The following is a 144,179-nucleotide window of genomic DNA, read 5'->3' as shown; positions in this document are numbered from 1 at the left end:
ACTTCCGGTTTCTGGACTGGCTGCAGTAACACGTCTCTGTCCATGCGGGGGCGCTCGCAGGCGAGTGCAGAATGAATGGAGGTCTATGGCGAAAAACCCTCAAAATCCACTTTTCTCAGGATATAATTTTTTAGATTAGACGGGCTCTGGTATAATGTCATATGTGGCTTCAGTGGTTCCATCACAGGCGGAAGTACTTTACCGTTGATGAGATGTCAGATCAGAGTTGACGGAAATTAGATCTATCACATCATATTGCATGCGGGAGGAAAAAAAACTTGAAAAAACATATATTTTTGATGCAAAAATTGTATATTTCAGGTCTTTTTGTCACTATCACAGGTTTAGACAAATACCAAGTGTGATAGTATACCGGTATTGTGAGAAATTCGCACTGCTGCAGTGAGAAATTCGTTTTCGTGTGAAAAGTTTGAGCGGTCTCTAGTGGTGTGTTTCACAAACGACAAGTGGTGCAAACTCTAGGCCTTATCTGCTAAGTTAACAGATGCTAAGTATAAACGAAAGTGAGTGCTAACGACCGCTTAGTCTTTTATAATATTTTTTTTATTCATTGAATTTTTAATATACACATATATAAAGTGTATATTGAATTAGACATCATAAACGAGAACAGCCTTTGCAATCGGACATGTGAAAACGCATTTCAGCTTCGTGGTTTTTGAGCCTCTTAGTGGCTCGTAGTGAGATACGGGTACTTACGTTGGCTCTGCACCTACCGAAACCCGCTGGACTTGTGTTGTCATAAGATAGTAAGTTACGGAAGTTTCTAATCTTTTGACTTTCCATCTAGCTTATTGTAAGTCATTTTAATTGATGGTTACCGTGCAGTCCTTCCTTAAAAGCTGTCCGTTGGTCAAGCGCTGCCCTACAGCTTACTTATGGAAAATATGTCATGTGGTGTGAATGCCGTTGGTGCCATTTAGATAATAAGATAATAAGATATTATATAGATAATAAGCAGTGGCTTCAGGAAAGCAACATGTTTTTCAGAATTCTGGCGCACTTTACAGAGATTGAACATTTTCGGTGTGAGGTTATTACTGCTGCATTTGTGACCTGTTTTGATATTCATACACATTCCTGTAATTAACTCCATTTAAAAAAAACCCTGACCTTCATTAGTTTCTCAGGTGCAAACCACTGATCTTTATAGAATGACGATGTCATTATATAGATCAGTGGTGCAAACCATCAAAATATAACTAAACCTTGATGGGACATAAAACAGAATTTAAAGAGAATTTGAATCTTTGAAAACAAAGCTTTTCTTGTTGAAATTGAAAGTTTCCTCTTCGAGTCCTTCTTAAAGGAATGTAAGTTATGGTTTAAAAAATAAATAAGCCATTGATATTTAGGGCTCCAAGCACCGAAGGTATCTTCACATTCATTTGAAATTGTCCTGTGACATCCTTTTAAATGTTGAATGTGGCACATGCTCAACACACATGATCAAACCCTAACTTCAGTAAAGATTCGATATGGATTTTGCTATAAAAACCACGCCGTAAGATACATTTAATTTAGATCACTGATCATTTTTAATGCTTGAGCTCTGATGATTGCCACTTGTGGCTATATTAATTTAAAATGTTGCTTTCCCATAATTTTGTGCTCCTTAATAAAGTTTGTTTAAGCTTAATGGGTAGTTATTAAAAATTAAATGTGAACATTTTCTTTCTTTTTTTACAGCAGGCAATTTCAGGGTACATTGGACATAACTTTTATCTAATCAGCAACTATGAAACCTCCATTTCGTCAGCGAACTGAACCGTCACGCTTTCTATTTAAGAGCATTGAGCAAAAACAGACAGTGAGAGACAAATCATTCTGCAAAGGATGGGCTCGCAAAGATCTACAGAGCTTTTTGCAAGCTTTGAAACTACAGAATAATTTTGAATCGGAGTTAGATCTGACCGAGCTTCAAAAGAAAGTTCCCCAACGATCTCTCAAAGAGGTAAACTCATTGCCATCACCCAAAACAGATTAAGCCGGATGAACATGCACATGTCCATTGTAATGCAATTACTGCTTGGTTTCAGATTGAAGACCTGATAAAGTCCCTGAAGTCACGTATGCTGCAGAAGGTTTATCTTCAGGTTCAGAGTCAGAGGAGGGAGCATCACAAGACTAAGGTTCCCATTGAAATCTGGGCAGAGCTGGTTCAGAAAATTTCCAGATCCCATGAGAAGACAATTTCCTCTGCCTTTTCCCAGGTCTGCATTTGACATTTCAATGTGGAAATGCACCTGACACCACACCAAAAACAATAATTTCTCAACCTTATTATGAATACACGGTTTTATTGAGCTTGTGGGAGGGGGAACTGGTTCGCCATTACTTTGACAGGATTAAAACTAAGGAGCAGACAAATAATGATGGATAATGTTTATATTTGACAATAAGGTTTTGTTACTTATGATACTTTTGAACTACAGTGATACACGAAGGTGTGTTACATTGATGCACCACAAGTATGTAAGTTCAGCAAATGATTCTGTCAATGATCTATATATCTTATGACAAACAGTATACTGTATTTTACTGCTTTATTGCCTTAGATCACCATAAAGCAGATAAAATGATAATAATTTCTGTTTATTTTGTACACTATCATCAGATGCTTGTGATTGCTGCCACAGAGCCCTGTGGCCTGATGCACTCTGAACCTCCACACTCCACCAGCCGAACACCTGCTTTCTCCAGACTTTACCCAGTTCAGTCCCATAAAACCCCTTCTCGGCCTTCTGCCTCGGGCATGAGCCCAAATCCTGGCGTTTTCACTACCTCAGCTACAACTCTTATTCAGCCTGACTCTAGTTCTAATGCTGTTGACCATATTAGCAAATTGGATAATGCATCAAGCAGTTCACCTGTAGTGCCTAACACATCTGAGACACCAACATCCTCACAGATGACAAGAAGCCCAAGCCAACTACAATCAGAAGCAGAACCAACAGTGTCCAGTCCTGTTTCCACTGATCCAGTGTCACCATCAGTTTCCTCAAATAGACACAATCCAGTTCGATTGGGACTGTTAGATAACGATAACTTATCCAAACCAAGAATGCTGAAGTGTGTCATGAATTTTGACAAGATTTATAAATATTTAAGTGGCGTTGGCTCTACAACCGGCAATTCATCCCTTACCTCTATGGGTATGTATTGTTATGATACATTTTAAGTATAATATTCTATTATGATATAAAAAGTGGAATAAATTATACTCTTCATGGCCATTTTACACATTGACCCAGGAATGTGGAAGTTAGATCAATTTAAACAGTATAAAACGTCTCATAATAACAACCCTCATGCCGTTCCAAACCTGTATGACATCCTTTGTTTTGTCTTTAAAAAGATTACAGTGAAAGTCAATGAGGATCAATGTTGTTTTTGAACCCCATTGACTTTGACTTTCATAAAAGTCAGTTAGCCGATCATGTGGGAACGACATGAGGATGAATAAATTATGACAGAATTGTAATTCTGGGTGAACCAATCTGTTATACATTTGTGAAAAGATCTCTATTTTTCCTCATATTTTATATATGTCCTCAGAGAGTGCAGTGCTGTTGGATATGCTGATGTGTTTGCCTGAGGAGCTCCCCTTACTGGACTGCAAGGAACTTCAACATCACCTCCTCCAGTTACACTCGCATCTCTCCAAAACAGCTTCTTCTTCAAACGTCCCATGTGCGAATGTAGCTGATTCTACTGTATTAACACAGAAACTTAGGACTACTACTGGATCCTCCACTGAGTCTGTCACAGAACCAGCAAAGGACAAAGACTGGGCTACGGCTGGCACCTGTCCTCTCAATCCTTTGTTAGTTCCAGTAACCTTGCTGAAAAGACTGTCTCTGGATTCTGAGAAATGATATGTTTAGGCTGAACCCCTTCAGTATTCAGCTGAGCCTAAGTAACCCTCTGTGTGGGTCTTATGTTTCACTTTTCTACTGGTTCAGATTTGTTCTTTTCTTTTGTTTGGGAAATGTGTGTGTAAAGTATTCATATTATTTCACTACACTTGAGTTGTTGATTCTGTTAAAATAAGTTTCTTATAAAAAGACATAAAACATGAAAAATAATTGTAACATTGAATATTTTAAGTGTCTACATCTTCAAATTGTTGTGAATGAAAACAACCGTTTATTGCAGTTTGTATATTTTCAGTATTATCACCAGTCTAGTGCTCTTGAGTTTTCATTTGTTAAAAAAAACAACAGTGTATACTTTTCTCATTTTGAATGCAATGCAAATAAAAAATTGTCAGTTAAGAGACGTCATTTCTTAAGAAATATAAAATATGTACAATGTCTGGTCACATCTACCCCTCAGTCTGTGTGTAGTTTTAGTTCGTTAAGCAGTTTATGTTCCTGTAGTCATTGTTCCATTCGTCTCCTCATGTTTTAATTTTGTACTTTTTAAAAAAAAACAAGTTTCGAAGAACCAGTTAAAGGGATATTCCATCCAAAAGTCAGGAAAAGTCAAAAACTTCTCATCATTTACTTACACCCTTATGCCATACCAGATGTATATGACAATCTTTCTTCAGATGAGAACAAACCTTTTTTTTTTAAATAATTTTTTAGAAACAATCTCTCTTATGGTTCCAGACCAAAATGCCAATGTGCATATTATAGCGCAACCTTATGTCGGATGGATGTGTGTGGGAGGTAGCTGAGTAGTGGGAGGATTTGGAACCATCCCACCAAGTTTGAGATCTCTATGACTTACAGTCTGATGCTTTTAGGCCAGAAAAATAATAACTGGCAAAACAAAACACAGTACTTTGTTGCATTGACCCCTAATAAAGAATTACCTTTTAGAGTGAGCATCACTACACAGGTGAGTAATATGGTTACACAATGACCCATGAGTCCTATTGCAACACAGAGGTCTAGGTACATCAAGTTAAGTGATGCTACCAATTGCAACGTTTCATGATATTGAAGCTCTTATCTGTTCCGCTCCCACAATGGCATGTATAACTCACCATCCCTCACATTGTTTGACTGGCTGCTGATAAGAAATCTGCAATAAAGAAACTCACTTTGCAAAACATGGGGAATATAAAATAATGTAACAATGTAATCCAAAAGGACTAAATTGAGTGGTGGAATATAGAGTAAGAAAGCCCCATGAACAGTGCTTTCGGAAGAACAAAGAGTTGCATGTCTGTAAATTGGAAAACATTGAAAAGTACAAAGAGAACTAATGAAGATACTCTCTGTTAGCTCATGATGTGCTCAAAATCTTAGATGTTTAAATCTTTAGATGTTTTCTTATTGCTCAGTACACAATAGCTCAATAATATTATTTTGTTGTTCATGTATTCGATTGAAAATACAGGTTAAAAAAAAGACACCTAAAAACAATTGAGAATATAGATATTTATTTATTTTAACATAAGCAAGTGTTAATTTACAAACATGTGGAGTATAATGATAATAAATAATTTGTGGAGTAATGATAATAAATAATTTGTGGTTAATATGTAATTTACATACCAATTCATTTTAATACAATGTCATAATGAACAACAATAATAAAACACAAGGACACCTGAAGGAGCACTAACAAAGTAAAGCCTGTAAAATGATATAGTTCTACATTATATTCTTATTTTGCTACCTTCATTATTTTAATAACATTTCTGAAGAGTAGCAGGGCACTTCTGAAGTTTCACTGCTTCTCTTCATCATGTAATCAAACACTATGGTCGGACAATGTTTGTCACACATCTGGGATACTGAAAATATGCACAATTGCACTACTACTAAATTGTATAGTATAAATAGAACTCTTTTTGCAACTGAATTGAGATTAATACATCAAGACTGGATATTTTTGATCAAAGCAACAAATATATTCAATATGTCAAAGAGAGCTGTCCTACTTGTGGTAAATTCCATGCATTTAGAATAACACACTTAAATATCAAATGATGACCGGATCTGAGGTCTGTCCATTTTCATCTGTTAAGAGCAAAATACATAATGAGGAATTTTCTAAAAACAATGATAGTGATGCTACAATGCTTACAGAAAAAAAAAAACAGTACAAGGAAAATCACTGGCTGGTTGTAACCAGTACCTTCTGTGGACTTATGCAGTTGTGCAGTAAAAGGAGTCATAAATTAAAATGTGTCCTTTATCAACCCTATGGCTGCACATAGTAGTGTTTACTTCATACTGACTGTATGTATGAACAATGCTGATACATGTTTATCTGTGTATCCTGTCAGTACTCACAGACTGTTCTCTCTGAAGATAGTGGAGATGATCAGGTGAGAAATTCTGGGTGTAGAATCGATCCGCAGAGAAATCTGGTCTTCCGAAACTGTTCTGCTTATGTGAGTATACTGGATTATCATACGTGGCAGCTGGAAATACAAAAAAGGTAAGTTGACTAATCAGAGACTTGTTAAGGGGGGGGGGGGGGGGGGTCTATCCACAACATAAGTTTATTTTAGATCAGACTACAGTGCTCTTATTGCACAGGAAGGCAAAACGAAAACATATACTTGTAGAGGTGTAGTAATCTAAGTCTTTAATTCTCTGTACAGTTTATGGGTATAAATGAGTGATTTATGGTGTGCAAATGATGTACACTCGCTAATATTATATTTCCCATAATGCATGCATTCGAAGCGCACAGAAAAGCCTGCACCTTTCTTTTTGAGTTGCTCTCTATTTTGTGCTTGTAGCAAAAAATCTGTATCTGAAATAAGGTGAACATATTGGGAATGAATAAATCAATTTTTACCTATCGATTCAGGTTAATACCAAGTGTTTTATGTAACATTTTTTTCTGAGATAACACTACTGTTAACCCTAATTAATTGTGCACAACAATATTTTTGTGAATGATTCAAATGTTGTTATTTTTTTGGTACCTGATATTTTCTTTTGTGGTGGCCACTCAAAGTCATCATCTAACCATTCTTTCACTAGCTCTTTCTTCCTGTCTTTATTCCTGTAAGTCAAAGAAATAGAGTTATGGACAGGAAGACATAAAAACATAAGAACACTGCCTTTTTTCCAATACACATTTGGAAAATATGCTGTTTTCATTAAACCTGAGTGATTGCATTATCCCAGATTTTTAGAGGGACTGTCAGAAAGTTTTGAATCGTCCACAGATTTAATGCCAGGATTGTAGCCCTCATACATGTTAAATACCGCTAAATAAACAAATGGTATTAGAAAATTCTCAAACAAACTGCCCTTTCTGGACTTGAGAGTGGCTGATGGATTGTTATTTTCAGGGCGTTCGCGGAACAATGATCGTGCAATGATCTTATGTTCAAAGGGCCTTGTGTTCAAACATGAAGTTTATCAGGACATTCTGCAGGCCATCTGTCCACCAATTGATGTTCAACAGACGTTGGGTGATGTAACGAGGCAACGACCCAAAGCACAGGAGTAAATGGCCAACTGAATGACTTCAGCAGAAGAAAATACGCCTTCTGGAGAGGCCCAGTTTGAACCTTATTGAAATGCCTTGTTATGACCTCAAGAATGCGACTCAGACTGGATATTCCAAAAATATTGCTGAACTGAACAGTTCTGAAGTTTCATGCAATAGCTTACCTTTTTACCGTCTGTTTGTTTATCACAAGATAAACTGTCAGGAATGCTATAGTTATTACTACAATGCCTGCTACTGTTCCCAATCCAGCATATAATCCAACCTTGTGCACCTGGAAACTGCAGTCCTCTCCCAAGAACCAGTTAGCTTCAGTTTGCTGGCAACTAGAGCAAAAAGATGCATTATAAGTCCTTTTCAATTTTCATAAAAACATTCTGTACATATTTGTTACTATTGCTTTGTAATTGCTTTTGTTTCATTTAGATCATTCCAGTTCTTTAGACTGGTCTTGCACCAATCATTGGTCTTAATCACATGAAATATTTCATCCTATCAGCTTTTAATATTGCTTACACACCAATTTAAGCATATATGTATATTTCTATAATCAAACTAGCCATTTAGTAGATGCTTTTATTAAAAAATAAAACACTTAGGCTATGTCGGGGACAGACGTACAATCTTTCCGTTTCCAGCCCAGATCTTTAACCACCACTATATAGTTAAATAATTAAATATAGTTATACGTACTAGCATTTTGGACCTTGTTTATCAACTGCACAGGTGCCACCGTGCATACACATTTTTGGATTAGGATGATTGGTATCGCATGGAGTCACACATGCCACTTTGCCATCCAAAACAATTCCAGCAAAATAATTTTGGAAGTCAGTAATATTTTGTGTAGCCTCAGCACACACATTTGTGGCTGTGGAAATAAAGAGACAGTGAAAATAAATAATAAATACAATACAATACAATACAATTAAATAAATAAAAGTATAATCAATTGCCTGATTCTAATAGAAAATCTATGCTGTTTTTGTTTTTTTGGCTTCCCCAAATTATTTGTTGGTCTCTCTGTATAGCTTCTCTCCCAATGCTCTCCTTTGTTCACTGAAAACTTTTAGAACCTTTTTTGACCTTTTCTAAGTAGTGTCTTGGTTTCTAGTAACAATTCAGTTATTAGAAATGTGAATTCTTATTGATAATGTATTGTGCCCTTTTTCTGATTTATGCATTTTTGTTTTATCTCTAAAATACAATTCATATGCAGAGGCCAGTTGGAAGTTATTTGTGTAAACTTTAAGATTTTGCAGAACTGTGATTGAAAACATGCAGAATGTTTTGAATATTTCAACATCAAACATTACACATTAAAACACATTTCAGTTATTTCAGTAGTTCACTCAGTCCTTAAAAATAAGATTTTTGTTTTGGCATGGAGTATGCAATTCAATGAAATGACAGAACTGATTAACAGTAGCCTATCTAAAATAGCACTATTCTTCTTGCCCCTAGCACAATACGTTTACTGAAAACTCACCATTGAGCTCAGTCGGTGATGCAGAGGCATTATTTACAGTAAAGTTGGCTACAATAGAAAAAAAGGACAAACATAGATTAACAATGCATCTTATAACTTCAGAATATATATATAAAGGGAGGAAATGCATGACAACCTACTTGAAAAGTTTTGTACGTCTTTGAGAGCCATATCCAGCTCTTCGAGTACATCATTATAATCATCAGTGGCATTTTCATAGTTTTTAACGGTAAAAATAACATCATGCTTAACTCTCATACTAGCCATTTGATTTAAAGAGAGAGAGAGAGAGAGAGAAAAAAAATCAGTCCTTACATTTTTTTTTTTTTTTTTCAGTGTATTCAAGCTGTATAATTAAGTTTATTTTTTAATTGTGGTTATAATACATGGTTTAAAAATAAATCAAGTTATTATACATGTTTGGTTTATTACATTTTGCACTTTTACCTTCCTTGACTTTGCTTCAAAGGCAAGCTTCTTTTTCCTCTATGCCTATTTTGTGTTATCGGTCGACCAGCACTTTGAAAGGACAAAAAAACAAAAAACAAAAACAAAACTGCAATAAGACCTAATAGTCGTACATTATAAGGGCATAAATATAATTACAAAATAGCATAGTAGATGAATTACCTTAGAATAATGTTGTCCACACTCACAAAGCCAGTAAGTTTATCGCGATAAAAGGATTCGGCCTATAATAAAATGAAAATGTATCTGTTATATTTCAAGTAGAAAAAAAATGACCTTCACTGTTCAAAATAATTTGTGAAAGTCTTAGATACTTATGTCACTTTTAAAAAATGTATGTTACCGCATAGGTAACAACGTATGAAACAAAGAGGCATCTGCAAACAAATGATTAAAAGCTAGAGCTTTTCACAGAGTTAACTTCACTTTTTCACTTAAATTACTTTTAACCAACTGGTTCCAAGCTGATTTTTAGTAAATATATGCAGTTAGATCCACTCCCCAAATTTATGGGTAATAATATGTAAGTGATCAAGCACATTTGCAAGAAAAATGAATAGAAAATGACAGGGCAGAATTGTAGAAATTGTCATGTTAATAACTAATCTTGTGTCAACTCTACAAAAGAAGTAATTATGCTGTTACAATTAGGCCTTAACTTAAACTGGGATAGTTCACCCAAAAAATAAAAATTCTGTCATTATTTACTCACCCTCAATTTGTTCCAAACCTGTATGTATTTCTTTCTTCTGCTGAACATAAAAGAAGATATTTTGAACAGTTTATGGAATTATTATTATTTTATGAATTATTATTGTCAAAGGGATCCATCAAATGTTTGGTAACCCATATTCTTCAAAATATCTTCTTTTGTGTTCAGCAGAAAATAGAAATGCATACAGGTTTGAAACAACTTTAGGGTGAGTAAATGATGACATAATTTTCATATTTTGGTGAACTATACCTTTAAATTATGTTATTTTAAAATGGGGTGGGGAGGAAAGCCATCTAATTCACAATACCTACCGCAGGTTTGAACATGTCATTAACAAACGTGTTATATGCAGGAGATGATGTGTTTTCATGTTCAGGAGTAAATGCTTCATTCACTTCCATCGCAACTTGAGCTGTCCTTTTAATGTACTCTGAAATAAAAGTAGAGGACATTTTAAGAAAACAAAGTAGTAAAGGACTTTCAGAAAACAATTAGTAAAATTTTAAGAAAGTATAAGTATAAAATGTAACAACTAATTAAAACTAAAAAGGGCATCCTGCCCATCCCATGTAGTTGAGATACCATTGTTTTGTGACTAGGTTTCTATGCAATTACAAAAATTCAAGATATGGTTTTATTAAGCCGCAACTTCATTCAGCTTTGAAGAAATTTTAATGCACCACATTTTAATTAATGAGACCAATCTTACTGGAAAAACAACTGCAAGAATTTTCATTCTGAAGATGACATTGTTGCAAAATAATTCCAAAGAAATTGGCATGTCAAGCCCACTTACATGTGTGACGTGGGGATATCATATAATCATTTATTTTTTATATTTGATAGACTTTTTAACAAACCTTTGACAATTTCATTGTCAACATTACTGCATAATCTCCCCGTAAAACCATTCGGACAGACACAAGCCAGGTTGTTTGATTGTGGAGTTCCACCATTTTCACATTTAATGGTGGTTGTGGATTTAGTCGTTGACTGAGTAGATGATGAGGACTGAGTAGATGAAGAGGACTGAGTAGATGATGAGGACTGAGTAGATGATGAGGACTGAGTAGATGATGTTGCTGTTGTTCTATCAACGGAAGTCATAACAGGATCTTTTGGAGTTGTGACATCTGTAGTTGAGGCAGGATTTGGTGTGGATTTGGTGTCTCCTGTAGCAATAATCTCTGTAGTTGTGACACTAGCAGAAGTAGAGGTGACATCTCCTGTAGTTGAAGCGGTAACAATTCCTAAAGTCGTAATTGTACCTGTTGTTGTCGCTATATATGCTGTAGTGGTGGCATCATCTGTTGTTTTAGCAGAATCTGTCATAGCTGTAGGATCTCCTGAAGTTACACCAGAAATCCCTGTTGTACTTTCTGCTGTATTTGAAGTTTCACCGGTTGCTGTGATTTCAATAGTTGTCGAAATAACTGGTGTTTGAGTGGTGTCGACTGTAATTGTAGGACCTCCTGAAGTTACACCAGAAATCCCTGTTGTACTTTCTGCTGTATTTGAAGTTTCACCGGTTGCTGTGATTTCAATAGTTGTCGAAATATCTGGTGTTTGAGTGGTGTCGACTGTAATTGTAGGACCTCCTGAAGTTACACCAGAAATCCCTGTTGTACTTTCTGCTGTATTTGAAGTTTCACCGGTTGCGGTGATTTCAATAGTTGTCGAAATAACTGGTGTTTGAGTGGTGTCGACTGTAATTGTAGGACCTCCTGAAGTTACACCAGAAATCCCTGTTGTACTTTCTGCTGTATTTGAAGTTTCACCGGTTGCTGTGATTTCAATAGTTGTCGAAATATCTGGTGTTTGAGTGGTGTCGACTGTAATTGTAGGACCTCCTGAAGTTACACCAGAAATCCCTGTTGTACTTTCTGCTGTATTTGAAGTTTCACCGGTTGCTGTGATTTCAATAGTTGTCGAAATATCTGGTGTTTGAGTGGTGTCGACTGTAATTGTAGGACCTCCTGAAGTTACACCAGAAATCCCTGTTGTACTTTCTGCTGTATTTGAAGTTTCACCGGTTGCTGTGATTTCAATAGTTGTCGAAATAACTGGTGTTTGAGTGGTGTCGACTGTAATTGTAGGACCTCCTGAAGTTACACCAGAAATCCCTGTTGTACTTTCTGCTGTATTTGAAGTTTCACCGGTTGCTGTGATTTCAATAGTTGTCGAAATATCTGGTGTTTGAGTGGTGTCGACTGTAATTGTAGGACCTCCTGAAGTTACACCAGAAATCCCTGTTGTACTTTCTGCTGTATTTGAAGTTTCACCGGTTGCGGTGATTTCAATAGTTGTCGAAATAACTGGTGTTTGAGTGGTGTCGACTGTAGTTGTAGGACCTCCTGAAGTTACACCAGAAATCCCTGTTGTACTTTCTGCTGTATTTGAAGTTTCACCGGTTGCTGTGATTTCAATAGTTGTCGAAATATCTGGTGTTTGAGTGGTGTCGACTGTAGTTGTAGGACCTCCTGAAGTTACACCAGAAATCCCTGTTGTACTTTCTGCTGTATTTGAAGTTTCACCGGTTGCTGTGATTTCAATAGTTGTCGAAATATCTGGTGTTTGAGTGGTGTCGACTGTAGTTGTAGGACCTCCTGAAGTTACACCAGAAATCCCTGTTGTACTTTCTGCTGTATTTGAAGTTTCACCGGTTGCTGTGATTTCAATAGTTGTCGAAATGTCTGGTGTTTGAGTGGTGTCGACTGTAATTGTAGGACCTCCTGAAGTTACACCAGAAATCCCTGTTGTACTTTCTGCTGTATTTGAAGTTTCACCGGTTGCTGTGATTTCAATAGTTGTCGAAATATCTGGTGTTTGAGTGGTGTCGACTGTAATTGTAGGACCTCCTGAAGTTACACCAGAAATCCCTGTTGTACTTTCTGCTGTATTTGAAGTTTCACCGGTTGCTGTGATTTCAATAGTTGTCGAAATATCTGGTGTTTGAGTGGTGTCGACTGTAATTGTAGGACCTCCTGAAGTTACACCAGAAATCCCTGTTGTACTTTCTGCTGTATTTGAAGTTTCACCGGTTGCTGTGATTTCAATAGTTGTCGAAATAACTGGTGTTTGAGTGGTGTCGACTGTAATTGTAGGACCTCCTGAAGTTACACCAGAAATCCCTGTTGTACTTTCTGCTGTATTTGAAGTTTCACCGGTTGCTGTGATTTCAATAGTTGTCGAAATAACTGGTTTTTGAGTGGTGTCGACTGTAATTGTAGGACCTCCTGAAGTTACACCAGAAATCCCTGTTGTACTTTCTGCTGTATTTGAAGTTTCACCGGTTGCGGTGATTTCAATAGTTGTCGAAATAACTGGTGTTTGAGTGGTGTCGACTGTAATTGTAGGACCTCCTGAAGTTACACCAGAAATCCCTGTTGTACTTTCTGCTGTATTTGAAGTTTCACCGGTTGCTGTGATTTCAATAGTTGTCGAAATATCTGGTGTTTTAGTGGTGTCGACTGTAGTTGTAGGACCTCCTGAAGTTACACCAGAAATCCCTGTTGTACTTTCTGCTGTATTTGAAGTTTCACCGGTTGCTGTGATTTCAATAGTTGTCGAAATAACTGGTGTTTGAGTGGTGTCGACTGTAGTTGTAGGACCTCCTGAAGTTACACCAGAAATCCCTGTTGTACATTCTGCTGTATTTGAAGTTTCACCGGTTGCTGTGATTTCAATAGTTGTCGAAATATCTGGTGTTTGAGTGGTGTCGACTGTAGTTGTAGGACCTCCTGAAGTTACACCAGAAATCCCTGTTGTACTTTCTGCTGTATTTGAAGTTTCACCGGTTGCTGTGATTTCAATAGTTGTCGAAATAACTGGTGTTTGAGTGGTGTCGACTGTAGTTGTAGGACCTCCTGAAGTTACACCAGAAATCCCTGTTGTACTTTCTGCTGTATTTGAAGTTGCACCGGTTGCTGTGATTTCAATAGTTGTCGAAATAACTGGTGTTTGAGTGGTGTCGACTGTAGTTGTAGGACCTCCTGAAGTTACACCAGAAATCCCTGTTGTACTTTCTGCTGTATTTGAAGTTTCACCAGTTGCTGTGATTTCAATAGTTGTCGAAATAACTGGTGTTTGAGTGGTGTCGACTGTAGTTGTAGGACCTCCTGAAGTTACACCAGAAATCCCTGTTGTACTTTCTGCTGTATTTGAAGTTTCACCAGTTGCTGTGATTTCAATAGTTGTCGAAATAACTGGTGTTTGAGTGGTTGTACCAGAAACACTAGTTGAAGATGAAGTGATATCTGTTGTGGAAATAGAAACATTTCTTGTTATTGGTAGCACTGAGCCTATTTGGCTTGCACATGAAAGTATTTTGCAATCATTTAAGACATTTCTCCTTATATAGAACTTTTTAGGTGCTCTTTCAAATAAAGTCAAGAAGAACCCTAGGGTTCTATATAGAACTTTTTACCTATGAGTTTTCTATTTTATTATATCTGTCTGAATCAAGAAAATGTACACAGTTCATTGTCACAATTTGGGGTTTGGGTTTCATTCTCTGCATATTTAAATGTGGACCATGATGATCATGCTCTCAGTTGTCCCGTCCTAATAACAAATGTGTGTGTGCATGCATGTCAACAAGACTGAGTGCTGTAAATATTTTTTTCATACATAACTCAAGCAATGTTTTTAATAAGAACACTAAATGACATAACAGTTGCCATGCGTCTCACGCATGAGTGCTGCGGCACACTGTCAAGTTCAAAGAAGTTCAGCTTAAGCTTCTGTTTTGTCTGACCACTGATGTTTTTGTTATATGTTAGCCTATAACAGATTTTTTTTTCCACATAATTATAGTATAGCCTACAGTATAGCCTACATTCATAGGCTATGGGCCCTATCTTGCACCCAGCGCAATTGACTTTGTACACCGACGCATGTATCATTCCTATTTTGCACCCGCGCACAGCGGACTTTTCCCTCCACAGACGCACAACGGTAAATTAGGGAATGAACTTGCGCTCCCGGGGGCGGTGCAGCGAAAAGAGGAGGCGTGTTCCGGCGCAAACGTTCCCTGGTGCTATTTTGCAAGTTTAGAAAACAATTCCGCCACAGACCAGGAAAAACCTAGTCTAAAGTCAGTGGCGCGTTGCGCATGTTATTCATATGCTATTTTAAGGGCGCATGCTTGGCCATAATCAATGTAGCGTGTGCACAACGCGCATACACTTTGATTCTCTCATCTACACAGAAGCAGCAGTTTTCATTTTTGCAAATCATACATTATTACAAGGAAAAATATTAACACAAGAGGGAAATCCAAGATCCACCCACAAAGTTACTTGTGTTTCGCGTTTTTGTGCCTTGATTTTGCACATTGTTTAAAGTCGAATATTTAGCTGGTGTCACGTACTGATGGTTGTAGAAATCGCACAATGCAGGAGAATCCAAACTAACACAGTCTTTAATAACACTCTTTAGAAGATACAGGAAAACAAAGATATAATATAAACACAACCACATAGAACAAAGACGATACCAGACAATGAACTGAATGAACTGAGGGCTTAAATACAGACAGAGTAATTAACGGAAAACAGAACATGTGCGTAGATTAATTAACAACCAAGGAAACTAATGGTAACTCGGAACTAAAGCAAAACGAGCACAGGAAACACAGCAATAACGCAGACCATAAACGTGACAGCATTGACGTTTTTTCCCCAGTAAAATTAGAGGAAATTATCAACAAATCATATTATCAAAACATACTTTTTAGTTGCTTTTAAAATATTTTGATAATATGATTATCTTTTTAATGGCGTGTAAGTGTCTCAACTCTTGGTCAACAACTCTCAAACTTTTCCCTCAAAAATACACTATTCCTGCATTTTCCACCATTCAATGTCCTTTAGAAGAGGGTTTATAGATTTTGAAACCAGAATAATCATTAAAAAGTAAATCTTCCTCCACTCCCTTTCCTAAATCACCACACTGACATAAATTTCACTGAGAGTGCGCATATGCTATGCCTACACATTTGTTTTTAACATACTTTATTTCCTTTTAAACACCCTTTCAGGACCATGCAATCTTGTTTCTGGATGAATCAATGTATGATATCAACAAAACATTTGTTCCTTTTAATTGGTTCATCCAAATTTATATCAAGATTTTATTTTTATTAAATTATATTTTTACAGAATGTCTACTGTTTTTATATTTAACTACAGATCTGACAGACAAAACAGTCAGTGCCAAATATTACTAGCCTTTTAAAATGTGCACAACACACTGTGTTCTGTTGTTACATCATGAGATTTAGAATTCACTTTTCACTTTTTTTTTTATATAACTAATGCTGGGCAAATTTTTGCAGGTCTAAAAAGCCAGCAAATATGAACTGATTCTTTTAATTGTTACTAATGTTCTCATTTATTCTCTCATTTGTCTGAAACAGTATTTCAATCTTTATCTCTCTCGCCAAACTATTTATATTTTTATACTCAATGATTCATATTTGTGTAATGTTTTAAGTCCAATGAGGATGAAAATAGTCAAAGTATTTCAAAACAGCAGCATGGTTTTGTTAAATAAAGCAAAACAGATATCCAAATGGGTGCAAACACAACATGTTTGCATGTATCGCACAAATAATGAGGGTCTATGAACTCAAAAATGAACAGGTGTGCCAAATAAATCAAAAACCAACAAAGAGCGGGAAAATTAAACAAAGTAAATTGGCAACAAAGGGAAACAAAAAAATCGAATTGTGACAATATGATGTATATTTTTCTCCCTACCTGAAATGAGAGACAGACTCAGGATCAAAATGAATGAAGTTGCGTAGCTTATCCCAATCATTTCCTAAAATGATGTCAGTATCCAAACACATGAAAAATAATACACTGGAGCTTCAGTCTTTAACAGCTGTAGCCTCTAACACATCTCAGCTTGTGCACCTTCAAATGTCCAACTCAATGTGATTTACTGACCTAAGTACATGGTTTAGATATTATAAGTCACACATTCTGAAAGCCTTAATTATGTATCAAAGTTCACTGTGAGAGAGGGATTGTATACAGATCATAAAACACTGATAAAAAATAAAGACTTGTTTTCCTCAAACCATTTCACATTGCCACATATTTCCCAACGTCATTTTATAATACACTGATATTACACAAACTGGTGGATATTTCCTGACTAGCCCATCATAACGATGTGAAAAACTTTGATGTTTTGGATTTGATGGCTGACTGAAGGAACACAGCTGTTACACAACACATTCTTGTTACAGCAAAATTATAAATTATTAAGGCAAATGCGTGTTTGAATTGGCCTTCTTACGGAGAATGTAAAACTACTGTAAGTGTCCTTTGTTTCAATTTCTCCATTATGCTCTTCAAAATTTAGCTGATACAATATTTTAATATAAAAATGCATCAATTGAAACAAGCACAATTTCCACAAAATGCTAAGAGGATGTTAAAAAAATATTTTGAAAATAACCTTCAAAGCACCTTCAGTATAATTGTTAGGGTTGTTTCTTTCTTTCATTTTCAAATGAATTAAATGTTAAATTTCTTTTGATAAATATAATTTATAGTAACAGCAATAGATATATACATACAGAGAGAGAGAGAGAGTGAGAGAGAGATAATGACAAATATAAATAAAATGTTCTGAAAAGGGACAATTAGAGTTTGAAAAAAATGGGGAGAAATTAAACATAGCAATGTTTTCAGTAAATATTACCCAAATACAAGTTATTTCTGTTTCATTTGTTGATAAAATCAATGATTGAAAACCTTGCTAAAGTTTCTGTTTCCTCACACACAGTTAATGATTTTAGAACAAAGGTCCATGTTATTTCTTTTTCATTTATTGATAAATTCAATAATTGATCCAAGGCCATGCTAAAGTTTATATTTCCTCACACAATTTTAATGTTTTAAGAACAAAGGTCTGCTTTACATACTATAAGTTCCCTATCTGTCAGTCGCGCTCAACATTACCTCGAAGACTGGCAAATGGGGTCTCATTCGGGAGCCCTAATCACTGGGCCATTCCCCACTCTGACCGCTCACTCCTCTAGCATGCCATGTGCCGTCAAGCTGCCGGATGATGGCACGGGTCCTTGTGGGGGACCCAGCGTGTCATTCAGCGTGCTCCGGATGAGGATCAGATGTCGATAGCTGCATCTAAGAGTGGGCTATTGTCCTCAGGAGAGGAAGATGAAGCTGAGCTTTCCCCTTCTGGGGTGGTCGCTCACTCTGAATTGGATTCAGAGTTGACGGCCATGCTTGCCCGGGCCGCCACAGGCACTGGACTCAAGTGGAACCCTCCATCTTGTCCTGAGCACTCGTGGTTGAATGACTGGTTCCTGGGTGCGGCGAGCAGTTCACAGCCACGTTCTGTCCCAGTGCCTTTCTTCCCAGAAGTGGATGAGGAGGTGCAGAAGTTGTGGAAGGCACCTTTTACTGCCCAAAGCTACTCCACTCTCACTACCCTTGCTGGTGGGGCCGCCAAGGGTTACGTGGAGAGTTCCCAGGTGCAGCGTGTAATTGCGGTGCACTTGTGCCCACAAAGTGCCGCCACCTTGTGGAACCATCCGTGTCTTCAATCCAAGGCCTGTAAGATGATGGCAAACCTGGATGCTAAAGTCACGCTAAAGTCACCGAAAGTCACCGAAAGTCACAGTGCGGGCTCTCGGACAGACGATGTCCACCTTGGTGGTCCAGGAACACTATCTCTGGCTGAACCTTGCAGAAATGCAGGATACCAACATACTCCCTAAACACTCAGACCAAGGCAGAAACATCTTTTCAAATGTAAACATGAGTTCATAGTGGGAATTTGCATTAATCACCGTCCCAGACTTACTATGGACAGAGGTTGATTTACATGGGGGCACACCCACAGCAGTTAACAAGATATCTCTAAACTCTCCACACCTTATTACCTTTTTGGTTTACTTCTGTGGGAATGAGACGTGTACCAGTCACACTGAGACATTTCAATTGATACCAAACATGTATAATACTGTATGATAATTGTTCATATTAAACCATATAGATTTTTGGGTGAATTCAGGTAGGGATGGGTGAAGGGAATGATGTGTAAATTGGGAGGTGATCAACTCAAGTGTGATCGTGTCTCGAATGGGGATGGTATGGTAATATAGCAAGAGAGTTCAAATGTTAATTTCCTTTGTCCTTCTCAGAGAGTAGCCCTCTCTTCCAGTTCTTCCAGTTTCTCCAGTCTTACAGTTTTCCCTCCTTGACGCCATGGGTCAAATTCAGATGAGCCCCTACGGAGTGGCAGACGGCCTACGCAAGTCGACTTACGCCAAATAACACTTACAAGTAACACTTGACGATGAATGACGTATGTAGGAGAGTAGCGTAAGCTTTGATGCCTCTCGCGGTTCAAACAAACAGGGCTGGGCAACAAACTCAAGCTCCTCCAACATTTCCCTTTAAATATTTTCATTTTAGACTTAATTCATGACCGTGTTTTGTTTTGCTCTAGTCAAGTCAAGTCAAGTCATCTTCATTTATATAGCGCTTTTAACAATGTAGATTGTTCCAAAGCAGCTTTACATTGATAATAGGAAATTCAAGTAACAGAGATTATTTTGGCTTTATAGCAGCTCTATCTTCTGCGCTTCCTTGTTCATCAGTCCGTCATGCGTCAGGTCAAGGGTTACTCTTTCACTGTAAAATGATGCGTATGGCCGTCTGTCGGAAGCTAGTTATTTTAGTTGATAAAGTTTTAAATATATAAAATTATATAATATTAAAGATATTTTTCTTACACACTTTTCTTACGCCGTGTGGATTACTTTTATATATTACTTTAATTGATGGATGCACTTTTGGGCTTCCAATTTTGGGCTCCCATTCACTCCCATGAAGCTTGGATTAACCAGGACTTTTAATATAACTACGATTGTATTCATCTGAAAAATACATATACACCTAGAATGGCTTGAGAGTGAGTAAATCATGGGGTCATTTTAATTTTTGGGTGAACTATCCCTTTAAGATGAACATTTTAATGAAACAAATCTGCATATGTTTTTTATTCATTGCTCTTTAGGCCAACATAAAAAAAACACAAAAAATCCTATTCAATTTATGGTAAAAAAACAAACAAAAAAAACCTGACAGCTGTGGTTGCCTGTAATTTATCATAAAAAAATATGGTGAAAAAATGACAGCAAACCCACTGAACCACGCGTTCTCCACCACAACCGACAAATCCAAATATATACATTACTTTCTCTAGCTCAGTGGCCCTGATCCTGTGGACTCAAAGCACTTTTTGTATGTCTCTCCCTTAAATATATTACCAGTGTCTGCTTTACATATAAGATACATATTAATTTGTTATCCGATAAATACCACACATAACTACACATAATGTATATAAATTTGGCCTTTCTCCAAGAAAAGGAGATTTGATTTTCCCCGCTAAAATTATATTCAAGATATTCAATTAATGTGATATGTATTTTTGTCATCTTTGTATCTGATATATTTCTTGTCAACATACCAACATAAAGATTAAGTGACTATAGACCTTATTCAGAGCAGCGCCATGGCAGGAATGAAAGCGAGGTTGTGAGGGATTGCATGTTTTCAATGGCATCCGCTTTAAAAAGCTGTTTAAAGCTCCTAGATCACTTATAATTTTCCAGAGCTCATGTTGTCTAGATTTTTTTTGTCAACAGAAATTTCTTGGAAAGAAATTTTTGCAGTGTTACGTAAGCAGAACAATCCAAAAACACATTAAATAACAGTACAGCCCACTGAAGAGATGTATGTCTATCCCTCACAGCCTCACATTCACTCGCGTTTAAAACCAAAAAGTAGGCTACCAATAAATTACGTAATTGGTATACGTCGTGGGACAGAAGCTGGGAAAGATTTGCATGCAGGTATGATGTTCATTCTATTCATCATATGTTTTATAAACAGTTCATGTTAGTATTGTGTATTTACCAGTAACTAGCTTCTATAACCTTAACCCAAAATACCACTTTATGTTCAATTTGTATTATTTTCTATATTTTTGATGACAGTGGTGGCTCATACTAACTTAACTTACTGCATTAACAAAAACTAGTTTGGGACTGCACATTAATAGCCTTACCTTATAATGTTTATTCATCAGTGTTAGTGATTTTCGTACAATTTATGTGTATGTTAAGTAAAGTGGGACGGCACTTGTGTGTGTCAACCATTTTTGAGAAATAAATTTGCCTGGTTCAAATTCCTAAAAATTTGGGTCGCAGCTCAATGACTATAGGAAAATGTGGGTCCCTTGACCAAACCAGTTGAGAACCACTGCCGTAGACCATAATTTCCTCATCTCCTGCCTTGGACATTGTGGAGGGATTTAAAGGAAACGCCCTAAAATGGTTTAGCTCTTACCCATTAGCTCTTATCGTTTTTTTTCTTGGAGAATTTTCTTCTGTTGCTCCTGTATGCTCCTGCTCTCTATATGCTTCCATTAGGCACCATTTTTAGAAAACATGTTTTCTTTCATTGTTTTGCAGATGACATTCAAATATATCTGCCATTGAAATTGAATCTTTCAATGGCCTTACAACCTGTATTGGCTTGCTTAACTGATCTCAAACTTTGTATGTCACTAAACTTTTTAAACTTAAATGAATCCAAAACAGAGATTGTCTTGTTTAGTCCCTATGGGTATGATGTTCTTTAATGATCTCTTAACCTAGAGCAGTTGTCTTGCTTTTATAAACGTCTGTAAAAAACTTGTGTCCTATTTGATATTTCCCTTAAGTTTGAAAAGCAGATAAACTTGGTCGTAAAAGCCAGCTTTTACCATCTAAGGCTCATGGCAAAAGTGAAGCCTTGGCTCTCCCTTAAACATTTTGAAAAGGTAATTCATGCCTTTAATTCTACCCGCCTTTACTACTGGAATTCTCTTTATGTATGTAAAAGCCAACAATCTATTTCTCATCCTCAAATGGTGCAAAATGCTGCAGGTAGATTTCTGTTGAGTGCGTGATCATATTACCCCACTTTTAATGTCCCTTTATTGCCTTCCTGTGTGTTATAGCCCTTACAAAAAATAAGTTCAAGTTCATCTTAAGTAAAGTTCAAGTATATCTTTAAGTATACTTTATGTAGTAAGTATACTAATTCAATGTACTAGAACTAGAAGTACTTGTAAGTGTACTATTTCATTACTACTTGGTACTACATTGGCCCAGATTTTAGTGCATAAAAGTATACTTTTTAAGTGTAACAGTAGTAAACTTTGTGTTAAACATATGTTTTTCATTTGTACTGCAACTATACTACAAGATAACTTATAGGTATACTGATAGTTTACAAGTCAAATACTTAATACAAATATAAGTAGCACATTTTTTAGTTTATGAAAGTACACTTTGAAGTACACTCTCAGTAAACTACTTGTTTAGTAGTTTATGGCCAACTTCAAGTATACTTGTAAAAGTTTTCTTTACATGAACTTAAAATCATATAGTTTACTATTCATATACTGTATTATTTTTGCACTTTAAGTATACATATCTGTTCCTATTTAGGTATTCATATTTACAGCTTATTTGAAATAACTTTAACTGTAGCTTTAGTTATATTTCAAGTAGGCTATACAGTTTACATTTAGATTACATTTACATTTAGTAATTTAGCAGTTGCTTTTTTTCCAAAGCCACTTACAAATTAGGACTAAATTAAGCGAGTCATTGTGAAGAGGCTAAAACAACGCAAGAATTGCTCAAAATACAAAGTTCAGGCATTGCTCAAAGTAGTATAAGCCAGATAAGGGAGGATTAAAGGAAATGATTTCTTTTCTTTTTTTTATGAAGTTAAGTGCTCACGGAAGAGATGAGTTTTCATTTGTCTTTTGAATGTTGTCAGGAATTCTGCATTCCAGATGAAGGTGGGGAGATCATTCCACCAGCATGGAACCATGAATGAGAATTTTCTGGAGAGTGATTTTGTGGCTCGTTGACCGATCGTAGGCTTCTGGTAGGGACGTAGACTCGTAGGAGCGAGTGAAAGTAGGAGGGAGCTGAGCCTGTGGTAGATCTGTAAGCAAGCGTCAATGCCTTGAACTTGATGCGAGCAGTGGTAGCCAGTGCAGAGAGATGAACAGAGGAGTGGCGTGGGCCCTTTTGGGCTCGTTGAAGACAAGCTGAGCTGCAGCGTTCTGAATCATTTGTAGAGGTTTAGTTGCACCAGATGGAAGTCCAGCCAGAAGAGCATTGCAGTAGTCAAGCCTAGATATGACCAGGGCCTGGACAAGAAGTTGTGTTGCATGCTCAGTTAGGAAATGCCTGATCTTCCTGATGTTGTGCAGTGCAAACCGGCATGATCGAGCAGTCTTTGTAATTTGGTCTGTGAAGGTCAGCTGGTCATCAAATACTACAAGATTTCTGACCGATCTTGATGGGGTGATTGATGATGAATCTAGCTGGATGGTGAAGTTGTGTTGTAGAGAGGGATTGGCAGGGAGGCAGAGAAGCTCAGTTTTTGCCAGGTGAGTTGCAGGTGGTGTTCCTTCATCCATGCCGAGATACATACAGCTACTGTGGGATCATCAGTTATTGACACTTCCTCGGTTACGTTAGGCAGTTTTGAACTTGTATATGCAGTTTAATGTTTGATGATTGCTTATTTTACATTTGCGTAAGCAAACTTCTATCGCTTGTTTCTGCTTCTTCTTCACCTGCGTTTTGGTCCGGAGAATCTGTAGCTTACTATTTCAGAAGATGAGTAATAGTGCCCCCGGAAATTCAGTCAGTAGCGGGGAAAGAGTAAAGTAGATTTGAAGTAAATTCCTATGTACACTAGAAGTGGACTAGCCTAGACTAGCCAATATTTTCAAACAATGTAAGTTTATAAGACAGTATGTAAAACTATGTGGAAAAAAGTATTTAATAGGCTATTCAATAAAAAGAGTAAACACAAGTCAAGTACCCTATACTTAGAATACTTAATTATACTTTTAAGTATATCTCGATCAAAAGATTGAGTACAAGTAGGCCAAATATACTTTATATATATTTCTGAGAAAAAGTATATTTCTGAGAATTAGGCTACATAAAAAGTAGACTGAAAGTATACTTTCTTATTTTAGTTTAAAAGAAGTATACTAATAGCACACTTGAATAAACTTCAAGGGTGAAGGTAAACTCTGCAGGACAACGGCACTCCAGGACCAACGTTGCCTATCCTGACTTAGGATCTGGTTCAATATTAATTTAAATAAGAAAATAAAGGCATAGAACGTCTCAGGTTACGACTGTAATCTTTGTTCCCTGAGAACAGGGAACGAGACACTGCGTCGAATGACGCATTGGGGAACACCTCAGGCGTGACAGGTATCTGAAATTACTATCAAATCACGGCAATCATATTGACCAGCGACAGCCTATGAATCATTAACGTGCGACCTGGAAGTAAATAAGGGCGCCTTGCAAACATGACATTCACCTTATCGTCTGAAGGGACTGTTTGGCAGGCAGGCCCCGAGGCATGGGAAAAAGATGCAGTGTCTCGTTCCCTGCTCTCAGGGAACAAATGTTATAGTCGTAACCTAAGATGTTCCCTTTGAAAGGGAACTCGCACTTTGCATTGGGGAACGATATACCCATGCCGCCATGCTAAGGGGAGTGCATGCCCATTGGCAGTGACAGCTGTCAGAACCAGCAAATTCAAATACAATGCCAGAACCACTCACCCTCAGGTCACACCGGGCTGTCAGTGACAGCATTCCCTACGGTCATAGCCCACGCTATATGCTTCACATGAAAACCTCCATAAACTTTGTTTAATGAAAGGCCTACCTGGGCCTGCTCAAGGGCCTAGGACCACAGCTTCAAATTAGAAAGGGTCCCTTCTAGGGAATGTGGCTAGGGAACCCAAAGGAGCGCCAGCCAATCACTATTCAGAGGAACATACTCACCCAAAATGCCAACAGGAAGGCCTGACCTTGCGTCACTTACATGGGACACTTCAGTCTGGCCAACTTCCACTCTGTCCGAAGACAGAGCCTCTGGACACTTGCCTTAGGTAAGGCATCCAACCCGAGGGACTGCGAAGCTGACAGTGAACCACTCGGCCCGGATCTCAGAGACGGGCTATCCAGGAGAGCATGACTCAGTATAGCGCTTACAACCCTTGATAGCGAGGGGAGTTTCTCTGCTCGATCCACAGATCTACCCAGCAAAAAAGTGTTTGTGTTTCAAAGCACTGAGGAGGCCTGAAAAGGCCTAAGGGCTGACCGTCTGACCAGACTCAGGAGGCCGAGTACTCATAGTGACCCTCAGTGAGGGGATGTCAAGATCGCACACACAAAGACAAAAGTAGATCCAATAATGCAGCTTTTATTTAAGGGTAATCCATATTCGTACATCCAGTCCAGGCAATAGGTCAATATCCAAATAAGTAATCCAAAAACAAGAAACAAACAGGAACACACAAGACTGACCTCAGGAAGTGGTGTGAACTAAACAAGGACTCCGTAACAAACACGAACACAGACAGGGTTTTTATACACACAGAAACTAATACTGATAATGGGGAACAGCTGGGTGCAATGAACAGTGATGAGTACAGACAGGATTGTGGGAATTGCAGTTCATGAGTGAGTGACACCGTGAGGGAAGGGGACCTCTAGTGCTTACCCAGGGAACACAACCCAGACACTGTGACAGGAGAGCATGGCCTGCCTGGTGGCAAACAAGGTTGTAGGCTATATAAAAAAGAGGTTCCGGGAGGGAACCAGTAGCAGAAAGTGAACACTTTAGTCGTGCTAGGGCGCAAGTTCGCCTTCAGAAGCTGCCTGCTAAGGCCAGCTGAACTGATAGCAAGCGGCCACTAGCTGCCAGAACCCAGTATCGCTGGGAAACCACTTACAGGGAGGCCTGGTGAGTCCTATTACCTGATAACCAGTGGGCTGGCTACCTAGTGCCCATGCTTGGTAAGTCGCCTTCAGGGAGGCCTGGTGAGGCCTACTACCTGATAGCAAGCTAGAAAACTGGTTGTTATGAACCCTGATTCCAGGTGTCAGTCCCTGAGTGGCCTGCTAAGGCCAGCTGCCCAGTCCTGGGGCTCAGTCTCGGAGCGGTCTGTTAAGGCCGGCCGCCTGAAAGTTTTCTTAGGTAAGAAACTGACTGCCATGGACCAGTAAGGTTGAGGACTGAGCTTCATGGTGGCCTGATAAGGCCACCCGCCTGACAGTGGTCTTACTAGCTGGCAAAATTTACCTATGGTGTTGGGGGTTTTCCCTCTGGGAGGCCTAAACGGCCAACCATACAGTGGCAAATCTTATTTGGCTGATCATAATCAGGGCTGGACTCCAGAGAGGCCCACTGAAGCCAATTGTCTGATTGGCCAGTGAATTTTAACAGCCAAGCACCCAATGTTGGGGCTCAGGGTCAGGGAGGCCTGCTAAGGCCAGTGCCTGACCATCAACACTGCTGGTTGTATACCCTGTCACTCGAAAACTCATTTGAGGATTTGAGAGGCCTACTCGGCCTGAAGCACGCGGGTGCTGTCAGCCATCTACCCATACAGCTGGGGACTCGCTTTCAGGGAGGCCTGGTAGGGCCTACTAGCTGATAGCAAGTCTATTCTGCTACGAACACAACACTGTTGGGAACCATACTATACCAACTCAAATATTGGAGCCACCCACAGAAGCATTGAAGGTCACAGAAGCACAGAAGCTCTTGAGGCTGGCTACCTGGTCGCAGCTTTAATGTATGTCCCACAATGTTGGGACTCTCTTTCGACGAGGCCTGTTAAGGCCTACTACCCATGCCCAAAAAGACCCATTGTACTGGGGAGGCCTTATTGAAGACCTAACCCTAGGTCTTTATCAATCATGCCTCTTCACCAGCCTGCATTACTCTTCTCACCCCCGAATGCAGAGAAGAGGGCGGGCCTTGGCTGAGCAACTCCCTACCATGGGAGGAGGCTGTCACAAAGGGATGCTAAAAAGCCTACATTCACATAGTGAAGAGCCAAAGGCAGAAAATGCTTTAGCAGAACACCTTCACTATCCCTAGTATAGCCTAGGCCAGCTATTGAGGCGGCCCTGGTGAGGGCCAGCCTATAAGCATAGATCTACCTGAGGCTCGGAGGAGCAACAGCCTCAAGAGAAAGATTTCTCATATGAGAGGCTGCAAAACCGCTCAGCCTGTATGAAAAACCCAAACAGAGCTCAGGGGAGCGATGTACTCAGGAAAATGTCAGAACGCCCCGTGGGCCGGACATAAGACATAAGCTCCAGCGTCAATCTCTAGATAGAAATCTATATACTCTCTAATAAAAATTATTATTATTTAAGAGAGGAGACGAACTTCTCTAACCTGAGGGGGCTAATAGCCCGAGGGCTAAAACAGATGTGCTTAGAAAATAAACCAAGCGGCAGCATTCAACGTTTCCATTCTTTTTAAAATGTAGTTCTGCCACTTAGTGCTCTGCTAACATTCCAGTAGAAATGAGCAGCAGCCTCAAAATGCTCTCATAATGAGAGGAAGGCTAAGCTGTTCACATAGAGGGAGGCCTGGTGAGGCCTATTACCTGATAACCAGTGGGCTGGCTACCTAGTGCCCATGCTTGGTAAGTCAGAGGGCGAAATCGGCGAATCAAGAAGAAAGACCTTCTCTTTCTCCCCAATGTTCAACCACAGATGTCTCTCTGTGGCCATCATCGCCGCCATCGACTGGCCGATCGCGGCATCAGTTTGTTTGGTGGCCCGGAGGGCTAGGTCTGTGGTGCGGCGCAGCTCAGCAACCGCATCAGTGGACAGCCCCGCCCCCGGTCAAGATCCCCCAGTAGGCCTGGTATGCCTGCAACACTGACATGGTGTGCAGGGCAGCACCGGCCTGTCCTGCCGATGTGTATGCTCTGCCATTCAAACGTGATGTTGTTTTCAACGTTTTGGATGGCAGGGTTGGAGCTCTCAGTGTTGATGCCCGCCCAGACGCGAGATAGTTTGCGAATGTCTTGTCAATGGGCGGCATCGACACATACCCACCCATCCCCTCAACATCAGCGAAACTAGCCCACTGATATCGGTGGATACGGGCAGAATATAGGTTCTTCCATGTCCTCTCGATCTCAGTATGGAGATCGGGAAGAAATGGAAGGCTCACCTGCGCTGGTGGTTTATGACCGGAGAGAAACCGATCATCAAGTCTACCGCGAGTGATCTCTTCCTCAACACGCCGTCACGGCAGCTGTAGCCTGCCCGCAGTGCGTTCCATAACATCCACCAGCTCAGCATACACGGGGCAGGGTTATCACCACCCTCATCAGTCATCTCCTGCTCGTCCTGCTCGTCTCGCTGCGGGACTAGGAGGAGAAAAATCACCCACCTGCAGCTCACCCTCGTCAGCCACCGAATTGTCTGAGAGGATTAAACCCCTCTCAAGGTGATCGGTGAGCTCCATCTGAGAACCCGATGACGCACGAGAAGAGGGCCAGACGAGAGCGGAGCGTTTTCACAGAAAAACGCTCACAATTTGCCCAGACAGCTCCTTCGAGAACTGCCTGTGTGTGCTCTTCCACCAGACAAAAAAACACACAATTTGTGTGTGTCACCCGGCGTCAGATATCTTGGGCACGGGTCTGCACACTTCTGAAAGCACTCAGCCTTCTTAGTGCATTTCATAATTACCTGATTTTCAAGCGCTTACAGACAAAACTGTCCCTGAAGACGAAAAGATGAATGTCATGTTTGCAAGGCGCCCGTATATACTTCCAGGTCGCACGGTCAATATGATTGCCGTGATTTGATAGTAATTTCAGACACCTGTCACGCCTGAGGCGTTCCCCAATGCATCATTCGACGCAGTGCGAGTTCCCTTTCGAAAGGCAACCAGTTTATTTGTAGTGCACTAACTACAGTTTTATAATAAGGTTAATAAAATATATTTTAAAAAAAACTTAAGATAAATACTTATGGACTTACTAAATTTTTAACTGCAAATGATAACTTCACACTCCTTTGAAAGTGACCTATAACATCCAATGACATGAAATTCACAGAAATTTAAATGATCTCATGGATGCGGCTGTTGTGGTTCGTGAGGCACCAGCTGCTGCAGTAAATGTGGCGTATTAAAATGATTTTGATGTAGTTCTTTTACATTTCCACGCTTTAAATGCACATTGACCGCAGTGCACAGTTGTCCTAAAGCCAACTGGGTGACGGTGGTGCCAGGGCTTGGGCCCGTCATCACTGCTGGCAGCTATAATCTCTTTAATTGTTTTGGTTTGTTTTGAATGTTGTTATGTTTGTAACAATGTAAAGCACTTTGGTCAACTTTCAGTTGTTTTAAACTGTGCTCTAGAAATAAATTTGACATCAACATTAATGTAAAATTGTCATCTTACCCAAAGGTCTAATTTTATCTTTTTACTTCAAAATAAAAACTATAACTTTAATTTTAACTCCACAAATCCAAAAACATTGATATGTCCACAAATCCCCATTATCAAATAGACAAAAATATAATGTCATAGATCACTATTTTCAGAGACACAAAATTAGATCAATAAACCTCAAAACTGTTTCAGCTGACAACATCTCACAAATGTTGATATTCATATGAAATGACAAAATTAAAAATAGCGTAGCCATTCATCAAAAGTGCTGAGAAGAGATATGGTCAGGAGAAAAATGTTTTTTTATACAAATTTACTTTTTACCCCTTTTAAAAGAATGTACAGCAAAAGTGAGACAGAAAAATACTTTTTTTATGAGGGATGGGACTGGCATATGACTAAATTACACAATGGAACATGGAAAATACATTTTATTATTCACACATTATGGGAAGATGATGTTTTTGTTTTGTTTGCTGTCATGGTTCCAAACAGGCAAGTTTATAACCACAATCAAGGTTTGCATTTATGCCTTGAGAAAACCGTAATCTGTACTTTGTTCTGGTGAAATTCTCCAGAACAGTATCTAGGTCATTGCACAACCATTTTCAGCTCACGATGAACATTTAAAAAAATCTGCATAAGATTTCATTGCTCTTTAGGCCAACATTAAAATAAATACACTGTGAAAATATCCTAGCCTATTCAATTTATGGTAAAAAAAAAAAAAAAAAAAAACCTGACAGCTGTGATTTGCCAGTAATTCATAATAAAAAATATGGTGAAAAAGTTTCAGGAGATGACATATTGGCCAGTGTATGTTAACTTATAACTGTGTATTTCATTAAGTGATATACTGTCAAACATAAATTTGATGGTATTTTACAGTAAATTTATATATAATGTGATGTTAAACCATGCAGTTTGTTTTTACCATATTAAGAAAAAAATTACAAATGATTGTTGCAGAGTAGCAATAATATATCACAAAATCTTGAATACTTAAATTTGAACATTGCGACCAAATTGTTATTTTTCATCTTTGACTGATGAAGATTTAATTGATTTAATGTTACACTTTTCAGTTTAAATGGACAGGTGTGGCATTGTGTCCTGCCCCAGTATGTGTGCTGTATCCTGCACCTGTGCACAACATTTGTTTATTTTTTATGCCCAGTGTGGCCACCACCTAGTAACATCATATGCTTGTCAGAAATATTTTACTTAAGTTTATCATAAAAAGGTGTGCTTTTGGTCATGATTGATAACAGTACTGTAGGCCTGTTTTATGATTAATGTCCTTGTAAATGAGTATTTTATTACTTCTCTCCATAGCTGACACAAACATATTGCAGATAACAAGATACTGTTGTATTATTCAGAACCCTGTCATCAAATGATGGCATTGTTTTTTAATGATATCTAAGGCTAAAATATAGTTTGTTCAAATCTCCAGTGATTGAGGAAATAAAAATAGCTCTGGACTCTGGACCATGAAAATACCTTTACTGACTGAACTTCCAACCTGCCAACTGTCCACTAACCTTGATGTTTTATGAAGACAGAACATTTTATGAACACAAAAAGATGATTACTGGGTCATTCTGTTAAAGATTTTTTCATATATATGTGAAAAATCTTTAACAGAATGACCCAGTAGTTATTTTAACTATAGTAAAAAATCAGCTCACTTTGTCTCTGTGTTATATTTGATGGTTCTTATGGATATACAATCAAATGAGCTGAAGCGTTATGGGAGAGAGTGTTGGTGCACATTTTGTTTGTCATTATATTTTCTAAGTGCCTCAAACTTTATATATGGCTATAATATTCCCCTATCAATCTGTTTCGAGTTATTTTGACATATGTACTACTTATTCCTAAACTAGATAGTTTACTGTTGTTACAACCTGCCATATTTTACTTAAAATGCATGAGTCATCAACTCACCAAGACCAAGAGGATTTACCACCAGGAGGAGCTCTAGAGCAGTTTGCTGAGGTTATATATTGCTGAAGTTGCTGAGAGATATATGATTGGGTCAGAGTGAAAAAAGTGAGCAAAAATGTAAAGTGGTTTTGTGGAATTGCACACACCAGCCACTAGGTGACCACTGGATTTATAGAAATCATTTTACTTGTAAAGAGACAAAAAATGCAAAGGATTACATGTCAAATCTAAAAAATACAAAAAAATCAGTTACAAACTACAATTAGTAAGTAAAGCCACCCTGAACTAACTGTAAAATTCAACATCAGCATCAATTTTACAGTGGTATACATGCGTTTCCACTCTTTGCCGTGCTGGGGGAGCAGTTTCAAACAGACGCACGCTGGGTACAATTCTGCATATCGGCTTTTTGTGTTACTCTGTGTGATTTCTCTCCACTTGAAGCACGACTAAGGATCTTGTATGCCTGCTGCCATCGTCACTATAGTAATAATAATCACTGTAATATAGTATAGTATAATAATTATCATTATTATTCAGTACATCCATTTCTTTAATGACTTTCATGTCTCACATAGGCCTAAATGTACTCAAATAAATATGTTTCTTATTGGTGCATAAAAAAATCTTTTTGTTTCTGACTAAACATGTCATCTTCCTAATGGCGTAACTAGTTCTTGAATATTTTTACAATCATAATCAGCATTTTGTCTTCAAATTGCTGAAATGTACAGCAGTGAATTATGAGGCCAGAATTATTGGGGGCAGAACGAGAGAGGGAGAGGGAGATTAATGTGTCCATGCAATCACCAGTAGGCCAGCAATTAGATAATAGGTTGAGCTCAGCAAACAGATGCTTTTAACTGCCCTTATTGATTGCTCTGACAAGGTGCTTTTTTTCTATCCACCATCTCTCTCTGCGTTTTTCTGTCTGCCTGTCTGCAGTTTTTTCACTCTCTACTTGGCTTGGAAATACATGGATGCCATGGCTGGTGCTGATTTGGCAGGAATCACAGAATGCAGAACCAACAAAGAGGAAGATGGATTTACTCTGTATTAGCATTTAAAATGGTGCACTATAATTTTCCAATAAAAGACTAGAATAAGAGTACACTGTTTACCATACATATTCAATAATACAATTTAGTCAGCACACATTTATTATTACAATAAAAAATATTCTACATGGATGACAGGAATGCGCCGTGTGAGTCACGGTGTGACCCACACTTTAACATCACACACAGGTCTCAATGTTAAGGGGATACACTAATGTCAGTACAGATCCCTTGGTGGACATTGACTTAAAAATAAATAAAACCATTACTCTACTGTATCAAAATGTTTAAACACACAAGTGAGGGGCATGACATTCAAGTACTTCAATTATGTGGAAATTAGTTTCTGCTGAGTTCTGTGGAAGCAGATTCTGTTTGGGCCTGGTCATTAGCAATGAAAGTGAGGAGGAATAAAGGAATGTGGGGAAATAACTGTGTAGAGTGGAGCAATCTTAGCCATTAATATCTCAACACAAGCAAGGTAGATGATAATAGATTCTGCATGACAAATTTTCTAGGTAAACAGTAGGCTAGGTTTAACGGTAGGTAAAAACAAGCTGTTGACATGGACAAGAACAATGTGGACAAGAGTCCCTTAAAGTAATTGAGATATAGCTCCATACTCTCTTCCATGCTTTTTGTTGTTGTGTGATAAGCTAGTGGCATCAAGTCAGGACAATAACCTGAGGAAGATTGGATCAGCACTGTAAATTGACATGTGAAGGTGATGACACATCTTATCTGAAACAAATGAACGTAGAATCAAATATAGACAAACGTATGTAGCATGCTTATCTTTTGGAAATATAGCTATGGTATGATGTTATAATGCCATGATAGCCTACGCATTTTAGACTATAGCTGGTTATTTAGACAGATCTGCCGTATTCAAACAGAAACTAATCCTGCATTGTTACGTGCAGTATGCAGAGATTTAAAAAGATTTTTTTTTAGAGTTGTAGGCCTGTTTTAGGGGTACATCTATTTTGGGGGTATTATTATTAGAGAAAGAATTTTTGTGATAAATATCAAAAATACCCCATGTATTTTATATTGCACACTGTGCGTTAATTTTCCCGGCGATACAAAACAAGAAATACAGTGGACCTGACAAGTGCACTTAATGCTGACGCCTGTGCAAACGACGCAGCCTATACACAGCACAAGCACTTTAAAACTGGGTGGTTGAGAGCGAACAACAGTGGTGCATCGTCTCGCGAGAACTCTATGGTTTTTGTTTGGGTTTTTTTAAGTCTATTTTGCTTATTATAATGAGTCTCCCCCTACCGACACAGCAGTGCAGTGCGACTCTTCTCCTAGTTCCGTCAGAGGCTTGATCCAGCGTTAAAATCAGACAGGCGACACTATAATTCACTCTCTTCACGCTACCCCTAGCCGAGTTGTCCTGCTTTTGCTTATCGCCCTACGGCACGGCAACAATTCTGGCTTTCTTCATTCAAGGACAAGCAGAGGAGCGGAAGAGCCCAGGGCAGAGGCGCTGAAGCAAAGCCGGCTTGTGAACTGGAATCACCAGGTAGCCTACAATAATTCAGTCATCTTTGCGGCTTCTGTAGCTTTTACTCGGGCACTTCATATGTTCTTCAGTTGACTAGTCCAACAGGCTACATTGTGTAAAAATAATAAAATATATAGAAGATGAGATCAGAATTTAACGTCAGGGTTCTAGCTACTCTGGGCATATTTACATTTCGAATCATGTTGCATTTATAAACGAATAAGGCAGTTTTGTTTATATTAACGTTATATCATTGTTGTTTTTGTTGTACAGTCATGAATAGTGATCGGTTTGTAGGGTTTTTTAATTAAGAATATAGTGACGTTTAACGGCGTTGATTATTTTATGTCATTTTGAAGGCCAAAACGATTATTGCATAAGTGTTAGGCTATATGAAGCACTGACTTTAATTGCTGTTTTACAGTAGGCTACGCTAAACACGGATAATTCCAGACAAAATGTGCCTCTAAAATTATTCGCATTGCTAAGAAATATATTTATAAACAAGTAAGCAAACCGAAAAACATTGCTCGTGCCTTTAATGGTCATATTTGTGGCGCTGAAGAATGGATGAAATTAGACATGCTAGAGAAATACAGTGGCGCACGCGCACTCGGAGCCCCTGGTTCCCTGATAGCAAGTCTTGTTTACCTTCAGCACCTGTCTACTTCTAACCTTTTTTTCTCTTCTTTTTTTTTAACCAATTCAACTAGAGATTCAACCGATCGCTCGTTTGCTTTGAATCCTTCTGGTGCGTAAGGCTGTTTGCTGTCTGTGATGTCTGTTTATTGAAGTTCACCGCAAAACACGGCGATTGGAATTATAAAATGTTGTCGGATTTCCCTCTCATAGCTTTCATATCAGGGTTAAATGAATTAGTTCATTGCGTTTATTACGGGTATAGCCTAATTGTTTTTTTGTTTACACTTATTTTAATGATTTGGGTTTTTACTGCTGTGCTGATCTCCATAGCCTACCCATTATATGTCGTAATACACTCCTAATGTGTAGAGATAACAGCCTATTAGTTAGCTAGCTTTTTTTCCCCACAATTATGTAGGCCTATCACAATTATGTGGACATAGGGATGGATTTCAAGGAATTTTATCTATTTTTGCGTGGGTGTTACCATTTCTTTCATGTTGTACACTGCAGTTTAAGAAATATTCCAGATGTTTCCTTTTTCTAATTAAAATATTTCAAACAAAACAATTTTCTTGGAAATATTTTTTCATAATTGTTTTTCTGTATGTGTCCTCAATATAACTTTCCACCATGTTAGTCTAGTCTGTTGTTTCCCTTTATCTATCAAAAGCCAAGCTATAATAACATCATCCTCCAGGTAGATGTTGATGAAATATTTCAGTGACATTTTCCTAAAATGGTTCAAAATTAAATTACTGGTGACATCCTCATGTAAACTAACTCAAATCCCTCCTTGATAAAACACTTAACCGTACCTTTTTTCTATGCTCAGTTGCAACAACAAAAAAACCTTATTGTGATAATTGAACGGTTTTCTTGATCTGAACAGAGTACATTTCTTAAAGTCTGATACCTACAACACAGGCATATTAATTTAAGTTAGATAGCTCAAAATATACTGCATTACAAGTATGACCCACTTGGTCTCTCAATTACATAGAGACTTCTGACTCAGATGTTGATGCAGTTATGATAAGCTTTTAGACTTCAGAAGCTGTGCTCCGCTGGGAAAAGTTAATTATAGTCGTAAAACTGCCTCAGAGAAAGGCAATTAACGTTAATATTCTATTGTAGCATGGACACTACCTCATCAACTGGGGGATTGTTTTGAAAGCTTAAAATATTGTGGTTGTAATTGTAATATTAGCATGTCTGCAGTTGGCTTCTGGGCAGCATGAGCACAAGCGTGTATGCATGGGCACGTGTTCACTGCTGAGCACTCTCTCATGAAATATTAGATGGACAGACCACGAAACGGAAAATTCCATCGATCTCAGTGGCGCTCATCAAACTGTCAGTTTTGAAATGTTTTGGCCTATTGGTCATGTCACGCTGTGGGTACCACGAACTGACAACACACATAGAGCGTCATTTAGGTTTGCTGGTGGTATTAATTCGGTCAAAATCTTTGCTTCCACTGTTAGTGAATTCGAACTAATCACGTTTATTCTATTCTGCGCTTTATGGCAGTCGTTGGACCTACTTGTGGTCATTACAAAATTAACACATGGCTCTTTTTGAGGATATTAATGGGTTAATTCACCCCTTCATTCACACATGAAGTAAGCAACAGTCTTAGAGATGGAAAAAATTACGAAACCAAGTACAGACCGACTGGACAAATAAGTGAGGATGCAATGAGTAGTGCAGGCTCTTAATTTCCATGGCAACAGTGCTCAACCTGAGATAGATTAAGGTTTGCTGGCAGTGATTGTGACACATGCAAAGAAAGAGAAAGGGACAGATATGTGCCTAATGGCTTAGCATTAAAGTTTCCCATCAAATTGAAAAAGACAGACTGTCATTCTTCCTCATACGAAAGAATTGTGGAAAGTTAGACAGAGAAAGATAGCTGTGTTTAATGACATGATGGTGTGCACAACAACGTGTAATCCCAAGCTGAAAGCAAACCCCCCAGTGAACTTCATACATGGATTCCAGGATCTAATTTGAGTCCCGGCAGCCTCTCTCCCCCCCCGCGTCTATCCACGATCCCCACTTATAGCTACCCTTGCCCCCCATTTCCGGCATGCAGCTGTCTTTTAAGATATTAATAAATCCATTGAGACGCTGTGACTGATGAATTGCATTGCAGTCCCCCAAGCCTCTTTTCACTACTGATTCCAATATAATCTTACTTGTTATTTTAAGATCGGTTTCTCTGAAACGGCCAAGAGATTATGTAATGAGCAGTCCAGTTTAGTGCATTTGGCACCAATTCCTTATTAAGATATCTTTGATCCTAATAATCCATGGATGGTGCCTTTGAAAGCCTCTATTTCATTATTTCGCAGAACACAAAAGAAAATATTTGTAAGAATGTTTCAAATGTTGTTCCATACAATGAAAGTTCATCTTCTTTTGCGTTACACAGAAGAAAGAAAGTCATAGGCTTGTTAACAACATCAGGGTGAGTGAATTGTCATTTTTGGCAAACGGCCTTTAATTGTGTAAAGGTTGGGTTGCTGAGAACACTTACAGTAAGTGATGCTTTGTGTAGGGTGCTTGTAAAATAGAAAGGGTTGGAAAGACAGAGAGGCAGATGGACTGATAGAGAGAAGTAACACCCTCAAAAATAGAACCCCACACAGGCAAAGGAGGCTGGGGGAACAGAAATAGCCTTGTTTAAACTGACACTCACACAGCTGCAGTCAAATTCATGTGCTTCTATCCCTAACTGTGACCCCAAAACTAATCCAGTCAGCATAGCAACCAGGCAACATGTAAAACATAAACATTCACCTCACAGGTGTGTTTGTGGGTCCTAGAAAGTGAGCATAAAACCTAACTAGAGCAGACTCTGAATTTATCTATGGATCAGTCCCTTTTTGGTTTTAGCCTGCTTGGCCCATTCAGTGTTCATTCAGTCACAATAGACTTTAAGTATGCAAATTTTAAATGTACACTGAATTCTATCAAGAAGCCTGTATTTTTTGCTATGCAAAATTCGCAGATATTTCTTTGAATGAGCTTGTGTTTCTGGTTTTCAGCATTTACATGCATAGGATGAAATTGAATGGATCGCATATCTGTTTTGTTGCCTCAGTTTTGTAACTTTTGTCTTTCATCCACAGGTCATACTGACCTTGGCTCAGAACAGTGAGATCACAGTAGTTTCTCAGCGAACAAAAGAAAATCACCATGAAGACCTCAGACATTTTCCTTCTGCCCACTGTGCTCCTCATGTTCCTTTTCAACTACTGTCTCGCACAGAGTGAATCTGACCTCGTAGTAGCAACAAGGCTGGGCCATGTGCAGGGTGTACGCTTGCCTGTTCCAGACCGGAGTCATGTGATTGCTTTCTTGGGCATCCCGTACGCTGAACCTCCACTGGGGAAGAGGCGTTTCAAGAAAGCAGAGCCCAAAAAGCCCTGGAATGGTGTCTTCGATGCTAGAGACTACCCAAATGCCTGCTATCAGTTCGTAGACACCTCTTACCCAGGCTTTCCAGGTATTGAGATGTGGAACCCCAACAGAATGATGAGCGAGGACTGCCTGTACCTTAATGTGTGGGTACCTCCTACCGCTAGGCCACAGAACCTCACAGTAATGGTCTGGATATATGGTGGAGGCTTCTATAGTGGCTCCTCCTCTCTTGATGTCTATGATGGCCGGTACTTGGCATACACTGAAAAGGTAGTGGTTGTGTCTATGAACTATCGTGTTGGAGCTTTTGGATTCCTTGCCCTCAATGGCTCATCAGAAGCACCAGGAAATGTGGGTCTCTTGGACCAGAGGTTGGCCCTCCAATGGGTCCAAGAAAACATCCACTTCTTCGGCGGTAACCCAAAACAGGTCACCATTTTTGGAGAAAGTGCTGGAGGAGCATCAGTTGGCATGCATGTTCTGTCACCAGACAGCCGCCCGTTATTCACACGTGCCATAATGCAGAGCGGTGTTCCTAATACACCCTGGGCTACCGTTAGTTTTGATGAGGCCCGTCGGAGGGCCACCTTGTTGGGCAAACTCGTTGGCTGCACCGAGGGTAACGATACTGAGCTGGTTAACTGCCTGAGGAACAAACAACCAGAGGAACTAATTGATCAGGAGTGGCAAGTGCTCCCCTATAGCAGCTTGTTCCGCTTTTCCTTTGTCCCTGTCATAGATGGTGTTTTCCTTCCCGACACCCCAGATGCCATGATTAGCTCAGGGAACTTCAAATACACTCAGATCATGCTGGGTGTAAATCAGGATGAGGGATCTTACTTCTTGCTTTACGGTGCACCGGGATTCAGTAAAGACAATGAGAGTTTGATATCTCGAGAAGAATTCCTTGAAGGCGTGAAGATGAGCGTTCCCCATGCTAATGAGATTGGCTTGGATGCAGTTATCCTTCAGTACACTGACTGGATGGATGAGAACAACCCCCAAAAGAATCGAGATGCCATGGATGATATTGTAGGAGATCAAAACGTCATCTGTCCTCTGCAGCATTTTGCAAAGACTTACGCCCAGCACACTGGCCTCCATACCCAGCCGGGAGCCGCAGCTCCAGGGACACTAGGCTGGGGAAGCTCAGGACAAACAGGCTACAACAGTGGCAACTCGCATGGTAAGGTCATTATAGTGGTAAAGAATAACAGTGTAAAACACACCGGAGTGAAGCATCAACAGTTAATAAACTTAATGCATCCTTGCCGAGTCCGACAGATGTCAGTATAAAATCCAAGACCGATGGGATGAAGATAGAGCAACACGGACATTAACAGAGTGTATCTTTAATTTGAAATTGTGCAATACCAGCTTCTCTCAATCTATACCCGTTCTTTTTGTCCTTAGGTGCTGTGTACCTTTACCTGTTTGACCATCAAGCTTCAAACCTGGCCTGGCCTAAGTGGATGGGCGTAATCCATGGTTATGAGATTGAGTTTGTGTTTGGCCTGCCATTAGAAAAACGACTCAATTACACAGCAGAGGAAGAGAAACTCAGTCGACGAATGATGAAATACTGGGCAAACTTCGCTCGCACCGGGTAAGAGGTGGCAAAATAGCAAAAGAGTCGGTGCCCATGAAAGATTTGTCTTCATGCTTTTTCAGAAAAGGTTCGATTTATCTAATAGTTGTGTAATGTTTTGTATTGTTGCCTGGAAGGTTAACTCCCTACATTCTTTTTTCTGTCTCCATGAAGTAATCCCAACCATAACACCGATAACACCCTAGACAGTCGGAAGCGGTGGCCTCAATTTACAGCTACTGAGCAAAAGCATGTGGGCTTGAACACAGAGCCACTGAAGGTGCAAAGGGGTCTAAGAACACAGGTTTGTGCTCTGTGGAATGGCTTCCTGCCTCGCCTGCTTAACATCACAGGTAACAAACCCAACCAGTATATTCCTCTGTCATGCAATTACATTATCTTATATCTTTAGACATGGAAGATCTACAGAGATACTGTAGGTCATTTTCTTAGAGTTTAGTTTAAAGATGAGAAACTGCAGGTTTGTGTTTTATGGAATGGGTCAGTGGAATTTATGTAGATGTTTAGTAGAGGGAGTCTACATAACAGTAAGATTAAATCATCTTACAAAAGAAAATGTGTTAGGTTCACTTTTTCTATCTAGTTTTCCTCTCTCTTACATTTTTTATTAACATATTTGAAGTCTGAACAAAGTACAGCCATAATATAAACTATCCACTTTGTTTCTCAAGGAAATGCCTTGTCTGTGCTAGTGTATCTGTTTTGCTCAGAATCTAAACAAATGTCCTGTGCCAACTATTACACTGGAAGTGAACCAGAATATAAAGCAATTAAACACTTGCTCTTGGGTGGGGGCAGGGAGGATTGTGCAGGCCTGTCCATAGTAACTTAGATTCGTAAGTTATAAATTCTCCTGTGGGGGCTGTTGCCAAATTCTTTGTTAAATGGGTGGGACCTTTATAGTGATTCATTACTGTGGAGTAGTTAAGTAGTAATGTATTACTTAGTTTCTACAGCTCTCTGTACAGAAATGTTCCTCTTTTCTGCCATTCTTAAAATCATCATTCCCTCAACTTTCTTTGTTTTCTTACCCAGAAAACATTGATGATGTTGAGCGACAGTGGAAAGTGGAGTTCCATCGCTGGAGCTCTTACATGATGCACTGGAAGAGCCAGTTCGACCATTACAGCAAGCAGGAGCGCTGCACAGATCTCTAGATAAATCTGGTGTTAATGTAAGAAAGTGCAGATCAAAGAAAGGGAAAACTGATGACCATAACCCTTAATAGTCTCTTTTCAGAACAGCAAAGGTTGCCAAAGCTTTTTCGTTGATTACAGTCTCTGAGTAGGCATGAGAGTGAATTTGTGAATGTTGCACTTTAGTGCAGTTTTGTTCCTCCCTGTGTAGAATATTATACTTATCACTCAATTATATTATGTGAATGTATATATATAAAGAGAGAAGTTGAATTCAAGATGCTATTAGAGATTATCAAGCGCTACGGTCATCAAATGTATGTATCAGAAAAAAATGTTATAGTTATATTACCTCTGAACAGTGAGCGTGCATGTCTGTTCCATTGGAACCTAGAAACCCTCATTTACACTGGTCCTCAGGATCCCAATTTTTTTAAATAATTTTCTTGTTTTTATCTTGTGTTCTTATTGGCTTCAATTATATTGGCTGATTCACCATACATTTATCTCCATAATGTATCTACCACATCTACTCAGTAATTCATGTGCTACTTTATCCTGCTGTTTCTGCTTTCTGACTGTGGTCCAACTCAATATACTAATACTTCATGCTGGAATCAGGAGCCATTTAATTTCATGTATGTTGTTTAACTGTACGGAACAGTTTCTGTGTGGGCGAGTCTGTGTGTTAATGTACTAATATTTAAAACCTATTTTTATTTTGATTGCTACTTATATTGCATGTAGTCTAGTGCCCACAGCATGACTCTTCTTGTGTGTGTGTGTGTGTGTGAGTGTGTGAATGAGTGAATGAGAGAGAAAGTCTGTGTTTACCATATACCAACGACATAGGACAGTATACATGTCTGTGTATTTCACCTCTTCTTAGTTCAAATTTCATACGGGCATTGTATGTTTGAGTATTTTATCTTGGATGGAGGAAGAGGGCTTGGCGAGCAAGACTAATGTTGTCTGTGTGCCAAAGGGTCAATATCATTTTTTCCCCCTTGCTGTCTCCCTCTCTCGATGGGAAAGGCTTCTCATTACGATAATGGAGGGAGAGTAATTTACTTAGTGCTCATTTGAAATGACAGCCCGCTGTGTCAGCCATCTTAACTCCAGCCCTTTTGATGCAGTGGGAGGATGATGAAGGGAAACACAGGCAAAGGGAAGCTGTAAGGACAAACAAGAATACAGGGTTACAAAATCCACTCCTGTCATGTTCTATATTTATTGTAATATTTGGTGTATTTTTTTATTTAAGTAAATTATTTGCATGATTGCATCAAGTATCAAAAGAACTAAAAGTTTTTAGTTGGCTTAAATAAGAGCAAATGTTTTATTTTTTGTGTATTTATTAAGAGTGTGGAATTGCATACGTACATATTGAATTTTGCCTGTGAATTTGGATCAAACATTATTTTGTATTTTACTGTGTGAATCATTCTATCATAATATACACTGGCATATACATGTGAACATGCTGAATTTGTGAATGCTAGCCTATGCCTGTCTCATTGACTTCCCGTCAGTCTGTTTTTACTAAATCTAGAGTATATGTCTAGTACCATTCATCTAGCATTTTGTTAACACTGTGGAAGGGATCTGCCTGAGTGCTGTGATGAGACAGCAGGTCTTCCAGCACACAAAACGATAGGGTGACATGAAGCATTTAACCTCTGAATATGACTGGAATATGTAGATTAGCTTTAAACAATGCCATTTAAAATGAAAATAATATGTTGTACTAGCTATAAAATAATTTGTTTGTTTATGGGTATGAATGACAGCTGCTCTTTTCCACCTATCTCTTCCACTCCATGAAATCCCCCTGTGCATGCCTTAGACCCCTCCTCCTCTGTATTATGTGCTTTTAAAATTGACTGTTATCCTCTGATAATATTAGTGCTGATGTCTGTTTATAATATTACACATTTATAGCTATAAAAACATTATAATAGCCCAGAGATAGATATTGATGTTAGCAATAACAAAACACACTTAAAATGGAATATATTTATTTGAATGCTTTGATACTCATGTAATGTCACAGACTTGACTGATCAAAACAGTGGTCATGAATTGACAGCAATGATCATAAGTATTGTAACTGTTTATAAATCAGCTGTCTCTTCAAAGCAATATAAAGTGCCATATGCTATCTTGCAAATATTTTTCTTCAGTTATTAATGTTATTGTTTGGCTAATTTGCATTAGCTTGGCTTTAAAGGTTTCCTAATGTCGTATATTAAGGCAGTTCTCAAGTAAATTGGTTGAGGAAACCTGCCTCTTAATTTCATCACAAAGAGAAAATGTTATCTATATAAATATTATATTGTAAATTCATATTATTCTACCCCAAATATATGTAGAACAATGCACATAGCTAAACAAGCATGTGTTCTGCATTTATTGCACTTTGACAACATTTATATAATAATAGAAATCACTGTTACTGTTCTTTTTTTATTTATTTTTTATTTGATCCAGATATCGCCTGTCGTGTCAAATTAGTGCCAAACATGTATAGTGACAGCATCGTGCAAATCCTCCGCATGATGTGTCATATCCGCCCTCTTTGGGCACCATATCAGAAGCTTTCCAACGCAACCACAATAAACAGTTATTGACTTAAAGGAAAGCTGCTTGTCTGTGTGATTCTTCTCTCAAATGATTCTGGACGTGAATTCTAGTTGACTGTTTTGTGCACCAGAGGGCAGCATACGCAAGATTATACATTGTACGGGCCCGACAAAACTTCCTTTTAATAAACTTAGTAATTGTATCTTTAACATATTAACTATATTAAAATATAGTGTATATTTTTAATTATGTAATTCCTGGACAAATGTCCCATGTATTGTAGGCATTTGTAGCACAACATACAAAATAATAAATTAGTTTTAAGCGTTGTCATCTCGGTGATGATCACAATGACGAACAAGATGTGTAAGGTAAAAAAGCAGCAACGGTTTCATCTGAGACAACGGCAAACGTATCACTTCCTCCATAATACGTTGACATAATTGTGGACCAATACATATAAAAACTAGGTCTAGATCAGCTGTATGTATTAATACAGAGTGAAATTAAACGGGGGGGAAAAAACATTTAGAGAAATCGCGAACTAATTGCGCAGTTTGAACGCCGCTTTGAATGTCTTGAGTACCTTTCTGGTGTTGACCAATAACAACCGAAGGCTGTAATTTAGACCAATAAGCACCATTGAATCACAGTGTCATCTTTATGGCGCACTTATGCTACCCGTTTAGTTAAAAATGCTTTTATTATTGTTTCATAATGTAAATAGTTGAAGAATAAGTATCATATTAGTTTATGCCAGTCATTGGTTCCCAAGTTAGCTAGCTTTCTCCTAACATTTCTAAACCGCAGTCCTCAGTTGTAAATCTAAACAATGACTTCAGCCTCTACCAAGGTAACTTAAATGGGTTTATAAATATGGTGCATAAAGAAAGATTAAACGTTTGTCTTGATAGTGTACGTCCATGTTAACGGCTTCGTCGTATTTTATTTTTTGTCTTGGTTTGTTAATGAAGCTATTAATTGCTAGCATGCTAACTATCAACCATATGTCCGTTTCTGAAAACATTCACGTTTTCATAAACATTCGGTACAGTATTTATTTCTTGCTTTACGTATTTAGGTTGGTGAGATCTTTTCTGCAGCTGGAGCTGCTTTTACAAAACTGGGAGAGTTAACCATGCAGCTGCATCCAGTGGCCGATATTAGTCCAGCAGGGTGAGACACTCTCTATTCACCGTAAGGTCCTTTATTATACACACAATGCATTAACGTTAGTCTTTTGGTATATTTACAATTTTTTTAGAGAACGTGTAACGTTACTTTGTGTAATGGATATGGCCCGTACATGGAAAAAATGTACATGGATAATTTTACCTATCTTTTGGCTTGTTTTATTTTTGAATTTCCCAAGGATCCCTCAAAAGTTGACAACGCTCCCATCTACTTTTTAATATTATCCCACTTAGTTTGTAGCTTGCAATTGCTCCAAGATGTCATGGACAATATAAAGTATTGTTTTCAATGATATTATGGGCCTTGCAACTTCTATTGCTGTTTACTGGGAGAGCTAACTTAGGTGGATACACACAAGAGTCTGAAGTAGCTTGAACACTTATCCATTCAAAAAACACAATGTAAAGACACCGTTTTGGCGTATGTCTCTTGTTATGTTTTACTATGGGTTAGAGTCTATAAAATGGGTCTTCCTCAAATGCAGGTGAAATTTGCACTTTTTAATTTGCAGTTAAGGTTTTTCTTAAATCTAGAGAGGATTGCTATTTTCTAGATTCCCATTCCTTGTGGAAATTCAATAAAAGCCAAAGAAGATTCTGAAAAAGTTTTAATGTTTTATATTTTGTGTTTGTAGGCCATAAAAAGTTTGTCAGTAATTAATGAGACATTTTCTAAACATAAGGCCACAAGTGAAGACAACTGTCAAGAGGAAGATTTATGAAGATGGTGGAATTCCTTTATCCACCGATTCACCAAAGAAGAGTACGAAGAAGGTGCCAGTTTCTATGGCTCCCCCAGCCCCACCTAAAGTCATCGCTGTGCCAACATCTCAGGTTGTGGTGACTGCAGGTTTACAGCGCCCAACCACAGGTGCATCTAGCATTAAGTCATCAAAAACAGCAGGTGAGCATTCCTTAATGCACTCATGTGTTGCATTTCATTTTTACACTTAACAAAAAAACAAAAAAAAATACTACTTTCACTTCGACTGATTTAAGCAATTTGAATATAGTAAAATATAACTAATGCATTCATATAATTTTCCCTCAGATGTCACTCTGAGTGCACTGAATGACTCTGATGCCAACAGCGATCTGGTAGATATCGAGGGGTTGGGTGATAGCTCCACATCTAAAAAGCTAAATTTTGATCAAGGTAAGAGACCGTTTCTCAATATTTAGAATTTTCTCATGTATATATTTAAATTACTTCTATTGTGCTATTCATGTTTTTCCACATTGTCTGTTATTTCCTTTGTTCCTGGTCCTTAAGGTAAAAATATTTTTTTTCCCCTTGCAGATAGTCTAAATCTTGACTCCAGTCTCATCATGAATTCCAGTGACTTGCCGTTGTTATCCCGTTGAAATCTTCTGCAACATACTATCAGGAAATTTAATATTTTTACTTCAGTAAAAGAGCAAGAAACTTGCATTTTCTTAATCTGGTGAAAAGGTTTCTTTTTCCAGTAAAAGACTCATTTCTAAGTTAATAGTGGAGGTAGGCATATTTTATCAGTGTAAAATTGAAAGATGCTAACAAATATTGCTTAATGCATATTAATGTTCTTGGTCCAAAATGCCTCATTTTAAAATGAGTTACTGTAAAGGCATTATTGTGTATATATATTTTTTAACCATTCCAATAAAACATTATGACCAGTACTTTGTTTTGTGGGGAAAGTGTAGCCAAAAGGCTTGAAATGCATTGCTGGTTGTCGAAGCTTTGTTTGGTAAACTGTTAAAAAAAGTTATTTTTTCATGTTTAGTTATATTTTGCAATACCTTTAGTCTATTTACCACATAATATTACTTAACATTTTTCCACAAAAAAATAGAAAATAAAAACATCTCCTATAGCTAAAACACAACCAAAAAAAGTTGACCTCAAGATGATCTTCAACCAGGTTTTTCTGAAATCATTTTAGAGCAGTGTGGCAGTAGCATCTTCTACATAAATGCAGCTTGAGCAAGTTCATTTTTGTTGACTTAAAATTCTAACCTAGTGGGTTTATTGATCTGAGCTAATTTTAGCATAATTGGGCTGTTAACGAATTAGTCATATAGTCTTAGCCCTACCAATGTTTCTACATTAAAAACAGCCAAATCAGTGTTAATCACTGATTGCATATTGAAGAGTATGTCTAAAATGCAGCCCAGCAGATCTCCTCATAATGACACTTTCTGCCCATATCTTTGTTCCTCATTTGTTAGAAGTAACCCCAATAATTGTGGCCAGGAGTGCATAAGTTCGAATAATGTTATTTTTAATGATGTTTTCTTGCAAGACTGAACAATAAGCTTTCATTTTAATTATGAGATTGTCAAGATGAAATACATACAATAATTCATTTCTGGACAGGTGGTTTCCATAATGCTCCAAATACTGGAGAGTCGCTGAGTGTGTCTGTCTGACGGGAGCAGCACAAACCATACTGGCAACCCAGGGAGAGGGCAGCTGCCAATATTGATGTGCTGCTACTGTCAGGCACACTGAGGCATCAAGTGGTCCAAGGGAGGAAAGAGGACGAAAGGAACATACAAAATATGTGCAGATTAATTCAACAGCTTTAATGGTTATATTATCATAGAAAAAAGCAATGCTGATCTCCTAAAATATAGCCTAGCAAATAAAGGATGTGAATTTATAGCTTTTAAAGAACAACTCACTGAAGAGGCCACCTAAGCCACACCTGATGATTCAGTCATGATCATGAATCATTTATTGTTTGTCTGGTCATTTGTAAAAAAATAAATATACATATCATTTGAGTAAATTTTTTTTTAAAAAAACCCCTGCTTTGTCACATTTTTATTCATAAATCTGAAAAGCAGCTTTAACTTGAAACCTAAATTCTAAATACAATACAGACAGCATATCACATTACTTATTATCAAAAAGCTTGATGCATTTATTACACTCAGATTTATGATACAAGCAGAACACTAGGTGTTTAATGCTGTCATGTTAATGGAGAAACTCCCAGGCTCCCAGTGACAGCACATCATAATTTGGAATTTGCCCTTAGAACTTACAAACCATGATGTGCTGCTACAGGGCACTCTGGGCTAAATAAAAAGATGACGACAGACTTCAGTGGTCCTCACTAGGATAAGATTAGAGACAAAATTAATTGTTGGATTAAGTGTGACATAGAAATGTCTTATGCATATTTAGCTCCATGACTAAGTTATTAAAAATTAATGACAGAGCCAAATTTGATGAGAAAGCAATGTGAACAAATTGCTTCTTTTGTTTCTAAAAAATGCAATAAAAGTTGTGTGACAGCAAGAGTGACAGCATTACTGCAATTTCTCTGGCACAGACAATCATGTGGAAGCTTGTGGTCATCCACATCTTTATAATGACAGTCTAATAATGCCCTTTGAGACTTAATAAGTGAGTTACTGTGCACACACTGTCCTAAAATGGATGTTGAGGATGAAGACAAAATGGAGGATAACAAAAGGGGGAGATGAGGAGAAAAAACTAGTGCCTGTCAAAAAAGGTTTTATTACCATGGGAATAATTTACTTTGGGTGAAATGAAGCAAGCAAAAATTATAATTTATTATTCATATTTATTTTCTTTAAAAAACAAAATGTATCTACCAACTTCTTGGGCTTAATATTGTGAAACAAGATTAAGTGTCACTCTAATAAATCAAAGTATATCTAATAGCATTACACATACAGTATTTTTTTTTTTTTTTATTAATAATCCAATGAAGTAATTGTTACCAAGAATTTTTTTTAAATTAACTTCAAGGATTAAAAGTATAATTTGTCCAAATGTAAAAAAAGAGGACAGAAAAAAAAGAATGCTTGTACACTCCACAAGAATCATTTTCAAAAAGACAAATACTTAGCAAAAAGGGGCAAGTTTACATTAACAAACAATTCAAAAGAAACAATTACAAATTTAAGGTTTTAAACTTTAAGGTCTGCAATATATTGAATAACACAGTAGGTTTTAATTATGGAGAGATAAGAGGATGAGTGAGGTGAGAAAAAGGGAGGAACATCTGATTTTTAAAAAAGTGTGATTTTGACACTACCAGATTAGTTTTAAGATGAATTACTGTAGTATTCATCTGTAAAAAGCAAGTGATGGTCAAAGCGATGAGGGTATATGACAGATCATTTGTTGCAGTGTGTAAAAGGTAAATGGCAGAAAGATCTTGGCCCATCACTACATTTCACTGTTTTTTTTTTTAATTATTATTTTTTGTTGTTTTTATTTAGCTTGTAAATAAATTAACAAAAAATAGGAAAAATATGCTTACACCTACAACACTGGACCAACATAAATGCAGCATCAATTAAGTAGGAAAACCACAATAAAAATCATTGTTTTACTGAAAAACTCATTTTATTTGTATTTTGCTCAAAACCAATGACTGACAAAAGTTGAAAGGCCTAAAAAAGTATTTGATATTTATAATCTCAACTGTTGTGGCAGAGAAAAAGAAACACCAAGTATTTTTGAAGGGCTTCATTTTTTTCTTTTAAGTACACCACACCCTATGTTGTCTGATGAAGTTCTAATGTCAGCAGAAAATCAAGGCCTAAGTACAAAATAATTAATTCTGACTACTGTAATATGCCAAAACATGATCTTTAATTTTTGCTTAAAGATATTTGAGACTTCATCTTGAAGTTAGTTCACAAAAAAAGAGGAAGTTTATCTATAGCAAAATGCAGGCTAAATTTGTGCTACACAAAAGCCAAACGTTCTTAAAAACGTATGATATTTAATATTTTATGTTTAATACTTTAGTTCAAATCAACCCTGACAAACAGTTACATCTCATAAAGGGTAGCCTATTTATGGTCCGAGTCAAATGATCACGTCAGCACAGTTGCAGAAGGCATTTGCTTCTGTCTACTTCTGCCCGTCGTTCATCGAGAGAGGCAGAGAAAGGGGGGTGGGGGGTGTTAGCAAAAGAGAGGGAGAGAGAGAAAATGAGAAAAGGATAGACAGCAATGGGTGGGAGAGGGAGACCTAAAAGAGAAGCTCACACACTTACATAGACACATACACACCCTGGCCTAACTTTGCTCACCCATTCAAACCAGAGGCCGTTTTGGTTAAGCTTTGAAACGGACACAGGAAAGATTTCACTTACCCTCGATCCACGTTTTTCAGAATGTTAGGCAACAGGGGAGAGGAAAAGGTTCCTGGTATTCCCAAAGTAACCCGCCGGACTCCCCTCTTCCAGTGTAGTCTGTCTCCTGCACCTGGGTAGGGGGGAAAAAAACAGTAATTCCCCAACTTAATTCAATGAAGTTGTTTTTGTATTCAAAAAAGCCAAGCAAAGTACTTGAAAAAGACTTTTTCATTCTTTCAGAAAACTCGATTAAACTCACAAAGTAGTTCGCCCACTGCAAATATTTGAATTCTACGCAAATCTACAGCTAAATCTACAATTAAAACACTTTGGCTGCTTTCAAAAAAATTGTAGAAACAGAATTAAAAAGTTAAACAAACCCACAAATGCACTTATCAATGGGAATCCCAAGTCTTAATTTCAGGTCAAAAATACACCCATTCGTCTGAGCTTGGGGCTCCCATTCCAGATTGGGGGGTGGGGTTCCAGGAGTCAAATAAGTGCCTAAACCTTTTGTCCACCAGCACCTATTTTCAGCCCTTAAACCCCTTTCTCTCCCTATTCACCTTCAGACCAGCAGTCCAGTGCAGTGTGCAGCCTCTGCTTAGCTGTAGCTAGTGAGGCTGCCTGAGGAACTTGGTAGGCATAAAAAGCAGGGGTTGTAGCCTTTTTCCCGGGGCATCAGTTTCTACAATTAAAATGAACATTTTCGGGGGACAGGAAAAATCTCCAAAAAAATCAGGGCATCGCCCAGGGGTCCCCTTAGAAGAGTGTGAAGTTTGAGGACAGTCGGCGCTACCGTTTCAGAGGAAAAAATTAATTTCTAGGGCTTAGTGTCTGGGGCGCGTCAGTGCTAGCAGCTCTCGCTTGCTTGATTTCTTGTAGCCTTGCCAAAGCATTCATACAGCCAACGGAGAGAAAGAGAGGGAGGAGGGGGGAACAAAAGAAGGAGAAGGCTCGGCTGCAAAGATGCACAGAAAGGGGGATATGAAACTAGGAAAAGTGTTATGTGTTTGTGGTGTTTTTTGCGTTACACTGCGGGAAAGCTTTCACCACAAACTCCAACACAATCGACCGCACAGTCGGGTTTTCAAGTCCAAACGCATTGTTCAAAAAGAAAAAACAACAACAAAATGATTTTATATTCTCGCCATTAGTTCATTATCCATTAAAAAAAAAAAAAAAAAAACGAAAAACAAAGAAGGAACAGTAAAAACAGATGTCTAGAGTTTGGAGTGCTCAAACAAAGCAAAGTTTTCATACTTTTATACTCTTAGTGCGACCGGATTTTAAGCAGGGTCTCTGTGGGTTTTCTGTGTAGTACAAGGCTAGCTACAAAGATTGGAGAATATGTTGATCTGGTTCTACAGATAGTTTTACTGAGTAGCACAACCATGGTCCAACAGTACACACAAACCACACACACACGCGCACACACACACACACACACACACACACACAGAGCCAGACAAGACAAAGGCCTCTGTGATTATATAGGAAAAAAAATTAAAAAACGGATTACAAAGGAAATCAATGTCCAGCCATCAATACATTTTCAGATTAATATATTGTTATGGAAAGTTCAATTAAAATATAATCTTACATTTCATAAGTTGCTTCACAATAATTTACTAATAACACACAGCTAAAGCTAAATAACATATTTTAATAAAATCACTGTTATTATAACAGCACTTTTATATTGTACTCTTGTGAATATCATTTTTGTCCCAAAAGCATACAGTCCCTTGTCTTTTACCTTTAAATCCTACAAGTCCCTTCTCGTACAACCAAAAAACAAAAGCACTAAGCTTCAGGAACCACACACCAAAACAGGAAGACTAAAAATACCTCAACTAAAAACGTAAAAGGCAAGAACTAAAGGTTTTTTTTTGTGTGACATCTGCCAGTAAAGACTTGATTGAATTAAACAATAAGAACAAATTCCTAGCAATTCACAATACTACAAAAACTTATTACAGCCTTGAAAATTAGAAATATGGAATAAATAATGACAATACGTGGTTAATGAGCATGTTAATCTTTCTTTTTTTTTTACTAAAAAATTAAAAACTACCTTTTTCAAATCCAAACTACACATGCCATGCCCAGCCTCTCCCTAATATTACTTTCAGCAGATGTGTAGCAAAATCAAGAAATATTGTTAAATATGACATCCAGGAACAGGTGCAGAGCTTTCATGGCATACCCAAGATCACATCTTCACTCTATGCCATTTATTCATTTGTTAAAAAAAAAAAAAAAAAAAAACACTCAGGAAATGGCAAAACAGTACACGCACACTGCATACTTTTAGATATTCTGAAATATTCAATATGACAAGAACCACTGATCAAAATCGTTTACAGCTAATTTTTTTTTTACAAAAATTGTTCTTGAAGAAAATCTTGTGAGCCCAAAAAAAAAGAAAGAAAATGCAACAAGGAAACCACTGGAATTAATACATTAACTATAAAGCAAACCCCATGCCAAAACTAAGAACAAGCAACGTGTACTTTTATCACAAGGTTACAGGGTCATTGTAAAGACCACAACATTCCTTTTGACAATAACTTCAACACTTTATGACAACTTTTAAAACAGCACAGCAAAGTCACACATCATTCTATAACATTAGTCATACATCTGTAATTTTAATTGCAAATTAATTGGTCTGACACTGACTGTAATTGGACTTTTTTTTTTTAACAAAACATACTCTAGATACATATAAATAGTAAAGCACGACAATAGGTTGCGATTTTACAATCTGTAAGATTAATTTGCCAGGCATAACCTACGAGAAACGCTATAAAATGATCAGTTATTATAAAACGTAGTTACCTAAAGCGATGTAAGATGGGTGCATGTTTCAAAACTGCCAATTAGTCGAGTATTGAGAAAATATGTATATTGTGAGGCAAGTAATGAATTGTTTTAAAACGTGCATACTTGGAAGCTTGAACTTTTGATTCATCGCCAATAATTCTGCCGTGGTCTTGAATGTCACTTCAAAGCGCGTCTTCAACTAACGTTACATTCGAAAAATTCGTCGTTATTTTTTTTTTTTTGCCGCTTCCACAGAGTTCTACGTTTCGTCACGCTGTCACCTTAAGATGTCATTTGAATTTTGACGAACCAACGTTCTGATGTTCGAATCACAAAGACAGAACTATTTCATTTAGCTGTCATTTTGATGTTACACATTATGTTTTCATTCCTGTCTACACTGTTTCGATTGACGAAATCGCTGTGAATGGATCTAATGACCAAATCTCTTATTAGATGGAGCGAATTAAAAGAGGGGAAAGTTGTGCTTGAAGCTTGGTTGTGGGTGAGGGGACAGATACAGAGGGGAGTGGTTCAGAGCATTAGACGCACCGAGAAATCATTGTCTTTAAAAGCTAACATATGCCAAAGACTAGAAGACCACTTTATTCGGTTTGCTTTATGGTGTTAATATAGTCAAAGCATCGTTTAGGTTGTAATAAGTTGTTTGGACGTTATCCCGCGGGTTCCAACACGTTTTGGAGGTAGTCTGTTTAATTATACTAAGAAATAATGTTTGTTTTTGTTTTTGTTCAACACAAAAGAAATAAGTGCCGAAACAGCTTACACTAAACAACAAATATAAAGTTAGCAACGTCTTTCTATAACGCATACGTCATTTTCTTAAAGTACTATTAGTTTGTAGCTACATGTTCGTTACTTTTTTTTTTTCCAACAAGTTAATAATAAATGGTAAACGGGACCAATTTCACAAAGCTTGCAAGAAAATATGTCGATTACAAAAAAGTAATAAATATATAAACAAAAAAGTAATAATTACATACCTTTTATGAAAATCCTCTTCCAGTGCCCAATATTTGAAAAAGGTTGTTAACGTAATAAACAGTCTTGAGAAGAAAAAAAAAATTATAATGAGGAATAATGTAGCTGTTAGAAGTGTTCCAGTCACTGATGCTCTGAAGTTTGAAAATGGCGCCAATGTTCCACTGCAGCAGCTCTACCACTGTGATGACACGGGACAGATAAAAAAATAAATATAAATTTTCCTCAGTGAAAAATATTTTTTTCCACAAACGGATCTGTTGCACTTTGGCTAAAATAAGCTATTCTAGTCATCTGTTGTTGAATTGTTTGCTTCTATAATTTATAATTATTTTTTGATAATTTTTGATAACCGTCAGATCATGCCTTAGCCGCGGTGCAGGTCGGGAAGTGCCCTTGCTGGTTTTCTTTTAAATTTCCAAACTACAGTCCTGAATGACCGCCATGTCGCCCCCTGTTGTATTATCTGTGTATTTTTATCAGCTTGCACCCTACAGTCGACGTCAAAAGCTTTGTTTTTTGCGCTGACTCCAAAAAAAATAATAAAAAACTTTACAAAGTATTTACTTGAAATTTTTATACCCGCTTGTATTTTTTATGTTTATATGTATACCTCCCATGGCACCTGTTATTTACTCATTTGTAGTTTTTTTTCTCTTTCCTTTATTAATGTTTAATGATAATATTCTTTAAAAACAAAAAACTTGAACACAAATGAAAAGACCAATTCCAGAGTTAACTGTTGAAGTTTTACTAAATTTGACAAACGTAGCAACATATCCTAACAAGAGTACACAGAACCTGATATAATAGGCCTAATGTCCAGGGCAGAGACAGAAACTTTTGGCAAAAATCCAACAGATAGCAGGGGCTAAAAAATAAACACATTTAAATAATTTCTATATATGTGTGTGTGTGTGTGTGTTCGTGTGTGTTGATTTCTATTTCTTTATCTATGCCTAGTTATGAGTTTAGTATGCATTTGATTTGACATAGACAGCAAGCTGTCTTTTATATGGTTAAAAAAAATCAGATCCAGAGAGCACATGTTGCTTGCATCTTATTAAAAAAAAATATATATATATATATATATGTCACTGACTGGTCCAGGGTGAGTCTCCTTGCAACATCTCTGCTCTTAATGCAATAATAAATATTGGAGAAATTAATTCTGACTACATCAAAAATCACACACACACACACACACACACACACACATGTCTGGTTTACTATCTTTGTGGGGACTCTCCATAGACTTAATGGTTTTTATACTGTACAAACGGTATATTCTATCTCCTTACACTAACCCTACCCCTAAACCTACCCATCACAGGAGACATTCTGCATTTTTACATTTCCAAAAAAACTCATTCTGTATGATTTATAAGCTTGTTTACCCATGGGGACCTCTATTTAGGTCCCCACTGTGACACGAGTCCCCATGAGTCTGTGTGCATTCAGGTTGAAGTCCCCACCGGGATAGAAAAACAGGTACACACACACACACACACAAAAATCTCTTAAAACATCTAGACACTCAACATACATGATCTGTGCATCAGCACTACCATGAGTAATGACTGTATCATACAGTACATTATCATTTACTGCAAAAGCAAATTATAGTCTGTACCGAGATCTTCACAGAGGAACAGAAAGAGCTACATTTATTGCTGCAATACTGACAAGGTATTTCATCAATAACATGCATTCTTCCACTAATACCATATATAAATGTTTACATTTAGACAGGCTATCCTTTAGTTTAGAAAATCTTGCAACAGGACAGTTGATCATTAACCAATGTAATACCAAGCAGTAATAACAAGTCTCTGAGGCTGAGGTCTTCCGTGGATCATCTGCTTTTAACTTATTTTAGTAAGACGGAAGGACAAAGGGTAGTTTACTTGTTCCTTATACTAATGTACTCGTGTTCAGCGTACTTAGAAAGTACACAAAGCGAGGTTCCTGGTACAATACAACTGTATGAAAAAGGGAGTAAGGGACACTTTTTGACCACTATGGCAAAACTGAAGGTCTGTTTAAATTATGTAAATATAACATGTGAACAAGATGCCTAAACCGTCACCCTTAAGAAGTTTATTCTACAACATATTAAGATTCAATACTCACAGAAGGACAAACAAATCTGGAACAGTGCTTAATGGTGCATAGCATCTTTAAAAGAGCTTATAATTAGATTTTCATTTAAACAGGTTCAGAAAATGTTTATTAGAACAGTTTAATTATTCACAAAAAGACATAATTATCTATGACAGCACTAAACATAGTTCATGCACAAAATATGTCTAATCTGAGGTATGCCAACAACTGCAAAAATAAGATAAACAATAAATGAGTGTATTTTTCTATATATGCTTTTGCAATTTATATACATTAAATCAACAGTAAACCTAATCAACATTTTTTCAATAACGAATTAACCCTCCAAACAATCAACAAGAAAAACAATCTGTTAGGGGTCTTGAAAAGACAAAACAACCACAAGATCCTCCACGTTTTATGTGAATACACAGGATTATACAAATACATTGAATATAACAAAACATTACAGTTCATTTCAAATGAATCCCATTTGAAGGCAGTTCCACCAGGCTCACTTGTTGGTGTCCTGCACTGTTATTCCTTAAGGTAGACCTCTGAATATTTTGTTTTCAGCAGTTGGCCCATTGTCCTTATGGTTCCTTGTCTCCTCAGCTTCATTCTCCTCTTCCTCTCCTTTTCCCAGCATTCTCAGTGGCCATAGCAGACCATGCTGGGCATGTTTAGGTTTTTGACAGCAGGGCCCATTTTTCTCTTTGGTAAGGAAATAAAGCAGTGCATTCAGCCAGGCGTTGAATGAGGCCAGAGGCCGAGTGATTTTATAACAGATGGAAACCATGCGCATGGTGTGGCACTGCACCTTACTTGTCACTTTCAGAAGCAGGAAAATGGTGCGAGTGACATGGAAGGGAAAGAAGCAAAGGGCAAAGAGCAGAGTGATGGTAATTATGGTCTTGATGGACTTGCGACGCCTGTTCACGTAAGGCGAATGAGCCCCCAAGATGATTGACATGCCCTCTCCCCCTATCCCTGCGACGCTTTCACAGCCCGTCCCACTTCTGACTCTTTGAGGAGGAGGCTGAGAGTGCAGCGTCCGAAATATAGTCAACACCACACGCGAGTAGCACCAGGCAATGATGCTAAATGGTGCAAAAAAACCCAAGAAATGAAGCGTGACCCCGTATGGGATGTAATCATGGAACTCTCTATCAATGGCATCATCCCAGCAATTATTGAACATCTCCTCCCTCGTGCCCTTACCTTCACGTGGAAGATACTGCGTCTGTGCAAAGCGAAAAATTGGGCATGTTAGTGCAAAAACAGCAATCCACACCAAAACGCAAGTCCCCTTCACGGCTCGTTTGGTCTCCAAGGTGATGGTCTTCATGGGGTGACAGATGCCCAGGTAGCGGTGCACTGAGATACAAGTGAGAAAGAAGATGCTGCAGTAGAGGTTGAAGTAAAAGAGGAAGCGCACTAGGCGGCACATGAAGTCTCCGAACACCCAGTCGTCCCGCATTACGTAACTAGCCACCAGAAAGGGCAGGGATAAACCATACATGAAGTCTGTCGTGGCCAGGTTCACCATGTAAATCAGGGACGCATTCCAGCGTCTGGTGCGTCGAAAGGAACGGTAGAGAACCACAAAGTTAAGGGTTATACTGAAGACAAAGGTAAAGGAGTAACAAATTGGCAGGAAGATGTACTTGTAGGACTCGTCAATATTGCAGGAGCCAGTAACTGAAGAATTAAGTGAGGAAGAAAGCTGGGCGTCTGCACCCTTCTCTGTTTCAAACAAAACAGTAGGCACTCTTGTCGTCATTGTCAGCTAGTTCTTAGGGAGCGTCCTTGTTTCATCCTCCCATTCTTTGCTTCCGAGACCACCTCTTTTCCAATAAGCAACTTTTTGGAGTTTCCTGCGATCTCCTACTCCTTGTTTAGTTTAACATCTAAGAGAGATACATTGCTGTTAGAATACAAAAAATGTAACCAATTGTCAAAACCTTTGCAGATGTCATCTCACAAAAGCCTCCCACTTGCTCTTTCTAGCCCTCCCCGCATCCCCATTACTCTTTCACAACCCCTGGTACTGTTTGCACATAGGTATATATGCTGCTGATTCAGGCCCTTTTCACTTCATTAACCCATCAAACAGTAACCACACTTCCCCTCTATGTCCTATTCTCTATCTTACCCGCCCCTCGGCCTGTCCCTCACATCAGGACTCTCTACCCCATTCCTTTTAGCATTCTACGCCTAGACTCCCTCTGGATCCATTTGCACATTAAACAACTTTGGGATGCTATGTCATGGCTATCCCTACCTCCTGGTAAAGTTAGCACACAGCTGACTGAGCCCACGGTGAATTGCTTATTGCCTACCACTCCTCAGACATATAAGACACTATGTCAATAAATGAGTGAGTACCTGAAGGTCACTAAATGACATTAAGGTAGTCTGCTTTGGCTGAATAAATAACAAGGTCCTTACTTGGGAAATAACACAACATCATAAACAGAGCAAACAACCCTAATTATAAATCACATTACCTACATATTGCAAGAGGTCACTGCCTGAAATTATTTACTGGCAAAGACAAGAAGTAAAAAGAGTATAAAGACAAGAAGATTTATAGGTTTATATATATATAGGTATTGTAAAACCATTTACATTACATGCAAGGACAACAACAAAACACCAGTTACATCTGGTTATGAGGTGAAAATGTTCACTTACCTATTTAATAGAGCAATAAAGTCCTTTTTTAGAAAAAAGAAAGAATCTTAGTATGAATAAAACACGAGGAGAACCTCTATTCCAACACGGAATACAGTTAACAGCTAATTTGACTATCAAGCTAAATACAGAAGAGCAAAATCAAAGAAGATTTGTTTGCATCATTGGCTCCGTCTAGTCAATTCACCCTTGAATCTTTCCCTTTAACATCAGTTTCTCAAACTATTTTTACCATTCTCTCAATCCAACCCTCCTTGGTCATCTCTTGCTCCATGATCTGTCCCTCCCTCTTTCTTCTTTCCTCTATTAGTGCTGAGCTGGCCTTTTGACAATACAAACTCTGGCTAGGCAAAATAAACACACACACACACACAACAGAAGAGCAATGATGTAACAAAACAATACACATATCAAATCTTAATGAAATCCCTTTTATTCCACAAAATAATATTTAAGTATTTCACAAACAGTGACAACAACAATCCAGTTATGAGTTGCTTGGCAATGTATGTACGCACACATACTTTGTGGCATTCAATGAGCCATGTCTTAACATGTGAGGCTTGGCATAATTGGCTTTGCCACTAAACAAATTGGAGTAATATTGAGCAAAGGAGCATGGCATGGCATTTAGTGTCTTTTGTTGAAAATGTTGCTTTATCTGTTTGACCTATCAATTTTAAGAATGTAAACTGCTGTTTTAAATTCTCATTGGTGCCTTAAAAGTGTCATAAAAAAGCTGAAATGAAAAACTATAAAAACCTTAAAAGTCTTTTGCAGTGATGGAGTGCTGTAGCTTTTCACAGTAATGTCATTAGTTCAGGCAGCTCTTGTAAACGAATGTCCGGTCATTTTGTTCCATTTTGTTGATTGTGCATCAGAGTGATGTCATATCTTGTACCTCCAGCAGCATGGCGTCCTGCTCTGTTCTCAGTTGGTCCCTTGTGAGAAGTCGACCCACCAGCTCTGAACTGAGGTCTACACACACACAGACACACACTTACTCATTTATTCACATCAGGCGATGTATATCATCTCTGTAACATAATAGTTAATGCTTCGGTTTACCATGAATGTCTTTGCTTAGTGAGGTCCTCAATGCTTTCAACTCCTTCAAGCTGAAATTCTTCAAGTCATTTCGCTCATAGTGCTTCCTTTCTCTGACAGCCTCACTGGGAGGTATAGTCTGTGATGGGGATCAGCGGAGTGCAATTATGCACAATTGTGCATATCTTCACTACCATTCAAAAGTTTGGGGTCGGTAAGATTTTTAAAAGGTTTTTGAAAGAAGACTGTTATGCTCACCGAAGCTGCATTTATTTGATCAAAAATACAGTAAAAACAGCAATATTGTGACATATTATTTCAATTTAAAATAACTGTTTTCTATTTTCAGCATCATTACTCCAGACTTCAGTGTCACATGATCCTTCAGAAATCATTCTAATATGCTGAATTGGTGCTCAAGAAGCATTTATCATCATCATCAATGTTGAAAACACTTGTGCAGCTTAATATTTATGGGGAAACTGTGATACAGTTTTTAGGATTCTTTGATGAATAGAAAGCTCAAAAGAACAGCATTTATTTGAAATAGAATTTTTCTTTAACAATGTAAAAGTCTTGACTGTAACTTTTGTTCAATTGAATGCATCCATGCTGAATATTAATTTCTTTAAAAACGTTCTTACTGACCCCAAACTTTTAAATGCTAGTGTACAGAACATTCCATTTATACATTACAAATACAAAATACTACATACCTCTTTTGATAAATGTTCTTTCTCAATTCAAATGCATAAAATGAAATGGGAAACACACATAAGACCATGAATATGTGATCTGCTCTAACCTGTTTTTGCTCCAGTCTCAATTTGTGTCTAAGTACACTCAGTGCAGCTCTGACATCATTCTTAAACCCTCTTGATTTGGTTTTCTTAGTCGATGCAGAGCTTGAACCACGCTCCTTCTCTAACCTCTGAATGCTGCCACTCTTACTGGACTGTTTTGCCACCTGAAAAGGTAACAAAGAGCACAACAAGCAATTATTTTTCTCGTCATAAAACAGACATGAACAAAATTGTACAGTATGTCTCTATCCCTATCCTTCGGAGCGCTACACCCACTGAAGTTGTTCACACTGTTCACATTATGTTACCACCCACACCCAGCAACAGTGGAAAAACATGCAGTGTGGCAAACTGGCAATTTATTTCACCTCTTTCTTTGCCTCTATTTCCTCTTCTTCCTCCTCACTTTCACTGTTATTGATGAAGCACAGCTGTAGATTCATCTGGCTCTGCAGCCTAGAATAATAAAGCATAGTTTCTAAAGGTTTTATTCAAATTCAGAAGTAGTTGAGATTCATTAAATCTTGGTGACCTTGATGTCAGAGAAGTCAGACGACTGTTGCAATCATCCTCCATGTCCTCATAGGATTCTCTGTGACTGCTCAGCCCTCTGATTTCTGGCCAGTCTACTGTCAGCTTGTCCAAGTCCTGTAGAAAAACCTTTTATTATAAATTCATAGAGGCTGTTACTGTAGATAAGTAGACAAGGAGTATTTTTTAAAAATATATTTTACAATTTAATGCAGATGAATATCTTCACTTTCATTCAGACCTTTTCCCTCTGTCTCTGCTCTTCTTGTTGCTTCTCAAGTTCAGCAATACGAAGGCTCAGATCCTCCCATTGCATGATGGGTAAGCCCAGGTCATCATCAGGGTATCCCTTTTGCCATAATAAGGCCGCCCCCTCTGCATCCCCCTCTGTCTCATCACTCTCTTTTTCATTTCCTCTCTCCCGCTCTTTTTCTTTTTCTCCATCCATTCCCAAGACCCCTAAGAGAATAAAAGGGGGAATAAAAGAAAACTTAATGCAAAGAAAATATAACTTCACATTCTCTTAAGCACATTTTATTATTACCAACATTTCAGCAAAACAAGTAGCCTTTGTCAAGGTAAGGTACATTCTTTGACAAAGGCTACTTGTTTTGCCAAAACACTGGCAATACTACATGTTTATGGTGATACTATGAAAGAAGCTGCCTCATAGTTCTGTAAGAGAAACTGGCATCAACAGATAAAGACATTTATTTAACATTTATTCATTAAAGCTAAGTAGTATATATGTTTATGTTCATGGTAGTTTTTTAATTACTGGAATATAATGCAAAAGCGGCTATCTTTTAAAAAAATATTTATTCATTGAGACGCTAGTACACTTAGTATAGGCTATACTAGCATTTACTCATTTGCATCTAGTCCCAATAGTGACAAGAAATTATTCAACTGTTAATTACTAGTTCTATAGGGTTCTGTGGTTCATACATCACTCCAGACTAGTATGTATTCAGATTATTTCTGATACCTATTTCTTTTTTCTTTTTTGTTTAGTATTTATTAAGTACTAGTATATTATAGTAACTTAACTATTCAAATAGTTACTATACCCCGTTTTCTTAGTTTTAATTAAACAGATACTAGTGTGCATTTCAGTTGTAACTAGTATTATGGGCGGAAGATTTAAAAAAAAAAAACAATTCCTTGAAATGTTACAACATCCAGAACATGCATGAGGAGCCATCTAACGTATTTCCTCAGAAACTGCAATATCTCAAAACATTAACTCCGAAACTGACTAGTTTGGAAATTGGGTCATAAACAAGAAAATATTTCCATATTTTAAATAATAGCCTACATTCCAATTATTTACAAGTCGTGTAATCGTGCTAACACTTTGGCCACGTATTGAACTGACATGATGTAACGTTATCCTAAAACTTTTATATTACTTAGTTGTAGAGGTAACGTTATAAGTTACTTACTTTTTTGCTGGAATGTTTTTGCAAATTCTGTCCAAGTCAAACCTCATACAAATTCCATCGTTTTCTTGGGCTTTATAACTTGTTTTCCTCCGAGCTGTCCCGTTACGCGCCCTCCTCGTCTTCGTTTATCCTTCACTCTTTTTCATCCATGGAGATGAATTTCTTTTTCTTTTTCACACCTTCGTAAACTTCGATATTTAGAGGGTTTATATTATGTAGAGTTAACGTTTTAAATCCGTTCAATCAATCCGACATTTTGTACTTTAAAAATCCTCAACGCAGACATCAAAAACTAAAGGAATTTGGCGACGTTTTGTTATGGGGAGAGAACGCGAAGGGAGGAGAATGAGCGAAGAGTAATAAAAGGAACCACTTCAGGTGTCTAGTTTCAGTCAATTTGCAAGTCGATAATCTGTAAAATCCTAGCATGAAGTCTTGAAGAAAAGCTTCGGCTTGCACATGAATGTTTGTTTCCCATGTCTATTTTTTTAAGACGAAACACGAAAGAAAAAAACTTTGGGTTTGGGTGTCAAATGTCAACAAGTCTAAGCATGCTTAATTTATGACAGCAAAATTATAAAGGCGAATTATGGTGTTTACACATTTTTTTAAGCCTCGTTTGAGAACAAAAAACATTCTTTAAATATCTATCTATAATTCACGGGATAAAAATTAAATCCTCAGAACAATCAAAAGTTGCTGGTGTTTTAATTCATCCGTTTAACTGGATAAACAAAGTAAAGGATGACTGGAATGGAGATGAATTGTTGCGAACAGACACAGTTGAGGAGCTCGGAATATTATTAATGAAGTGCTAAAAAGTTTGTTTCAAACTCTTTATGACGTTGCACTCTGCTGTCACTCTACTTCCGCTTCCTCTAAAGTCAGCTGACTTATCTGGTGACTGTTGACATCGATCTCACCGAGACCAGAAGAAAAACTTAACAGTAACTTCTAAAAGATCAAATGACGGTCGTATAAAGTTTATTTTATTTGAAACGATCCTCTGGTATCTCTGGTAAACGAAACCTGACAAGCGTTTTTTATTGAAATGGCTTCTTTGCTTTTCTGCGGTCCTAAACTGGCAGCATGTGGACTGGTCCTGAGTATTTGGGGTGTCATTATGCTGGTAAGTTCAATATTCTCTAATGTGTTTTCTATGCATTGTTTATAGATGCTGAAAGGTCATAAAAATACAGTAATTGCCCATTTCTTAACGGTAGTAATGAGTAAATTGCCTTGACACTTCATTTCAGTAACATGCAGAGTTCCTATTGTCCTGGAAAAGGGAATTTTTTAAAAGATTGATTTCTAGGCCTGGAAATTAATGGAAATCTATCTATCTATCTATCTATCTATCTATCTATCTATCTATCTATCTATCTATCTATCTATCTATCTATCATGTTTTTTTTTGTGTGTGTGTGTGTGTGTGTGAATCCTATCGTAATACATTATTTGTAGATATCCTCATCCAAGTCATTATAAACTTTTATAACTTTAGGAAAAGTCATGGAACAAAATCATATCCTGAATATGAAATGTCTGTGGTGGGATAAACACAGCCCACTTCATAATCAACATTTTCTTTCTGATTTCTCTTAGGCAATGCTGGGGATTTTTTTCACCACACATTCAGCTGTGCTCATAGAGGATGTGCCTTTCACAGAGGAAGACTTCAAAAACCCGTGAGTTCCTTTTGCCATTTACTCATTTAGTCACCCTGGAAAATAAGTCTGTCTAGTATAGGGAATGTCACATATAATTGGAAGGCTTCATGATGGTGGCTATGACTGGCTTCCTTCCCCTTTTCCTTCCCTCAGGCAGAGGTGTCCAAACGTGTAGTCCAGTTTAGTCAAAATTTAACAAATCTTTTCTCTGATTTCAGGGATACGCCACTGCAAAACATCTATAAACTGTACAACCAAGTTGGATACAATTGCTTCATTGCAGCAGTAATCTACGTTGGTTTAGGATTCCTATCATTTTGTCAGGTTCGCCTGAACAAGCGCAAGGAATATCTGGTGCATTAGTACCAGTTTAAATCTACCTCTAAATTCTCTAATGTTGCATTTGCCTTAAAATGAAGCTTAAATGAGTGTGGGTATTTAAGATGGAATAAGATGATGTATTTTACTGTGCTTTTCTTTCTTGCCTTTCTATCTTGAAGCCTGTCATAAAATACAGCATGAGTGAGATTGATCATTATGATTATTAGTACCTCACACATTTGCCTTTTGCTATTTTGATCTGTGGACATACCAAATCATTCAAAGATATTGGTTATCTTCAAACGCTGTTGATAAATGATTTAATTGTGATTTTTATTTATACTTGCACACCTGTCAAATATACAATCTCATGAAGTAAATGTTGAATGAAATTTTACAATATTCACATTGGTTGTTTTCACAATAATTGACTCAAGATTTTGCCTAGATACAGTTTGTCACTATAGAAATTGAGTACACATGGTTCTGCAATTACAAACCATCTTTTGAAGATAACTTAATCTCCAGTTTTACATGTGTAACTTCTAAATGTTTGATGCAGAAATTAAATGTTTTTAAAACAATTCTATATGAAATAAATGGAAATGGAATTTGACTTTATTTGCAATGGAAATGATCTGTACAGGGAATGTTGTTAGGAAAAAGCATTGCAATAATAATTAATTTTTCATTGTTTTCATCTGGAAAAAGAATGTACTATACATATATAAAGTGCATTTTATGAAGCTGATGGAAAGATCAAGAATACAGTGAGTAAACATCCAAAGAAACCAGTCCAGTACAATCCAAACAGTCCCTTTAAATATAAAGTTTAAATGCATATTGTTTTAAAAAGTAAAAAAACAACAACTCTGAAATGAATGGAAAAAAGCTATATCTAGGAAAGGCACTTTGGTTGTTAATTCAAAGTGTGCTAATTTTAAGTTTTAGCTACTCAGGAAAATTTTCACAGATGTATATACACGTACAATTCAAAATGAGAGTTTCCCTAAATGGTGATGCTATTTTCCATGCGGCTTGGACACAGGTAAAGGTACTGCAGTTCTAGTCCCTCGTTCTGAGATATTATCTGCTCCTCCAGTTCCTTCAGCTCCTTTCTGAATTTGTCAATCACCTTCAAAGCAGCAGGCTCAGTAAAGTACTGTTCCACATACTGACCCATCGGGATCTGAAGGAAAGAGAAAAAACAGAGAGGTGTTACAGTGAGTCACCATTGTTACTGTATTATACTTCAATGCTTCATGGGAAGAAATGTCTTTCAGATGTTTCAAGTTCAGCTAATCGAGGTCTTTCAGGATTACTAGAAAGTTACAGGCAGTTTTTATCAAGGTTGGAGCCAAACTCTGCAGGAAAGTGGACCTTGAGGGCCAGAGTTGAGAACCCCTGGATTAGATTGTACTTTATACAACCATAAATGATGTAAAAGCACAGTTGTGACAGCTAGTGCTGTTGACCCACCGCATCTGGCTGTGCCCGACCCAAATGCCATGTGATGGCCATCTGCACGCAGGACTGGCTGATATCAGGGAGTGTGTCCATGATCAGGCCCATGGTGACAGCATCCTTATCTGTTGGTGGAGGGTGCCGCATGGTGCAAGGTGTATTGGGAACCCATGCACACCAATCAAACTACAGTACAGAGAGAAAGATCAACAGCGATCACAATCAAGCATACAAGTGATGCCTGTGAATTTAGACTTATTTCTGGCACCTAAAACAAGATTTTATCTTTGCTGTGAGGTTATGGGCAGTTGTAACACTAGACTTTGTATGATACAACTGAAAGAAAAAAATCTTAATCTATAATGGCAAATATTTCATTAATTATCTACATTTAGACTGTTCTTAACTCAATGGTTGATCAATTTATTTTAGTAAAAACGAATATGGAAAATTCCCCCCCATTCATCCCTAGTGACACACTCCCTGTAAATGATTGCGTTCCTTGTAACCTGTATTCAATATAGTGTAGAAAACGTATGTCTGATGTCTTTAAAGTAAGTTTTTAGATTTGAGAAGATGTTAGAGATGTGTTTGTTACCTGTCCATTGTTGGTGGCAGCATGTTGGGCTGTGCTGGTCGAGATCACCACGCTTAACAGTGTGATCAGTTCTTCTTTTGTCTTCAGCTCACTGGCTAGGCCTTACATGGAAGAAACAACAGTGGTTACTCCATACAGTCAATTTCAGGAGCCATTTATTAGCTCATGGTGTTCATTTTGATATGACACATACTTTGAAACCAGGCTACAGCATCAGTTTATTTGAGATAGTTTATTTTGTATTTTAGCACATCCTGAGCATCACAGACATGTTTCTTTTGCTAATGACCACATGGGGGCACTGTATCTCTATCCTTTATGCTCTTTATTACTTCATTTTCCTGGTTTATGATTTATACCTGGGCTACAGCATGTGTATATATACCTCTGATGTCTTCTTTAGACATTTTTAAAATTCAATATTTGTGATGTGTGTATTGTAAAGATGATTTACACTACCATTCTAAAGTTTTGGGCGGGTACGATTTAAAAATAAAATAAAAATTAAAAGTATTTTATGCTCACTAAGGCTGCATTTATTTAAACAGCAGTATTGTGAAATATCTTTCCAACTTAAAATTACTTTTCTATTTTAAATAATGTTTAAAAATGTAATTTATTGCTCTGATGGCAAAGCTGAAGTCTAGTCTTTAACGTCACAAGATCCTTCAGAAATCATTCTAATATGTTGATTTGGTGGGTTTAAATGTTTATCTTATTATTATCAATGTTGAAAACAATGTTGCTGCCTAATATATTTGTGGAAACTGATACTTCTTTTCAGTTTTCTTTAATGAAAGGAAAGTTGAAAAGAAATGTGTTTATTTTGAAACAGAAATCAAACGTCTCATTATAGATGTCTTCACTGTCACTTTTGATCAATCAATTGCATCCTTACTGAAGAACAGTATTAATTACTTTAAAATAAATGGTACTGACCTCAAACTTTAACATGGTAGTGTATATTGTCAAGCCTTAATAAATACACTGCACAGGGTTTATCATTTATCCACTACATGACATTTGTGAGTTCAGTGATGCAGTCATGTGTTAATATCTTACCAAAACCAGGCACATCCACAAAGCCCTCCACAGCCACATCATTAATCCAGGCCTGAAGTTCTGAGTCCTGTTCCACTTCGCTATCACTCTTGTAGGACAAGGAAATGATTCCTGAAACAAAACTGAGAGAAAAAAAGAGCATATGAGGAAACAGGTCTGTTTGAACAGGAATTTTATTTGTATATACACCACTTCATTCATGTGTAAATGTCTGAAAAAATTATTTCTATTATATAGCCACATTCATAAGAATTAAAAGCACCGAATGAAGAATTCCTATTTGATTAAATTACTTTTGAATCGCATCCCACAGCATCAGAGAATGGTCCCTGTAGAAATAGTCCCTTAGCTTAGTAACCCCTCTGTCCAAGATGTCAAATTTGGGCTGGAGGGAGCGATAGGTCAATACTTTATACTCCCTCTGTGCCAGAATCAAGAGTCCTTCTCCACCTGTTGATACCACCTGAAAAACAAAATTTTTGAACTGATTGAGTTATATACTACTGTTCATAAATTTGAGGTCAGACTTTTATTCAGCAAGGATGACAGTAAAGGCATTTATAATATTTATAGTAGCAAAAAGCTATCAAGCTCAGGGGTATACTGTAAACAGACTGGTTTGGCTGGTTTGAGGGGGTGATAACCACCAAAAACCCATTAGAGTGAAGATGATAAAAAGATAGAGCTAATAAGGTGCATTTTTGTCGGCTTTATGGTTTGAGGAGGCTCACCCTTTTGAAGATACCATCTGGGGAAATGAGCTGTGTTCTGCCACGACAGTTAATCTCAAGCGTATACCTCAAGTGTGGAGCCAAGAGCTGCAATGAGAGAGAAAAAAGCGACAGAAAGAGAGAGTGAAGAAGACCCGTAACATACAATACAACTGGACAGTTTAATGAATGACCAGTGATTTTAATGCATCAGTGATTAGTTAACTTTAAAGCTACACTGTGTAGGATTTTCTCCCATCTAGCGGTGAAATTGTTTATGACTACCAACTGAATATTACTTTCTAGCCCCTCCCATTCCGAGGGCGTTTTAACTCCTACGGTGGCCGTATTATTTCAAATCTGCCGGCAGTCGCGAGTAATCTCCCCCTCGCATTCGTCACGGTGCCACTGAGTGTAAAAACGTGAAAGGCGAGGCTTGAATTTCCAGGTATGTCCCTCTTTGGCTAATGTATTTTCAAGATGGAGGCGCAACATGGCTGCCGCCATTCGAGCGACTCGCTCATATGTATTCTAAATGGCAGATTCTACGCTTACGAGAATACTTGATTAGTTGGTAGAAGTAATTACACATTAATGAGCACACTTGAAAGAACAAAGTGTTTTTTGCTAAGAATCAACTTAAAAAATTACACAGTGTAGCTTTAAACCTGCTTTGAAACATGCAAATGGATCTTTTCTAAAAAGCACTTTCTGTAGCACTTCCTCTAACCTTATATATAGGGTGAACAGCAGGCAGCTGACGCAAGGTGGCCATACAGAACACTTCTACCACCAAGTGTGTGCGTAGCAGATGTGATAACACCTGAAAGATCTGGAATTCAGCATGACGAACCCACATCTTAGCCAATAACCAGGCCAGAGGTGGATCGCTAGGTAGGAATATGGGCGTGTCCTTATCAGGTTTCTGTTCAAGCTGAAAGAACAAGAACAATCAGTCATTGTCAGTCCGTTCCTGGATGCACCCCCTGTAATGTTACGGTCACAGATTGTCACCTTTCAATAGGCCTACTAATATGTATCATTTAGTTCCTAACGTTTTTCTGTGTCCCCCTGTGGTGAAAATCAAGCTTTTAATGTTGTTTATATGACTATATGCTGTTTTTAATATGCTTTAAGACAAACCATGTACAAATGCATAAGTCAACACCATTGCTGAGTATTTTCTCCTTAAAACTGCAGTGAACCAAAGACAGTCTCAAAAACACGGTTTTTGACATCACAAACTACCTTGTAACCAATCGCGTCAACGCGTGATCGCAAACGAGTGGATCTCTGAGCCGGTGTGAGTGAGTGGAGACGGGGCTAATTTGAAGAAGAATTGTTTTTCCCAAGGAAAAAAACATTTAAATGTGGTGATCAAATATGTGTTTTAAGGGATAAAATGTTTGACAGGGGGAAATGAACTAATATGCACTCTTTAGGGGTAAACAAGGTACAAAGGTGTACCTTTTGAAAGAGTACTGCCCCAGTAACAACTTTTGTAAAAAAAATAAAAATAAAAAATCTATCTATAAATTACAGGAACGTCTGTCTGTCTGTCTGTGTGTGTGGGTGTCTGTTAACCGCATATCTCTCGAACCGTTAGTCCGATGGATTTCAAACTTGACAGGTGTCTCGCTACGGGCACGAGTAAGTGCAGTGCCAAGTGCAGTGCGTTGTTTGGATGAGAAATGCTAAAGATATCGTTAAATATATCATTTTTAAAAGGTTGTGGTTTAAAAATAAACATTCTGACATTAGAGGGTTGTATCGGTCCAAGAAGCCCCAAGAAGGATGTGGTTTAAAAATAAACATTCTGACATGATTCTGTCAGCTACACTGTTTACTTCTGAATAGTTTGGTTCTAGAACGTGATAAATCCATTTTGATTAATTTGAGTAAAAATGTGTTTTCTTTACCAAGAAAGTGGCAAGATGAAAACCACTATTTTCTGTTTCAAACTTTCACATAGCATCTTTAGGTTATAATATCATAAAAAATTCAAATCCAGATTTGGATTTTCAAAGATCTATTATAAAAATGGATTATTTTCCCCCAAAAATGCAATAAATTCATGACACTTTTTTTCCAAAATGCTATCATATTGAAACTGTTGAAATCAGCCATCACTAGGGAATATCTCCTGAACTTTTTTGACGGCGATCAGCTCACAAAAACTGATTTTGCACGGGCACTTTGCACTGCTCCCTGAATCAATGCGCTTATTCATTTGTGGATGTAAACTGAATCTGTAAGTCAGCTATGCTGTTTACTTCTGAATATTATATTTCATTCTGGTGCGCTTAAAGTTATCGCTACTGTGTAATAGTAGCCTATGCTATTCACCAACTAAACATATCCTATTCAATGCGTTCACAGTCTCTTTCACGGGCATCATTTGTAGTAGCCTATTCACAAACTGTTTCCTCAAGCATAGCGTTTTCTCGGAGTTCACTGTGTGCTTTCTACCATGCACAAATAAAAATGTCACTGAACTTTTGCTGTGTAATTGTAACAATGAGCACTCAAACACACCAAACCAACAATTACTAAAAACACACTCAAAAACTGATTTTGCACGGGCATTTTGCACTAGCGCTAAGAAGGTTGTGGTATACATAAACACTCAGTCAGCTACACTGTTTACTTCTGAATATTATAGTTTATTCACAGCCATCATTTGTAGTAACCTAGCCTGCTCCCAGAATTCAATGCGTTCACAGTCTCTTTCACGGGCACCAAACCAACAATTACTAAAAACACACACAAAAACTGATTTTGCACGGGCATTTTGCACTAGTAATAATAATTCTGAGAGTGTACTATGATTATTACATTAATAACAGCTTAAGATTGTGGCACATAAAACTGTTTTGGCTTATAAATTTGTGTCTATAATTCAAAGGCATTTCTATAAAATGTCTCTTCCATTCAGTAAAAGCACAAGCATGAGAATATGTGAACATGATGATGATTTTGGCTGATAAGAACTCTTAAGAATAATATTATTATTAAGCCAAGTACAGTAAATGTGTCAACTGGTTTTACCTGTATGGCAATGGGAATGAGACCTTTCTCAGGGTGTTCATACAGTAAGCAAAGCGGGGCAGCTATGTGCTGTGTCTTGTCTCTAATTACATTGGCAGGAATCCCATCCATTATTGCATAGTCAACCAGGAATATATTTCCTTTCTTCAAAAGGAGAGAAAATGAAACATTCTTAGATTCACAGTTCCAATAATCCATTGTATTTAAGAAAATAAACACTAACTCTCACCTTGAGTTCCTCCTTCAATGTGGTTGTAGGTATCAGAAAGGACTGTACCATGTCTCCAGTGACAGGGAAGTTCGAGGGCACCTCCTTGCACCTGGCAATCATCCGTGGGTTTGAGCCGTTCAGGAATTGGTACCCGAAAAACCAATCTTCTCTCCAGTGCTTCATGGTGTATTCTAAACAGAATATTCATCACAAATTCATGTTATTCATTTAATAATGCTTGTGAGCTTTCATAACCCAGAGTTAAGAGAATGTGTGAAACGTCCCAAAACCCAGGGCTGCAAGAGGATTTTTATCCAGGGTTTAACTAGACCATAACCTAGGGTTAAGTGCAGACTCTTAATATTTAATTTGTGGGAGTAAAAGTGGAATTTTCACATGCCATTGTGAAATGCCATTAATTTGTGATTGGTCTATGACAGGTTACATAAACATGTTACAAAATAAAATTTTCTGGGGAGAGAGCTTTCTGAGAGTGATTTCATGAAATGCTAATTTTATGGTATCTAACTTTACTCTTTCCCCGCCAGCATTTTTGAAAAAAGTTACCATGGCCTCCAGAATATTTTGTTTGAACATCTGAACATGCAATAATAGCAAAAGAAAGAACAGAGCCATCAGCTTTAAATCCTAAAAAACTGTTTGTTCTAGCTTAATGCATTTCTTTTTTTTCAACACTTGAATGTGGGTAAGTTTCATAAAAAAGCAACATTTTGAGCAAAAAGCTGAGAAAATTGTGTTTTTGTCAGACTACACCTGGATCAGATTCAGAAGGATGATCAAAACATCAACAACCCCAAAGCTTGCACAGTCTTATAGCTCGTCCTGGCCTGACATTTCATTCAGTAACATTAGGCAGGTTTGATTTATACAGTATGCCGTTCAGTATTGATGATCGCATTATGCATTTGCAAAAGAAGAAGCTTAGGATAGATTGTTGTTACCAGCTATAGGGCTTCTTAGCTTCCAGAAGATCCTTTTGAAATCGTCCAGGTCGTTCCACGACTTCCCGAACTTGATTGCCAGTTTTTTCAGAGAGAGCTCCAGAAGCCTGACAGGCAGAATGTATTGGTGGTTAGGTAAATGGAATGAGTGGATAATAAAATGATGTGCAGACAGAGGAACACACATGATTATGCACGTTAAAATATCAGGTCACTTTGATAAAGCATAATTAAAGTTTGCATCTTTACTCACGCATAGTGAAGGGATCCCACAAAGTCACTGCGCTTCTCATTGTCGAAGCGAACGTCCTGGGGGAGATCGGCCTCTGACTTGGCATCAATGCATTTTGGAATGCCTGGAGCCCATGCAAACCATCTAATAGGTGAGACATGGAGTTTAACAGTGATTTGTGAGGACTAGCCTACATTCTTTACAGGAATGCAGTGATAAGTTCAGTGTATGCAATTTCCCAAGAGACCTGTATATTTTCTGCCTCTCCTGAAGCTCTGTCTTTCTGTGAGCTATCTCCACTGGCAAGGTGTCGTCACTCAGCTTTTTGGCTATGTAAGGAGGAACCAGATTTAAGCTTTTAATCACAGGGTTTCACCTTGTTCTCAGATCGATCGATCATGCAGTTGTTGCTGCATGAGCAGCTCACTATAACTGACCTGTGCCTTCTCTGATCTCTACTACCACTCCATCTCCCACTAGCCAGCGGTAACAAGGAAAAGTATAGCTGCATCTTTCTCCAGGTATACTGACTTTCACATATCGGCAGAACCAGTTATCCTCCACCCAGTACTTCTGCTTTTCCAGTCGCACCAGTATCAGGGGACCCAAATCAGCTGCGCTGCTAACCGTGTAATCATCCTCCTACAAAATGATGGAAATAGAGGTCTTTTCATTTATTATTACCGTCAGTATTGTATATTTATTTGTGATGCTCATTTCACATTTCTACATTTCGATTATACCTTTGCCATCATCAGTTTTGGGGGTAACGCTTTACAAGTTAAGAGTTATGTAATCAGATTACTTTTTTCAAGTAACTAGTAAAGTAATGCATTACTTTTAAATGTACAACAAAATATCTATTCAAATAAGTAATGCAAGTTACTTTGTTTTCCCATTAATTAACTGACACCTCTTCTGTCCTCATGTTGAGATAAATCGAAAGTAAGTGCAGAGGCGTTGTGTGCGCTGTGTAAATATGATGCTTATTGTAGTTCTAGATGTGAGCATGCATTTACTCATCTCACTTGCACAAAAACAGATAAGTATTTCTCAAAATGAATAAAAACAGTGAAATGCAAACTCTAGTCTCACTTTATTAACCAATGTTTTTGCTGCTGACCTTTGATGATCCGATTCAGCCATACTAATAAGCAAAAATGACTCACATTTGTGCTAAACATCACATTTGTGTTAGAGTGTTAAACTTCATTTTCCTGCATCATATTCTTCTGAAATCCAGAACGGCAGCACAGCAGAAAGGTTTGTTTGAGCGGTGTCCTCTACTGTACAGGGGAGACTTTGCATTTCCTTCAGCCTGAGGCTTTTGGTGCATAAGGGCCTTTACATTTGCCAAAAATATATCATTTTTTGTTATTAAAAAACAAACAAGAAAGCCCGGCCCAGGTGAGAAAAAGTAACCTAAAAGTAATGTAACATTACTTTCCATAAAGAGTAAGTTATGTAATTACTTACTTTTTTAGGTAGTAACGCAATATTGTCATGCATTACTTTTAAAAGTAATTTTTCTCAACACATGGCCATCATTTAATGCTCACTTAAAGTTCATCATTAAAAACACTAATTCAATAACACAGTTAAATGTGATCTTTATCAAATCTCAGAATGATTATCTATTTTTCATAATGTGCATTGTAATGTTGTGATGTAACAGTACACTTGTTGCATTTAAAATGATTCATTTTTAGCTTTAAGTCATTTTTAATATATTTAGACAAAATAATATGACTAAACAGTATGAATTGCATGAAAATGATTATCGGCTTATCGTTATCGGTCAGAATTTTAACATTGGTGTGTCCCTATTTTTTAGAGACTAAGAGATAAGCTGTGATGTGCTGATAAGCTGATAAGTGTGATGTGATATTTTGCAATAAATTATTTATTATATTTCATTGGCATTGTTCTAAAATGTGATGTCAAATATTTTAGCCTCTCTTAAAATACCTTTTAAAATAACAAAAGATCTCTACTGCACCATACAGAGGGAAATTTAAGAAATATTATATTTAAGACATTTAGGCCTTGTTTCACAGACAGGGCTTAGATTAAGCCAGGATTAGGCTTTGGTTCAATTAGGACATTTAAGTCGATTTTTACATTTTTCCTTTACATTACTGGTGTGCTTCTTGAGACAAAACAATGGCACTGACATATTTTAAGAGATGTCACTGCAAGTTGCTTTCAGTTAAAACTGCTCAAACATGCATTTTAGTCTGGGACTAGGCTTAAGCCTGGTCTGTGAAACCGAGGGTTAAGTGCTTAATACATTGAAGTGCTTCTCAGAAACATATTCATGGTCATTTACCGCTCCTCTACAGAAGTCTAGGCCTGGGTTGTCCAGCACGGTTCTCTCACTCTCTCCTCTCTCTCCAACCAGAGTTATGAACACGTAGTTATTGGTTCCTGAATATTCCGAGGTCCCGGTGGCCACAGTAACTTTGTACTCCATCTCTGCACACATACACATTCAATAATGTTGAACAAACTGTAAGATATTTTCATTGTTCCAGCCACACAGAGCAGTCTCAGAAGCCCAATTCATTTTTCAGTTACAGGAACTATTCAAAAGTGAGCAATAAGCAGATGTTAGTCTTTTCCCTCAAAGGAACTGCGCAATCCATTCATGTCCACACCGGACGATTACAAAAGCGAGATATTGTGGAAGTGAAAATCCTCCTCTGAATGACAGAGGAATGTCTTGCAGCAGAATGATCTCCCCTGCGCTATATCACCTTGTGAAAATAGATCTGATTCATTTTCATTTAAACATGAAACCAGATCTGTGTAGGGCTTTTAATAAAATTAAAAACAAATTCAAAAATTAAACTCTTTATACATTATCAGAAAAGATTCAACTGCAGGCACACACTTTAGTGTAATTTGATCTTGTGAGCTTCCACTGTTTTGTAACAATACAAATACAACACAACTCAAACTAGTTAAATAAAGGAGTGCATTGTCTTTTTGGTATAAAGCTGATGGTAACACTTTAACATTAACACTAGTTAATGCATTACATATCCTGCACTATGGAAAACATGTTTTACAGCATTAGTTAATCTAGGTTAATGCATCTGTTCATTGTTCACAATGCATTAACTAATGTTTATTTAAAACAACCAGAACTTTATATGTAATGAACATTAACCTAATTGAACAAGTTTGTGTTTATTATTTTGTGAGCTATTGCATTTACTTGTGTTAACATATAAAACCGTATTATAAAAGTGTTTCATTTATTATTTGTTGCTGTTGTAATGCCTTATTTCCTGAATGAGGATCTGTCAAATCAATCAAGCATGGTAATCTTTAACCTTCAGGCGCCCTACTAGAAACTTTAGATCAATATCACTTTGGTTTTAAGATATTTTAGAGCAAGCTTATTTATAGCTTGTCCATCCGTTGCACCTGCCAATAAAACTCTGATGTACTGTTATACTCTATTAGTACAGGTCCACAAAAATGTGTTTCGTATATAATGTAGTCTGAAAGCTTACACAGACAGATTTGCCTTGGCCATCAGAGATGATGTCGTGAAGGACATATTAGTTATGTCAATTGACCGTGGTTCATAGAGCTCTAAACATTGAACCAACCTGTGCAGAAATACTTCTGGGTTTAACTTAAATCAACATACATTAGAAACCCAAGGACATTAGACATTAGAGGACATTAGAAACCCAAAGATGAATATGCTTAACCCCTCTGGTGCTCTTTTGACTGAAAAATTATGCCTTTTTTCATTTTTTACTTCACCTGAATGACATCACACTTGGTGACTTTTGTGGCACTTGCTACGTGATCACACACACGTCGTGGATATGATGTGAAAAAGTCACACTTGTACTTCTCACGGTCAAATGTCTGCCATAGAAATTAATTAGAAAACAAATGGAGTATAATTATTGCTTAGTAGTGCCATAAAATTCCCTCAAAATACAAAATAATTTTGAACAAATATATATAACTGTCCACTTTTGACCGGGAGGAGTATGAGTGTGACTGTGACCCCTAAATAAAAAGCATCATAAGGTTACAGATTAAATCGACAAAGAAATCTGTAGAAAAATTGGGCAAAAAATTACCTTTCCTCTGTAAAATGGTGTTGCTCCTTCCCTACAGCAGGTTATCTTGCCTCTTTTCTTCAGTGTCCTCAACCAACTAGTTTCCTTCTTTCATGTCACCCTTTTGCAAAGCCTGTTGTACACAGCAACTGCCTGCTCACTGACCCTGAAGTTTCACAGACTGGATCAGGCAGATATTAGCTTTGTAACGTCCTGCCTGCAGTGGTCTCCTCCCTCATACCTACATTCCCTCCCTTCCCCCTCTCCCACCACTTGCGTTTGTCATAGTCCTCTGTAGGCTGATATTTTAACCACCTCATTTGTTTATTCAATTTTCTTTGCATTCCATTTCAAGGAAGTGGGTAATGCTAGCTCACAAAAAAAATACCACAAGGCTCAAAATAAGAATATTTCTGTACTGAACTTGTGAAACCACACTGGAGCCAATGAACAACTTTCACATGAACGGTACAGCTCAAAGTAGAATCACATTTCAACCAGACCTCTAAAAACACTGCAGTCAAGAGGTCATTGATACAGTTTGTTTCGTTTACTTGTAAAAAAATGGCTTTCTGTGTGGAATTACAAGCAAAACTTTACCTTTTTAACAAGCCACTGGTAAATACCAAATGAACCAACAAGTTTCACTTATTATTCAGTGGTCTGTTTCATGTTACATAATCAACTCTCTGTCTTGATCCAGAATATCTATTAATATGGTTTTTAAAAAAAAGGTTTTGACCTTAAACATGACTTACTGGATGAAAATTACATGCTAACTCAATATATAATCAATAGATACAGAGTGCAAAATATGTTTCAAAAGTATGCAAAACATATTTGGTTGAGGAAGTACATAACAGGCAGTTCTGTGTAACGTAAACACATGCTAGCTGTTCTCTGGAATGTTATATAAAATGAAGGTGATGTACGCTACCGTTCAAAAGTTTAGGGGTTGTTTTTTTGGAAAGAAATTATAACTTTTCTTCCGTGGAAGAAATTGTAGTCTGCCTCGACCCAGAGTCTTATCAACAGCAATCTTTTTAACAGTAGTGTAAACTCATAACCACAAGTTTTATGTCATTTTTGCATAAGAGATATTACTGAGAAATGTTGTGGTATCACTTCAGCATTGTGTCCCGTTAACAACATACAGGGAGCACTGGACTATATAATCATTTAAAAAGGAACGCAATCATATATTGAAATAATACCAAAAATATTCAGACGTCAGGGATGAGCAGGATCAGAGTTCAGGAAAGATAATAAATGCAATGCTGTGGTCATGTTTTGCATGCCATTTCTACAGGAGTTCACCATTTAGTGGACATCTTACAGCAAAGAGCTTTTCTGTTAAAAGTGTCTTTGAGAACACTCAATATACCGCAAGTTACCCATTACAGCACGTTGATTTCATTCATTGTGGTTATAATTTACTTCACCTAAATACGGTCTACTTTCGACAGAATCCATGAACAAAGTGTGATAACAGATTCACTTTATTGCATGATCTTGTTAAACAATGCCAAGTATGTGTTACATATACAAACGATATTACAAAAAAAGAGGCCACAAAAAATTAACCATATTGTCCAACTGATAAAAGCACTTTTGAATACTTGAAACTACAGTATCATCATACTTGTATTAAGCTGCCAGAAAAATAAAAATACCAACAATGACCACCTAAAAGTCATCTCTCAGCTTATGAATAATTTTTGCTGTGTTCAACAATTTACCAATGGTAATGGACTTTGAGCCTGAAAACCTAAAACTCTCTCAAAGAAACTTTTCTAGTGCAACTACAACAGAGGTTGATGGGACATTATCAATCATATGTGACTATGTGGTATATTTCAGGACCTTACTATTCATTGCAATGCTCCTCTGATGTGAGATTAGAGTGAATGAGAAGCTTGGTCATGTTAGGGCTGTGATTGTGAGGCACTATGATCGTCATCATCTGGCGGGCAGTCAACAAAGTCTGCCAGCATGGAAGCCATTGCCTCATCATCTTTCTGGAAAAGAATTTGAGAAAGAGGAGAGAGTGAGCTTGAGGGAGAAAAAAGGCTCAGAATAAGCAACAATTAGTGTCTGCACATGTTTACATGCCATTACCATAAAGTAAACTACCCACAAAAGATATAAACCGTACAAGCAACAAGTAAACTACACACAAGCAATATTACTGCAAGACATACAAGGCACTCTCATTTGTTTTGGCTTCCTCAATTGTTTAAACAACAAATCCAAACTTAGGACAGAAGCATACTCTACGCTAGTGTTGTCACGATAGCAAAATTATGTCTTCGATACGATACCTGGCTAAAATATCTCGATATACCAATACTAAATCGATACCATAGCAAAAATGTTTTAAATAAAACAAATGTGAAACTAATTGAATAATATGACAGAATTTAAAATGTATTGTTTAAATAAATAAATAACTCACTTGACCGGCGTGTTTATGCCCTGATTTTTGACCATTCCCTTCCTATTATTTAAAAAAAAAAAAAATATTTGTATTACATGCAAGTGTGAACGTCCTTACAGAGATGTTTGCAACAAATCACATTGGCTAACCTTTCACAATTCTGAAATGTTTGGGATAGTGGTGGGTGATGCGTCATCTTATTTCATGACATGAGTAATTCAATTTATTTTTTAAATGTAATGTTCAGATAGACTACAGTAGGTCTATATAACTATAGCAATCAAATAAGAAACGAAATAAATGTTTAACAATGCATAGTCTTTACTCTATAAATTAACTATACACTCACTGATTCTTAGTAAATATATTGCAGCAATTTATTCAAGCAGTGGGTGATTGAACAGACCACAGCAGGTTTATTAGGATGCTATCACTTTAAGAGCTCCACTAATGTCCACTAAAGGCATACCTGAATGTGTTTATGTGAATACTTGCCATGATGTGCATTTTGATATATTTTTGACCATTCAAGCACAATAATCCACAAAAGAGAACTAAATTCACACTCGAATGCTGTCTGAGAGTTTTTTTTTTTGTGGCGCGTTTAACACTTTAACACAAAAACGTGTTTTTTTCTTCTCTTCTTATGCATGCATGTTTGTTTGTTGCTCTAAGGCAGGGTTCACCAATCTCGGTCCTGGAGGCCCGCTGTCCTGCAGAGTTTAGCTCCAACCAGCTCCAACACACCTGTTTGAAAGTTTCTAGTATGCCTAGTGAGACCTTGATTAGCTGGTTCAGGTGTTTTTAATTGGGGTTAGAGCTAAACTCTGCAGGACAGCGGCCCTCCAGGACCGAGATTGGTGAACCCTGCTCTAAGGGGTCAACAACTGTGCACTGCACAGGTATATTTTAATCTCTGCATGGAGTGGAAACAAAGCTCTGCGCACACATGTCCTGACTCCTGCTGTCACACATCGATGCAAATTAAGAAATACAGCTCTTAGGATGCTGTCAAAGTACCGGTACTAATAAAATGTGGAATCGTGCCTTTTCTAGAAGCAGGATATCGTGATACCTTTCCTGTACCTGTATATCGTGCAACACTACTCTACGCAAGTATGCACATGCTGATGTGAATCCTTGGCCGATGCATTGCAAACGCACAGTGCTGTTGTGCATACTCTGTGTGTTCATGCGCAAACCTCAGTCCTCAAGGAAATACAGTTACTGGGAAATGTTGCCATTTAACAGCTATTATTAAGGCAACTGTCCTTTGCAGCAATGCTGAGAACGCAACATTAGGGTTTCTCTGTCTTAAAAAGTACTGCGGTAATCAAAATACACACAACTATTAAAAAGTTTGGAGTCTACAAGATTTTGTTTTTAATAGAAGTCTCTTTTACGCTCACCAAGGATGCATTTATTTGATCAAAATACAGTAAAAACAGTAATATTGTGAAATATTACCATTAAAATAATTATTTTCTATTTTAATATATTTTGCAATTTAATTTATTCCTGTGATGGCAAAGCTGAATCTTTTCTTAAGCCCTATGTTCAGTACATTTTTCTTTAAATGATTGCAACCAATTAGAATGTTTGAAAAAGTATCAAAGAACAGTCCAATAAGGTTTGGGAGTCACTATCAAGCACCATTTGAAGGCGGGACGTCCTTTTCTGACACATGGTCACAGGAGCACATGGTGTGAGATGAAAGCAAGATTATTTGCTTTAGTAATCTTATTTAAAATGACCTGAACTGTACATAAAAAAAATATGTGTGTGCGCGTGTATGAAGGTGTAGAGAAGCCTTTTGGCAGGTTTTGTGAAGTTTTTTTTATTTTGCATGTTCACAAATTCAGTTTTTCTTTTTGTTACCTCAGGGCAACGTTGTGCGATAAGGGGTACTTTTCAAGGATGTCTTGGGCAATACCTCACAATGGCAAATAATGTGTTACAAGTAGGGAAGATGTAGGGTTCCTGGGTGCACAGGAACACCCAAAGTCACCAAAGTGACACCAATGTGCAGCATCCACCTGGATGATGCGAAGGCAGCCATATTGCGCCAGAACACCCACCACACACCAGCTTATTGGTGGAGAGGAGACAGAGTGATAGATGGCTCGCAGTCTCTGCTCCAATTCATCCCAAAGGTGTTCTATCAGGTTGAGGTCAGGACTGGTGCGCAGTCATGTTAGAACAGAAAGGAGCCATCTACAAACTGTTCCCACAAAGTTGGGAGTATGAAATTGTCCAAATTGTCTTGGTATGCTAAAGCATTAGGAGTTCCTTTCACTGGACCTAAGGGGCAAAGCCCAACCCCTGAAAAACAACCCCACACCATAATCCCCCCTCTACAAAACTTTACACTTGGCACAATGCAGTCAGGCAAGTACCATTTTCCTGGCAACCGCCAAACCCAGGCTCATCCATTGGATTGCCAGTCAGAGAAGCGTGATTGGTCACTCCAGAGTCCAGTGGCGGTGCGCTTTACACCACTGCATCCCACGCTTTGCATTGCACTTGGTGATGTAAGGCTTGGAAGCAGCTGCTCAGCCATGGAAACCCATTCCATGAAGCTCTCTACAAAGTTTGGAGGTCTGTAGCTATTGACTCTGCAGAAAGTTGGCGACTTCTGTGCGCCTCAGCATGTACTGACCCCACTCTGTGGCCTAGTTGCTGTTGTTCCCAATTGCTTTCACTTTGTTATAATACCACTAACAGTTGACCGTGGAATATTTTGTAGTGAGGAATTTTCACGAATGGACTTATTGCACAGGTGGCAACATATCACCGTGCTTGAATTCACTGAGCGCCTGAGAGTGTTTGTTGAAGCGTCTGTATGCCTAGGTTCTTGATTTTATACAACTGTGGCCATGGAAGTGATTGGAACACCTGAATTCAATGATTTGGAGGGGTGTCCCAATACTTTTGTCAATATACAGTGTATATGGGGATGATTAGGATACATGAAGTACATGATATGACATGACGCACTACATGATACAAACCTATGTCTGTATCAAATCAAATATATTGATGTGTTTCAAGTGTTTTTCCCTTTTTACTTAAATGATTTCTTGACATTTTTAGATTTTTTTTTTGATTTTTGTATTGCTGTCTGAGAATTGTATAATGATAATTTTCTCTATGATTCTTTACCATTGTTGCACAACGTTGCCCTCAGGCAACAAAAAATGTTTGGGGTGGGGGGGTTGGGGGAGGGACATTTTTCAATAAATCAATAAAATGTTCCCAAATGAGCCAAGAAATGATGTGGAATAATTTTTATCATGTGCCATCAAAATGCATGCAGTAGAGGGTTAATAATAATAAAATTAAAATACAACAACAACAATGGATTGCTACAATTACAACAACTAGTGTACAATTATTACAACTAGCCTACTACTATTAATTATTTTATATGTATTCATAAACATTTTGGTATTTTCAAAACGTTAGTGGGTACGTAATTAACACCCGCTCCCTATCACATTTAAATGGTGCGTAACATTTTATAATGTTCTGTGTTCTTTTAGGCAAACTGATGACATTGCATTTGATGCACTATGTACAATAATAATATTTCACGAGTTTGTTTGCCTTTTTTCTTAAAGCCGAGTTCAAAACTTTGATTAAAACGCAGTGCTTGTCATAGTCACTTTTTTTACCCAGCCGTCCAATGACAGTGGAGGAGGGGCGGGAAAAATACTACACCGACCAACCATCCTACTTGTACAATGACTGAACAATGGAGAAGGTAATATTGCTGGTTACTGCATTTTTATATTCAGTAATATTCTTCAAAATGAGATACTAGTAACACATTACTGCGGTGGATATTCCAAATCATAGCAACCAAACGTCTCAGCTGGAAAAACACTGCACCTTCAAAGTGCCCTCAAGGGCTGGCTGTTTTCAGACGAGCACCATTCATTTCCTTCTCTCTGGGCCTCTAGTTGGTTCACGTAGTGTTTTGCGCTGCGCGTCTGTGTTGCAAGTCACCACGTAGGCTCACTATTGGCCGACGCTGGTGTATGTGTGTGATGCGTGATGACGTGATGACGTGTAACACAGACGCGCAGCGCAAAAACACTACAAGGCCCAGAGAGAAGGAAATGAATAGTGGAATAAAGTCGTTATTTTTGTTTGTTTTTGCGCACAAAAAGTATTCTCGTCGCTTGATATACTTAAGATTGAGCCACTGTAGTCACTTGGACTGTATTAACGATCTCTTTAATAACTTTTCTGGGCCAGCAAGTTTCAATCACATAGAAACCTATGGAGGAGTGATCAGCTCTCAGATTTAATAAAAAATATCTTAATTTGTGTTCCGAAGATGAACGAAGGTACGAACAACATGAGGGTGAGTAATTACTGACAGAATTTTCATTTTTGGGTGAACTAACCCTTTAATTGAAATACTTATTGTTATGCATATGGCCTATTAGTCTTTTGCATTTATGCAATATATTGGAGCCAAACTTGAGAAGAGAGTCCAGAAGATTCTGTGGCGTTCATGGACACGTAATTTGCGTAGTTTTTATTCATAGGCGGGGTTTATGCAAATTGTGGATGAGCGTCCTTATTTACGAATGATTGGAATTCATTAACATACACGTTTAACTATCAAATCTGATGTTTACAAAGTGTTGTGAAAACAGAGGAGAGTTTTTCAGGAAGGTCCGTATTACATGCAAATTTACTCATATTTAAGAATGTTGCATGAATGAGGCCCAATGTGCGTTCTGAGTCTAAGAGAAAGAAATCTGGACCAAGATTAGATGGATATTACTCCGTTACCTTTTTCTTTTCGATGCCTTGTTCAGAAGACTCTCCTTCCTCACGATCCCCCATTTTCCTCTTCGTTCCTCTTGCATCTGCATCATCTCCCTGTTCAGCACTTTCTTTCTCTCCCTCAATGGTCTCATCTGCACTCTGTAACACCTCCTGCTCTGTTGTGGATGGTGCGCTCTGATTGGTTTTGTCTTCGGGCTGTAATTCCGTTTCTTGCTCTTGAACTTGGCCCTCTACAGTCAATTCTTGACCCTGTTGTGATGGGCCAGCTTCTTCTTCGGGATTTTCTGGCCTTGCCACTTCCTGCTCACATGTTCTCACTTCAGGTTCAACCGCCTCCACTATGGTATCCTCTTCAATGCCCTCTGCATCTCCACCAATTACAAGAGTCTCTATTTGTTGCTTGCCAACCACAGCTTCATTTCTCTCAACCGCTCCAATGTTCTCAATTTCCTCCACGGTGCCCTTCTCCTTGATCCTGTCATCTGCATAGACACTCCTCACACCCTCCATCTCCTCGATCCCTGCTTCTACTTCTCGTTCTCTCTCCATGCAGAACATTTCCATCCCTTGCTGCTCCTCCGCCGCAAACATGACTTCTGCCTCCTCCTCGCCCATCATCCCTCGGTCATCGTCTCCCTCCAACGGCTGGATCTCCTCACTCTCCTCTTCGTCCTCATCCTCCCCCTCTTCATCTTCATACTCATCAAAGTCCTCTGCCTCACAGTACTCGTCATCCAAGAAGTCGCTGCCTTCCTCTTCCTCCTCTTCGTCCTCCAGCCCCTCCTCCTCTTCTTCCTCCTCTCCTAATTCTTCATCCTCCTCCAGCTCCTCTTCCTCGTCCTCTTCGTCATCCGAGCTGTTGATGTTGATGACATTCTGGTCCACGTCGTTGCCTGGAGGCTGCGGTTGGAGCTGACGGCTGGTCTGAGCGATCTGGTTTTGAAGCTGCATCTGTAAAGACAAGCCCAGTGTTGGCGGCTGCCCACCTGGAGAATTTTGCATCAACATCTGTTGAAGTTGTGGACCACCAGTCAGTGAATCCACAAGACCAGCAGGTGACGCTGAGAGTGAAGCAGTAGTTGAGTTCAGAGGAGGCACCAGAGACACAAGCTGGGCCGTCTGGCTTGGTCCAGGGAAAGAGTTAATGTTATTAACGTTAGCTGGCAGAATCTGATGGGGAATGGAGGTCGGCAGCTCGTTAGTTAGCGAGGTGTCAACCGATCCAACGTCTCCCACTACTGGGACGGATGGCTGCAGGCCACCAACCACAGATACCGGTGGCTGGGACAATGATTGTGCATTTGCCACTCCATCTTGCATCTCTATCATCATACCTGCTGGCATAATAACAACACTATCATCTGAATCACTCTCCAAAGAGATCTCCACATCTTCTGGCTCTTCTTTGTCGTAGCGGACAAAAACTTGTCGTTGGCTTTCAGGGGCTCCGAGGCCTGCCAGTTCACCCGGTTGGGACGGAGAGAGCAGCAGGTCACCTGGGCTGGCCGTAGTGCCTGCTGGAGTTGGAAGAACCGGGGGAGCCAAAGGTAGATGGTTCTCCAGAGAGCCAAGGAGGGTGGCAGGGCCTAAGCCCATGGGATGCCTGGCAGGGAAAGGAGGCCCTGTTGTGGCTCCACCAAGAAGGGTAGGGATGGTTAGTGAGGGGTTTTGGCCAGAGGCAAGGACAGGGGCAGATGCAGTTGATTTGAGAGTTAAAGGAGTGAGAGGGAGAGAGATTGAGGGTGTGCGAGGATGAATAAGAGTGTTGCATATGGTCAGAGCCTCAGCACAGAATGACGATACCTGCAGGAATACACAGAGAGAGAAAACAAACAGGAAATGTCAGTGGTCACATTTTCCGAGGTCAGTACAAATTTGACTATGCCAACAGATAATGAATATAACCATTGTTCAAAGAGTAACAGTAACTGAGAAGGAATACCCCATCTAAAAACAAAAATTATCTCGTTTACTCACATTAATACCATCCCAGACTTTCTTTTGTGGAACACAAATGAAGATTTTTAGAAAAACAAGTCTATATAATACAAGTGTATGGGACCTCCAAAGTTATTTGTGTTCCACAGCAGAAACAAAGTCAAATATCTGGGATTGCATGATGGAGAGTAAATAAATATAAATTTTGGGGTATCTATGGGCAAATTATTTATAATAATAATAATAATAATAATAATAATAATAATAATAATCATCACCCATAGATACCCCACAATTAATATTCTGTTATTTACTCATCCCCCTATTTTGTGTCCTGCAGAGGAAAGTAAATCAAACCAGTTTTGAACAAAATGAGGGTGAATAAATGAAGACAAGAACTTTCCCTTTTTTTGGCTGAACTATCCTTTTTAAACAGAGTACATGTTAAACAGATATGGAGAAATCTGATAACTGTGTGATGAACCACAGACAGAGGCAGGTCTTTGCCAGGGCCACGCTCTCTTGGCAGTTTCTATTCTAGTGTTAAAATAGGCTGAATTTAGCCTCGGAAACAGAAACCAGTTTGTCAGGCGTAATGTTTCTTTTTAACATCTCACTATTTTTCTGTACACCTTTGTAAATATGAAACGCTGTCTCCAGTTACAGTCTCTTGCGTCATTAGAAGCAAATAGCCACTACACCACCCAAAATGAGCATTCACAGTGAAAGCAAACAGCCACATAAGAGGACAAATACGCTTTCTGTCAAAATGAATGTTGCTGTACGTCAGTCATTGTATACTTTAAGACTTCTTTTTAAAAACATGTTTGCGTGTTCAAACAGGTTTGGTTAATATGTCATTAAATAGTTTAAACTGGAAAGTACACAAAGGGCACACTGATTTTACAAATTAAGGTTTTAAGATGAACAGAACCTGTCAAAAGTTTGGAAACATTAAAATTTGTTCATGTTTTTGAAAAAGGTATCTTATGCTCACCAAGGCTGCATTTATTTAATCAAAAATACAGTAAAAACAGTAATATTGTGAAATACTATTACAACTTAAAATTATTGTTTTCTATTTTAATAAAATATATATATATATATATATATATATATATATATATATATATATATATATATATATATATATATTCTTGTGATGGCAAAGCTGAATAGCTCCAGTACTCCAGTCTTCAGTGTCACATGATCCTTCAAAAATCATCTAATATGGGATTTGCTGCTCAAGAAACATTTATTATTAAATGTTGAAAACAGTTTTTGCTGCTCAACATTTTGTAACAATGATACTATTTAAACATGCATGGTAAGATTAAAAAAAGAGAGAAATTAATACTTGTATTCATCAAGGATGTATTAAATTGATCAAAGGTGACAGTGAAGACACTTCACAAAAGCTTTATATTTAATGAATGTTTTAATGAATTTAATAAAATGTAAATAAATGCTGTTCATTGAATCGTATAGTAAAGAATGAAAAAAAGTAGCATTTTCACAAAAATTAAGCAGCACAACTTTCAACATTGATAATAAAAGAAATGTTACTTGAGCACCAAATCATCATATTAGAATGATTTCTGAAGGATCATGTGACACTGAAGACTGGAGTAATGATGCTGAAAATCCAGCTTAATCACAGAAGTAAATTACATTTTAAAATATATTTAAATAGAAAAGTTATTTTAAATTGTTTTTACTGTATTTGATTAAATAAATGCAACTTTTCATTACGAATCATGAACGAACAAACATTTTCTAGATTTAGATTAATAAATCCTGTAAATGTTAATGTCTACATATACTAATACATTCAACATTAAGTTGTATAAATTAACATTAATATATTATGAACAAACATTAACATTGAACAATAGCATATTTATAAATAATTAACCTATATTAGGAAATGTTGCAGAATGTTTTTCATTGTTAGTACATGATACTTAAACCTTATTGTAAAGTGATCCTTAAATACCCTGTTGAATGTCAACACTGATTTCAACAACCTCTTATTACAACACGTATTTACTCAACCGTGGCCCTTTTCAGTGCTTCTGCTTTCATTATCACAATGAACTAGGGAGGCACAACAATGATGTGAAACTAGCTGAAAAATACTGTAAATCAGCAAACAAGTGAGACTCCCTCTGGTGGATAACATTTAGAAGCATTTTATCTTGAGTAAAAACACAAAATATGGGATATCTGTTGAAGACTAGCAAGCCACTCTGTGTGTGTGTGTGTGTGTGTGTGTGTGTGTGTGTGTGTGTGTGTGTGTGTGTAAAAGCACTTCTTCAGTAAAATGTTTGCTACATAAGCTGCTAAACTATAATTGTATTCTCAAAATGTGTTGTACAGTTAAGGCACAATTAATATTTAGATGTATGTGCGTTATATAGCAAAATACCAAAACAAGTGGCATTTGTTTTTTAAAAATAAATATAGAGCTATTTATGTGCTAGAAATATATAGCACACGTACACTTTTCATTGAAAAGTTTGAAATTTGTTGTTTCTGAAATTGTTTCTGATTTCTGATGAACTACACCGGGGGTTCTTCTGCTGGAACAACTGAATGAACCTGATGGGAACTGACTTTATACACCATGAAAAATTACTGAGACCAAGTGAAAAATGGCTTGGACAAGGGAATTCTGAGAAAAGCTCTAGCAAACTTTTGTTTGTAGATGCCACTTGGTTGGATATTTGTATCTTTTAGATATTTTTAAGTGTGACATAAGCGTCTAAAGACTTTTTGGGGCCACTGTATATTGTCTACACACTACTAAAACACCTTTGATAAATCTTAAAATCAAATCACACACAACGCTTCCATCACTTACCAGGAAGACAACATGACTGTGGATGAGATTTAGCATGTTATGCTCTGATCAATTAGATTCAATGGACAGGGTTTTCAACCCCAAGTTTTGACCAAGGATGTTCACTCACCATGATGTTGCGATCTCGCCGGCCGTGGCTGAAGATGGAAACCGCGCAGGAGAGGGAAGGAGGCCAGCGGGGAGAGGGCACCAGCACAAGTGCCAGTAAGAGGCGGTAGAGCTCTCGGCGAGGGGTAGGGCTGCCATACTGTCCACTGACAGCACCGATCTCCAGCAAACAGTGAGCCTGCTGCTGCAGACGCACACACAGAGGCACCACCAGGTCTTGGATCCTCTAACAAGGGAGGGCGTGTTTAGAAGAACAACGTAAAACAAACTTTTCCGTACTTGTATGCAACATAAAAAGACATTAATACCCAAGCACGAACAAATTGTAATGAACAAACCTTATGCAGATCTTCCTTTAACAAAGTTCCACTGGTCAAAATGATCTGTCTTAATGCTGTAAAGGAATCATTCTTCATTAGCAAATGTTGTTTATTTCAACCAATAAAACTTGAAATTAACTGATCGTTCCTGAGCGCTCACCCCGTAGAGCAGCAACGCATGTGTCTTGATTGGCTAGCACATCTCCTTTCCTCTGTAGTGACATTCCTTCTCCTATTACCTTAGTCCGACGAGGACCTGACTTGCCAGCAGAACCAATCAGGTCAGTCATTGATGACTGTTGTCCAGAACGAAGCTAGACAGCAGAAGACAGAACCGTTGGAGAAAGAAATAGAACTACTTCAAGCAGGGCTATAATTGAATGTATTAATTCAGTTTCTAAAACTCAATGACAAAATAAGCAAAGATGGCCATCAGACACATTTGTGGGCGATGTTTTATATTACAATTTACTACAACTTTAAAATATAATATGGTGTTCAAGAAACATTTATTTTCAATGTTAAAAAAACATTGTGCTGCTTTATATTTTTGCAAACCGTGAAACGGTGATACTTTTTTTTTTTCATGATTCTTTGATGAATAGAAAGTTAAGCCACTTATGTGAAATAGAAATGTTAGTCACTTGATGAATTTAACGCATCCTTTCTTGTTAAAAACAATATCTGTATCGTTTTCGTTAGTTATTGTCCTTTTTGTTAACGGGCCTTGATTGTTACTAATTACATACTTATGGTGTTTGATACAAACACCCTTAATCTTACCTTGACTGCTTCTGATCCTGGCGTGATGTCACCCATCAGATGAGTGAACAGTAACTCTGTGTGGGACGGGCTTCCCTGAAGCAGAGAGACACCCCCTACTCTTACCCACAGTTCTATGATACGGTACACGGCCACTCGCACTGCACTATGGGCAAAATATAACATCATAAAAGTTAAAAGCTTGAACACTTGACTAAAATAACAATGAGTAAAAAGCTTCAATAACATAGAAATCCACTGAGACGTGGTAAATGATGTCTTCAATGAAATGTGATCACAAGTGTTCAAGAGGAAGCTTTTAAGATTTGTTTGTAATGGATGTACAAATAGTATAGTCTCATCTGACCACTTATTACAAGGCATAAAACAGTTTCATATTTCTAGTCATCAATGGTGTTTCCGTAATACCTGTAAGCTCTTTGCTGGCCCAGACTAGCCTCAGGCAGAGGCGTCCATGCAGACAGAGATTGTGAGAAAAGCCTTGTGAGCACACTGCTATACTGGACCAGTCCACCACCCACACTGTACCAAAAAAACATGAAATGAATACTTCAGCTACTCCTGGACACAAATAATTAACCAGCAACCACTGACACATAATTCATGAATCAAAAATCAAGCAATTACACAATTCATGTAATATAATATTAAATATTCAATTGCGTTGTTGGAACTCTATAATTTAACGGTAAGTTAAACTAAATCAGTAATTGTTAGGATCTCTGTTATGTTATAAATTTTTTATGTTTATTTAGGCATTTAGACATCTCATAGTTTTAAGGCCCCATCTATTTTTGTAAAGTGCCAGATGCTGGGGTGTATGTGTTGGGGACACGCTCATTTGAAAAAAAATTGTATAAAAATAGTTGTTTTCTTTTAGGATTAGGTAATATAATTTATAACTAGCTACAGTGAGGAAAAAAAGTATTTGAACACCCTGCTATTTTGCAAGTTCTCCCACTTGGAAATCATGGAGGGGTCTGAAATTGTCATCGTAGGTGCATGTCCACTGTGAGAGACATAATCTAAAAATCCAGAAATCACAATATATGATTTTTTAACTATTTATTTGTATGATACAACTGCAAATAAGTATTTGAACACCTGTCTATCAGCTGGAATTCTGACCCTCAAAGACCTGTTAGTCTGCCTTTAAAATGTCCACCTCCACTCCATTTATTATCCTAAATTAGATGCACCTGTTTGAGGTCGTTAGCTGCATAAAGACACCTGTCCACCCCATTCAATCAGTAAGAATCCAACTACTAACATGGCCAAGACCAAAGAGCTGTCCAAAGACACTAGAGACAAAATTGTACACCTCCACAAGGCTGGAAAGGGCTACGGGGAAATTGCCAAGCAGCTTGGTGAAAAAAGGTCCACTGTTGGAGCAATCATTAGAAAATGGAAGAAGCCAAACATGACTGTCAATCTCCCTCGGACTGGGGCTCCATGCAAGATCTCACCCCGTGGGGTCTCAATGATCCTAAGAAAGGTGAGAAATCAGCCCAGAACTACATGGGAGGAGCTGGTCAATGACCTGAAAAGAGCTGGGACCACCTTTTCCAAGGTTACTGTTGGTAATACACTAAGACGTCATGGTTTGAAATCATGCATGGCACGGAAGGTTCCCCTGCTTAAACCAGCACATGTCAAGGCCCGTCTTAAGTTTGCCAATGACCATTTGGATGATCCAGAGGAGTCATGGGAGAAAGTCATGTGGTCAGATGAGACCAAAATAGAACTTTTTGGTCATAATTCCACTAAACGTGTTTGGAGGAAGAAGAATGATGATGAGTACCATCCCAAGAACACCATCCCTACTGTGAAGCATGGGGGTGGTAGCATCATGCTTTGGGGGTGTTTTTCTGCACATGGGACAGGGCGACTGCACTGTATTAAGGAGAGGATGACCGGGGCCATGTATTGCGAGATTTTGGGGAACAACCTCCTTCCCTCAGTTAGAGCATTGAAGATGGGTCGAGGCTGGGTCTTCCAACATGACAATGACCCGAAGCACACAGCCAGGATAACCAAGGAGTGGCTCTGTAAGAAGCATATCAAGGTTCTGCCGTGGCCTAGCCAGTCTCCAGACCTAAACCCAATAGAGAATCTTTGGAGAGACCTCAAACTCCGTGTTTCTCAGCGACAGCCCAGAAACCTGACTGATCTAGAGAAGATCTGTGTGGAGGAGTGGGCCAAAATCCCTCCTGCAGTGTGTGCAAACCTGGTGAAAAACTACAGGAAACGTTTGACCTCTGTAATTGCAAACAAAGGCTACTGTACCAAATATTAACATTGATTTTCTCAGGTGTTCAAATACTTATTTGCAGCTGTATCATACAAATAAATAGTTAAAAAATTCATATATTGTGATTTCTGGATTTTTTTTTTTTTAGATTATGTCTCTCACAGTGGGCATGCACCTACGATGACAATTTCAGACCCCTCCATGATTTCTAAGTGGGAGAACTTGCAAAATAGCAGGGTGTTCAAATACTTATTTTCCTCACTGTATATATAAAAACAATAACAGTCTACTGAATGTCTCAATTTAAAAGAGTAAATCAATGCATGTGTGCTTACGCCTTGATGAGAGCAGAGAGAAGCTCTAGAGTGTCGTTGTGTATAGAGGGTAAAACCAACAGCTTCAGACAGCCCTCTCCTGTTGGACTCTGAAACAAACTCCTTCTGTTAGTGTCCACATCCATGTTAAGCAAGTATAGTGAATCACATCATGAACAGCAACAACAATATCATTTAGATGCATGAAAACAGAGATAGAAAAAGAGTTAAAGCCTTACAATGCTCTTCGTGTTGACAGCCAAAGCTCGACACACCAAATTGAGAACATTCTGAACAGGCAGACGGACTGAAGATGCAGGATCAACACTACAAGAGGAGAGGAAAGTACAATATCTCAATATTATAAAAAATACTCAACTTAAAAAAATCAGCATTTGAAATAAAACAAATTAAGCCACAGAACATTAGCACAACCTAAGAGTGTGTTTAATAGCCAGACAAATAGCCTTGTAACGGTGATGGAGCTGAAGGATCAGAAGTGGATCTACATCATCCAGGGGAGCGAAAGGGAGTTCCACACCAGGACCCTCATACTGCACTGTCCCTTCTAAAAACAGTGAGCACAGAAATTAACAATTTTGTTTCTCTCAATACAACAAAAACACTGTTTCTCTGTTTCAACATACCTGTTTCTGTGCCCTGGTACAACTGTCCCAGTATGCTATTGGCTGATGCTAGAAGGCTGTGCAGCTGATTGGTCCACCCCTCAGCCTTGTGCCCACCTCCCCCTCGTTCCAACACCCCACCCAGGCAGGGCAACCGGCCATAACACTCACAAGCCATCTACCAATAATGAAAAGTCAGAATTATGATGCAGAAGGTTTGATTCAACTACGGACAGTATGCTTTCATTTCCAGTATAACACTGAACAACTGGATGTAACCAACCTCTTGTACTTTAGGATTATCAGAGTCCATCTTAGAAAGGAAATACGCTCCAAGCTTATCCTGTAAGGGACAATGTTAAGCATTTTCAGATCCAAAGTAACTGCATCAAAAAAAATTATATAATCAATGGATATACTGACCCTCAGAGATCCGCAAGCCCGTGGGTAGTAGATCATACACGCCATCATTCCTTTCATAGCAGCTAGGTGGCACTATGACAAAAAGTTTGATTCCTTTGATACTTTTTGCTACACGACAAATGTAATACTCACTTCATTAAACCATATACACTATCGTTCAAAAGTTTGTTGTTTGAAAGGTTTTTTTATGCTTTTTGAAAGAAGTCTGTCATGCTCAGGATGCATTCATTTGAAACCGAAAAATAACAGTAAAACAGTAATAGTGTGAAATCACAATTTTAAAATAACCGTTTTCTATTTTAATATATTTTATATATTATGTGATGGCAAAGCTGAATTTTCAGCAGTCATTACCCCAGTCTTCATTGATTTCTGAAGGATCATTGTGACAATCTAATACAATGATTTGCTGCTTAAGAAACATTTATTATCAAGGTTGAAATCAGTTGTGCTGCTTAATTTTAGTGGAAACTGTGATAAATTTTCTAAAAAATTTTTTAAATAGAAATAATTTTTTTGAAAGAGAAATGTTTTGCAACATTGTCTTTACTGTCACATATGATCAATTTAATCTGTCCTTGTTGAATAAAAGTGATAATTTCTTTTAAAAAAACAAACTTTTGAATGGTAGTGTACATATGAGAACAATTTCCACAGTGTAAACCAGCTCGGAATGAACTAGGAAATACTAAAAGACTATGCAACTAGGTAAGCTCGATTTGTTTCAAGACTACATTTTAAAGACCGCCCTATGGTGAAAATCAAGTTAAGTGTTGTTTATATGTCTATGTGGTGTTTTTATTTGATTAAAGACAAACTATGCGCAAATTCATCAGTCAACAACACCATTGCAGAGTACTATTTTCCCCGTAAAACTGCAGTGTACCAAAGCACTTTTCCTATTATTTCTAGGGATGCTGATTTTTAGAAGGCAGTTATCTGACACTGAGATGGCGAACGGGAACATGGTTTGTGTAACATAAGCAACATATTATTAGCAGTTTGATAACTCAAGACAGGAATCGACTCTCGTTGTCGACTGTGTTCGAAATCGCTCACTTGTTCGCGGATTCTCTAATACCTAAATAGTGCATGGCAGTTGAGTCCACTATATTAGGAGTGAAAGAAATAAAATGAGGAATTCAGACACTGATGTATTACACTGTACGTGAGCTGGAGCGGTCACAGAAACATCTTTGTCAAATACATTTATCCTGCACGTACACTTTAACTTGTAACTAACTTGTAACTAACCTTGTAACTAATCTTGTAACTAACCTTGTAACTAATCTTGTAACTAATCTTGTAACTAATCTTGTAACTAATCTTGTAACTAATCTTGTAACTAACTATACTTATCTGTGTTATTTTAATGAAATAAATTTGATTTCCATTTTCAATGGTTAACCTATTTGTGCTCATAATTAAACCACAAATCATTAAAACATCACTCACATCAAGAATAAACACATTAAGTGTAAATGATTGTATGTACTGTACAAATTTTTAATATCTTTAACTCTCCTGTCCAAGCACCTTTTAAGACAGTGAGCCAGTTTACATGCACACAATACGCTGATAACAATCAAAAACCAGTTTATTGAAATAACCTGATTTACCCGTTTACAAGACTATATTAAAAAACAGGTAATTGCCCGGTGGTGATGTCAAAACGTAAGCATCCATGTATTTCACTCAGAGTATTCTATTTATTATGCAAGTTGTGGTGTTAAATAAAGCATAAAAAAATCCAGAGTATTTCAAAACGTCCTCTCATTATATTTGAAGTTTCTTTCTTTCTTTGGCTGCACAAGATGAGAACAAATTTTTTATATTTTTTGGGTCAAGAAAAAGTCAGAGTTTGCGATGTATATCTCCTCCTCAACCACGAAACGCTCGCCGTGGATGGATATGCTTATATCTGCTGTATAAGGACTCCTGTCACATATCAAAGAGGTGCACTTCAATAAGCCGACAGAACGCAGGTTAAGGTGTTTACATTTCGGGCGAAATCAGAGTAGTGGGAAAAGAAATCTAGCTCTGTTGATAGGTTTATTCTTAAGCCATTTATGACCTTACGCTGATAAAGGAAAACAGTAACGTGTCCATATAACCAACCTCACGAGACCGTTATAATGAGATTAATTCATTAAAGGGTTAGTTCACCCAAAAATGAAAATTCTGTCAGTAATTACTCACCCTCATGTTGTTCCAACCCCGTAAGACTTTCATTCATCTTCGGAACACAAATTAAGATATTTTTGATGAAATCTGAGAGCTGGCTTACTCCTTCATAGGCTGCTAAGTAATTTCATCTGCCAGCCCAGAAAAGTTAGTAAAGACATTGCAAAAATAGTCCAAGTGACTACAGTGGCTCAACCTTAAGTTTATCAAGCGACTAGAATACTTTTTGTGCACAAACCCCCCCCAAAAGTAACGAATTTATTCAACTATTCATTTTCTTCCGTTTGGTCCTCTGACGCGAGTTCACGAGAGCGCCACGATGCATGCGCGAAAACTGAGAAGGATGTCTGAATCGTGAGAAACTAATTAGAAAACGTAAAAGTGCCTTACCAGTGCCGTAAAATGAAAGGCTTACCTTTCACACTTTCCCATCAAAAGATCGTGAGCGTCATCTTCTCAGTTTTTGCTCATGCGTCGTGGCGCTCTCGTGAACTCACGTCAAGAGGCCCACACGGAAGAAAATGAATAGTTGAATAAAGTTTTTATTTTTGTTTTTTTCTGCACACAAAAACTATTCTCGTCGCTCGCAGATTTCATCAAAACTATCTTAATTTGTGTTCCGAAGACGAACGAAAGTCCTTACGGGGTTGGAACAACATGAGGGAGAGTAATTACTGACAGAATTTTCAATTTTGGGTGAACTAACCCTTTACAGAATACCTTCTTTCTCGCTTATTAAAATCTGACATAATATTTATCCACGGCGGTTTCTCGTGACTTTTCCCTCTGTAAAATTAGGTATCACAACAGCTAGCTATCAACAAAACTGATTACTGGACTAATCTGGACAGTCACACTAAAATTGAGTTGTTTTAATATTTTAAAGGTGCCATAGAATGTGAAATTGAATTTATCTTGGCATAGTTAAATAACAAGAGTTCAGTACATGGACATGACATACAGTGAGTCTCAAACACCATAGTTTTCTCTTTCTTATTTAAATCTCGTTTTTGAAAAACACCCCTGAAAAACGGGCGAATCTCCACATAACACCAACTGTGACGAAACCGATGGGATCATTAATATGTACGCCTCTAAAAATTTGCATATGCCAGCCCATGCTCAGTGCCAGGCGAAACTGCACAGCCGAATCATCAGAAGTTCTGCAGGTGAAGAAACAAGCAGGAGGAGGATCATAGGGAAAATGGCAGATCTATCTATAATCTATCTATCTATAATCGGATACCGCTACAGTTTAATTCGAAGTTGTTTAGTTGCTCTGCCCATTTCACCACGGACTGTTACAACAATATCAAGCAGCCAGGCTTCTCTCGGCGTCTCAAACGGACGAAGGGGGCAATTTCAACTAACGTTATATTCCCGCAAGCGGCAAGTAGGGATTTTATTAACGATAATTTACATTGTGTTATCTAGATCCAGCGCGATATTGTTTTTTCCTCGAGAGACATCATAGCTTGCAAACGAGCGAACGAAGCATGGCAGTTGCTCAGTGTTTGGTTGTACAAATGAACACAAAAATATTTTTTTGCTCCTTCATCCGAGCCTCTGGAGAACCAGTGGGTTATGTGAATTTCTGATGTGTAATTGTTCAAATTCAGACAGATAATCTTTCTTTCAAAGTCGTTCAACACTGTTTATGCATCAGTATATCGCGTTGCAGTGATAAGATCTTCATTCACGCGATCAACAGGCTGTCATCTGCTCAGTGCTCATCACTGAAACCTTTTATGTGATGGGAATAGATCTAAATACTTAAAAAAAAAACTTCTCATGATTCGTTAATCCCGATAGCTGTAATAGTAAAAACATATAAAAGCTGTAATAGTAAAAGTTTTCCAGATAGCTCTACATGTAATGCCAGATATTTCATATGCAAGCATGTCAGCCAATCACAGCAGTGGGCAACAACACTGAAGTCTCACAGCAGACACGCCCCTTCAAACAGAGTGTTCAAATCAATGGATGAAATCAGGCTAGGAAATATGCCTTTTATTTCTAAATTATAACAAATTTTGATCTAAAAAACATACTAACATTATAAGGGCACCCCAGGAAACATTATAAAATAATAAAATAATCCATTCTATGGCACCTTTAAGGCTTTGTGTCCGGGGAAGAAAAAAAACAATTAAGTGTGTAATAATGACTGCAATCTCGTATTATTCCTCCCTACAGTGGGAGTTCAGACCTGAAACCAAACTCCCCTATCAAAACTCTGGTGTTTTGACCAGTGAGTGGATTCTGACTAAATTAAACACCATTGATTGCCAACTGCATTCAAGAGAACAACTAACATGTCTATGATTGGCTACATTGTTTACCACTGCAAAAACACATAAATAGAAACATTTGACATACTCCAGAGTGCAAACACAAATACGCACTGAAACGTTAACCAAATCCGTTTTACCGGGCATGCCTGTTTAATTCGCTCTTCCTATTCTTCTTCTGAATCAGTGTCTGGTTCAAACACATAGCTGAATTAAACCAATATTTCAACTTGCCATTGCATAACATTTACTAGTTGATCGAGTGGATCAGATAGTCCAAGCTGGTGTGATTGAGTGGAGGCGGGGACTAATTTGCATATTCATGGATCTGTGTATATATTAAATGAAACAAGGGTGTAGTAGAGTTACATTCATGCTATTTTAAGGCATGAAGAAAATATAGAAAAAACGTTTAAATATGTCCGTGTGATTATCAAAGATGTGTTTTAAGGTATAAAATTGACAACAGGGGGACTTTAACAGATGTAAATCTACATGTGACAAGGACATGCATGCATTTTACCTCCGATTTGAGGCTGAGCAGGGAGGTGAGAATGCCCAGGATGGAGTTGAGTCCCACCTCCCTGGCCAACTCTGGCAGCTGGGACGAGTACTGCAACAAGTCCTGCAGCACACTCACAGCAAGCTGCACGGTAGGGAGAGGGGACTGCGACTGTGTGTTTGAGAAGAACAGTAGATGCATTACTAAATCATACAGAACTGAATAAAATCCGGAAAGACCTATAAAGTGGATCCAGGCAAGAGAGAAGAACAAGGCAGATGTCGGAAGACATTTCTCACCTGAATGACCTGCTGCAATGTTCGCAGCCATGAAAGGCAATGCTGCTGGAACACTTCACTTGAACTATCCTTCACCAGCACAGACAGGAGACAGAGACCCTCAAACCTGAAACACATGTGATCAGAAAGCCATAAAGTCAAGATGAAATGGAAGTAGCAACAGATCTTTTCTTCCGTATGGTTACGTACTTCTGAGAAACTTTTGAAAAGGAAAGAAATGTAGGGCGGGGATAGGTTATATCTATCAGTTGTTACTTGAATGGAGACAGATTTAATACAAGCCTGCATTCTATTGTAAGAAAGAGGCAGGGTTTAAGCAGACTTCTTCAAGCCTGCTCCTGGAGACCCACTGTCCTGAAAGATTTATTTCCAACCTGCTTCAGCATGCTTGTCTGTGATTTTCAAGCGATCCTGAAGAGCTTTATTAGTTCAGATGGGTTTGATTAAAGTTAGAGCTAAACTCTAAAAAACAGTGGGTCTCCAGGAGCAGGGTTGAAGACCTCTGCACTAAATGATTGGAGAAGACCAGCATACAGACCCTTTCCAAAAAATTAGAATATCATGGAAAAGTTTATTTATTTCCATAATTCCATTCAAAACGTTAAACTTCCATAGATTATAGATTCAGGGCCCACAACTTAAACGATTTCAAGTATTTAGTTGTTTATTTGTACATAATTTGGGCTTCCAGCTCATAAAACCCACGAAAACAGGATTTCAAAAAATTAGAATATTACATGAAATCACACAGTAATTACACAGTAATACCATGGTCATTGAACCAGGTTTTGGTTATTTTGGCAGTGTGGGCAGGTGCAAATCCTGCTGGAAAATGAAGTCAGCATCTCCATAAAGCTTGTCTGCTGAAGGAAGCATGAAGTGCTCTGAGAATGTCCTGGTAGACGGCTGCGTTGAGTGGACAGCACAGTGGACCAACACCAGCCGATGACATGGCTCCCCAAACCAACACAGACTGTGGAAACTTTACACTGGACTTCAAGCATCTTGGATTGTGTGCCTCTCCATTCTTCCTCCAGACTCTGGGACCTTGGTTTCCAAATGAGATGCAAAATTTGCTCTCATCAGAAAAGAGGACTTTGGTCCACTGTGCTTTATTAAATCCAGAGTCAACGCAGCCGTCTACCAGGACATTTTCAGAGCACTTCATGCTTCCTTCATTTTCCAGCAGGATTTGCACCTGCCCACACTGCCAAAATAACCAAAACCTGGTTCAATGACCATGGTATTAATTACTGTGTGATTTCATGTAATATTCAAATTTTTTGAATTCCTGTTTTCGTGGGTTTTATGAGCTGGAAGCCCAAATTATGTACAAATAAACAACTAAATCCCGAAACTATAATCTATGGAAGTTTAACGTTTTGAATGGAATTATGGAAATAAATAAACTTTTCCATGATATGCTAATTTTTTGGAAAGGGTCTGTACATTACTAGAGAACTCTGTGGTTTCACCCCAAGATTCAGGTATAACGTTCTGATAAAAAATGGTGAGGTCAAAATATATATATATATATATAAAAAACATATGCATGGATGAATCATTCACAATGAAACGCATTTAGAAAACAAATGACAACTTTAATGTTTTTGCAGAATGACTGGTTTCTAAATAAACGCAGTCTGGGATCACATCCTGGAGCCTCTGAATCTTAGAGACAGAATCTTACTATTACATTTAATAGGCAATTCTATCTAAAACGACAGGAATTCAGTACAACATGCAACACATCATTCTAAGAGGCAGTAACATAAAAGTAAGTTATTTCAACAAAGCTTTGATCAGAAACAGAACTGAGATAAAAGTATAATTGAAGAGACTAAGCATCAGGAGAATTCGGTCATGCATGCACATAGCGACTTTAAACGTTTATGAAAACGGCAAGGAACTGTTCTTTACTTTTGTTGACAGCTCACCTGGTCTTACTGGAGCCGAGCCGTGTGTTACTGATGCCGACCAGACCACCCACAGCTCCCGTGCTCTGAAGAACGATTAAAAAACACTGCCGTTAATATAAACAGACATATGAACATCTCATCGGTGTGTTTTCAAGTGAAACAGAAAGATATAGGCTAAGACTACATATGAATACAAACACTAAACTAACGCTTCCATTTAAATAAAGGAAGCGTGCGCGCTAACAGCGTTAGACAAGACCTGCAGGAGAAACCTTTAGTCCTAACGTTACCTGAGTCCCGACCACGCCATGCTCACGGTAGTTTGCTAGAAGAGCGGGTAGATACTCAGGTCTGTCCTCCTTTAGGACAGACACTAATCCTTCTGTTAAGCGTGTTATGCTGGGGCCATGCAGCCAAGCCGCTGAAGCCATCTTAGCGCCCCGTATGACGAGAAAACTCTGCGACGAGTGTATAGTTCAGGTGACGTCAACACGTCGCGTCGGCGGCTGGAATGGAGTGCATACTACACTATGAAATGTGTACTACACAAAGATGTTAACTGGTTTATTTAATCTATGGTATACATAGATACGCGTAGAACATCATTCATATGCATTTTTGAAAAACGTTTAAGTGACTTATGTAATGGAGTTACAGACACACGGCAGATCAAAATATGACACCCCCCCTCCCTAAAAAATGTTAAATAATAACATCTTCCCATCGAATTAAAATGCATTTTATTGGCTAAAATAGCATTGCTTATACAGTATATTTGAATTCATGTCAATGTTTTAAAAACTTCATTTATAACCAGTCCATCAAGTTTAGACACATATTTGACTGAATTTGTGTTTTTTCATGATATTAAAAACATTGTGATCTTAACGTGGATTACTTGGAATTTAATTTATAGACAAATAAAAATGGCATATTAACTTCTTTACAAAACGAAACTTTGAAATGTTTGAAAATGATGGGCCGGATTGGAACTTTTTCAATAAACAATCCAGGATGGACTATATTTTTGTATATTTCACTAAACAAATGTTTTAAAAAATTACTAAATCATAAAGAATATGTCCTTTTACAGCTTTGTGAGTCTAAACAGGTGAGGTCAGTGAACAGAGAGGTACAAATCTAGCGGCATAACTATTATGAATGAATAAGTAAAAATAGACACTTGTGTGCCAGTCTACATGAAATGTTAAACATGACAGTAACTTGTACATTAATAGACAATTTCACTAATGTATCAGGTTCATTTTCAAGCTTTCATTAAAATAAAAATTGGATTTAAAATAACGTCCCACATTTTTTGTGTTTATAATTAATATAATTGTTCTCAACAACTGTTGACTTCAAGGTGTTTGTAGGTGTTGAGTACTGAAATTTGTCGGATAATGGGTAGCGCTAAAGTTACCGGTGCAGCTTGATTTCAGGATTCTGCACTAATGACTCAAAGTTATAAATGTAATACATTTCTATTTAAAAAAATCCCATAAAATAATGCTAAAGCATTTCATATTCTGCAGAAAAAGACAAAAACAAGACAGGCATGACCTCTTCTTCAACTGAAGAGCACATAAAAAGGCACATCTAAAGCAAGTATACACACTGGCATGGTTGTATGGGTGCTTTAAACAAAGCAATCCTTTATTTTAGAGATAGCTTTTTGTCCTTCAACGGGAGCTCCACTTTGTTCACTGCAAAATGTTACTTCCTTGTACACATTGTAACATAAGTAAATTTGCCATTGTTCAGTAGTAAACTATGTAGAATGTCATAGGAATGGGCTGATCCTGGGAGAACAAGATAAAAAGTCAAATTTCCTGGAAATCATGCTATAAATGCGATTTTAAAATAACCATCAAAATATTTCTGGCAGTCCAATGGTTACATCAACAGTTTCTGTGAACTAAAACAAAGAATTAGCATGTGATTTTCAACCAAACTGAGCTTAACTTACAAGCAACATTATAAACCATCACATTTTGGCAAATAAAGTTTGGCAGGCACAAATAATGAGGAATTACATTGTGTGTGTGGCACATACAAAGCCTGTCCCTGTCCTCTTGTTGTATCTACAAGCTAATTTCACACTGAAGACTTGTAGCAGTGTACACATATTCTACAACTCAACATGTGGAATAGATGCTAAAATTTACAATAAGAAACCAGACACTTGTGTCCCAATGCACTTTGCCAACTATTCTTTCACTAAAAATGCCACGTCCTTAATTATTCGAGTATTGCGTGCACTACAAGTGCACATAAAAGTGTTACTACGTAGTCTTGTATGATATGTATACATTTTACATAACTATAACATAAAAGCTGCTGAGCAAGTATGGATGGATTGGATTACGGTTCTAGGAAAGTTGAATAAAATTAACACCAAACTCAAGTTCCCTATGGTGTTTTGGAACAGTGTATGTACTGTACAATGAAATAACATAGAACATATATCATAATTACATAGCTATTAATGCCCACTTGATATATAAGTGGGAATATGATGGCAAAAAAATTAAAGGAAACAGAAAGGAAAAGGTAAAGAAAGAATGAATCACCCCTGAATCAATGGACCCTTTGCCCACCAATAATACACTGATGTCCAGATGACCCATCTAATCTCCCATTCCTTCTCCCTCAATCATTCTAACAAATAAGCACCCTAGTGAAGTGGTTGATGTGACCAGAGGCCAATTAAAACACTTCACAGATGCTAAAATGGTGTGAAAAGGAGCCAAAAGACAAAGAAAGAAAGTAAGAAAGAAAGAAAGAAAGAAAGAAAAAGAAATGAGGCTCTGAAGATATCAGTAAGTGCTCCACTCTATCATATGGGCCCAGTGGAGCAGAGGTATAAGAGTACTGGCAGGTTGACACCCCACCCCTGTCGCCCTTCCTTACAACCTCTGCACGGTGTCGTGTGTGTGTGTGTGTGTGTGTGTGTGTGTGTGTGCGCGCGTGTGTGTGTAGGGGCCGTTAGCAGAAGTGGTCGTCCTCTTCATCTTTCATTCCCTTCAGCCTGAGCCTTGCAAAGTCCTCAAACACAAAGTCATCATCCTGTGAGAAATTACTGAAGACAAAAAGAAATGAGAGTTATTTTATGCGAACACACATAAGCAAGAATCTCATACTATGAAAGAGACACACAGCTAACTCACTTTGTTTCAAACTCTATGAGGTTGGCGTCCACAGGGGCATCTGTCTCTGGCACAGCTGTGGAGGACACAGATTAGAAAAGAAAACAAATTATGGAAAAGCATGTAAAACATAATGTCCAAATCACCAAGATGATATGACACATCTTTGATATGACTCAAAAGTATCATGTTCACAGCTAGCATGGACAATGCTAGTTTATAGACACTCATATTTTTATACACACATCCATAAAATGGTTAAATATTTAATTAAAACAACTCTGCATGAATCTAACATAATAATAATAATAAAATCAATAATATAAGCATTAATAATAAAAAACACACACAAATGAAACAATAAATACTACTACAATTTATTATTATTATTATGTTGTTGTTGTTTTATTGGTATAGTCTAATGATTTAGTTATTGTCAAAAAGCAGGCAATAAAAAAATAAAATACCAATTATCAGAGTTTTAAAGAAATATATCAATATACTGTATATAAAAACATATTTCTATATTATTAAAATGTATTATAATAATAAATTATTTTGCTGTTTTATTGTTTCAAAAAGCAGAAAAAAGCAATAATTAAAGATATTAGTTATCAGACATTTAAATATACATTTAAAAAATTTGTTTCAATAATAATAATAATAATAATAATAATAATAATAATACACACATAAATATGTTGACAAAATGTCAAACTTGAGATGTTACCTGACTGCGGTCTAGAGTTGGGCTGTTCGGAGGGCTTGGGGTGCATCAAGACAAAAGGCAGCTCCACTGACACATCACTAACAACAGACAACGTGTTTGGATAAAGTCTTCTGACGTTCTGTACAAATATAAAGTCTGAAGTACTTCTGTGCCAAAAGGACATACTCACCCTCCACGAGACACCACAAGCTTGACTTTAACTCTGTAGGACACCAAGATTCCCAGGACCTCCTTATTGGACACATCCTTCACTCTGTAAGCACAGGGAAACACATACTGAGCACACAGAACTGTTTGAGAGGCTCTACTAGAGTTTTTATGGACACGTGGGTTAGCTTAACTTTCTAAGCACTAAAAACTCAAAATGCACTAAAGCTTATACTGTATGAATTGCCTTTTTTTCTGGCAGCATGTAAAAACAAGCATGTGATGCACTGTCAGCTGAAGGCCACTTACATGGTACTGGAGGCCAAGTTGGTGTCTTCATGTTTTAGCTGTCCATCCAGAGCCAGACCCCTCTTCTCTCGGTTATTGCACAGTGTGGGGGTGAGTGTGTACACCTTACAGAACGTGGAACTGGGTGACACCTGGTCACTGAAGACGGCAAAAACACAAGAGAGTGAGTCTTGTGCTTCATGCATATCAGAAAAACAAGCATTGACTATATTGTGTACCAATTAGATTAATTGATTAATCTTCAGTACTAGAAATTGGTAAAAAACAAATAAAAAAAAACTAAGGCAAAATGCATTTTAGGATAATTTGAGGATTAATGGGAGGTACAGTTGTTCTATAGTGAGCAGTGTTATCGTTAAGTGAAAACTATTACAATTAGTCAACTGAAATAAAATAAGATAAACATTGGATTAATGAGCTTATAAATAAAATAAGCTTAAGTACTAAAAGCTCAAAAATAGTTGAGAAATATTAATAAAAATACTATAACAGTATATAATACTAAAGCTACATTTAAGGACACCTGGTTCAATGAGCCCTGTCAAATAATAGAGACATGTCTGCATGCCGATCCATAACAACCTCAAACAGCACCTTGCATGTGTTGGATCATTAAGCAGCACTTCAGCTGAGTTTTGAGAGAGAAAAACTAGTTTGACAAACCGTAAAATGTGATTTATGGGGACATAAACAATGAGATCAGGAGAACATATGGTGAGGAAAGGAAAGACAACATAAAAAAAAGAGGAAAGAGGAAGAGAGATATACAAGGATCTATAGTATGCTACCCATACATGATTTGTTTTTCTGAGAGGAAGTTATAAAAGCCGAACAAAGGGAAAACACCTGAGCCATTCAAGGTTGACGCTAACAAAATAGTAACTAGCCGTTGATTTCATTGGTTTCAAATGGACGAGCGCAAAAAAAAAAACAGAGCACGGCTGACTGAACAGCTCCGGACTAGAAAAAAAGCCTAAAGAACAGCGACGGTCCTTGTTTTTTGGGGGGTGAAAGAGCAGCACGGTCTCATCTTGTGGAGAGGGTGGAGAAAAGGGTCCAAGAGCCATCATCGACAACTAGGGATGGGCTCAGGGTCACAGGATCCAGAACGAACAGTTAGATATGAGACTCACCATGATGAATGTCGACCCACAGACTTGCTGTAGGTGTCGTGGGAGTGAAGAACCACATCAGTAACCTGTAGTACTGAGAGAGAACAGTCTTTGTCGTCCTATCAGCATTAAAAAACTAGTGACTAAGAGGAGAGATTGGACCATCATGGGGTTGTCAGCAGCGGCATGAAGGGATCAAGGCGTTTGGCATCATGTCAAATGAGGGATGCTACTGTAAAATGTTTGAATAACAACTACAGAAAGGTTGAGAAGGTCACAGACCGGTCCAACTTGAAACTATTAACAAGGGAGTCACTTTTGGGTGTTTGGCAGGAAAAAGAGCAAAGCTGTACAGTGGAGAATGAACTGGAGTTTCCACGGGGCGGGTGGTCTCACAAACATGGCTTTAGCAACAACAGAGCTTGATTAAATCGTTGAGGATATGACAGAGGCACCTGTACAGTAAACATTAAGTGCTATAAATCTGTTCTGATCACATATTTGTGAGATGCGCATTGAACACATTCCTACTTCACAGCAACTAAGGCATTGAGGAAAACAGGCTGCGCCATGAAGTGATGGCACGTACAATTAGAAGTAAAACAAAAAATGAGAGAGGGGAAATGATAACAGAAGAGATCTTATGAAAAGATGATGGAGGACTCAATTTGAGGGAGTTGAAGAGAGGGACAGAGAAGAGAGAGAGAGATGGAGAAAGTGGGACGGAGGGGTACTCACTCGGCTTCTACCTGAGCCACGGGACATTTGTATTGTGCGGTGCTGAACAAACAGATATCGGCATACTGTCGCACTGTGGGGAGAGAGCAGGGATACACAGCAGGGTTACCAGGGGCGGGAGGGAGCATAGATGAAACAAACACACGAGAAAATCACAGACAGGACAGCTGACATTCACACAGAATGAACACATCAGCACAACAGGACCTGAAGGGTAAACTTGAGAAAAGATCTAAACAGCACAAGGATAGAAACACATTACAATCACACACGCATGTACACCATTAAAGTCAACATGAAATTAAAATGAAATGCACTACCTTTCAAAATTTTGGGGTCAAGAAATTAATACTTTTGTTCAGTACACATAATACATTAAACTGATCAGGAGTGATTGTAAAGACATTTATAACGTTACAAAAGATATAAATTTCAAATAAATGCTGTTCTTATGAACTTTCTAGTCTCTAAAAAAAATTCCATCACTGTATAAGAAATGTTAGATAATAAGAAATGTTTCTTGATCACCAAATCAGCATATTAGAATGATTTCTGAAGGATCATTCGACACACACACAAAAAAAAAAATTATATTAAAAACATATAAATTCAGCATTGGTGAGCATAAGAAACTTCTTTCAAAAACAATGAAAACATCTTGTTAACCCCAAACTTTTGAATAGTAGTGTACCAGATTCTTTTTTTTAATTTTTTTTTATATCCAGTAAATATATTTAGTAAACATTAATAGATATTAAACATCTGGTTTGATTGAGAAATGTCATTACGGAAATAAATGAAGTTGTGAGCACCATTTCATGCTAACTTTTGATACACAAACTATAACCACAGCACAGAAAAAGCAGCATTTCAGTGCAAACACACCTGTGAGCTACTAAGATATTTGAAATTATGTCACAAATGAATAATGAAATGGATTCATTGTGAAGTAAACAACATTTATCAGCAGTAAACATCTGTGAGTGCATGAGATACAAATGCAGGACAAAAGCAACAGGAAAGGAAAAGGGGAAGAGGAAAGCTAAAGGATTTAATATAGCTGATGTTAGCAATTCTAAAGGCAACTTTAAAACAAAAACAAACACAAAAGCTAAAAAATAACATCTAGTGTTTTTACTTGTAAGTTGTAAAGCATTGTATCATTTCCTCTAAATACATATAATAAAAACGATTAAATGTTCACCTCACCAGATATTTTAACTCGTTTAACTGTTTTGGTGGAGTTGTTGGTGACATGGACATTGACACTGATAGGTTCACCATGGTAGTAGAGCTGAGAAAGAGAAGGAAATCAAATACTTTTTAATAACTGTGAATTGCTTAACATAATTTGCTTAAATTGCACATTTGTTCTTTTACACACTTGACACAAACCTGCCTCCTCTTATTCACTCATTCGCTTCGGTTGAATAGTGCTTGTATTGCGCAACATTTTAGTCATTCCCGCAGGTTTCGCGCGCACCACTGATCTATCTAAATGGCGTTCTCATAAAGCCGCCTCTCAAACAGCTCGCGAGTACCAAATTGACTTCTTTTTCGTGGCTTATTGCGCTTAAATGGTCAAATACATACAAAATTATGTCAACATGCCCATCTTCAGTTTTGGAACGTAAATAGTTGTGAGAAAAACGCATGTTGTGTTGTGTAACAGTACATTGGATCCGTGCATAAGCTCTTAAAGCGACAGTAGCCTAATAAACCTGCTGCTTTCAGTAATGTTAATAAAAGAACAAAAGACAAAGAGACTCTTGTCTCTTGACTGAATAACTTTTGTAACTTTAATTGTAAGCATTCATCTGCATTTAATTTTTACAATGCACACTATCCAGTGATTTGGAACATTTGATTACTTTAATTTCTTAGTATTTCTTAGACCTACCTGAAAAACTTAAAGCCATGTGTATTTCAGTTGTATCTTTATTCTTTTATATTTATTTGTGCTATCGTTTGCAATTTATTTATTCGTATTTTATTACTGACTGTTGTTTTTTGTAAATGTAGTTCAACGTATATATGTATATGACAGTTTTCCCCTTGGTATCGAAAAGCGAATATCGATATTTTTCAAGGTATCGTATCGAAGTTGGAAATTTCAGTATTGTGACAACACTAGTTCACACCTCTTTGTCTAGCGAGGCCTCGAGGTGAAGGGAGCGGTCAGACATAAGGAAGCTGCGTGTGGTCTCCACCATTGGCTGCGGCCCAGGCTTCTCTGGAGCGTACTGCACCTTACGAATGACCAACCGCACAGAGTTCCTGTTAAGTAGAGGCCAGTTAGACACAACTTCTGCTGTACTGTCATTGCAAAGAAAGAAAACACTTCTCCCTCTGAGTAAAGATGTACATTACAATTCAAAAGTGTGGGGTCTGTAAAATGTTTTGATGTTTTGAAAAGAAGACTATAATTTATTTGATGTAATTTATTCCTGTGATGGCAAAACTGAATTTTCAGCATCATTACTCCAGTTTTCAGTGTCGCATTCTCCTTCAGAAATCATTCTAATATGCTGTTTTGCTGCTCAAGACACATTTATTATTATCAATGTTGGAAACAGTTGTGCTGCTTAATATTATGCTTAATAAATTATACTTTTGTTCAGTATTCTTTGATGAATAAAAAGTTCAAAAGAAGAGCATCTATTTAAAATGGAAATATTTCGCAATAATATAAAAGTCTTCATTGTCAAATACTATCCTTGCTGAGTAAAAGTATTAATTTCTTTGAGAAAAAAAAAAATCGTACTGACCCCTAACTTTTGAATGGTGGTGTATACATCCTGAACAATATTCGGTGGTGGTGGGGGTACCTGATAAGTCAACTGGCCACTCAATGTATATAAACAGTTAAAAAAAGAAAAGAAACTCACAAGGAGCAACACTTTACCGTTTGTGAGTCTTCTCATCCACAGTTTTGGCACAAAATGCCCTGACTTCAAAGTCAACACCACACGCCTATGAGTCAAAATACAGAGATATATTACCACTGAGAAAAAAGAAAAGAAAAGACATTTTAAACAATGTTACACATAAGTGTGCATTACCGTAGCTGAAGGACAGCTTGGTCAAATAGTCAGTCATTAAAGTTGTCATGTTGCCACAGTCTTTTCTTCCCTAATGTGACGTACAGTACTGTGGAAAAGTCTTAGGCACGTTAATATTTTCCATTAAAAAAAATGTTTTTTAGTTATTTATATCTTTTGCTGCAGCATATCAGTAGGAAATATCAGTTTACATTTCCAAACATTCCTTTTGCCATTAATTTTAATAACCCAGTAAGATTTTTTTCTATGCACAAGGAGTCTGACAACAGCCGATATGCTCCACACGAAGATCTGATCTCACTATAGGGGTGTAAATATTAATCGATTCGTATCGATGCATCGATTATACAGCCGACGATTCGATGCATCGATGCGTCCGCAAGAGTATCGATTAATGCGTTTATTTTGCCGCCTGTCTATTTTCAGCATCTGCTCCGACATATGCGTACAACCTACTAAGCTGCGGGTGGCGCTAACCTCATTATTGTCTTCTACTTCACACGCGTTACTTACGTTTCACAGTCTATGTTCACACACATTGTTGAGTCTGACTTTCAAGAGCGATGGATCCGTCAGAGCGAGCTCGCAATGACAGTGAAGTTACACACTCCAGTCGGCGTCAAGTCATCATGGGTGTGGATGGATGTATTTTGGCTTCAGGAAAACAGATCAGGAGCAGTGGTAAGAGTTGCCGTTTGTCTGATTGCGCCCATTTCACACATAGCCTACTCCGTTTGCAGTGCGTATGCGGTGCGTATTTTTTTCAGTACCCATGTTAACAGGTCAGAGCTTTCACACTGCACGCGGTTGCGGTCCGTTTATATACAGCAGTGCAGAGAGATCGTTTCCGCACCGAGTCTATTTGTGCTGTACGCGCTGAATTAAAGTGACAGCGCATGTTTCGTGGTCAAAATGAACACAGATTGACATGAAAATGTAGTAATTTCACCATAAATGTGTTTAATTAAATAAATTGTAGTAATCTCACCATAAATGTATTTAATTTAATTCTACTGTTTTTCACAGTCATCTTTTTTATTTTAAGGCCGGGGTAAAGCAAGGAAAACTACAATTTACCTCAACAAGGCGACATAATGAACAACACTCGTCTCATTCGTGGAGGTGGAAAAACTATTTCTTTGTGACATGCAATTGTATTCTGTATTCTCAATAAAAGGCAAATTATTTCTTATTTTTGTTGATTTATTTGAAACTTAGGCCTAATAGATATCATGTAAAAATCTAGTATTGAATCGTATCGCGGGGGAATTCTGAAGTATCGAAAATAATCGAATCGTTGGCTTAAGAAATCGGTATCGTATCGAATCGTCATGTAGGCTCCGATTTACACCCCTGTCTCACTATAATCAAATTCGTCTGGGGTTAAAAACTGAGATAGACTAAATCCAGAAGAACTGCGGCAACGTCTCCAAGACATTTGAAGAAACCGACCTGCAAATTTAGCTGAAAAACTATGCACAAGTGTACCTGGACAAAAGCTTTTTTAAACACAAAGGGTTGTCATATTGATAAATATTAGTTTGATTTAGTTAACAAAAGTTAATTGACAAATAATATCTATTTATGACATTATTTTTTTAAAGCATCCTCACTTTATAGCATTTAGTCTGTCTCAATTTTTTCTGTTTCTTCATGCAATTTCAGATGAACTCAATGATGGTGAGATCAGATCTCTGCGTGGATCATACCGGCCGTTGTCAGACTCATTGTGCATATAAAAATCTCACTAGATTATTACAATTAATGGTTAAAGGAATGTAATATTTACTACTGACACACTATAGCAAAATATATAAATAACTGGCTTAAACCCTTTTTTGTGTGCCTAAGACTTTTTCACAGTACTGTATATCTGAGTGAAACTATCTCGAACAAGAACATGTAGTGCGGGACTTGATTTTGTCCAACGGGATTGTATCGTTGGATTGTTGTGGTTTGCTATTGTTGTGTTTACTGCACCCTCATGTCAGTAAACACATCATCAGAGAAAATATTATAAAATAAAATGATATGTCATTACCTTTCCTGTGTCCTCTGGGCCGGGCTGTAGAGTCACTGAACAGGGAAGGTTCTGAGGAATCTTTTCAACAAATAAAACGACTTTAGCAAAATAACCTGGTCACAATCAAGAAAATCATTCAAACAAAGTGAATATCATTTTTTTATAGTGTTTAACAAGACAGTTTTCAGTAAATTTGATTGGGCCTGTAAAGTTGTAACTAATTACTGTGCTGTGTAAAGGCCAATTCACATATGTACAGCTGAACATTACAAATACTGAAATTAGGGATGCACCGATCCACATTTTTTCATTTCCGATCCGATCCCGATACCTGAATTTGGATATCGGCCGATACCGATACTATTCCGATACCAGAGCTGTGTTTCTTGCTTTAATATTGTTTATTTTATATGATGCTGAAATAAACTTCTCTCAACAGGCAAGTATGATATGTACGTATGTATGCATGTATGTCCCAAAAGGCAACTTGAGGTAAGTATAAGGTCAGAAAAGGAAGTTAAAAAAACAGGAAATCCTGTTAACAGGAAAAATCCCATTCTGAAAACAAATATGCAACTGTACAGGTTTCAAATTGATTGTCATGTCAATATTTATTACATTCCCAAAATGTCAAATACTTGAGTCTTGAAATATAAGAAAAGTGCAAGTGTAAACATCTTACACACATGGTAACTCGTCTCGATGAATGCTCGATCAACATCAGCATCTTGCAAACAGACAAGCGGATTTCACCTCAAACGCGCGTCAATTTCGCTCTGGACGCGCAAATGGATTCAAAATATTCAAGCGTCCAACTAGACGGGGTAGACGCGAACTTGACGCGCTATTCGCGTTTGGTGTGAACGCACAGTAACGTGGTGCTTTTTTAAATGTTTGATTGCGTTCGTTGTGTTGTACGACGCGAGGGAGCTTCAAAGAGCTCTGAATTACGGCTTCGCAAACATTGCATTATGCAGTCTTGCTCTGCGGTGTTTCCAGTGTGAAGTATTTTTCCACACAGAGGACGTTGTTGGCTAGTCGCAAACTACGATTTCCTGAGCGGGGGCGTGTCTCATAACTCTGTGTCTCATTGAGCCGCGCATCTGTTTAGGAAATCCATTCCGCAGTTTGCAGCCAGCTAGCAGACTCGCCGGCGGGAATCACTTTTGGAGTCATTTCAGCAGACAACCTTAAAGCGCAGACATGACTCATGGATATCGGATATCTCCGCAGGTTGGATCGGGAAAATCCGATACGTGAATTACGCTGGTATCGGTCCCGATACCGATACTGGATCGGATCGGCCCCATCCCTAACTGAAATGTGTAAGTGAAAAAAAAAAGAGAAGAAGTAAGAGTTGAAGAGTCACCGTGAAGTTGAAGGGGTACGCGTTCTGGCCTAGCTTCTTGAGCAGTCTCTCCTGTAGCCGACTGAGCGGTTTGCGCTCCTCAGGCAGAGGGGGAAAGGCCTGGAAACTGGAGATGAAGAGATCCTTTCGGAAAGAAAGGCCCAGCACGTCCAGGTCTTCACGACCATATCGGAAGGCACACGTCAGGGTCACAAAAACTGGTAAAAAGGCACAAAGTACAGAGGAGAGAGACAGAAAAATAAATAATGGGTTTGATTAAGAAAAAAAAAAACCTTTGCAAGAAACACAAGAAAAATGGAGATACAGTAAATCAATGTGTTACCTTTTCTGTCTTTTAGGTATTCTGGGTCAATCAAGAGCACTCCATCTAAAGTCAGACAAAATACAGTGAGCGAATAAGAAGAGAGAGAAAGTCCCAGAAGTCCCAGTATAACTACTGGTCACTAAAAGAAATTCCTTTGCAAAACCGTATTTTATATATAGTTTTTGAACTACTTTGAACTTGTTGCCATAAAAAATAAGATACATGTGCTAAACAACGTGTGTGATGGTAGTGGCTAAAGACTAAAAATCTGTCTGCACATGTACATAAATCAGTAATTAAAATAATAAATAATGTAGATTCTCACAAGAGCACATTCTGTGTGAGAGGCCCTAAATAACCTCAACTGCAAAATGGGTCGGTATGGACTGCAAACTACAAACTGTTCAATGATTAGCCAATAAAACAAACAATATATTAACCTACAAAAGCCACTTTATGGAAAGTCTATTTAATGAGTTACACATCTGCCAGAATAATGTCTTTGAAGTTAGAACTATCTTCATTTGGTGGCATAAATTTATTCTCAGATATAAACTGTGATTTATATGATGAATTAATCAGTATATCATGTAATTAATTGGATTCATATTTTAATTTGACAGTTCTTAATTGACCATTTTCTACAAAAACAGAAAAATTGCACTTTCAAGACATAGGACATAACTATAAACAATTAGAAGAAACACTAATGTTGAAAAGTTTGGGTAAATAAGTTTTTTTTTTTTTTTTAAGAAATTGATACTTTTATTGAGCAAGGAAGCATTACATTAATCAAAAGTGACAGTAAAGACATTTATATTGTAACAAAATATCTATTTTTCAAATACATTTTGTTCTATTGAACTTTCTATTCATCAAAAAATGAGGGAATCCTGAAATAAAAACTGTATTACATTTTCCACCAAAATCTTATGCAGCACAACGGTTTTCAACATTTATAATAATAAGACAAGTTTCTTGAGGACCAAATCAACATATAATGATTCTGAAAGATCATGTCAGCTTTGTCATCACAAAAATAAATGACATTTTAAAATGTGTTAAAACAGAAAATAGTTATTTTAAATTGCAATACTATTTCACAGTATTACTGTTTTTGCTGTATTTTCCGGTCTTATTCTTCAGCCTCCACAGAGGTTTGGATTGATTCACAGTCATAGAGACCATTAACACTATATAAGAGTTATCTTGTACAAGATTACCATTAGAATACGTAATACTCCTGACAAGAAATAATCTCCCCACACAAGCGTAATGAGAGAAACGTCTATATCTCGCAGAATGAAGTCTCCTGTTACCGGCTGCCATGCAACCGGGAGAGAGAGACGTTCCCTCAACAGGGGGGATATGAAGAGAAACCAAAAATCTCACAGTAACATTATAGTTACTATAACATTATAGCAGGTAAGTAGGTCAAAAAGCATTAAATGTCAAAAAGTATATGTCCATTAACAACAACTGACTCCACAAAGACGCAATCCTTCAACAAGAGCAAACAGATGTTACCAAGGCATGAAAGGAAGTCGATTGTTTCAACCAAAAACTCCCAAGATGTTTTGAGTGGGAACTCCCATCTGACTTACCTACAGGGTCCACGTGATCTAGATGATCCACAAAGTCCCTCTTCCCCAAGTATACTGTGAGCTGGAAAGAGGAAAACCAGAGACATGTTTGGGAAAACAGCACAAGTTTGATCATGCTACACAAAGACCCTAGAGATAACGCAAAAAGCAAGCGGTGCCTCTATCAAGGAACTCACACACACAAACAGTTTAACAAACGGCCTAAGGCATGCCACACTAACCCCTAGATGATCTACTCCCTTCCTGAAGACAACCCTTCTAGACGGCGTGATCTCCAAACACACATCCTCCACATGTAAAACGCTTTCCATTACAGAGAACAAAAGGGAGAGATGAGATGAGAGGATAGAGAAATTAGGTAGGAAGCAGCAGGGTGGAAATAGCCCGAATGCAAGCCGAGAGAAAGAAATTATAGAGGAAATAATGCTGTGATAACAAACACTGTGCTGATAAAGAAACAGTCAAAGGAAGAAAGAAAAGTAGAAAGAACAAACAAACAAACAAATTAAGAAAGCGTTTAAAGACACGTGTACAAAGGCAATTAAAAGGAGCTTAAAGAGGAAGAGAAAACCCAGAGAGATGGATAGAGAATGAGGGAGGAGAAGCAAGAGAGAGAGAGAGGAAAGGAAAAGGTCCACTGAGACCAATGAAGAGCCCACCTTCCACCTTCTAACACACTCTGGGGAATCTTACCTTGCAGTTGGGGCTGGACTTCTTGAAGACTCTGTAATGGGGAAAGAGAGAGAACGTCTTATTAAAACCAAATGTATTTAGCAACAAGAAAAGCACACTGTAGGATTATTTCTCAGAATTAACACCAACAGGGTAATCAGGATTGCATTATTGGGGTTTATTCTGCAATAACAGCCGGCTGGATGTACATTATCCCGCTTATCACACGGCTACTTGCCACATAGGTAAATAATTAGACATGAAATATTGATCCGAGTCGAAATATTTTATTAGGTCTAAACTCAAAGCTTTGGTGGAGAGAGCAGTTGCTAGTGCGGCAAGTTCAAACTAGACGGACATTTAAGAGATACGGTACACAGTCATACCACTTATTACACAGCATTTTGACACATATAAGAGATACTGATTTGAGATGAAACTGTTTTAAAACCATACCCGTTTGTTAACAGTGTACAAAACAATAGACGCAAAATGGCAGCGGTTGCGTTTGTATGAAACAAGACAGTCATAAATAACTGTACAAAAAATAGATTTGACTTGTTTTAATATTTTATTAGCTCACCAAACGAAAAACTTCCACAAAGAAAAAACGTTCCTAGCAAGCGTATAGTTTTGCTGACTTAGTAACTCGGATGAGCCTGTGTTATCAGTTTTCAGCGGTTGTTATCGGGCCATTACATTCTGCTGGATGGTGTGATTGACCAATCAGAATCAAGTATTCCACAGAGCTGTGTAATAACGTTAGTTAATGCATTAACTATTTAAGCATTTAGTGCTGTGATGAACACCATTACGAATACAAAAATCTGAATGGCTGTTTAAAACATATAAATACTGCTCAGAAACAGAAAGTAGCGCAGCTGCTTTGTTTACGGCTGCATTTCTACTGTTCCATAAGTGCCATCCACTGCCAAAGAGTGAATGTGCGTTTTCATTCAGCGCGTCTGCTTCACCCGTTTCACCAACAATCATTATTGTGATGCATTTTATTACCGTATATCAGCACATGTCCAGTTACAACAGTGCTGCTCACCATAGGCCTTACTAACCCTACATTTATTAGGAATAGTTTAAACTGAAGTTTAAGAATGGCGGTCTTTAAAATTGAAAAATAATACTACTACTAATAATAATAATTATTATTATTATAAGCCCTGGATGGAAGCGACATACCCAAAAACAACAACAACAACTATTTAAAATATATTTGATGTGGTGACAAATATGTGGAATATTCCTCACATTAGGGGGAAAAACACTTTTATGCCCAGTAAGAAACATTATTCACCTGCCATTAGCAGGTGTGGTAAAAAGTTACATTTGGTCCCCTTGGAAATATTGGAAATATGAAAACCAGTGACCACCTGTGGTTAACCAATGCAATTACTCAAATATTATCTGTGGTTACATGGGCAAACACGAAATCTTTTCCCTGGGACTGAGAGAGGGACAGAAAGGGCAGAAGCATGACAAAAGGAAGGAAAGAAAGAAATGATTCTGCAAACAGAAAGCAGCTGGACAAAAGGAAGGGAAAAAGACTGAGGCGGAGACGGACAAAAGAAGAACATAAAGCAGTAAATGGATAAACGCAGCTGCCCAGAAAAAGAGGGAAAGTAAAAGAGATTGAACAAGAGAGTTAGAAAGCTCACAAAATAGATTGTAGGTGTCAGTGACTCATCTGAATGTTGGAAAATATGAAATAGACAAATGAAAGAGTAGCTAAAACATAAAGGGAGGATAGAGAGAGCATGGCAAATAAGAGCAATGTAGTATTTTCACAAACAAAGAAAATCATTTGTCATTCCAAAACATCTATGACTTTCTACTGTGGAACACAAAATGAAACATTTTAAATTGTCGTTATTTCCCATGCAATTACAATGAATGAAATCTGGAGAGTTAATACAAAATGCACCATAACAGTATCAGAAAAATATCAAATATGATATTTCATATGTTCATATTCACACCTCATTGACAAACGCCATTGGCTGTTGGATTTAGAATTTTATAAAAAAAATAACTGTCATGTTCACACTGCCCAAACAGACACTGACAAACACTGATTGAACATGTTCAGTCGGGTGAAACAAACCCCGACCAACGCCAACAGACGCCAACAGGGGTAACACACTGATCCAACAAAACCCGACAAACGTGTCTGTTAGCGTCTGTCTGTGTAGCGTGAATCGGCCTTTATAAAGTCAAACAACAGCTTTAGGTGACGAACAGATCAAACTGTTATGATGCAATATGAAGAGTCTTATGGACCAATTTTATGATGCTTTTATGGTGTGTTGTCATTTTGGAGCTTGACAGGCCGAGATCTTATTCAATTTCATTATTTGGAAAAGAATGGCCAAGGTATTTGCAATATTTACATTTACAAACACAGAGAAATATCATTTTTGTGTGAACTATCCCTTAAACAAGTTACAAGTAATGCATGTTGCTACTATTTTTTTTTGTAGAAATTCCAATTAACATTACAAGCTACACTAAATAACCTAAATAACTGTTTAACATATTTACTGAAAAATACAATTTTAACAATATTTAATCTCTCAAAGCATGTGATCAGCAAAGGATAAAAATACAATATACAATCTTTTCTTTCTTTAATAATCGTACATTTTTTGTATAATTTCAATAATAAAATATATATTTTAAATGCTAAAATTGTTTTATTATTATTCAAATTATAAAAAAATGTAATAAAGTATAACTATGGAAAAAATCACATCCGTGAGAGAAATAAAGGAAGGTGTAAACAACAAAACTGGGGAAAATACATTGGTTAATTCAACCAAAGTGAAGGTTAGCTATTAAGAGATATGAGATAATACGTTAGATATGTTAGAGATTTTCCCCAACCCTCACATTTTTTTAAAAGCAAAAGTACCGCAAACTTCACTAACCCATTACCATTTAGTGTAAATATGTACTTTTAATTAATACTGAGAAAGAATGCAGAATGCAGCAGGAAAAGGAAGAGTGAAACCTCACTCTCAGCAGGAGGTGACAAAACACTCATCAAGAGCGTCAGCAGCGGCCGAACCTTTAGCACAGGAAGACGGGAAAACACACACCTCACACACCAACTGACACATTCACTGACCTCTCCAAACAATACACGGGTTACACAGGCTGCTCACATGTCCACTAAACACTTGACAAAGAATGCTTGAGTTTATAAATGCATATGTGTGTTTCTTGAGTGAGATCTGATTATGGGCGTGTCTGTGATGTCACAAGTATGGATAGCATATGAGAGGAAATAGTCTCACCCTGTTCTAAGAGGAGTGGCGTCCCAGAGCTCCATCTGTTTCGAATGACGGATAAATAACAGCATGTGCTTTCTCCCTCTTTATTCCTTTCCCTTCTTTTTTAGAGTCACTCTCTCTCTCTCTTTGAATCACCATCCCTCACTTCATTATGTCATCTATGCATCCCAATCCAAACCTCTTTAAACAGCCTGTTCTCCAAGGGGTCATCAGGGTTTGGCTGCCTAGCATGGCCCTGCTGGCCACTGATTGGAGATGGTGGAACTACGTCATTATGGGGACAAAAGAATCTTTCACCACTGACGGCTGCAAAAGTAGACGTGTATGCTAACAAAATACATTTTTGCCTAACAGTATATGTATATAGTGCAAATATATCATAGTTGTGGAGGGCCATTAAAAGCAGATTGGCCCTAAAATGATCCGTTTTTCTATTGGCTGTCTTTCTTTTTAATTAGATAGTCATTTAGTGAAGGGCTTGTGATGGTGTGCCTACAGCGTTGTCATGATGGCATTTCCTTCAGCTCCAGAGTAATTAGCCACATATAATTTATGGCTCAGGTGATTGGCTTTTTTCTTTTACTACTTCTAATAATAGATGAATAAAACTGTATCCAAAATGAGTGCCTATGAGCAAACATGCCGAATTAACAAATTAAAAACAAACAAACCATATGTTTGAGTAAAATGTATACAGAAATGATGATATATATATATACACACACATTATATATATATATATATATATATATATATAGTGTGTGTGTGTGCGTGCGTGCGTGCGTATATATATATATATATATATATATATACACACATATACATATACACAGTATACATATATACATAGAGAGAGAGAGAGAGAGAGAGAGAGAGAGAGAGAGAGAGAGAGAGAGAGAGAGAGAGAGAGAGAGAGAGAGAGAGGAGTTCAGAGAACTGCTTTGAATTGACAGCAGAACACTAGCACTCTGAACTGGAAGTGGAATGTGGCCGTTACCTCTCACCGACATAAAACCACAGACAAGTCACCCAAAAGTGTGTCAGTAAACTCACACACGATGTTCCACCCACTTGAACATTCACAAGTGCCAAGCAAAAGAGCGTCTGTGAAGAGGAATATTACGAGGAAGACTTGTAGGCCCGGCACTGATAGGCTGTTTGTTTATAGACAAGAGATAGATGGAGACTGTTGACCCCATCCTCTTCAGTCATGAACGCCAGATCAAATCAGACTCAAAGAACATCCAACAATGGGCTTTTAGGTGCCAAACACGCACACACAAACTTCTGAAAGTTCTGAAATGACAAGAACAAAGAAATGCCTGCTGCTGGGATGCCAATTTATCAAAATGACACAAAAGACACAAATACACCCACAAATGCTTGCATTGGTACATTCTCATTCATGCTCACTGACAGCACCACAGAAGTGCAAATCTATTAGCCTGTGTGCCAGTAACACCCATAATGAGTTTCTCAACTACAGAGCGCTTCTATATTTCACAACAGAAGGACTCCCAAGCTGCATTTTTGGTTATAATATACGTGTTTGTGATCCACTTATTATCAATGCAGAAGTAAGCTACTTTACGTGAATATGCAAGACTTCCAATTCATTTGCTGCCAGGATCCGCCACTAGACATCCTCATGAATTTAAAATTCATTAATTTGTTTTTAATGTTAAAAATATTGCTGCATGTGATTTAAAGACACAAATTAATCAAATTTGGCAGAGTTATGTAAAATAATTTCTGTTCTGTCACTTGTCGTCAGCTATTTGATGCAAGGAGGCGTTGTCATTTATTTATTTTGCAGGCTTTCAGCAAGAAGTCATTGCAGTGCCGCTTCTGCAAGTTTTCATCACCTCACCAAGACGTCAAGCACTACAGAACTTGCCATTGGTCAGTTAATGCAACTTCCTTTCCCTGTTTACACCCAGAATGTGTTTGTACTTTAAAAACACATCTGTGGAGGGAACATCCAAAGACTGACATTAAGGAGAATGCCACATTTTCTTGTGACAACAAGAATCAATCAACATTTCTTCACCATTTAAGAGGACATCATGAACTCAAAGTACCTCCTGTGAGAAAACTAAAATTCAGATGAAATTACACTAAACACTGAGTGAAGTAACCCTGATGTACTTCCTTTTTTTCTGACTTGCGCAGTCATTTGTAAATGTTTTAGATGTGTAATGTTTATAAATTGTTAAGATGCAGTTCATGAACTCAAAGTACCTCTGAGAATACAAAAATTCAAGTGAAGTCACACTGAACATTTGAAGTAACCCTCCAGTTACTTGCATTTTATGGTGTTTTTGACGTTTTTGCACTTTAGCAAATATTTGTAGATGTTTAATGTTAAAACTGTTAAGCTGCAGTTTCATGAACTTAAAGTAACTAAATACTAAAATTTAAGTGAAATTTCTCTAAACACTGGGTGAAGTACACTCCCCAGTTACTTACATTTTGTGGTATTTTTTGATGTTTTTGCAAATAATTGATGTTTTTCAAATAATTGCGATTTTTTTCATGTAAGGTGCAATTCATCAGCTTTGTGCATCTTATCAGAATCCTGAAGTTAAATGCATGATTTTTAATCATGATAATATGATTCATGATATATATCATGATTCATAATCATGATAATAAAAGAGGTAATATATACAGCAGACTTACCTCTGTTCATTGACAGTTTATCAGCATCCCTCCACCACCCCTTCTCAACACTTTTAGTTCTAACTACTCCTTTACACCGGGGGAATACTCTGGGTTCGGGCCAAATTCCGAGCCCTCCCGAGTCCCCCCAGACCACACGCCAAATACGCATTTAAACCTTTACTCCATCTAATTATATGCAAGTGTGAACTTGTGAACTTCTAATATATTCTTAAATGCACTTCTCCATCTCTCTCTTTACTCATTATTTGCTTACCCAACACGTTCAATTTCCATACTGTTGTTGCTCAATCTTCAGTTCCTTTCCTTTCTCACGTTCCTTGATAATGAACATGATTCATTTTATCGAGGTCATCAAGTCATAACCCTCCTCTTCTTCGCATTTTCTTAGATTATGAAAGTCACCAGCCTGACCAGTGCTCTTCAATGAAGAGATCTTATTAATACTGCATAACCGATAAAAAGGTCTGGGTGGGTAAGCTGCCAAAGCCACATTCACACATTCACACCTCGGTCTGTGTGTCAGCTAGCATATGCATGCACCTGCTAAAAACCACAGACTTTATATAGAAGCTCATCAGAAGCAGACACACACATGCAATCTGCCTAATATGCTCTTCATCAAATGGAAATGAGGCCCGCAGAACAAAGGGTTAATTAAAAGGCGCGCATATGTACACCAGGATCTGGTTTTTATGCACTTTATCCCAGTTAAGCTGCACACTTGCCTAAATATGCTGTATTTGGTTATCATAGCAGCCCGATGAGCTTTTTTTGCGTTACCATGACAACAGAATGAGGCATAAAGTTCAAGGCACACACACAAATACAGAGCATGCATTCGTTGAAGAAAGGAAAAGAGAAAGCAACCGCAAATTGGAGAAAAAGAACATCAGGCAGTGTGAATGTGGAGTGAAGCGGCTTATTATGTGCTTGCACATATACACAAAGCATTAAATGCATTTAAGCATTTAAAAAAAAGATTATTACAAAAGATAATTATCACACACACACATAATTACACTACAGTTCAAACGTTAAAAATAAATTAATACTTTCATTTAGCAGTTATGCATTAAATTCATCAAAATCATTGTAAAGAGACTTAAGACAATAATAATGTTACAAAAGTTTTCTATTTCAAATAAATTCTGTTTTGAACTTTACATTGATCAAAGAATCCTGAATAAAAAAATTTTAATGTATCCACACAAATATTAAGAGGCACTGCTGTTTTCACCATGATAGTACTAAGAAAAGTTTCTTGAGCAGAAAATCAGCATATTAGAGTGATTTCTGAAGGATCATGTGACTAAAGACTGGAGTAATAATGCTGAAAATTCACACACACAAAATGTCATATTACAGAAAATGTTTAAGATTGCACACTTGCACAGTGCTAAAGTGGTACTAGCTACGAGGTCAACAAAAAAGAAGCTAAAATATTCTTGGGTTTAAAATAAAACCCATATTAATTTACTATATTTTACTGTATACTACAACTGCTTTTAGGCATTTGGCAGAACGTAAAGTTACCGTGATACATTTCTGAAAGGGAAACATTTATGGCTGCCATATGCCAAGTGTCAGGCTGAATATTTACCCTCAAGCAGACATATGATGTTACTTAAAACACACACAGATCACCTCAAACATGTTTAAACCTTGTTTTGTTAAATCATGGAGGATGATTTTGCCGGTCGTATCCTAGTTACTGGCATCCATTTACAAAAACAGCAAAGAAACATACACAAATATACACAAGACCATATATCTCTGCTCTGCAGGAATGCAAATATTAGTAATTGTACACAAATAGACACACATACAGAGAGAGAGAGAGAGAGAGAGAGAGAGAGAAAATAGTTCCTGTACCCTCATTCAAATGTAAAATGCAAAAGACTTGAACTGGCTTTGAGTCAGTGTGTTTTAAGGTTCTTGCTTACAAAACCATTTTCGGACATAAAACTAAATAAAAACTATAGACAAGTACAAACACACAAAGTGAAGATCTCTACTTTGTTTGCTCAGATTTTTTTTTGTATATCTGTTTTGTTACCTTTCCATTTCTTTCCTAAAATCTCTTCAATTCACCCTCAGCCAATCAGAGGCCAAGACTGACTGAAGACGAGATTCTGGATTCTGGATAACATTGATGACATCATTCTAAAAAAGTAGCCACGTTCCTACAGATCTGACAATGGAGCCTGTTACAGCACAAGGACACACACACACACACACACACTGAGGAGACAAACTCGACCAGGCACCTTCATTAGTGCCAAGGACTGTGAGCAGAGAGAGAGAGAGAGAGAGAGAGAGAGAGAGAGAGAGAGAGAGAGAGAGAGAGAGAGAGATGGGAAAATCAATCAGGGTCTCAATTTAATTTGGGAAGGGTAAAGAGGGGCTAAATAAAGGCACATTTATCAAGGCAGATAGAGGGACAAAGACATGCCGAGAGGGAGGGTGATGGCGAGAGTACTGTAAAGACCAGACATTATTATTTAAAAGCTTTACAAAAATAAAGTGGCCTTGTATGAGCATGAAAGTAAATCAATTACAAAAAGCAAGCACAACTCTTCAATTATGATCACATTAAACACTCTAACCTCTGGTTTTCCCTTGTAAAAGTACACACGAAAGTATAGAGTTACACCAGGCACAATTACTTGATATTTATTATGGTGTGATTCAGTTTAATGTTTTTTTTAGTCTATGTTCGGAAAAAATTTTCCACAGTATTTAATATGGATATTGTGCAGATTATGTGAATTTTCTTTTCTATGCATAGAATATCTGGATTATTTTCTAGATTTGGCAAAATGTGCAGTACATAGCAGAGAACACTGTGAGGAACACTGCATCCCATAATTCAATGCACTCAACATTAATTTTAAGTGTGATAAATGAACAGACTGTAACTATCATCTCTTGCCTGATTTATTTAACAGGATGGCCAAGAATTAAGATATTTTTACACAGAAAAAGAGGAAAATAACCATTTGTATTTTCAAAATAAAATTTGGAGCCAATAAATAAGCATCTTAGTGAAGTCATGTGTCACATTCTACTGTTTGTTTAACACATACTGTATGGAGCAAATTATGTGCCATAATTAAACAAATCCAGCATTTTGCAAACAAACTTGATCTGCTTTGCAAAGGAAAACTCGACTCGCAAACAAACTTGATCTGCTTTGCAAAGAAAAACTTTTGCTTTGCAAAGTAGATTGGGTTTGTTTGCAAAATGCTGGATTTGTTTGTTTAATTATGGCACATAATTCGCTCCATAATACCATTATTTAAATAAAAATAAAAAAAAATTAGAAAAATGGATAAAGAACTTGCAAAAAGATGGAACGTGGATTAAGATAAGCAAATAGCAATTTAAAAGTTGTGTTTATGGTTACATGTTTTTACATTATCATTTACATTTACATTTTTAGTGATTTACTTACATTGGACCTGCACTCCAAGTCCTATATAATAGTTTACTCTTGATATTAAGAAAGTTTTGCAACTAAAAAAAAGAAAAATGAATTAAAAAAACTGACACACTTGAGTAACGCCACCTGGTTTGGTGACTAATGCTGTAAATAAATAAAGTAAATAATGAAGTGTCCAGTATAATCAGGATACCACAGGCTATAAACACTGCAGGGCTGGTTGACGTTTACGAACAAAATTACGCATAAGTTTACAGCATTTTGTCATGTAAAACCAAGTCAAGATCTGAGTCTGTGTGTTTCCCACATTAGTGGCTGTCAATTTTCTGCACGGCCAGAGGCTAAACCCAAGACTTAATACCAAATCACCCACTGAATTCTGCCTATTGTTTAGGCAGATTACAGCGTGCGTCATTTGTCAAGGATTGTGCGCTTTTCCAATGAGCAGCGACCGGCTAGAGACGCACTAGTCAATAAACACTAACACTAACTAACACTGGTATTTTAATATGGGTCACGACCAAAAAGGCTAATTCGACAGGAATGTCTGGGTCTCAAAAGCAACATTGTTCATGACTCCATCCTTCAAAAAAAAAAAGAAAAAAAAAAAACTATAAATTGCACTTACCATATTTATAAGACTTATAGGTGTTAAAAACGAACACATTGAAAATTCAATGAGACAAAAGTAGGAAGTGCCAAATTGCACGATTGTGTTCTCTGTTCCTGTTTTTAGTCTATTTATGTGCTTTCATAATCCACTTTATGTCCAGGCTAAATCAGCTTACGGGTGTTTTAAACACGGTTTCTGAACATTTTGTCTCTCGGGTGCCACTGAGAGTTATTATGGAAGCTCCGTCAGGCCACACAAAGGCTAAAGTGAGAAATCAGGGTGCTGGAGAAGCTGACAGCACAGCACACTGGTAATTGCTGACTGAGGAAGATCTACTTCAGCTTTCAGGATCAGAAACGGCTCATGCGTCACCGAATGCGTCTGCGGTAACATGGAGCCAAAAATTTGGAGGTGAAGAAAAAAAACAACAACAGAAGAATGGAATGAAGTCACGGGGAGAGAAGGAAAAAGAGACGACAGCTTCTGCATTTACTGATGGAATTAACGATCGACTGAGTAACGATCTAGAGTGGTGCAAGCACAAGGCCAGTAAAAGAGAACGAGCGATTAATAAATAAATGATTGGTTAGAGCCCGCCATTAAACTATAAATGGCTCATAATATACTGGCGTTCAATGTCAGATAACTGCGGAACAGACTGCTATGTGCGAACACACATTATGGCTTACAGTGCATTAAACTACAACTTTTGATTGTACCCTGCATATTTCAGTTATGCAATTCACAGAATAACTTTAATTTCCAAATACATAAATGGGTACAAATGAGCCTTCTTCCTTTTCAGAGAGTCTAGAAGCCATGATTCATCTCTATGTTGCGAATGCAATAAATAAACGAAAAGCTGGATTATTTAAACATTATTAAGTCAGGAACATCTTAAAATGAAGCAGCAGGAAACAGGAAAACTATGGCATATGTAAATGACTGCAACACACAATCTTTCTTTAATCTTTATAATGATTAACGTTACATTGCCCCCCGATTTAAAGAAAACATTTAAAGATGTCAAATTAATACATTACTGTAGTAAATACAATACTGAATTGTGGCAACTGACTAAAACATTTTTGTTAGCGCAGCAATAGTCAATGTGTAACTACTGATAAAACACTAAAAATATGCAAACATTGCCTTTATAGCCATGCAGCAAACTGGTGACCTCATAATTCCATGTAATATACTGATCAGAATGTTGTGAATGTTGTGAAGTAAACAGGATATGTAGTTGAGGATCCATTTACTTCTGAAAATAAAAGGCGGGGGTGAGAAAACTGCACTTGTCAGAACTACTGTGATGAGTGAAAATACAGTGTTTAGGAAAGACTATAAAAAGCGAAGTGCTTGACATTAATTTCATAATTAATGATATTAACATGACATTAATGAGCATAATTGTACTGCACTTGATTATGATTTGCATTATCACTCAGTTTCAGGCCTGGTGTTTTCTTATTGTCCTCAAATGTACTGACACTAAGTAAAGAAAGGTCTTTTCAAATTTGACTGCTGACAGTTTGAGACTCTGAATGATTAGTAACACTACTGGAGAACTAGTGCACTGCTTACTGAGCAGCATACACTGACAACTGTACACTGCATACTGGTAGCATTCAGAAGTTTGAGGTCAGAAAGTGGCATTAAAGTGACTGTAAATACACATGATGTTACAAATAAATGCGGTCCTTTTGAACATTTTATTCAAAGAATCCTGAAAACTATTGATAATAATAAGAAATATGTCTTGAGCACCACATCAGCATATTAGATTTATGAAGGATCATGTGACACACTGAAGACTGGAGTAATGATGCTGAAAATGTAGCTTTGCCAAACACAGGAATAAATTGTATTTTAAAATATATTACAATAGAAAACAGTTCTTTTATATTGTAACAATGTTTCCCAATATTACAGTTTTCACTGTATTTTTGGTCAAATAAATGCAGCCTTGGTGAGCATAAGGCCGTGTGTCCACCAAAGCGTTTTTAGCCAGCTGAAAACGCCTAGCTATGGGCGGTTGAGAGCATTTTGGCAGCGTTGCGGTTTTTTCAGTTGAGACCCTTTGCTCGTTATGATACGTAATATCCGTGAAAGTGTTACTAGTATCTCATTTCACACATATTTTGTTTCTGTGTTGATTCTATATTTAAATGTCGATACAATGTAATGTATTTTCTCTGGCTCGTTTTAAATTATTTTGTTCCGTTATTATGCTTCTTGTTGTCATCATCTGTTGACGTTGTACAAGCAGAATGTGGCGGTTGGTCGGTGTGGTATTAGTCCCGCCCCTCCTCCACTGTGATTGGACAGTTGGGTAAAAAGTGACAGTGATGAGCGCTGCGTTTTATTCTTCAACTGTCGGCAACCTGTAAAAAATGCCGAGCGCTTCAGCGTGAAAAAAACGCTCAGCGCCTCGTTACGCTCATGGCGTTTTAAAAACGCAGCGCTCCCATTGAAAACAATTGAAAAAACACGCCAGCCGCGTGAAAAAACGCTTTGGTGGACACACGGCCTAAGAGACCTCTCAAAAACATTTAAAAATCCTACCGACCCCAATATCGTGAATAGTAGTGTATTTTGATAAACACTATGTAAATGACAAGAAACATTTTCAGTAGTTAGAGTCCAGCTACTTTTTAGTTGCATGATTACATAATAACTAAGTAAAGTGATATTGAATGAAACCCATGGCCGATATTATATTTTATTCATCACACTTCAGTGGATGACACCAACTCCATTTCTGCTGCCAAAGTTACACCATCTTGTTCACATTTAATGGGTTGAGCATTCAATCAGAAAGTGATTGAAAATGACCATCACAGAGGTGCATCAGAGAAACGAACCGTTTTCCTCTCAGGAAATCTTTACAGGGACCACACAAAAGCAGCACACAAGTGAACAAACTGAAAACAAATAAGAGAAAGATTATCTGACAAGATATTTAACTTGACACTAGCTTTTATTCTCTCTGAGTCTCACTTGCGTGTTTGAAGACAAGAAATGAAGGTCTGAAAGAGGAAGGATCCTTTGAAAAACCTCAGATAGAGAGATACGAAGGACGTAGGGGTGTAAAAATGCACTTGCACGCCGATTCATCTTAAATCTGACGACGCATCTATAACATGGTTTGTTGAAAATAACAACGCGTAAAACAGACAGACAGAGTTCGGCTAATGTCCGTTTCTGTCGATGGATAAACATTCTGGCTTCCCAATACGCTACAACAGCGATGATACATTTTTTTTGTATTATATTTATTTGTGCTGTTGCTTGTAGTTTGATTATTTGTTAATATTTTCTTTATTTTTATTTGACGTAGCACATACCGTACCGAAACTGTGACCCCTAAAACCGTTTCACCGCTTTTTACAAAGTGGTGATGCTTCAGCAATTAGCAAGCAACAATGTGGCACACAATGCCAAGGTGGCACTCTCTCACGTCTCACACTTCGACCTGTGTGAAAGATAACACACTCGGTCAGCATAATCTTGCCCTGAAAATTTCCTTCTGGTGAAATATTCCTTTAATGTTAAGGATAAACATTCATATTTGTGAGGTCCAAAATTACCTGGCCACACCTGACATGAGCGGGTGAACTTAGAAAAATGTCAAGTCATGAAAAAAGAAGGATAGTTATTGGAGCTCCTTAAACGGAGGGCCTCTCTTTTGGTGAGAGGTATAGGAAGCATACAAGAGCAAAAAAGCTGATAATATCACAAGTCAGCTAATAAACACATTCCACTCTGTTCCCATATCAGTTTGAGGAAGAAAGGTTGCTGCGCTTTAGCGGAATCATCACATATATCCTCATCCCGGTTTCCTCTCTCTCCAGCCAGAAAACCCGAAAAGGAAACTCGACCCTTTTCCACACAAACTCTATAGCAGGGTTTCTCAAACTCGGTCCTGGAGGGCCACTGTCCTGCACAGTTTAGCTCCAACCCTGATCAAACACACCTGCACAAGCTAATCAATGTCTTCAGGATCACTAGAAACTCACAGCTAGGTGTGTTTGATCAGGGTTGGAGTTAAACTGTGCAGGACAGTGGCCCTCCAGGACCGAGTTTGAGAAACCCTGCTCTATAGGTGCTATAATAAAAAAAATGTACACAATTTTTGTTTTAAATAAAAAAAGTAAATAAATATGTAAATAAAGTAAGTAAATAAATGAATGAAGTAGCCCAAGCGCTATGGACAACAAAGAAAAAATGTGGAGGAATCTGCAACACGATGGAAGAGAATTGCAAAAACACGATTAGTAAAGAAAAAGGTTGAAAAAAATGAATAGAGAATGAGCGAGAGAGGAAGGAGGAGAAGAGTGGAGTCAGAGCCCTTGCCTAATCTTGTGGTGGTCACACTTCCTTCATTCTGCCTGTGCGCATCCTGTTCTTATTGTGTAGGTGAGAGAAACCAGCAAGGGTTTGAGCTATGGGCCGCACACAGATATATACATGCAAAAGCATCAGAGTAGAGACAGACAGCAGATAGGCAGACAGAGGCATCGCTGTGAGAGAGAAACTTGTGGTGAGTGTCAACGATTCCAGTAGCACCTCGGTGTGAGGAAAACGAAAGGGACAAACTTTCTTTACGCAAACCTTAGCTTCTATTTACCCCTAATATTTGAGGTTGATGAATGATAGGAGATCATTTGGATTTGCACGACATACTGTAATTACCACATGCACCAGCCGTGTTAATGATCTGTCCGACACTGCGTGACTTCACCACTTCTGTGGAGTTTTTTTCCTGTGACTAACCAACTAATTCAAATTTGGTTGACAAAGCTTCTCCTCGTCGACCAACGTTTAGTCGACTAGGGGGCATCCCTATTAGTTTCATTATTTAGCAGTTAAAATCTTCCTCACAGTACTAATATCAATTGATTTTTTATTTATTTTTTGGTTGTGTGGTGCTAATGTATAATTTATAGCAGGCAAAGTACTGAATCATGCCCAGAAGAAGACAATGCAGAAAGTAGGAAGGTCTTCATGATGTATTATAACATTATTAATAGATGACCTTTAAAGAGTTTTCAAATATTCTAAGACTATATATGACCTAGCGACTTTGTTGCATTTCTTTGGCATTGCATTTGACCGTCAGGTGGTTCAGTTACCAGCCTGAAAACATTCATTTCTGTGAGGTCCAAAATTAGCTTGCCACACCTGCCAAGAGCGGGGGAACAGAGAATAACGCCCAGCCGTATATATTTCTGGATGTGACACAGTGACCTTTCCACAAATATGAGAAAAAAAAAAATAGTTAAATGACAGTTCAATGAGACAAATAAATAAACGGTGATAAACAAAAAGGAATTATTTTCTTTATTTGTGGAAAACAGCAGCACAGCAGCAAGTAAAATATTGCAACATTTTGTAATATATTATTGGTTGCTACATAAATGCAAAAAAAAAAAGAAGCTCCACAAACTCAGAGAACTGTGTATGTAAACAAGCACAAACACATCCATTATTACTAGAATGTCACTTTATTTTAGAACTTGAATGTCCTTTTCTTCTCACATTTGGCCCTTGGAGAGTGTTAATATTTGACCCTGCATATTTTAATAGTTTTCACAAATACTTTAGACATTTAGTTGGAAAGCGGCCTCTACCAATAGAAAAATATAACAAACAGGAAGTAGATGGTATTAGTTAGTGACAGGTGACACTGAATCAGAGTTGCTGTCCAGAGGGTTTCAGCTTCCTCACTTCTTCGTCTGGCCTGTCTAAATGTCAGAACAAAAGTGGCACGAGTTATGGGAACAGCATATTCCACATAATAAAGTCCTTTCAGTATCTTTCTGAAGTCTCCCTCTCAGAAACACACTTAACAACCCAACCTCAGGGCAACGCGAGAGCTACAGCCTTGCCATAACTCACATGTACAAACATGAATAATGTCTCCCACACTCACACATGAGAAAAATCGAAATGATCAGAGTTTAGACATTTCCAAACAATGAAAAAGCAATAGCATTGAGAAAGATGCATGCAGATAATGCGAGCGCAGAGATGAGAAAGGCACAAGTCAAGCATTCGCTGCCTTCCTGAACATGCAGTTTGCGTCAACACCGCTCGGCGTGTGTTCCTGTTGCCTGCTGACTCTGGGTGCGTGTTTGCATGTTTTTCTAGCTCAAGAGAGAACAAGGAAAACAGCAAAACCTACAGACCAAACAGACAAATATGGAATGAAAAACATTGCACGCCCTTGTTTATGGAAATATATTCCAGTTGCCACTGCAAGTCATGCTGTTGTCAGGGAACGTTGTCCTAAGCCTTGTGACCCTAATCATTTTTTTTGTCCTGGGCCCCATGAATTAAAACATTGGACCTGCCTTTGAGGGGAATTCAGTGTTTCCCACATGATTTTGTGAGACTATCACAAACAGTCTTTTCAACCACACGATCGTATCGATTGTATCGTTGCACCACCAGGTGGAGACAAGTGACGTAAAAATATTTGTCATTGAATCATTAATAATTCAAAAATAATTCATTATTCTAACAAGTGAGCGAGTCACTGAATCATTCATTGAAACCTTTTTTTTTTTTAATAATTCATTAAGATCAATTAAACATTTTAAATAGACTGCAGCAATTAACATTTTGTCAGAACCTCTCGTACATGACATGTAATTTCTTTCGTTGTCTGTTCACAAACATGGGCGAATTATGATCTCTGTTTGAAATCCAAAAAATTGTGTTTCTCAATTTATCCAGAATTGTGCAGGTCTATTTTAAAGTTAAATTAATCAATCTGGTGAACTTTTGAAAGTTCGAAAATGAAGAGCTCCAACTCATGTTCAGTGTGCAAATTGAACAAACAAAAAAAAGTCAGTGAACTTTAAAGGGGACTCAACCCTCTTTTTAGATGTGATATAGTTGCAGTCTACATTACATTCACACTGGTGTCTTAGGAAGCCAAACAATTAGAATAATAATAATAATAATTATTATTATTCCTATGACAGTAATAGCCATATACTGTAAAACTAATGCTAAAACAAAAAACAAAGTGTTACTTCTGTCTGAGAAACTACAATGACCACAAAGAAATTATTATAAAGAGCTAAACAAGATTCAGCAAAATGGAACTTGAAATGACAGAGGAAACAACCAAGGTCATTAAAACAGCAAAAGGTTGGAGAGGTACTGCAAACGAACATATTCATGAGTTATGCACCGTATGCAATATTATATTTCATTATTATATTCAAGTTTACTCAAAATAAGTTTCTGGATCTAGACAAATAAGGGTTTTTTCCTCTTGAAGAGAGAGGCGAGAGATTCTTCTCATCAAAGCATTGGATTGGACTTTACGGTTGGTTTACACATCACAACACAAATATAAACTCAGGATCAACACTTGTTAGGACAACCACAGAAAAGAAAATATCATGCAAAAGAATGTGTGACACTTCAAAATTGATTGATGATTGTCATGCGCTGCCAAGAGAAAGCAAGACATTAATAATAGCATTTCAGATCCCATTTGCTTGTGTAATCTGCGGTCTTTGGTTCAGTCTGCTTACACAACGTTCTTCAAGTTCACTATATCTAAATACAAAGTTAATGGAACACAAGAAAATAGCACTTCAATTAAGTCCTACTTCAGCTGTATAAAATAAAGGCTTTTCCAAATAATACATTAAAGGGATAATCAATTTATATATTTTTTTAAATATTTTATATTGAACTATTTCATTCATAATAAATTACATTTCCTGCCTTTAAATTTTTTAGGATATTGGTGCGCATAACTATATATGCCTACTAGTTATATTGCTTAAATTTGTTCCCCTGGTACAAGTTTGCGATGTCTACTTATTATATAGCATTTTTAAGGAACTTATTTAGCTTTTTTTTGTGATATATGGCAACCCTTCACCTGAAGCTTTAATGAAGAGGGAAGAGTTTAAAAGAGAGTAGAAGGAGAGCAGCAGTATGCGAACTGAACAGCAGCTACTGTTAAGGCCCTGATATACTCACGGCGAAGCCCTTTTTTGTTCTTCGCTTTGGGGTAAAAAGAAGTTTGAAATACGTGAGCAGCGGTATACTGTTAGCGAACGTCATGACGCCGCCCAGGCTGCTATGTTAATATGTAAATAATTATGTTAATATGTGCTGCGTGCTTTTCTTTCATGGCTAAATAAACAACAAAATGACAGCGATGAGAAAATAGTAGTTAAGAAAGCATCTGATCATAGCGATGTGGATGTTTGCACAAGCTCTGCAATTCGCCACTTCGTCACGTTTACTTATAAACCACTTTATACAATTAATCATTCAATTACAACAACATTTTCCACTATAAAGTGGCTCTCCAGTGTTCATGTTTTTTACTCGTGGACATCCAACCTCGAGAAACTGAACAGAAGAAATGAGCAAAGATTTCCACATCAAAGAAGGCGGAGCCTCAGAGCACACCTACCGATTACGTAATCACCACGGACCAATGGTAGTTCGAATGCGTTAACTAGCCGGAAAGTTCCTGAAAGTTCGCTTTTGCAAGCTGTTTCAATCTCCCGAAAGGAACACAAAATGACCTTCATTTTGGCCTGATTTTGTTCGAAATGACGTCACACCAGTTCTTTGATTTAGCTTTCAGTATATCGGGGCCTTTAGTGCCGGTTGGTCAGGAGTTATTTAATAAAGTAGTTTAAATGATACACACCTTGTAACCGTGTTATTATTTTACTCTAGCCTGGTGGAGACTGAGATTCCGTCGTGTGCCGGTAACTATACATTTTTTAAGGCTATTTTCTATTTATTTAAGATATTGATATAGGAACTGTTGTTGTTGAGTAAGCTTCATTCACAATGCATTCAAAGTTTTTTTGTTGTTGCTCTTTTCCCACACGGCAGCAAAATCATGCTTTCCAATTTACTATATTCCAGATGCCTAATAGTTTACTTGCCCTAAAGACAAGAACCAGAAAAATGCTTAACATCAAGCCCTTATAACCTCAATAATACTGTAAACAAATCCTCCCACATGACAAACAATTGGACACTCACATTTGGTGGTGTGTGTGCAGTAAAAATGATGAATTTAAACATGCAAAGAGAACATGCAAATGTCTGAAATGCAAAAAACATCCAAGACCAAAGCTTTGAGAAGACCAAGCAGGAAGAGACAGTGCTGAGAAAAATAGAGCCAGTAATGGATGGAGATAGTAAACGTGTGTGTGTGTGTGTGTGTGAGAGGGACTTAATCAATCTCACTGTTGTCTTAGGATGGAGCCAAGGGAAGCACCAAGGATGTCTGGTTATAATAACCTGTCAGCCGTTTACACGTGCAGACAATTTACAGAACACTATGCTAACCACTCAGACACCATGTGACGTCACAGAGCAAATGTGCACTAGCACCCATAATTACAGCCTATTTTAAAGAGCTTGTTGCCGTACTTTCAACAGCCCACATCTAGGAGCAAAGTAAAAGTTATTTGGAAAAAAGATATAGAGGTCAAGTACAAGCAATTTCCTAATTAAAACAGCAATATAATGGAAAAAAGGAACCCAGCTGAGATTGCTTTTCCATTATATTATTTTTCCATTGGTGAGGTGCTGTGTGTGTAAATGTTATTTTTCTAGACCACTTCCTATTGGGAACTTAAACTGCTGAATTCTGAAGAATTCCAGCTTCCCGTGATAAGAGCTTTACAATATCTTATATGCACAGGGCAATACTCCTGTCAATAGAAAAAGTACAATACAGTTATTTTTAGCAAAAGATACTGCTTGCTAAGACAAGAATCACGATTACTGCTCAACTTCGTTCAAACCCCTAACCCCGAGTATTAAACATATGTAACTCATCCCCAGCTACATGGATGATAGCTTAAAGTGTGTGGCTTATTAAAGAAAACTATCATATTACTTTTCTAAGTAAGTCAAGACCAGACTTGCGATTTATATCTGGCAAGATGATAAAATGGGGGAAAAACAACAACATAGATTTACACTGACACCCTTACCCAGAACACCCTAGTAGTAACCGTATACAAACCAGCTGAAAATGACTAAATCTCCATGGCAGCCAATCAGATAGTGGCAGGTTTTGGGCTGGAAAGCACCACATATTTTCTTCATAAAATGTAAAAATGTGCAGTGAGCTTTAGTTTTTGCAAGTGTGGCCTTATTCAGCAGACATAAACCCACAACATCAACGAAAATGAAACCCGTGGAGCGGAACATCATTCATTTAGGACAAAATCCCATGAGAAGGGTTAACAGTCCACAAACTAGACTATGTTAGAGGAACTGGCCACCAGTTAAATTTAGAGACTTAATCCATCAGTGCAGACAGGTGTCTAAATAGTCTCTAGTGAATTGCCCTTTCTGCCTAAAAAGAGATAATGGAGCCATCAGCTGATGAATTAGAGGTGTGTATGTGCGCGAGAGATAAACACACACACACACACACAAACCTGGGTGGCAAAAGCAATATTGTGACCATGTTGTGAGCCATTACTGATAGCACCCTTTCCATTTAGGTCAATGAGACTCTAGGGATAGTTCACCCAAAAATTCATTATCTGTCATTATTTACTTATACTCATGACGTTCTACTCAAACTGTATGACCTTCTTTCTTCTGCGGAACACATAAGATAATATTTGGAAAAATGTCAAAGCATTTTTCTCCCATTCAATAAGTCAATGGGGTCTAATGCTGTCTAATGCTCAAACATTTTTTTAAAGTTTTTCGAAACATCTTCTTTTGTGTTTCATAGAAAAACGAAAGCCGTGTGTGAGAAAATGAGAGAATATTCTGTTTTTATTGAACTATCCCTTTAATTGCACAAACAAAATGTTCCATTTCTATACGTTTCCCCTGTCAAATGTTCACCGCAGACTAAGAGGAAAAACCAAACTAGAGAAACTAGAGAGCCTGTAACATTATCAATCACTGATGAAAGAGAGAGTGGAAAGGGCACGAGGGGAAAACTAGAACATGAGAAGGTGAAAACATGCACAAACGAATACATCACGCTCTTGCTAATCGCACTAATGCAGATGTGATTTAATGGACCACACCAATCAATCACCCTACAAAAAGAGGACAACAACATACGAGTTTGAGCATGCAGATGTCACAACACAAGCTGGAGTATGGGGAATATATACTAACCAGCCGTAAACTAACTCAGCTGCAGGATATTGCGCAAGTATGGTGCAAATCCAAAAACACTGGTATAGAGCTACATGACATTTTGTTCAGCATTTAAACTAATGCTGAACAAAATGTTTCCTTCCACTTTTTCTGTTCTGGTCTCACCAAAGTGATTCCCTGTGATTACAAATCTCTCTTGTCCTCTACCCCTTGAGAATGGACTGAAGAGCCATCGTAAACATACTCAAGCTAATAAAGTTTGGCTTGGATGTATTAAAAACAGCTGTACAAGTTTCAAATTAGCCTTCCTGCTGTTTCACTCTTGAATCCTTCCTCTATCTACACCTTATTTCCCCATTCCTCCATTTCATTCTTCTTCCCTCGTTGTCCATTGCTTGCTTCCTAAACGTTGCTCCTTTTAATACATTCATGTAGGGATGCACGATATATCGGCCACCATATCGGTATCGGTACAGATCGTTTCTGATGAAACAGAACGGTTAAGATTAAAATTTTGACACATGCTGCTGTCCCGAGAATTTTAGGTTTATTTCGCTTTCCCCCCCACCTACAGAATGGCTGCATAGGTGCACTCGAACATATCCTTCCTAAAACGCATTAAACTTTCGTTTACAAAGAGATGAAACTCACTGAGTGGTCAGGGGTGTTCACTGATATACTCATACAAAAATCGCTGCAAAATATGCTTTCCAACAGGTTTTATCGTAGTTTTTGTCCAACTCCATTGACTTGTATTGAAAGAGCTGTGTGAGGTACGGTATTCATAGATATCATATATAAACGCTAGATGTCTTATGGCGCAGTCACTTCCGGCATCACCGTTCGGCCATCTTATGTCAGTGCTCTGTGCATTAAGGTGAGTGATCAGCATGCACACAAATCCTCATATCTCGCTGAAATATTGACGGATTTACAAACGGTTTGGTTTCTTACAAACGTTATTAACGTGGCTATAATTCCGAATGCTTGAACATGTATGTTATAATTTTTCATATGTATGCAGCGTATGTATGTAGTGTCATAACTACATCTCTGACGTTTATAACAAACCAAACCGTTTGAAAATCGGTAGAAAATTGGGCAAGTTATGGTTATTTAAAAGTATTTGCACCATTAAACGAGTGAGCGAGCACACTGCCGCAAGATGGCCGCCACGTGCGGACGTCGACCTCCATTGGCCAGCAGCGCGCACGAGACATCTAGCCTTTATATATGATATCTATGACGGTATTACTCCGCCGCTTCTTCTTCTGCTTCTTCTGTGTATTCAATGAAATGCCAGTGGTTTGCTTGCAACTGGCAAAGGTGCATTATCGCCACCAACTGGGCTGGAGTGTCTATTATTCAAGCTCTCAACGGAAGAATTTACGGGTTTGAGACGTTTGGAAAAATAGATCCACAGTTTTACAACGAATGGTAAAACACCTGTTGGAAAGCATATTTTGCAGCGATTTTTGTATGAGCATATCAGTGAACACCCCTGACCACTCGGTGAGTTTCACGTCTTTGTAAACGAAAGTTTAATGCGTTTTAGGAAGGATATGTTCGAGTGCACCTATGCAGCCATTCTGTAGGTGGGGGGGAAAGCGAAATAAACCTAAAATTCTCGGGACAGCAGCATGTGTCAAAATTATAATCTTAACCGTTCTATTTCATCAGAAACGATCTGTAAACAGGGCTTTAAATGTGTAAAATACCGAACTTGTCCTTTAAAGCCGATAAAGGATGTATTATTTCCTTCAGCTGAGACACTTCAGATGTGCACTGTTCGCCATGATGTTTTTGAATTGCTTGAAATATGATTGTAATCACTTTGAAATGGAAAATACAGTTAAGTGCAACATGTGCAGCGCAAGTCTGTCTTATAGGCTAAATAAGAGTATAATGAGAACATGGATTTTAATGGTGAGCCTTTGTTGTAATCAGGCACTCAATTATTTAAAAATTTGGATTTAGATTTATCGGCCAATATATTGGTTATCAGCTTTCAAATATAAAGAATTATCGGTTATCGTTATCGCCATATCCCTACATTTGTGTTATTTACTCTTACGGGCATTACTATTAAGCCACATTTTCTTACACTTAAACCTTAAAAACTTACAACAAAGTTTTGTAAAACTTAAAAACTTACAATAAACCACTAAACTGAAGATTTTGAGATGAGCACAAAGATTTTACGTCATTATATACATAAACAAAATGAATATAAAATTCAATAAAGAATAACACAAGAAGAATGGATCTATAAAAAACACTAAGTAGGGTAACACTTTTTTTACTGTGTCCCTGTAACATAAGTAAGGGATAATGTACATCCAGCCGGATGTTATCACAGGATCAAAACCCAGACAGGGTGATCACCCTGAAGGGGTTTGTTCTGCAACAACAACCAGCTGGATGTACATTATCTCGCTTATTACATGGCTACTTGCTACATAAGTAAATAATTAGATGAAATATTGACTTGAGTCTAAATATTTTATTAGCTCTTTAAACGCACCATGAAGAAATCAGTAGCTAGCAAGCAGCTAGTTCAAACTAGACAGACATTTAAGAGATACAGTACAGTCATATGACTATACCACTTATTTCACGGCATTTTGCCACATTAATAATTATGGATATAAGATATTGATTTGAGATGAAAGTTAACTGTTTAAAAATTAGACCTATTTATTATCTTGTAATCCATTACAGTGTACAAAACAATCATCGCAAAATGGCAGCAGCTGCATTTGTATGAAACAAGAGAGCGAGTCTGCGAAGCCCGGAAAACATAAATAATTGTACACAAATATTCATTTGAGTTTTAATATTTTATTAGCTCACCGAACATAAAACTTCCACACACACACAAAAAAAAACGTTTCTTAGGCATATAGCGCCGACTTCAGTAACCCAGATGAGCTTGTGTTATTAGTTTTTACCGGTTGTTATCGGAGGATAATAACAAACCACTCGATGACGCGATTGACCAATCAGAATCAAGTAGTCTATTCCACAGAGCCGTGTAATAATTTACAATAACAGTATATTATACATAATTACAAGCAACTAACCTTAAACCAAACCCTAACCCTAATTATATGTTGGTGATTAATATTACTCAGTACTTAAATGTACAATTACACTGAAACAGGGGCACTTTAAAATAAAGTGTAACCCAAAGTAGTTTTGCCACCTGGAAAAATTTGACAGACAACATAATTGAAGTACAAAAATAAGACAAAACAAATATTATTAGGAATCAATTACTGTATTTAAACTTGGATGCAACTTGGTTTTAGCAAAAAAAATGTTACAATAAGCAAGCATATATGTGAACGGATATCAGAGTATTGGCCTCTTGTTGATACATCCTGTTTCATTAAGCCGGAAAATGTGCAATTATCAAACATGAAAAAAGATATAGACACATTGAGGGGATTTCATAAGACCAGCACAAACCACTGAGCTGCACGATCCCCCACCACCCCCACACCAGACAGCCTCCACAACAACTCCAGTGACTGAACCACAAGAGAGGCTGAATCAGAATCTACCTAACAGAAACACGCAAGGCTACTATTTAGACCTATGAGGTCTTAGGTGGCAAAATATGTTTATAAATGGAAATTAGAATAAATTCAACAATTATGGAGTGGTAGCGAGCTTTAATTTACCCAAGGCTAATTTGAAAGCACAGAAGGGCCGATGACACCTACATAAAACGCCTCTTTCACAGCTTTGCAGCGCTATGAATGTGTGTCAATCAATACGCGCTAAGTTTGCTGTGCATGGCCTGCTCTGTAGTGGGCTGATGAACAACTGCTCCCCACGCACAAAAGTCATGCTATTTAATCTTATTACAATACAATAACTATGCAACAATCACTGCTCTCCTTTTGAAAGCAAACGTTCACATTTCAGCAGCAAAACCAAGCTTTGAGAAGAGAAATCTAGAGGTAAAAGGTATTGTATAGTCCATCCAAAAATTTAAATATTTCACCAGTCACATGCATCTTTTATCCATACAATGAATGTGAATGGTTTCCAAATTGAAACACCCTTTGTGTTCTGGCAAGGAAAGAAAGCCATACAGGTTTGGTAGAAAGTGAGGTTGAACCCTATAAATACTAAGATATCATATTTAATACATTAATTTCTAAGGCCTCTAAACGGTCATGATCAAAACTGTTGCACACAATCTACTACTGTACATGCCCTCTGCCCTCTGATTGATTTTCATACCTAACTCATGTCCACCTTCAGGACATGTGTCTTTTTGCTGTGAAAACTTTAATGATTTTTATAGAAAGCAAACGCAAGAATAACTGTTGTTAGCAATATTTTAAGATAACCAGTTACTGGCCTGAAGCAACTTAGGCTTACTTGTTTATACATGCATATTTTTATTTATTTAGAAAAATCGTGTTAAAATGTATGCATAATATTTATTTATTTATGATTTAACACCATATCAGCAGCAATGGCTATATTCATGGCAATCAACAGTATTTCAATTTTTAAAAAAAGAATTATGATAACAATATCAGTTCAATACATTGTTTACAATAATTTAACAATTTTGTCTTAAAAAAATCAACATAAACATATACAAATAACAACAACAGTAATAACAATAATAACAGAATCTTTCAATTAAATATATGATAGAAATTCTACAATTATTCCAGGAGAAACCTTTTTAAAAATGTCTCTATGCATAAAATATAATACAACAGGCGCTTAAGGAAAGTTGATCTCTCAATCATCATTGAATTGCGTTGCATTATGTGTTTTGTCCCCAAGATTAATAAAACAGAGCTTTGGTCATAAAACTAGCATTTACACATAATCGTATTAAGACAATACTGAGAGCTATAGAGTGACAACTAATATGTATGGGCATTTTATGCAAGTAGCCTGTTTTACTGTAATGAAAATCTCAGGAAACAGGAAAATCAGCTTACTTTTTGGCCATATAAATAACATATGCAACAAATTGCACGTTATTGCTCAGTTTGGACTTCTGAATAAAATTGAGGTGTTTTTTCCTTCTTGAGTGTGAGCTCTATATTATAGTAGCCCATAAAAGCTTGATGAATATGATACAAAATAAGCAAACCGTTTTGTCTAAAAGTTAAACAAACTGTTCCATCTCTAAAAAATAGATTTTGACAATTATTTCAGATGCTAGGGGGGTCGTGCATACATTGTGGAAGTACTAACTGTGTCATATGTCAAATAAACATCAAAACAGGGTGACCTGACTGAAACACCTCTGTTAAAGCCCTAAATGTAGCCTATAGATACACGGGAACCAGAAAGCCCTTGGGTTTCCTCTCCTCCTGATGGTGTGAGCCGTGACATGTAAGCAGAACTGAGGGCACAACTGAGAGGATTGCTGGGTTACTCATCAAACTCAGCGCACGTACATGGTCGCCCACGACTCGACTATCCATCTACACTGCGTCTATAAGGCCTATTCTGCACACACACACACGCACACAAATAGAGAGAGGTGTTAAAATGAGTTTTAGTCACATTCAACCCCACTGTTTGCTGCAACAGGAAACGTCGAGGCCTTTTCTGAAAGTTGAGGAAGTGCGAGTGTAGTGATGAGCAGGAATTTCTCGCACTGGGTGCGACAGACTTTTCGGTTTCGGACAGTGGAGAGGAAAATAATGAACAGAGCTCGTTTACATGCATGCAGTATTAGAATAACCTGTCGTAGTAAGTGCTTGTTATTGTAGAGAATAAATATGACCGGCCGCAGCGAGCGCTGCAAAAAAAAAAAAAAAAAAAAAATCAGTCACACAACTTGAGTCCTCAAACAACAAGATAACATCAGATCGCGGCAGACAACACGAGCAGTTAAAGCAACTGTGCCGCACTCCCACGAACAACTTGAAGATTTCAGTTGCGATTGCTTTTCTAGGTTGTGCAAGAAGGGCTGTAGATTTATGGTATAGCGTGCTGGTCAGTCAGTCACCCCACCCTGGGTGAAGTACATAAGATGTCCAGTGATCATGTTTTTAAGAGCGGTCGCTTCGAGTGCCGATGCATATCCTGTAGGCTACACAGATCTAACGAGTACCTCACTCAAATAGACTAATGGTTTCCCACGACATCCCTCCAGCCTATGAGGTTTGGTGCGACTGTTCATCATAGGATGGGCTGTGAGAATATGATATCGTGACTTCAAAATTAGAAGTCAGAGCAGCAATTGAACCTGCGCTGAAAACTGGCTCTTACCTGGTCCCCGCCTTGTCGCCCATCTCCGCAGGCCTTTTTCCTTTAATAAGGGGAAGATGCTTTGTAATGGGTATTTAACTGAGCCGAGACTTCGAGTAAAGCGTCCCTCCTTTCCTCAATCACTGGCACTCTCGCTGGCGTTCGCAGGGTAGTTTCCGCAGCCCAGAGACGGAAGCCTCTCGCCCCACTCCGCTCGCTGCCGCTTCAGACACCAAGCGACTGGGCTTTGGCCTCAGAGTTTGATGAGCACCGCCAGTAGCCAATCAGATGCTGAGAGATATATAACGTCATCAACGGGTCACGAAGTACTCCCTCTTTGCCCTGGGGACTACCAATGAGAAATGTCTTTAAGAACGAACGTGTGATGCTTAGTACAGTATGAGGAAAAACTAAAATATTTACATATTTACGTGTATCATGTGGCGTATCCAAGAGTCTGTTCCGCGTTCTTGGAAGAAAGTGCGAAAATATGTTTGCAATGTATGTAACTGACAGGATTTGGAAGGCTTTTGCATTTTCATCTAAATGTCAACCGTAGAAATGTTATCGGATACCACTAAAATGTTAAAATGATGAGACTATGACATTAAACAGGAGAGCAACAGACTGCAATGGACTGGGAACCGATAGTTAATTTTCTCCAAGACAAACTAATATAGAGTTCATTTATGACTGCATATGACTCCCATTTAATTTCGGTACGTCACTAATGTCATTATCAAGAAGAAGAAGAAAAATCCCATGATGGTATTATGTAACGCAACCATGAACTCAAACGTGTATAATACAATAGAGCCTTGCGCCATCTAGCGATTTAACGGTACATAACATACACAAATAAATTTTAGTTTGTGACCAAATTGAAAATCATGGATTACCTTTATTTAAGGACCATGGTGGACCGTAAGAACCT

General features: G+C 37.7%; 10 protein-coding genes across 17 annotated transcripts; 4 read left to right on the top strand and 6 right to left on the bottom strand.

Annotated features, from left to right (window-relative positions):
- The first annotated feature begins 456 nt into the window (after nt 1–456).
- snapc2 (small nuclear RNA activating complex, polypeptide 2) lies at nt 457–4,298 on the top strand. Of its 2 annotated transcripts, none has more exons than XM_084107803.1 (5): nt 457–770; nt 1,711–1,975; nt 2,061–2,234; nt 2,639–3,176; nt 3,580–4,298. In XM_084107803.1, the coding sequence occupies exons 2-5, from the start codon at nt 1,760–1,762 to the stop codon at nt 3,897–3,899; spliced, it is 1,248 nt and encodes a 415-aa protein (XP_083963929.1). In that variant the 5' UTR covers nt 457–770; nt 1,711–1,759; the 3' UTR covers nt 3,900–4,298. The 2 variants fall into 2 exon arrangements, with proteins under 2 accessions (XP_083963929.1, XP_083963930.1); XM_084107804.1 differs by having other exon boundaries at nt 760–817.
- Nucleotides 4,299–5,954: 1,656 nt separating this feature from the next.
- On the bottom strand, nt 5,955–9,583 carry LOC311079904 (uncharacterized protein; the record flags this gene model as incomplete). The annotated part of the gene is made up of 8 exons (XM_084109625.1): nt 9,389–9,583; nt 9,082–9,200; nt 8,942–8,989; nt 8,146–8,323; nt 7,617–7,778; nt 6,920–6,999; nt 6,276–6,406; nt 5,955–5,999 (listed from the first exon to the last, which is right to left on the bottom strand). The coding sequence occupies exons 2-8, from the start codon at nt 9,197–9,199 to the stop codon at nt 5,955–5,957; spliced, it is 762 nt and encodes a 253-aa protein (XP_083965751.1). The 5' UTR covers nt 9,200; nt 9,389–9,583.
- Nucleotides 9,584–33,792: 24,209 nt separating this feature from the next.
- ache (acetylcholinesterase (Yt blood group)) lies at nt 33,793–43,472 on the top strand. Its single transcript, XM_084108276.1, has 5 exons — nt 33,793–34,033; nt 37,795–39,272; nt 39,500–39,692; nt 39,849–40,027; nt 40,731–43,472. The coding sequence occupies exons 2-5, from the start codon at nt 37,862–37,864 to the stop codon at nt 40,850–40,852; spliced, it is 1,905 nt and encodes a 634-aa protein (XP_083964402.1). The 5' UTR covers nt 33,793–34,033; nt 37,795–37,861; the 3' UTR covers nt 40,853–43,472.
- A 368-nt stretch (nt 43,473–43,840) lies between these two features.
- Nucleotides 43,841–46,269, top strand: LOC311079092 (BPTF-associated chromatin complex component 1). Its single transcript, XM_084108277.1, has 5 exons — nt 43,841–44,267; nt 44,496–44,590; nt 45,291–45,511; nt 45,659–45,763; nt 45,908–46,269. Exons 1-5 carry the CDS (start codon nt 44,247–44,249, stop codon nt 45,970–45,972), a joined length of 507 nt encoding a protein of 168 aa, XP_083964403.1. The 5' UTR covers nt 43,841–44,246; the 3' UTR covers nt 45,973–46,269.
- Nucleotides 46,270–55,289: 9,020 nt separating this feature from the next.
- On the bottom strand, nt 55,290–59,228 carry LOC311080274 (P2Y purinoceptor 3). Of its 3 annotated transcripts, none has more exons than XM_084110138.1 (2): nt 59,109–59,228; nt 55,290–57,559 (listed from the first exon to the last, which is right to left on the bottom strand). In XM_084110138.1, exon 2 carries the CDS (start codon nt 57,430–57,432, stop codon nt 56,194–56,196), a length of 1,239 nt encoding a protein of 412 aa, XP_083966264.1. In that variant the 5' UTR covers nt 57,433–57,559; nt 59,109–59,228; the 3' UTR covers nt 55,290–56,193. The 3 variants fall into 3 exon arrangements, with proteins under 3 accessions (XP_083966264.1, XP_083966263.1, XP_083966265.1); XM_084110137.1 differs by lacking the exon at nt 59,109–59,228 and adding an exon at nt 58,579–58,692; XM_084110139.1 differs by lacking the exon at nt 59,109–59,228 and adding an exon at nt 58,347–58,370.
- Nucleotides 58,757–63,036, bottom strand: LOC311080275 (schwannomin-interacting protein 1). The gene is made up of 7 exons (XM_084110140.1): nt 62,173–63,036; nt 60,969–61,186; nt 60,729–60,844; nt 60,565–60,652; nt 60,199–60,360; nt 59,415–59,532; nt 58,757–59,324 (listed from the first exon to the last, which is right to left on the bottom strand). Exons 2-7 carry the CDS (start codon nt 61,173–61,175, stop codon nt 59,224–59,226), a joined length of 792 nt encoding a protein of 263 aa, XP_083966266.1. The 5' UTR covers nt 61,176–61,186; nt 62,173–63,036; the 3' UTR covers nt 58,757–59,223.
- Nucleotides 63,037–63,041: 5 nt separating this feature from the next.
- Nucleotides 63,042–64,779, top strand: rnaseka (ribonuclease, RNase K a). The gene is made up of 3 exons (XM_084110136.1): nt 63,042–63,301; nt 63,778–63,860; nt 64,061–64,779. Exons 1-3 carry the CDS (start codon nt 63,224–63,226, stop codon nt 64,203–64,205), a joined length of 306 nt encoding a protein of 101 aa, XP_083966262.1. The 5' UTR covers nt 63,042–63,223; the 3' UTR covers nt 64,206–64,779.
- alox12 (arachidonate 12-lipoxygenase) lies at nt 64,764–76,851 on the bottom strand (the record flags this gene model as incomplete). Of its 3 annotated transcripts, none has more annotated exons than XM_084110133.1 (15): nt 64,764–65,352; nt 65,643–65,813; nt 66,226–66,326; nt 67,288–67,409; nt 67,581–67,750; nt 68,019–68,105; nt 68,728–68,931; nt 71,046–71,189; nt 71,275–71,447; nt 72,219–72,325; nt 72,472–72,594; nt 72,698–72,779; nt 72,888–73,092; nt 74,780–74,925; nt 76,560–76,851. In XM_084110133.1, 14 exons carry the CDS (start codon nt 74,921–74,923, stop codon nt 65,173–65,175), a joined length of 2,013 nt encoding a protein of 670 aa, XP_083966259.1. In that variant the 3' UTR covers nt 64,764–65,172. The 3 variants fall into 3 exon arrangements, with proteins under 3 accessions (XP_083966259.1, XP_083966260.1, XP_083966258.1); XM_084110134.1 differs by lacking the exon at nt 76,560–76,851 and adding an exon at nt 76,231–76,336; XM_084110132.1 differs by lacking the exon at nt 76,560–76,851 and having other exon boundaries at nt 74,780–74,935.
- A 1,170-nt stretch (nt 76,852–78,021) lies between these two features.
- pelp1 (proline, glutamate and leucine rich protein 1) lies at nt 78,022–101,053 on the bottom strand. Of its 2 annotated transcripts, XM_084109108.1 has the most exons (18): nt 100,890–101,053; nt 100,618–100,682; nt 98,681–98,786; nt 98,403–98,552; nt 93,405–93,476; nt 93,265–93,324; nt 93,003–93,159; nt 92,791–92,923; nt 92,595–92,682; nt 92,377–92,465; nt 90,199–90,312; nt 89,791–89,935; nt 89,168–89,321; nt 89,026–89,081; nt 88,689–88,913; nt 83,782–85,581; nt 78,994–79,035; nt 78,022–78,556 (listed from the first exon to the last, which is right to left on the bottom strand). In XM_084109108.1, exons 1-18 carry the CDS (start codon nt 101,028–101,030, stop codon nt 78,464–78,466), a joined length of 3,690 nt encoding a protein of 1,229 aa, XP_083965234.1. In that variant the 5' UTR covers nt 101,031–101,053; the 3' UTR covers nt 78,022–78,463. The 2 variants fall into 2 exon arrangements, with proteins under 2 accessions (XP_083965234.1, XP_083965235.1); XM_084109109.1 differs by lacking the exon at nt 78,994–79,035.
- A 1,172-nt stretch (nt 101,054–102,225) lies between these two features.
- arrb2b (arrestin, beta 2b) lies at nt 102,226–143,507 on the bottom strand. Of its 2 annotated transcripts, none has more exons than XM_084108546.1 (15): nt 143,267–143,507; nt 115,840–115,870; nt 115,147–115,207; nt 113,561–113,605; nt 113,239–113,435; nt 111,888–111,947; nt 109,690–109,757; nt 108,926–109,061; nt 107,994–108,078; nt 106,785–106,857; nt 104,935–105,072; nt 104,648–104,731; nt 104,479–104,555; nt 103,770–103,824; nt 102,226–103,681 (listed from the first exon to the last, which is right to left on the bottom strand). In XM_084108546.1, the coding sequence occupies exons 1-15, from the start codon at nt 143,287–143,289 to the stop codon at nt 103,588–103,590; spliced, it is 1,227 nt and encodes a 408-aa protein (XP_083964672.1). In that variant the 5' UTR covers nt 143,290–143,507; the 3' UTR covers nt 102,226–103,587. The 2 variants fall into 2 exon arrangements, with proteins under 2 accessions (XP_083964672.1, XP_083964673.1); XM_084108547.1 differs by lacking the exon at nt 143,267–143,507 and adding an exon at nt 122,062–122,290.
- Between the last annotated feature and the right edge of the window lie 672 nt (nt 143,508–144,179).

The sequence above is a fragment of the Abramis brama genome (genome assembly GCF_963993115.1).
Source record: "Abramis brama genome assembly, chromosome: 3".
Lineage (NCBI taxonomy): Eukaryota > Metazoa > Chordata > Actinopteri > Cypriniformes > Leuciscidae > Abramis > Abramis brama.
Note: the sequence above shows the minus strand (reverse complement) of the source record. Positions and strands in the feature narration are given on the sequence as shown.

Excerpts from the sequence above, each read along its gene's own strand:
- LOC311080274 (XM_084110138.1), bottom strand. The coding sequence starts at position 57,432 with ATGACGACAAGAGTGCCTACTGTTTTGTTTGAAACAGAGAAGGGTGCA.
- arrb2b (XM_084108546.1), bottom strand. The coding sequence starts at position 143,289 with ATGGGCGACAAGGCGGGGACCAG. Across the intron at positions 103,825-104,478 it reads CAACTCTAGACCGCAGTCAG|CTGTGCCAGAGACAGATGCC; the intron begins GTAACATCTCAA and ends TGTCCTCCACAG. Across the intron at positions 103,682-103,769 it reads CTCATAGAGTTTGAAACAAA|TAATTTCTCACAGGATGATG; the intron begins GTGAGTTAGCTG and ends TTTTGTCTTCAG.
- snapc2 (XM_084107803.1), top strand. The coding sequence starts at position 1,760 with ATGAAACCTCCATTTCGTCAGCGAACTGAACCGTCACGCTTTCTATTT. Across the intron at positions 1,976-2,060 it reads CCCAACGATCTCTCAAAGAG|ATTGAAGACCTGATAAAGTC; the intron begins GTAAACTCATTG and ends GCTTGGTTTCAG. Across the intron at positions 2,235-2,638 it reads TTTCCTCTGCCTTTTCCCAG|ATGCTTGTGATTGCTGCCAC; the intron begins GTCTGCATTTGA and ends CACTATCATCAG.
- LOC311079092 (XM_084108277.1), top strand. The coding sequence starts at position 44,247 with ATGACTTCAGCCTCTACCAAG. Across the intron at positions 44,268-44,495 it reads TGACTTCAGCCTCTACCAAG|GTTGGTGAGATCTTTTCTGC; the intron begins GTAACTTAAATG and ends TTACGTATTTAG. Across the intron at positions 45,764-45,907 it reads AAAGCTAAATTTTGATCAAG|ATAGTCTAAATCTTGACTCC; the intron begins GTAAGAGACCGT and ends TTCCCCTTGCAG.
- ache (XM_084108276.1), top strand. The coding sequence starts at position 37,862 with ATGAAGACCTCAGACATTTTCCTTCTGCCCACTGTGCTCCTCATGTTC. Across the intron at positions 39,693-39,848 it reads GCAAACTTCGCTCGCACCGG|TAATCCCAACCATAACACCG; the intron begins GTAAGAGGTGGC and ends GTCTCCATGAAG. Across the intron at positions 40,028-40,730 it reads TCGCCTGCTTAACATCACAG|AAAACATTGATGATGTTGAG; the intron begins GTAACAAACCCA and ends TTTCTTACCCAG.
- pelp1 (XM_084109108.1), bottom strand. The coding sequence starts at position 101,030 with ATGGCTTCAGCGGCTTGGCTGCATGGCCCCAGCATAACACGCTTAACA. Across the intron at positions 92,683-92,790 it reads GCTATTAAACACACTCTTAG|TGTTGATCCTGCATCTTCAG; the intron begins GTTGTGCTAATG and ends CTCCTCTTGTAG. Across the intron at positions 88,914-89,025 it reads TAAAGGAAGATCTGCATAAG|AGGATCCAAGACCTGGTGGT; the intron begins GTTTGTTCATTA and ends CTCCCTTGTTAG.
- rnaseka (XM_084110136.1), top strand. The coding sequence starts at position 63,224 with ATGGCTTCTTTGCTTTTCTGCGGTCCTAAACTGGCAGCATGTGGACTG. Across the intron at positions 63,302-63,777 it reads TTTGGGGTGTCATTATGCTG|GCAATGCTGGGGATTTTTTT; the intron begins GTAAGTTCAATA and ends GATTTCTCTTAG. Across the intron at positions 63,861-64,060 it reads GAGGAAGACTTCAAAAACCC|GGATACGCCACTGCAAAACA; the intron begins GTGAGTTCCTTT and ends CTCTGATTTCAG.
- LOC311080275 (XM_084110140.1), bottom strand. The coding sequence starts at position 61,175 with ATGGATGGAGAAAAAGAAAAAGAGCGGGAGAGAGGAAATGAAAAAGAG. Across the intron at positions 60,361-60,564 it reads AAATAGAGGCAAAGAAAGAG|GTGGCAAAACAGTCCAGTAA; the intron begins GTGAAATAAATT and ends TTACCTTTTCAG. Across the intron at positions 59,325-59,414 it reads ACTAAGCAAAGACATTCATG|ACCTCAGTTCAGAGCTGGTG; the intron begins GTAAACCGAAGC and ends GTGTGTGTGTAG.